This window comes from Zea mays, chromosome 2 (genome assembly GCF_902167145.1).
Source record: "Zea mays cultivar B73 chromosome 2, Zm-B73-REFERENCE-NAM-5.0, whole genome shotgun sequence".
Lineage (NCBI taxonomy): Eukaryota > Viridiplantae > Streptophyta > Magnoliopsida > Poales > Poaceae > Zea > Zea mays.
This window is the reverse complement of record NC_050097.1, coordinates 87,197,148-87,341,326: the sequence shown is the minus strand read 5'-3', so window position 1 is coordinate 87,341,326 and position 144,179 is coordinate 87,197,148. Positions and strand designations below refer to the sequence as shown.

General features: G+C 47.6%; 2 protein-coding genes across 4 annotated transcripts; one reads left to right on the top strand and one right to left on the bottom strand.

Annotated features, from left to right (window-relative positions):
* Positions 1-35,570: 35,570 nt before the first annotated feature.
* Positions 35,571-108,509, top strand: LOC103648775 (probable cleavage and polyadenylation specificity factor subunit 1). Of its 3 annotated transcripts, none has more exons than XM_020548358.2 (26): positions 35,571-36,085; positions 36,192-36,329; positions 36,844-36,997; positions 37,176-37,311; positions 38,855-39,000; positions 40,030-40,125; positions 40,223-40,275; positions 41,835-41,966; positions 42,075-42,126; positions 42,223-42,339; positions 43,323-43,460; positions 43,639-43,764; positions 55,653-55,730; positions 72,101-72,220; positions 80,084-80,178; positions 80,605-80,801; positions 95,547-96,322; positions 96,971-97,051; positions 97,392-97,457; positions 97,550-97,627; positions 97,957-98,184; positions 98,268-98,396; positions 98,494-98,667; positions 104,553-104,738; positions 107,046-107,413; positions 108,130-108,509. In XM_020548358.2, the coding sequence occupies exons 1-26, from the start codon at positions 35,739-35,741 to the stop codon at positions 108,242-108,244; spliced, it is 4,326 nt and encodes a 1,441-aa protein (XP_020403947.1). In that variant the 5' UTR covers positions 35,571-35,738; the 3' UTR covers positions 108,245-108,509. The 3 variants fall into 3 exon arrangements, with proteins under 3 accessions (XP_020403947.1, XP_020403945.1, XP_020403946.1); XM_020548356.2 differs by having other exon boundaries at positions 35,574-36,085; positions 97,954-98,184; XM_020548357.2 differs by having other exon boundaries at positions 35,579-36,085; positions 43,642-43,764; positions 97,954-98,184.
* Positions 108,510-120,564: 12,055 nt separating this feature from the next.
* On the bottom strand, positions 120,565-121,221 carry LOC111590827 (uncharacterized). The gene is made up of 3 exons (XM_023301631.2): positions 121,130-121,221; positions 120,820-121,042; positions 120,565-120,736 (listed from the first exon to the last, which is right to left on the bottom strand). The coding sequence occupies exons 1-3, from the start codon at positions 121,219-121,221 to the stop codon at positions 120,734-120,736; spliced, it is 318 nt and encodes a 105-aa protein (XP_023157399.1). The 3' UTR covers positions 120,565-120,733.
* Between the last annotated feature and the right edge of the window lie 22,958 nt (positions 121,222-144,179).

The following is a 144,179-nucleotide window of genomic DNA, read 5'->3' as shown; positions in this document are numbered from 1 at the left end:
CTGGAGTCTGAGGACGACGCCGAGCCGGTCCACGGGTTTCTCGCCGTTCTTTCTAGTCTATGGGGCCAAGGCTATCTTACCCACAGACTTAGAATATGGTTCCCCGAGGACAAAGGCTTACATTGACCAAAGCAACCAGACCAGCCGAGAAGACTCATTGGACCAACTGGAAGAGGCTCGAGACGTGGCCTTACTACACTCGGTGCGGTATCAGCAGTCTCTGCGACGCTACCATGCCCAAAGGGTTCGGCCCCGAGGCTTCCAAGTGGGAGACCTGGTACTTCAACTGCGACAAGACGCCCGAGGGCGCCACAAGCTTACTCCTCCCTAGGAAGGGCCATTCATCATCGCCAAGATTTTGAAGCCCAGAACATACAAGCTGGCCAACGATCAAGGCGAGGTCTACAGCAACGCTTGGACCATCCAACAGCTACGTCGCTTCTACCCTTAAGATGTTCATACACCTCGTTTTCTTTACGTACATAAATAGAGTCTAACCGTCAAGGAAGGATCAGCCTTGCCTCGACAAAGCCCGACCCTCCCTCGGGGGCTAGAAGGGGGGAACCCCCTCTGCGTCAAAAATTTCCTCAGAAAAGTTCTCTACCAAAATGACTTTCGACTATATCGATAACGGAACCCTAAAAACGAGCGAGAGAGCACGTAAGCGGCAAGGTCGACCGAGCCGAGGGAGTCCTACGCCTCCGGGATACGGATACCTCACTCATCACCTTCCGCGAAAAGTAACTCTCGCTCGGATAAGCGATTCTGTTACCGACGAACAAGTCCTAATGCTCGAAACAAGAGGAAAGAAAACGCAGCTTTATAATACGACGATAAAAATGTTTAGGCCTCGGCGGCCGCGAAAAACATACGCATACTTCAGACAAACTATTCCGGCAGGATCACACATCGGCAGGGGGAGGAGCGGCACCCTCGGCGTCATCTCCACCCTCGGCAAGATCTGGCCCGGCCCCAGATGGCGACACGAGCGGAAGGATCTCCACCTCGAAGGAGGACGCCAGCACCGCGCTTGGGCCCTCAACGGCCGCGTCAAGCCTCTGGATCTCAGCTAAGGCAGCCTCATCTTCGTCGGGTAGGCAGTACCCCTCGCTAACCCGCTCCAGATCCACGTCGTAGTGGGAAGCGAGCACGGTGAAGGCTCGCCTAACGCCGTGGTGCAGCACCCCGCGGAGTCTGCTGCGCACATGGCCGCCCAAGGCCCGTAGGTGACCCTAGGGGGAGCTACTCGAGGGGACGTCGTCGAGGTCAAAGGCCCGGCAAAAGGCCGAGATAGCCTCAGACATAGCCACGCGGTCGGCCTCCTTCTGCTCAGCCGCTTGGGCAAGCGCCTTGACGGACTCGTTAAGAGCCGTCTCGAACTCTGCAGACAGCCGAACAAAATTCTTCAGACACGAGTTGAAGAATGAAGCTGAATCGAGGTCACAAAGCGGTCGAAACATACCTTCGGCCCAGGCACGCTCCTGCGAGGCCACGGCTTGGGCGGACTGGGCAGACCCGATGGCCACGGCCAGGTCCTCAGCAAGGGTCCCGGCCCGAGCGGACGCCTCAGCTAGCCGCTTCGTAGCCTCAGTCAGCTGACCCCTAAGGGCCTCAGCCCGGCCCGCGGCCTCGGCAGCCTGGCTCCAAGATTGGTCCCACTCGCCGATCACCTGGCCAAGCTCCAGCTGCCGCTGCTGCATCTCCGTCCGTGCTAGCGCCGCCTCTACCCACGTCGCCGCCGCCTCCGACTTCAGCTCATCATAGAGCAGCCGAAGGTCCGCCACCTCGGTGCTCCGTTGGGCGAGGCGTGCATTAGCCTCGACAAGCGTGGCCTTCTGGGACCACAGCGAGGCCCAGACGCCACTCTCACGGCGGATGAACAGCGATTTGGCGGTGCTCACATCCGCAAGCTCCTGAGGAAGGAAAACAGGATATTACAAAGAATGCCCTGGTCATGCGAGGTGTACGCCTAAATCCTTACCTGGAAGACCCTAGGAACGTCCCTGGAAAGGATCTCCAAGGTCGACCGAAGCGACCTCATCGCCGCCTCGGTATACTCACGGAACTCATTTCGAGACTGCTCCTCCTGCTCATCGTTGAGGAAGAGGAGGAGCTCTGAGGCACCGCGGCTCCAGAACCGGATCGGCTGCCCGCACCACTCATTAGGGTTGAGCTGTGCGGGGATAAGGCCACTGCCCCCGGGACAGGCCGTGGTTCTGCGCACCCCTCCACCAAGGCGTCGGGCCCCCCTGCAGTTGATGCATCAGGTACCACCGTCGTCGACGTACTGGGCCTCTCCTCGGCTAAGGTAGCAGGCCTCCGATCGCCGACCTCGGCAACGACGGCCACCCTCTCCTCATGGCCAAGAATGGGGAGGTCGGCAGAAACCACGGGCAGCGGCGCCTCGGCCATCCCGACATCAGCGGCGACGGGCGGCTCCGCGGATGAATCAGCAACGGTACCGGCAGGAGACAATGCCGACACCGACAACAAGTCAGCCGGGCTCGAGGCCGCGGCCGCGTCAGTGGCCTCCCCCGGCATGATGGCCGCCCCGACAGAGGGGTCAGCCTGGGAGGCTTGCCCCATGGCAAGTCGCGCCGCCTGGGCCCCCCGCTCGAGGGCGCCCTGTGTGGAGGCCAGCCAACCGGCATGGCACGCCGCGACACCGGCTGCAGAAGTCGGTCCCGTCTTAAGGGCCTTCCTGGGGGGCCAGACCGGCCAGGCCCTGCCTCCGCTTGCTGAAAGAAAGAGAAAGAGCGAGATCAAGACACACAGAAAAAACAAAACAGAGGTATCCTCGGATACTTACACGCTCTGGACCAAGGCCAATCGTGCCTGCGGGGAGGCCCCTCGGGCCTCGGTCCCCGTAGACGCTGCCAAGGGTTGCCCCGCTGCCGACTCCGGCGCCGCCTCCGCCTCGGGCGCCCGAGGCACCGAAGGGGCGGCCTGCCCAGGCGTCGTCACGACGACCGGAGGATCAACCTCCTATACAGCCGGCACAGGCGCTTGCTCTTGGGCAAAAGGCGGATCGGCCTGACTCTCCAGAGTCACCTCGATTACCTCGGCCAAGGGGTCAAGTACCCCCTCGGCCTGCCTCCGCTCCTCGGACCGGGACCTTGATGTCCCGGCCCTAGATACTAATGGCGCCAGCCCACTTGGAGGCTGGCTCGGCGACCCCTGGCCCAGCCTCAGATCCGGGTTGAGGCCAAGACGGGCCTCCATGTCGTCGTCCTCGTCATCATCGTCGTCGTCGTCAGGCGTCTCCGGCGATGGCTCCCTCGGGAGCCCGTCCCTCTCCTGCCTCCGACGACGCTTCTCCAAGGCTTCTCGAGCACGCATCCGCTCGCGGTCCCGGGCCTTTTCCGCGTCCTTCTTCTCTGCGGCGATCCTCCACGCGGCTCGGCCCACCACGTCCTCCGGGACCAGTGGCAGGGAGGGTTTATAAATCCTCAACCCCTGGGGACGAACGGAAATCCCAACGGTAAGAATCAAAGGCAACTCGACGCAAAACAGGAGAAGGAACGGACACTCACTAGGGACACGTACCCACGGTCGGGACGCATCGTGGGCTGGGTAAGGGCGCCGGCATCCAGCCTCCCTACCGTACCTGCTACCCGCCCGCGGAGGTCGTCGGTGGAGAGGGAAGCCGAAGACATCTGCGAGCCCTCCAAATCAACCCCCGGCTTCATCTCCGAGAGCTGCAACCGCCGCTCTGCCAAAGGGAGCACCCTTCGGCGATGGATGGCGGCAACAACCCCCGTAGCGGTGAGTCCTTCATCTCTTAACTTCTGCAAGGCATGCAGAAGAGGCTGGAGCATCTCCTATTTCTCGCGTGTGGCCCCCCAGCGCCAGTTAACGCCGGCGGCGGTCACCACTCGTTGAGAAAACGACGGAAGCCTCCCGTCATCGTTCTGGAGATAAAACCACCGGCGCTGCCACCCCTTGTTCGAAGACACAAGGATGGCAGGGATGTACTACTGCGTGCGCCCCGGCCTCAGCTGGAGGGTGCAGCTACCGGCCCGCACCGCCATACGGACCTTCTTTGCCTCCGTCGTCGAGGCAAAGAGCTCCACAGAGAAGAGATGGGTCCACATATCCCAGTGGGGGTCAATCCCCAAAAAACCCTCGCAAACCGCCGCGAAGATGGCCGCTTGCGCAATGGAGTTGGGGTTGAAGTTGTGCAGCTCCACTCCGTAGTAGTGCAGGAGCGCCCGCATGAAACGGCTCGCTGGCACTCTAAACCCCCGCTCATGGAAGGGGATGAAACTAACCACATACCCTGGCGGCGGAGTCGGGTCGGCCTCGCTCGCGGGGGCCATCCACTCCGGCTGCGCCCCACTGGAGAGGGGACAGAGCAAACCATCGGCAACAAGGGCCTCCAGATCCTCCACAGCGACGGTGGAGAAAGGCCACGGGTCGCGCGCGCGGAACGACGGTCACCTTGTCAGCCATCGTTGAACGAAGGAGGTGGAGGCGAAGGGGATAAGGTGCGTGGTTTTCTTTTCTCTGGCTATTCTCTTAGGTTGCGGAAACCAAAGCAGAAAGCAAGCACAAATGGCAGAGTAAAGAACCACCGCCAGCCCCTCTTCCGGGTATATAAAGGCCCAGGCAAGATCCATTCAAAACTTCGCCTGAACTCGCCGCGAAATTCAAACTCGGAGGTGAAACGCCCGTTCCTCGAATGACTTGCGCACGCGCAACGGCCGCCCCGCGAATCGCCCGTCCCGTCGCATTAACTCCTCGGCAGGGCAAGCGACACCTTTGGCAGGCGAAGCGGGCGTCGTTTCACCTCCGCCATGATGACCACGTCAAAAAAGGTGTGCCACACTATTTAAATTCATATCCTTTTCCTCTTCTTCTTTCTCTCTCTTGCTATAGGGACCGAGAAAGGGGATATTTCGAAAAGGATCCTTCTCAGCGAAGGAAACGGGCCCCCGAGCCCTCCTACTGATCAGGGGTTCGAAGGCTGGCCCCTCGGAAGGGTTCGACAGCCGCCCCAGAGCACTCGGGCTCCGAGCCCATTACTGATCAGGGGTTCGAAGGCTGGCCCCTCGGAAGGGTTCGACAGCCGCCCCAGAGCACTCGGGCTCCGAGCCCATTACTGATCAGGGGTTCGAAGGCTGGTCCCTCGGAAGGGTTCGACAGCCGCCCCAGAGCACTCAGGGTCCAAGCCCATTACTAATCAGGGGTTTGAAGGCTGGCCCCTCGGAAGGGTTCGATAGCCGCCCTAGAGCACTCGGGCTCCGTGCCCTTTACTGATCAGGGGTTCGAAGGCTGGCCCCTCGGAAGGGTTCGACAGCCGCCCTAGAGCACGCAGAGTGAGGGATGACCCTGGGTATGTCCGTTACATGGCTGAGGCTCGGGCTATGCCCCCGAGGTACCCTAGGACATTTCCGAGACCAACGAGAACGATTTGTAATGGAATCCCACCGGAGGGAGGCACCGAGCCCTCGGACCCTATCGAACGGGCCCGGGTCCAGCAAATCACCTGTAGGTACTTTTGGAGCGCGCCTCTGGGCCACTAGCCGACCCTTAACGAACGGGGCTCGGGCGTCCACTCGGATCACCCATTAGCAACTCACTAGAGACACCATGTTCGGCGCCCTCCGAGGGCAACATGGCGCTTTCCCCCCTTCCTCCTTGCGGAAAGGCGGCGAAGGGGCGTATAACAAAAGTCGAGACGATCCTTGATCATCCTCTCGCTCCGTGCAGAGGCTCGGGGGCTGCTCTCGCACCAGGCTACGGCTAAACTGTTGACAGCGTCAACAAACCGGCTTAAAAACTCGGCGCCTGACCATGCACCCAAGCTGCGGCCAGGCCGCATGAGGGAACAACAAGGTCGACCGAGGCATCACGAAAAGCATTAAGACCTCAGAGGAGTCAAACCACTGCTCTGAGGCCTCGGGCTACACCCGACGGGTGCGCTCGCGCGCACCCATCGGAACAAAGTATAACCGAGAAAGGCCGGTCCCCTCACAAAAAATGCGGCAAAGCCTCCAAGCGAGTACCAACACTCCCTTCGAGGCTCGGGGGCTACTATCGGGTACCGTAATTAGGGGTACCCCCAACACTCCTAAACACAGCTGGTAAACACCCGCAGAACAAACCATAAAAACTGATGGGCGCGGTTTAAGTCAAGGCTTCATCTACCCAAGGGACGCGACCTCGCCCGAGCCCAGCCTCGGGCAGGAACCGTAGTCCCAGACGAATTCACGCCTCGCCCGAGGGCCTCCTCAAGCAGTGGGCGCACCCTCGGCTCGCACGAAGCCTAGCTCGGGCAGGCTTCGTTGTGAAGCAACCTTGGCCAAATCGCCTCACCAACCGACCGTATCGCATGGACATTTAATGCGGGGATCGCCTGACACCTTATCCTGACACGCGCGCCTCAGTCGGCAAGGTCGAAGTGACCGCAGTCACTTCGCCCTTTCACTGACCGATCAGACAGGAAAACACCGCCGCTCACCCCACTCCGACTGTTGTGCCAACCACCGGGGTAAGACTGACAACAACCGAAGTTCAGCCTCGGGCGTGACAGGGAGCTCTGCCTCGCCCGACCCCGGCCTCGGTCTCAGCCTCGGCCTCGGAGGAGTCACGTCCTCGCCCGACCCCGGCCTCGGCCTCGGGAAGAGTCTCCGTCTCGCCCGACCTTGGGCTCGGACCGACCGTGCCGCAGGGGATACATCATTACCCTACTCCTAGCTAGCTCAGGCTACGAAGGAACAAGACCGGCGTCCTATCTAGCTTACCCCGGTAACAGGTAATGATGGTTCCTTGCGTGCGTCCGTGACGTCGGTGGTTCTCAGCCCCCTACGGAAGCAAGGAAACGTCAACAGGATATGTGCCACGCCGACAACTGTGCTTCTACAAGGCTCAAGCGCCTCTCCAATGGCCAGGTTACCATGTACACAGGGCTTAGGCACCTCTCCGCTAGCCACGTAGCACATAGCTACACCCCCATTGTACATCTGGGCTGTCACACCCGGTTTTAGAAGGCAAACCGAATGCGAACCATGTACGTGCCAGGATCAGTTATTCACGTACACAGCAGTTACATAACATGGACATCATCACACAGTGCTCGAAATAGTATTAAAAGAGAAATAATAGTCGATTAGATCATACGTCTGAGACGTCCATATAGTCCTTACAATAAATCAAAGTGCGGAAAAGAAACGTAGATAAACGCGGCCTTCACAGGCAGCTGACTGGGGGTTGCCGCTAACCCACGCCTAGAACTCGTCGTAGTCTTGGAACTCCTGGAAGTCTCCTTCCACAGCTTCATCTTCGCCTGAGCAGTGGTTGCAATGCTGACAACCTGGGGATGGGGGGTTCGGTGTGTAGAGCAAGGGTGAGTACACATCAACATACTCAACAAGTATCCTGTTTGGCTGTAGTGGACTAGCTTTATGTGGGGGGGGTAAGTCAAGCAGTTGCTTTTAGTTGGTCAGATTATTATTTACTAGTAGAAAGCCAGGTTTTAGCATTAACCCAAGTTATTAGCCCGATGTACCCTTTCCAAACGGAAAGAATACCACTTACCAGCACCATAGTCATAACCAGAACCATCAATCTCATTGCCACCTGTAAACCAAAGTGTCTCTGATCAAGTACCACTAATCACTGGAGCTCCCTTGGCCGCTCATAACCGTGAGCACGGCTGATATATCAGTTTTCAAACACTCTGCATAGGTTGTGCACTTTACCCACAAGCCGTGGTTCCCTTTCTGCCCGGAGATCATGACTCTCCATTGATCACTACCAAGGTGACCCAGCAGGGCATCACTACGTAGCCTTTACAAAGATTCCCCGGGGCTGTAGCCACCAGTTAGGTTTCCTAAATGCACCGCACTCCTCCCCAAGGGGCGAACCCAAACTTGGCAGAGCGAGCCGCATACACCGAGCCCCATTGACGGCACGACGGCTAAGTGATCTACACCCCGGATCCTCTAATTATTTGGCTAAGGGCATCCCATTTCACCCTCATGGTTGCACTGTTTTCCCGGGCGGTCATCCATAGAACAGGTCCTTACGGAGAGGCACTCGAGAAACCGCTCGAGCCCCCTTGAAGACCACAAGTACAGCATCATAATAAGAGAAGGGAAAACAGCGTATCATAGATAATCTCATCATGTTCATTGAGTAGAGTTTGAGCAATAGCATAAAGCTAAACAATAATAATCCAACCCAGATAGGTAGACAAGGACATGGATAACAAAAGCTAGTCAATCCTTAGGCATAAATGTGTAAAGCGGGAGGTGAATTAAATAATAAATAGGACAGAGATAGGTCAAGGGACACTTGCCTCCACCAACCGACTGCTGCTCAGGGGCTTCTCCTGCGAGTTCCTCGGGCTCTTCAACCGGATCGTTCTCTATGCGATTGCAAGCATACATCCATCCATCCATTGAAATTAGGAAACCAACAATACACCATACAAGAGAACAAGTAGATTAAACATGCATAGAATATCACATACAATAATGAATTTACCATGGTTAGAAAGAGGCGGGGAAAGGTCTCGCGAGAGTTAAAGCTTATGCCCGAGACGCACTACGGGTAAACAAATAACTAAACGCTATGTGCTCTAGTTCCAATTGGTTCTAACAAAAGAATTAGCTACATGCACTAATGTAAACGTGACCACTTTTAGTAGATTAACATTGAATGAGATAGATGATTAGTTATACAAATTAACTAACGTAACCAATTTCCAAATTGAGACTCCTATCTTATTAATATAAACACGTGATTAGCGCGCATAGGACACGGGGGGGTAGACGGGGGCGTCTGGGGGGTAGACGGGGACACGACGGGTCATGCCGAGACACTGCGCACTACGCGAGCACGCGCGCGAGGCCGCACGCACACGCCACGAACTAGTCGTGCGCACGTCGGGGCCGCGCGCTAGCCGAGTTCAAGGCCACGCGCCATAGGCACGCTGGGCCGAGCTCGAGGCCGCGCCGGGGCCGTCACGACGCGAGCGAGGCACGCCGGGGCGGGCGGACGAGCACGGCGCACGGGCGGGGCGAAGCACGGGCGGGGCGGGGGGCACGACCGGAGCCGGGACGGCACGGGGCCGAGGCGGGCGCGGCCGAGGCGGGCGCGGGCATGGCGGGGACGGCCGAGCCGGGCACGGGGGCGGGCGGGTCGCCGGAGGGCGGCGGCCGGGCCAGGCACGGGGGCGGGTTCGCCGGGGGCGGCCGAGCCGGGCACGGGACGGGGCGGGCTCGCCGGGGCGCCGGGCGGACGGAGCGGCGGTGGCCGGACGCAGGGCCGGAGCGGGGGCGGCTCGCCGAGGCGGGGCTGGGGCGGGGGCTCGCCGGGGGGGCCGAGGCGGCTCGCCGGAGCCGGACGGGGTCGGTGCGGGGGCGGCCGGACACGGGGTCGGGGCGGGGGCGGCTCGCCGAGGCGCGGGCGGGCGCGGGCTCGCCGGGGCGGGGCCGGGCGCGGCGGCGCCGGCCGAGGACGGCGCGGGAGCGGCCGGGGCGAGGCCGGACGCGGGACGCCGGGGTCGGGGGAGAGGCGGCGCGGGCGGGGCCGAGCCGGGCGGGGTCGGGGGCGCGGGCGGCCGGGGTGGCCGGGGCCGAGCCGAGCTCGCCGGAGCGGCCGAGCCGGGGGCCGAGGCGGACGAGGGCGCAGGCGGCCGGGGTGGCCGGGGCCGGGGCGGGCGAGGGCGAGGCCGGGCCGGCCGGGCGCGGGGGAGGGCGTCGGAGGGAGGAGAGGGAGGAGAGGAGGGAGGAGGAGGGGGGAGCCTCACCGGAGGGGGACGGCGCGGCGGCGGCGCCGGGGAGGGGTGGCAGCGGCGCTAGGGCAGGGGAGAGGCGGCGGCGGCGGCGCTAGGGTTAGGGTGAGGGTGAGGGAGAGAGAGGGAGAGGGAGGGGATTTTTGGAAAAAGAAAAAAAAAGAGGGGGGAACGGTTGGGCCGACTGGGCCCAAAAGGGGGGGAGAGGGGGCGTGCGGCTGGGCCGGCGCGGGGCCCACGCGGGAAGAAGGGGGGGTAGGGGGGCGGCTGGGCCGCCAGCTGGGCCGGCCGAAGGGGGGCGGTTGGGCCGAAAGGGGAGAGGGGGGAAGAGAAAAAAAAGAAAGAAAAAAAATAAAAGGCTTTTTCTTTTTCCTAATTTTTAATTTCCTCTAGATGAAAGCATTCACATTTTTTAATCAATCAAAAAGTATGCATGGTTCGGCATGGTGCATCACACAAAATAAAGTGTTTTAAGGTTTTGCTTTACACGAGGTCTAAAGCCAAAACCCGCTGTGACTTTGGAAAAGATCAAGGCTTAGCGAGAAGAAAAGGGAAAAAGGAAAGAGTAACGCCTGAATTTGGTGAGAGAAAAGAAGAAAAAATTCTACCACCAAATTCAGGGTGTTACAAACCTATCCCCCTTAAAAGAATCTCGCCCTCGAGATTCAGGGTTGGCTAGCAAAGAGCTCAGGGTATTTGGCCATCAGATCATCTTCACGCTCCCAGGTTGCTTCTTCCTCTGAATGGTGATTCCATCTAACTTTGCACATTCTGATGGTCTTCCTTCGGGTGACTCTGTCTGCAACCTCAAGGATCTGCACTGGCTTCTCAACATAGGTCAAGTCCTCCTGGACTTCAAGACCTTCCACTGGCAACTGCTCTTCTAGCACACGCAAGCACTTCTTCAACTGAGACACATGAAAGACATCATGCACAGCAGACAAATTCTCTGGCAAACTGAGCTGATAGGCCACTTCTCCACGCCTTGAGAGAATTTGGTACGGACCAATGTAGCGGGGTGCTAGCTTGCCTTTGACTCCGAACCTCTTGACTCCTCTGATCGGTGACACTTTCAGATAGACAAAGTCTCCGACTTCGAAACTCAGCTCTCTTCTTCTTGTGTCTGCATAGCTTCGCTGTCTTGATTGCGCTATCTTCAGATTCTCTCGGACCATCTTGATGTTCTCTTCGGCTTCAAGCAAAATGTCTGGCCCAAACACCTGCTTTTCTCCAGGCTGATCCCATTGCAACGGAGTTCTGCAACTCCTTCCATAGAGCGCCTGAAATGGTGACATCTTCAAACTGGCCTGGTAACTGTTGTTATAGGAAAACTCTGCATAAGGCAATCGCTTGTCCCATCCGGACTGATCTTGCAACGCACAGGCTCTCAACATATCTTCAAGAATTTGATTGGTCCTTTCGGTCTGGCCATCTGTCTGCGGATGATAAGCTGAACTGAAATTCAGATGTGTGCCCAAGGCTTCATGCAACTGCTGCCAGAAATGAGAGGTGAACTGCGTTCCCCTGTCTGACACTATCTTCTTTGGCACACCATGAAGACAAACGATCCGAGACATATACAATTCTGCCAATACTGCACTGCTATAGTTGGTCTTGACAGGTATGAAGTGGGCTGACTTGGTCAAACGGTCCACTACTACCTAGATGGAATCGTAGCCGGCTCGAGTGCGAGGCAATCCGACTATGAAATCCATACCGATTTCATCCCATTTCCACTGAGGGATCTGCAACGGTTGCAACAATCCAGCAGGCCTCTGGTGCTCTGCCTTAGTTCTTCGACAACTATCGCACATAGCCACATGCTCTGCGATTTCCCTCTTCATTCCGTACCACCAGAATTTCTTCTTTAGATCCTGATACATCTTCTCACTGCTAGGGTGAATCGAATAAGCTGTCTCATGAGCTTCCTTGAGAATCAACTCCCGAATAGACTGGACATTGGGAACACACAAGCGGTCTTTGAACCATATCACGCCCTCTGCATCTTCTCGAAAATCTTTGCCTCTGCCATCTAGAAATCAGTCGTCGGATCTCACTGATCTTCTCATCATTCTTCTGTGCTTCTTTGATTTCGCGCTCTAAGGTAGGTTCCAACTCAACTGTGACTCCTCGCGAATTGTTCAGAAATCCGAGACTCAACCTGTCGAACTCCTTGGCCAACTCATAAGGCATCGGACGAGCGACCATCAGATTGACTTGACTCTTTCTGCTCAAAGCATCTGCCACTATGTTTGCTTTGCCTGGATGGTAATGAATCTCCAACTCATAATCTTTGATCAACTCTAACCATCTTCGTTGCCTCATGTTCAACTCTGACTGAGTGAATATGTACTTCAGACTCTTGTGGTCTGTGTAAACATCACATTTCTGTCCATACAGATAGTGCCTCCATGTCTTCAGTGCGTGAACCACTGCTGCCAACTCTAAATCATGGATTGGGTAATTCTTCTCATGAACCTTCAGCTGTCGGGACGAGTAAGCCACAACTCTTCCCTCTTGCATCAACACACATCCCAAACCTGTGTAACAAGCATCGCAATACACCGAGAAGGGCTTGTGCACATCAGGCAAGACTAGGACAGGCGCTGTAGTCAACTTTTCTTTCAGCGCTTCAAAGGCCTCTTGACATTTCTGGGTCCACTTGAACTCAACTTTGTTGCCTAGCAACACTGTCATTGGTTTCGCAATCTTCGAAAACCCTTCAATGAATCGCTGATAGTATCCGACCATTCCAATGAAGCTCTTGATTCCTCGAGCATCTGTTGGCGCTTTCCAGTTCAGAATGTCTGCCACTTTCTTCGGATCTACAGCCAATCCTTCTTTGTTGATTATGTGACCCAAGAACAAGACTTCATTGATCCAAAATTCACATTTGCTCAACTTTGCATACAACTGGTGCTCTCGCAATCTCTGCAATACCATCCTTAAATGACTTGCATGCTCTTCTTCGCTTTGAGAATAAATCAGAATGTCATCAATGAATACCACCACAAACTTGTCAAGATAATCCATGAATACATTATTCATCAAGTTCATGAAGAACGCTGGCGCATTGGTCAAACCAAAAGACATCACTGTGAACTCATACAAACCATACTTGGTAATGAATGCCGTCTTCGGAATGTCCGAAGGTCGGATCCTGAGCTGATGATAACCTGACCACAGATCAATCTTGGAGAACACACTGGCTCCTCTCAACTGGTCGAACAGATCTTCTATTCTGGGCAAGGGATACTTGTTCTTGATCGTGACTTCATTCAAAGCTCGATAATCGATACACATCCTTTTGGTGCCATCTTTCTTTTCCACAAACAAAACAGGAGCGGCCCAAGGCGAGGTGCTTGGCTGAATGTAACCTTTCTCTGACAGCTCATCAATCTACTCCTTAAGTTCAACCAACTCTGGTCCGGATATTCTGTAAGCTCTCTTAAAGATAGGGGAGGTTCCAGGAAGAAGCTCTATAGCAAACTCAACTTTCCGCTCTGGTGGCATACCCGGTAGGTCCTTTGGAAACATATCTGGGAACTCGGACACAACCCTGATACTCTCAATTGGGTCTGCTTCACTGCTATCAACAGCTATCTGATAACAACTTCCTTTCTTTGGCTCAGGCGGGACTAACTCGGTCACCACTTCCTCTCCTAGTGGGGACACCAACTTGATGGTCCTTTTATCACAACTGATAACTGCCTGGTACTTATCTAGCCAATTCATCCCTAGGATGACATCTATTCCCTGAGTACCCATTACTATAAGGTTGGCGGGAAACGCTATCCCCCTTATTTCCACACTTATATTCAAACAAATGCTATCGGCTCGAATTCTACCACCGGCCGAGTCAATTTGAATGGGGGTTGACATGGTAGTAATTGGAAGATTATGTGTTTCTACCCATGATGCAGTAATGAAAGAATGTGTTGCTCCAGTATCAAATAACACCTCTGCAATATGGGAGTCGACTGGGAACATACCTACTATCATGCCGGGGGTCTCCTGAACTGCTTCAGCCTCCAAGTGGTTCAGTCTCCCATGATTATAGCGCGGCTGAGAGCGGTTGCCTGCTCCAGGCTGAGGCACATTCTGCTTTGCTGGGGCATTAGGGCCTGACTGCTGCTGGGCTGCCTTCTTCGGACATTGCATCACCCAGTGGCCTTGCTCTCCACAGTGGAAACATGCCCTGTTTCCAACCTAAGCTGATGCTGCCTGATTGCTCTGCTGGGCTGCTGGGGCAGGAAGACGAGGTGCCTGCTGGTTCTGCCTCTGAAACTGACCTCCTGACTGATTGCTCTGACGGTTCTGATACTGGTGCTGAGGATACTGCCTTTGAAACTGCTGATGCTGCTGAGGTGGGCGCTGGTTCTGCCTGAACTGCTGAGGTTGATTGCCTGAGAAACGAGGACGATTGCTGCTCCCAGGCTAGGGTCCACTGATCTTGCGCTTACGATCCTCCATCTCCTTACGCTTCCTCTCTGTCATGATTGCTCTGTCAATCAGGTGCTGGAATGTTGGGAAGGTGTGATTCATCAGTTGGTACTGAAGAGGGTCAACCAAGCCTCTCAGGAAACGGTACTGTCGCTTGGCGTCGGTGTTGACATCTTCAGGAGCATAGCGAGACAATTGCAGAAACCTGTCCCGGTACTCACTGACAGACAATGGCCCTTGCTTGAGGGCCAGGAACTCCTCCTTCTTCACTGTCATCAGACCTGCAGGAACATGGTACTGATGAAAGCTACCTCTGAACTCTTTCCAGGTGATGGTGTCGGGGTGGGCATGGGTGGCGAGGTAAGACTCCCACCATGATTGGGCTGCTCCTCTCAACAGACGGGGACCATACAGGACTTTCTCCCTGTCATCGCACTGAGCGGTATGCAACTCCCGCTCCACAGTGCGCAGCCAGTCTTCAGCATCCATGGGGTCAGAAGAGTGAGCGAACGTTGGTGGATGACCTCTCATGAATTCAGCACGCTTGTCTCTGGGCATCTGAGGCATCTGAGGCTGAGGTGGGGCCTGCTGCTGCTGCTGCTGCTGAATGGCGGCCAAAGTCTGACCGATGGCTTGAACTGCCTGAGTCTGCATCAGAAACATCTGCTCGATGGACATCGGGGGCGGGGGCGGCAGGTGCTGCTGCTGGGGCACCTCTTCTTGTTGAGCGGCTCGCTCCTGCTGAGCACGCCTTCCTCCTCTGCGCCTATTCTCTGACATCTGCAGAATGCAACCACACATCAGAACTGATCTGGCAAATCTTGCAGCATAAGAAAAGAGTATAGAATTCTTCAACAGCACTGAACAGATGAGCATCTTCACTGATCTCCAACACAGACCACACAGCTTCTCAGATAAAGAGGAAAGTGGAATAAAAAGGTTTCCCAACTATATAACTAACTCCATTAACATATAACAGGTAAACCAAAATGCAGGGGATACCCACACTCTGGTGACAGTCATTACAAAGATCCAAACCAAACATAGTTCATCATGACAAACATAAATGCACAGGATATAGCAAACTACCCTGTCTAACTAAGACTAACTAAGACACAGACTAACGCTAAGACTGTAGCTTCTACGTATATATATTTTGTATTAATTACAAGATCCAACTCTAACGAGCTATGGTTCTAGAGTTATCTTGGTCTTGCAGTCGGGATTGCCATAAGACTGGTGTCCACGCCGAGGTGAGCGGTACGGGTGCTGAGTCCCAACGGGAGCGGGGGAACCACCATCGAGGTGACGACGTTCCGCGCGCTCAGCCCGCAGCAGGGCGATCTCAGCACGAGCCCTACTCAGCTCGTCTAGTGCATGGTCCAGCTCCGTGTTTAGCACGGCGGCTAGGTTGACTGTGCTGCTCAACCTAGGATTGCCCTCACCGACAGGTGAGACAATCACGCCTCCTGTGCTGCCAGATGGACGGCGGGGGTAATACTTCAGGTCAAGACCGTCAGCTACCCCACCGAAAACCGAGCAGTAGTGCGAAAGCGCACGCCGTGCAGCATCTTGCATGGCTGCCTCAGCTGAGTCCCGCTCAGAGATAGAATAGTGCTCTGAGCAGGCCTCCGCACCCTGGAGACTGTTCTCCGGACGGCGCACCAAGCAGGTTGCCTCCCAGCGGTCTGGGTAGACCCCGCGACTGTGCTGGTAGACCACACAGCGATACTCGATGGACCAAGTATGCCGGTTAAGTGCCCGACGTAGCAGGGTGTCGAGCGCATCGTGGAAGTGACACCCGCGAGCAGCGTCGCGAGTGATGGGTCGGGCGACCCATCCTTCTAGCTCATGGTTAGCAGAGAAGTCGGTGTCGTGGCTCGAGCTGTCGTCGCCACCTCCGTCGTCTGGGTCTCCTCCAGCAGCTACTCCAGAAGCTGGGGCGCCCAGTGGTGGTGCAGGGGGTGCCTCCAGGGGAAGCACAGGGGAGCAGCTCTTCACGGACTCTATCTCCTGTTGGAGCAAGAAAGAAGAGCCCTGCTGCTCCTGCTCCTGTCGTCGACGTTCCTGCTCCTCATGCAGGCGGTGGTGCAGTCTGTCCAAGTGGCTGGACTGTCCGGCCACGGGACGACGAAGCGGACGCTCAGCAAGGCGGGAGGGTAAGAAGGGGATGACGGACTTTCGTGCAGTGTGTCTAAGTCGAGCCATCTACAAAAGACATCGCAAGCAAAAGAGTGAGAACAGAATTAATATGACCAGCAAATAATGAATCATAAGTAAATGAAGGATTAGAATAAAACACAATTTTCAGCAAGGTATATTATATAGTAGAACATAGGTTTGGTCGGTATGACCAACTTTTGAAGGGATATCGAAGTCAAGGCAGGGACAGAGGTCTATAGTCCTTAGAACGACCATTCTATTCTAGGTTAGCGGTCCTACAGTCAGCACGGCTTTGATACCACTTATGTCACACCCGGTTTTAGAAGGCAAACCGAATGCGAACCATGTGCGTGCCAGGATCAGTTATTCACGTACACAGCAGTTACATAACATGGACATCATCACACAGTGCTCGAAATAGTATTAAAAAGGGAAATAATAGTCGATTACATCATACGTCTGAGACGTCCATATAGTCCTTACAATAAATCAAAGTGCAGAAAAGAAACGTAGATAAAAGCGGCCTTCACAGGCAGCCGACTGGGGGTTGCCGCTAACCCACGCCTAGAACTCGTCGTAGTCTTGGAACTCCTGGAAGTCTCCTTCCACAGCTTCATCTTCGCCTGAGCAGTAGTTGCAATGCTGAACAACCTAGGGATGGGGGGGGTCGGTGTGTAGAGCAAGGGTGAGTACACATCAACATACTTAGCAAGTATCCTGTTTGGCTGTAGTGGACTAGCTTTATGTGGGGGGGGGTAAGTCAAGCAGTTGCTTTTAGTTGGTCAGATTATTATTTACTAGTAGAAAGCCAGGTTTTAGCATTAACCCAAGTTATTAGCCCGATGTACCCTTTCCAAACGGAAAGAATACCACTTACCAGCACCATAGTCATAACCAGAACCATCAATCTCATTGCCACCTGTAAACCAAAGTGTCTCTGATCAAGTACCACTAATCACTGGAGCTCCCTTGGCCGCTCATAACCGCGAGCACGGCTGATATATCAGTTTTCAAACACTCTGCAGAGGTTGTGCACTTTACCCACAAGTCGTGGTTCCCTTTCTGCCCGGAGATCATGACTCTCCATTGATCACTACCAAGGTGACCCAACAGGGCATCACTACGTAGCCTTTACAAAGATTCCCCGGGGCTGTAGCCACCCGTTAGGTTTCCTAAATGCACCGCACTCCTCCCCAAGGGGCGAACCCAAACTTGGCAGAGCGAGCCGCATACACCGAGCCCCATTGACGGCACGACGACTAAGTGATCTACACCCCGGATCCTCTAATTATTCGGCTAAGGGCATCCCATTTCATCCTCATGGTTGCACTGTTTTCCCGGGCGGTCATCCATAGAACAGGTCCTTACGGAGAGGCACTCGAGAAACCGCTCGAGCCCCCTTGAAGACCACAAGTACAGCATCATAATAAGAGAAGGGAAAACAGCGTATCATAGATAATCTCATCATGTTCATTGATTAGAGTTTGAGCAATAGCATAAAGCTAAACAATAATAATCCAACCCAGATAGGTAGACAAGGACATGGATAACAAAAGCTAGTCAATCCTTAGGCATAAATGTGTAAAGCGGGAGGTGAATTAAATAATAAATAGGACAGAGATAGGTCAAGGGACACTTGCCTCCACCAACCGACTGCTGCTCAGGGGCTTCTCCTGCGAGTTCCTCGGGCTCTTCAACCGGATCGTTCTCTATGCGATTGCAAGCATACATCCATCCATCCATTGAAATTAGGAAACCAACAATACACCATACAAGAGAACAAGTAGATTAAACATGCATAGAATATCACATACAATAATGAATTTACCATGGTTAGAAAGAGGCGGGGAAAGGTCTCGCGAGAGTTAAAGCTTATGCCCGAGACGCACTACGGGTAAACAAATAACTAAACGCTATGTGCTCTAGTTCCAATTGGTTCTAACAAAAGAATTAGCTACATGCACTAATGTAAACGTGACCACTTTTAGTAGATTAACATTGAATGAGATAGATGATTAGTTATACAAATTAACTAACGTAACCAATTTCCAAATTGAGACTCCTATCTTATTAATATAAACACGTGATTAGCGCGCATAGGACACGGGGGGGTAGACGGGGGCGTCTGGGGGGTAGACGAGGACACGACGGGTCGTGCCGAGACACTGCGCACTACGCGAGCACGCGCGCGAGGCCGCACGCACACGCCACGAACTAGTCGTGCGCACGTCGGGGCCGCGCGCTAGCCGAGTTCAAGGCCACGCGCCATAGGCACGCTGGGTCGAGCTCGAGGCCGGGCCGGGGCCGTCACGACGCGAGCGAGGCACGCCGGGGCGGGCGGACGAGCACGGCGCACGGGCGGGGCGAAGCACGGGCGGGGCGGGGGGCACGACCGGAGCCGGGACGGCACGGGGCCGAGGCGGGCGCGGGCGCGGCGGGGACGGCCGAGCCGGGGCGGGCTCGCCGGGGGGCGGTCGAACCGGGCACGGGGGCGGGCGGGTCGCCGGAGGGCGGCGGCCGGGCCAGGCACGGGGGCGGGTTCGCCGGGGGCGGCCGAGCTGGGCACGGGACGGGGCGGGCTCGCCGGGGCGCCGGGCGGACGGAGCGGGGGCGGCCGGACGCGGGGTCGGAGCGGGGGCGGCTCGCCGAGGCGGGGTCGGGGGCGGCTCGCCGAGGCGGGGCGGGGGCTCGCCGTGGGGGGCCGAGGCGGTGTTGGAACTTGCTCTCAGCAGCAAGGAAGCCAACAAGGGTGAACGGTGGTGACAACAGGGTTACGTGCACGGGGGCAATAGCTCTGTTGATCTAGCCTCTCACGGGCACTGTGCGGGGGTATTTATAGGTATCTGAGTGCCCGGCGCCTTGTGTTAAGGACGCATGTGCCCTCAGACACCTAGTTTATCCCCAGAATATTCCCATAAAGCGGGGTTACAAGCCGTAATTACAAGAATGCCTTTACAAACTAGGCCCGTAACACAAAGGCGGCCACGCGGGGCCCGTTACAATGGGCCAGATCACACGTGGGCCTCAGAGCAGGACGAGGCCGTGCTACGGGGAGACGTCACCGCAGGCCTTCGTCTGGTGCTGAATGAAGCGAAGGGTGTCCCTGCCCGTTTTGTCTTCGTCAAACCAGCGACTGCAGCGAGAGACGACGAGCGAAGGGTGGCGTCTTTGCCTTCGCCCCAACATTTGCCCTCCGAGGGACCAGTTCGACAAAGTCACCTGGTGCCGAAGACGTCGCTAGATGGCGGAGACGCTGCCCTCGCTCGAAGTGGTTCCGCGGGGGTTTTCGACATGACCGTTGATGGACGGCGTACTGTTGGATTGCGGGTTTCCCGAAGCGCCGCGCCTTGTCGGATTGCGGGTTTCCCGAAGAGCCGCGCCCTGCCTATAAAAGGGGGCAGGGGTCGGTGCTTTTTGAACTTTGCCTTCCGCGCACCGCGAAAACCCTAGCCGCCCGCCGACTTGCTGTTCGTCTGCCCGCCGACTCTTGATCGCCGGAGATCTGGCTCGAGTGAAGCAGACCGCCCGCCGCCGCCGACGGTACGTAGCAATGCCGTCCTCTTCTTCTTCCGCCGACACCACGCCGTCGGCGGCCGCCTCGTCTGAGGAGACGTTGAGTAGCTTGGTGGTGGAGGAGTTGCGCGCCGGCGACTCTGTTGATTTTGGTGTGTCACGGATGACGTCAGCCCGCGTTGAAGATATGCAGCGGTTGGGCTACTTTGGCGGCGGAGTTGCTCGTGCTCCGGGGACGGAGGAAGTCCCCGAGCCGGAGGGTGAGTTGGTCGTTTTCGAGGCGTTCTTCGCCGCCGGTCTCCGCTTGCCTGCGCACCGGTTTGTTGGCGAAGTCCTGCGTAGATTCAATGTTCAAATACATCAGCTGACACCGAATGCCATGGTGGCGCTGGCGAAGTATGTCTGGGCGACGACTTCGTACAGCGGGCAGCCGTCTGTTGAAGTTTTTGCGAAGAATTATTGTCTGCATTGGCAGAAGAGGATGGTTGGGGACGGAGTTGCCCAGTTCGGGTCATGCACATTCACGCCGAAGACCGGCAAGACCACAATGCCAGTAGTGGAGTTGGTTCCGTGCGCCCGTAACAAGTGGGGCAGTTGGAATGAATTTTGGTTCTACGTTGCTGAGGGTACTGTCGAAGGCCATCAGGGACTCCCCGTGTCTGAGATGTGCTCTCATTATTATTCTGCGTATCCGCCTTTTGAAGTGGCAGAAGAGGATGCAGACGAAGGGGCCCTCCGATGCGCCGCCGGTCAGAGCAGTGGGCGTGATTTAGTTGAAGAGTTCGTGGCATACGGGGTCTGGCCCTTGGCGCACGGCTGGGCGTTGGGCGAAGTGTGCCCTCGCCAGATGCCCTTTCACGGTGGAAGGGTGGTGCGAAGTCCTGCCTTCGCACTGAACTTGCGAAATCGTGACCCGACCGCCTTTGTGCGTGATGCGGGGGACTTGGCGGTGCGGCTCGTGGGACGTTACGTGCCGAGGACTGAAGGCCAGCGCAGCTTTGATATCCGCGGGTCAAATGAGCGCTTGAACAGGGTCTTCGAATTAAATCAATTGCCGTACGACGGCTATCCTGGTCAAGACGAAGTGGACCGCCGTGGGAAGAAACCGGCGGTGGAGACTGGAGGCGACCCTGCGCTGGCGGCCGCCCCCTCCTCAAAAAAGAGAAAATTAGGTACTGCGATGGGGGGACTTGGGGTGTCTGATAGTTTTGCTAGAGAGTTAATGAGGACGTGTGCGGCCCCGGGGGAAAGGATGTCTTCGCCCGAGCTCCGGGAGTCTTCGGCTCGGATGCTGAGGGTTACCGGGGGTTGCTGGCCGAAAAATGTTCCTATCCCCTGCGCGGCTGAGGAGGACTGTTTTACATCTCGTATGGTTCATCGGTGGAGAGTTTTTCCTTACGGGCGAAATATCGGTGCTGTTGTGTGGACAGTGATGGACAAGGATCGCCAAGGGGCGGCGCAAAAACGCAAGGCGACTGTCAGGATTCACGAAGCTCGGCCGAAAAGGCCGCGGGGAACTGCGAAGGCTGTGGCCTCCGGCGGAGGTAAGCCGCCGCTGGCGGCGAAGGCGGGCGCCTCTGCACCTAGCAAGGCGCCGGAGGCAACGGCGGGCGCCGGAGGCTCCAAGTCAGCGAAGGTGGTGCCCCCGGCCAGCGGAGTGGCGGAGGCTTCGAAGGCGGCCCGAGCGCTGCCGCTAGCGGGCAAACGTGTTGCCGACTTCGGCACCGACATTACTGTGGATGACTATCTTGGTGGTAAGTCGCTGGCCTATTATTGTCATTATTATTTTTTTTTAATTCGAAGATGCGTTGCAGGGTCGGACGAGGGCCAGCTTGCTATGGTTGCGCCTGGCGCGGAGATCGCGACAGCGGCCATAGTGCCGAAGGCGAGGGGCGAGGCCCTTGACGCCGGAGGCGAGGTGTCGGCCCTCGCCGTGGTCAGGGGCGAGGCGGGCGTGGCGACCCGCCGGCTGAAGGGAGTGACGGAGGCGCTGAGTCAGGCGACGGAGGCGCTGAGTCAGGTCCGTTGAGCTATACTCTCTCCCCCACCTCTTTTGGGGTAACGGCCTTACGTACTGCGTCGCGGCCCTGCAGGTGGCTGACTTCGCCAGCCGTACTGCGTCGGGGGCCCTCACGGCGGCTGTGTCTGCCGAAGTCGAGAGACTTCGGACACAACATGCTGACGCTGTCCGTGAGAAGTCGGCCTCCGACAGCAAGTGCCGTAAGCTGACGGACAGGGTGGCCGCCCTGGAGAGGGAGAAGGCTGACCTCCGGCGCCAACTGGCGGCGGAGAGGAGGGAAGCTAACGAGGTCATCGCCAAGGGGCAGGCTGCGCAGGCGGAGGCCAAGCTGGCGCGGGCGGAGGGCAATCTTGCCAAGGAGCTCGCCGAACATCTGCAAGAGCGGCTCACCGCCCTGGAGGGCCGCGCTAAGGAGGCCGAGGCCGCAGTGCGTGCGGAGGCCGAACGGACGCGCACGCAGCTTATGGATACATATCGTGAGCTGGGTGCGCGGACCGGTGACTTCGAAGTGCCGGACCGAGAGCCCGGCCTTCGCTGTCTGCAGTGGGTGCAGGAGGAGCTGCTGGAACTTCCAGCCGTCGTGGGGGGGTTGATGTCGTACGCCTCCCTGGTCACCTGCGAGGGGGCGATGAACGCGCTCTCTCGCGAAGGGTGCCGGCACTTTGAGGCCCTCGACCAGGTAGATGAAGATTTTGGGCGAGATATCTATGAGGTCGAAGACCCCGTGGTGAAGGAGTCCGCCGGGGCCCTCTATGACCGAATGTGGGGTCTGTACGGTCGTGAGGTGGTCAGGGAACGGGCCGAGGCTGCGAGGGCTCAGGTAACGTTGTCGTTTGTTCGGTGTTTGCTGGATGTGTTCTGTGCGTGTGCTTGCTGAATTTTTGTGTGTGTTGTCTTAGGCGGAGCGTGGCGAGCGGGTGGACGACTTCGGGGCACTGAACAGCGCGCTGCCTGGCCCGGAGCCGACCCCTGCGGAGGCCGCGACTGGAGTCGCCCTGGAAACAACCCCGGAGCCTGCGGAAGACGCGCCGAGCGTGCCCACCTCTTCTGTGGCCGGCGAAGACCTGCCCCCAAAGGTGGCCGAAGGCGCGCCTGACGCCCCCGCAGCTGCTGCGCCGAGCGCTGAAGATTCCGCGGCGGTGGTGGCGGAAACAGCGGCGGAGGAGACAGCGGAGGCTCCCGCAGCGGCAGGGCCTTCGCAGGTGGCGTAGTGGGTGTTTAGGGTTGGGGACTTTTTGGATGTTGTACTGAATTTTGGTTGCTGCGCAGGTTCAAGATTTTGGGCCTGCGCACGCAACCGCTACTACTGGGTTTTTGGCGGCTTCGACCGCGCAAGATGGAATTGAATATGGTGGGTCTGTATCTGAGTTTTTTGATTTTACTGATTCTGGGAGCTCGGTTGAGTGGACTGAGGAGTCGTCGGAGGAGGACTTGGATTATTTTGCGGCCTTGGACGTGGCTGCGGCGGAGGCTTCGCCACACGCCGCGGACGCGCCAGACGTGCTGGGTCCTAGCACCGGGCGCCGACGACGAAGGGCGGTTGCAAAGCGTAGGGTTAGTGCGGAGGAAGGGGCTCGGCTTCGCGTGAGTAGGGGTAGTCGGCAGGAACTGTTGTCTTTGCCGGCCGCCACGAGCACAGGGGAAGGGGAACTGCGAAGTCTTTTTGCGGGTGAGGAGCTTAGGATAATGTTATTTAATTATAGGGAGATGGGGATTATTCCTAAGGTGGAGCCGATGTAGAGTGTGGTGCCCTCGCTTGTATATGTGTAAAAGGTTGTAAGATGAAGTTGTGTGCCCTCGCGTGCCTGTGCCTGCGAGGGCGCTGTGTACTCTGTGTGGCATGGTTGGCTACGCTGTGCTGGTGTGATTATGGTCGGTCTTAGCGCGGATGGTTTGATGCTGTCGCTTCTGCTTTTGTTGTACTAGTTTGGCTGCGCCCTTAGGCGGCTTCTGCGCGGAGTCTTCGCGAGAGACATCGGAATTTTTCGCACTTGATGTGTTTAGTCCGGCTGCACCCTTAGGCGACTTCTGCGTGGATGGTCTTCGCGATAGACGTCGGAATTTTTCGCACTTGTTGTGCTAAGTCCGGCTGCACCCTTAGGCGACTTCTGCGCGGATAGTCTTCGCGATAGACATCGGAATTTTTTCGCACTTGTTGTGCTAAGTCCGGCTGCACTCTTAGGCGACTTCTGCGCGGAGTCTTCGCGATAGACATCGGAATTTTTTTCGCACTTGTTGTGCTGAGTCCGGCTGCACCCTTAGGCGACTTCTGCGCGGATAGTCTTCGCGATAGACATCGGAATTTTTTCGCACTTGTTGTGCTGAGTCCGGCTGCACCCTTAGGCGACTTCTGCGCGGACTTGTCGCACGCGAGGGTGGCTAGCGCTTAGCCTCGCGGTGACTTCGAATTGGTCGAATGCCGAAGACCGTTGTCGCGGTCTTTTTTCGACACATGTTTTTGCGGGGGATTTTTTTCACATATATTACATGGCTCCGCCTCGTTAAAAACCTCACCCCCCGGGAGGAAAAGAGTGCGGGCCGGTACAAGATTGTTTGCGGCGAATTACAAGGGCGAAATCAGCCCTAAATGGGTCAAACAAAAAATTTGCGAAGGTTGTCGATGTTCCAGGAGTGCTCCAGGTCCTCGCCGTTTGGCGTTGTGAGCCTGTAAGCGCTGGGGGAAGCTTTTGACTTGACTATGAAGGGGCCCTCCCACTTGGGCTCCAACTTGCCCTTGGACTCCGTCCGAGCTGTTCGGATGAGTACGAGGTCCCCCTCGCTGAACTCCCTCGGGATGACTGCGCGGTCGCGCCATGCTTTGGTCTGGGCTTGATATTTGTTTAGGGCCTGTAGGGCGAAGACCCGGTCTCCGTCAATGAGATCTTTTGAAGTTGGCTCATCCACGTCGGGGACGGCTGACGGAACTGTACGCGGGGACCCATGCTTTATTTCTTGCGGGGTCATTGCCTCCGATCCGTATAGAAGGCGGAAAGGAGTGAACCCGGTCGCCCTGCACTCAGTTGTGTTTAGCGCCCAGACTGCCTCCGGTAATAAATCGGTCCATCTGCCTTTTCTTTCATCGAGGAGCATCTTTTTGACAGCTGTGAATATTTTCCCATTGGCGCGCTCCACGACCCCGTTGGACTGCGGATGATAGACTGAAGCGAAGGCAAGGTTGGTGCCGATGGAGAAACAAAAATCCTTGAAATCTTGGCTGTCGAACTGCTTGCCGTTGTCAACTGTTAGCTCGGACGGTACTCCGAAGCGGCAAACGATGTTCTGCCAGAAGAATTTTTGGGCAGTCTTTGATGTGATTGTGGAAACAGCCCTCGCTTCAATCCATTTGGTGAAGTATTCGACGGCTACGAAGGCGAACTTAAGGTTCCCCTGAGCGGTGGGCAGGGGCCCGACGATGTCCAGGCCCCAGCGCTGGAGAGGCCATGTATGGGCAATCAGCTTTGTATATTGCGAGGGGTTGCCTGACCGAGGAGAGAACTTCTGGCAGGCTTCGCAGGACCTCGTGACCCGATTTGCGGCGCAGATCATTGCGGGCCAGTAAAACCCTTGTCGGATCACCTTGGCAGCCAGGGCCCTTGGCCCTGCGTGCGAGCCGCACGTGCCACTGTGGACTTCGCATAGGATCTGCATGCCTTCGGTTTCGGTGACGCATTTGAGCATTGGCTGACTGACCCCTTTCTTGTATAGTTGGCCCTCGATCAGAGCGAAGTCCCGGCTTCGATGTTTGAGGCGCTTTGCCTCACTGACGTCGGCTGGATGATAGTACCCCTGTAGGAACAGGGTTATTGGTGCCCTCCAGTCTTCGGTCATGATTAGGTTGACTATACGGTGGCCTTCGCTATCATTAGTTATCTGGAGCCCATCGGGGCTCCGGACGGCTGGAGTGCCGATGGTGTGGAAAAACACGTCGGAGGGCAGGGGCTCGCCCCTGGCGGCGGCCTTGGCTAAGGCATCGGCCTCCTCGTTCTTGGCCCTATCCACATGCTGCAGGGTGAATCCCTTGAATTGTCTCTCGAGACTTCGGATAGTCGCGAGGTATTGCATGAGGGCGGGGTCTTTTGCTGCATAGTCTTTCTCGACCTGTCCGGCAACTATCTTGGAGTCTATCTTGATGATACATGTGGTGACTCCGAGGGCCCTTAGCTTGCGGAGGCCGAGGATAACCGCTTCATACTCTGCTATATTGTTTGTACATTTGTCGGATTCCAGAGCGAAGTTGAGGCGTGTTGCATATTTGTGTTTGACTCCGGCAGGTGAGGTGACGACTGCAGCGACGCCTGCCCCCGCATGGCACCATGCACCGTCGCAATGGATGGTCCAGATCTTCTCTGTGGACGGGTCCGGCTGTGTTGCTGGCCCAGTCCAGTCGACGACGAAGTCTGCCAGGACTTGCGACTTGATGGCTGTCCTGGGCTCGAAGCTGATGTGGTAGCCGGAGAGTTCGGCTGCCCACTTGGCAATCCTCACCGATGCCTCTGGGTTTCTGAATAGTTCGCTGAGCCCTATGTCAGAGGTGACTCGGACCTTGAATGCTTCAAAGTAATGGCGCAGTTTGCGCGAGGACATGACAACTGCGTAGGCGATCTTCTCCAGCTCTGTCATGTTGCATTTGGACGGTGTCAGGACTTCGGAGACATAGTAAACAGGGCACTGTCTGACTGCGCCTTCGACTGACTGCTCCTGCACTAGTGCCGCGCTGACCGCGTGCGGCGAAGCCGCGACATAGAGCAATAGGGGGAGCGAGGAGTCGGGGCTGGTGAGGATGGCCAGCTCCGACAGGTACTGTTTGAGTGAGGCGAAGGCCGCTGCTTGCTCCGGTCCCCAGGCGAAGTCTTTCGCGCCGCGGAGTGTTTTGAGGAAGGGGAGACTTCGCTCGGCGGACCTGGAGATGAATCTGTTGAGAGCGGCCAGTCTGCCTGTCAGACGCTGGACGTCCCTGACGGACTGTGGAGGCGACATGTCGACGATGGCCTGGATCTTGGTTGGGTTGGCCTCGATGCCGCGGTGTGACACCAGGTAACCCAATATCTTGCCCTGGCGAACACCGAAGACGCACTTTTCCGGGTTCAGGCGGAGTCGTGCATCTCGCATGTTCGCGAATGTCTCGGCGAGGTCGGCGAGGTGGTCCTCCTTATTCTTGCTGGCGACGACGATGTCGTCCACATATGTAAATATATTTCTGCCGACCTGGCCCTCGAGTACTGTTTTGGTGAGTCTGGAGAAGGTGGACCCCGCATTCTTGAGTCCCTCCGGCATCCTGATGAAGCAATAAGTGCCGAAGGGTGTTATAAAGCTGGTGCTAGCCTTGTCTTCCTCCTTCATGTATATCTGGTGATAGCCGGAGAAGCAGTCGAGGAGTGACATGACCTCGCACCCGGCCGCGCTATCGACTATCTTGTCGATCCGCGGCAACGGGAAATTGTCCTTCGGGCAGGCCTTATTGAGACTGGTGAAGTCTATGCACATTCGCCATTTCCCGTTTTTTTTCTGCACCATTACGACATTGGAGAGCCACGTGGGGTAAGCCACTGGCTCGATGAATTTAGCTTCTAGGAGGCGGTGCACTTCCACCTTGGCGGCCTCTGTCTTTTCGTCGGACATTTTGCGGAGCCTTTGCTTTTTTGGTCGCACCGAAGGGTCAATTCCCAAGCTGTGCTCAATTATGGATCGGCTGACTCCGACCAGGTCTAGGGCGGACCAGGCGAAGACATCTTTATTTTTGGCCAGGCAGCAGAGAAGCCTTTCTTCTTCATGTGACGTAAGGTCTTCGCTGATAGTGACTGTCTGCTTGGGCGTGGCCTGATCAAGGGGAACAGTCCTGGTTCCATCTTGGCTCTGCAACTGTGCCTTCTCGTGCTGCTTGTCGACTGGGCTGGCGGGCGCGGGGACCTCGCGCTGGGCCGTGAGACAGTGTACGTTCCTCTGACCAGGCACGAAGTCCCGCTCTATGTTGCGCGCCGTCTGCTGGTTGCCGTAGATCGTGATAGCGCCTAGCGGACCTGGTATCTTCATACATAGGTACAGTCCGTGGATGGCGGCTTCGAACTTATTGATTGAGCCCCGGCCCATGATGGCGTTGTACGGATATACTATGTCGACAATGTCGAAGGTTACTTGCTCACTTCGGGCATTGGGTGCTACACCGAAGGAGAGGGGAAGCTCTATTTTGCCAACGGGGAAGGTGCCTTTGCCGCCGAAGCCATACAACGGATTGTCCGAAGGCTTGAGCAGGCTGTGGCTTATACCCATGCGGTCGAAGGCATGGAGGAAGATGATGTCCGCCTGACTGCCGTTGTCGACTAGGACTTTGTGCAAGTCCCAGCCTGCCACGCTGCAATTGATGACCATAGCGTCGATGTGGGGGGCGCTGCGCAGGTCGACGTCTCGTGCATCGAAGGTTAGCGGTATGTGGGACCACTTCGTCTGCACGACTGGGCCGGTGACCGCGACATGGTTGATGCTGCGGTAGTGGTCCCGCTTCTGCCGCTTGGTGTCGAAGTCAGTGCTGGACCCCCCTGTTATCATGTGAATGACTCCGCGATATGGTTGATCGGCGAAGTCTTCCTGTTTTGGGGCGTGGGGGATGTTTTGGTGTTGCTGGTGTGGTGGTGGGGGTGGAGGAGGTACGATTTGTACTTCCTGATGGTGTTGGTAAGCGTGGTGCGGTGGATGCGGAGCGGGAGCGTGGATATATGGTGGAGGGGGTGGCTGGTAATTATGCGCGACAATTCTGGGATTGTCGACTGGCTGTGCCCGCGCCATTCTGTCTCTGGTGGCCTTCGTTTCGGGGCAGTCTTTGGTTTGGTGGGCGCAGTCTTCGCCGTGGAAAAGACAGTAGAACCGGCGCGGCGGCTGCGCGCGCCCTCGGCCCCTGCCACGAGTTCCGTTCCCGCGGCCTTGGGGGGGGATATTCCTGGCGACGAGGGGGGTCAGCAGCAGGCTGCTGGTTTGCGATGTTGTGCACTTGCTGTTGACTGCGGCCATCTCGACCGGAGTCTGGTTGCGGAGTCCTCGTCCATGTGCGGCTGGACTGCGGGGCATCCTTGGGCTTCCGCTGTGACTCAACTTTGCGCTGGTGGAGCTCTTCGGATTTGGCATATTTTTCAAAGAGCTGATATAGCTCCTGAAGGTTCTTGGGTGGATCTCTGATATAGTGGCTGTAGAGGACGCCGGCCCGAAGGCCACTGATGGAGTAGTGGATAGCGATCTGATCATCGACGAAGGGCAGCTGTGACTTGAGCGTTAAGAATTTGCGGTAATACTCCCGCAGAGTCTCCTTTTCCAGCTGTTTGCAAAGCGAGAGCTCGGCCAAAGCGTCGGTGTCTGGGCGGTACCCTTGGAAGTTGAGAAGGAACTTGTCCCTGAGACTTCTCCACGAATCAATGGACAGCGGAGGCAATCTGGTGAACCAGGTGAGTGCTGGGCCCTCTAGGGCGATGATGAAAGACTTCGCCATTGTGGCGTCGTCCCCTCCGGCGGATGCAACGGCGACTTGATAACTCATTATGTATTGCGCCGGATCGGTGCTGCCGTTGTACTTGGGATATGCCCCTGCTCGGAAGTTAGCTGGCCACGGCGTCACTTGCAGGTGTGGCGCCAGGGGACTTCGCTCATCGAGGTAGTTGACCCCTTGGAATGGTGCGCCGTGCTGGAAGGCGTAGTCATGTTGGGGGAAACGCGGGTTCTCCGGCTGCGCCCGGTGTTGCAGGGGTGGGCCATGCTGCAGGCCGAGGTGGCCTTCGCGCGTGTCCTCCGGTTGCGTGCGCTGCTGGAGGGGTGGCTCTTGCTGTAGACCGAGGTGGCCTTCGCGCTGCATCAGCGCGATCTCGCGCTCGAGGTCTAGGGCCTTCTGCTCCTCGTCGCGTATCATCTGCCGCACCTTGGCTAGTGCGGACACACGTTGGCGCTTGGCTTCCAGTATCTCTTTCTGCCTCTGGAGATTGCGGTTCTTGAGGCGCAGGGCGCGCAGCTGTAACTGTTCTTCTGTTGAGACGCCGAGGACCTCGCCATCCTCGGTGAGATCCGCGCCCTCCACTGGGGCGAAGCCTGGGGGCGGCTGCGATTGTCCTTCGGGTCCGCAGGTGCGGAAGGTGTCGTCTTCGCAGGTGCGGGGAATGTTGTCTTCAGTGGGCTCTTGGTGGGTGGATTGGGTGAGTGCGAGGGCCTTGCCCTTTCTTGCGGCCAGCAGTGCTGCCTTCGCAGCCTCGTCAGCCTTCGGGTTAGCTCTCTTGGGTGCCATCGCGGGTGGTCTTGTCGTGGCACGAATGGTGGGCGCCAAATGTTGGAACTTGCTCTCAGTAGCAAGGAAGCCAACAAGGGTGAACGGTGGTGACAACAGGGTTACGTGCCCGGGGGCAATAGCTCTGTTGATCTAGCCTCTCACGGGCACTGTGCGGGGGTATTTATAGGTATCTGAGTGCCCGGCGCCTTGTGTTAAGGACGCATGTGCCCTCAGACACCTAGTTTATCCCCAGAATATTCCCATAAAGCGGGGTTACAAGCCGTAATTACAAGAATGCCTTTACAAACTAGGCCCGTAACACAAAGGCGGCCACGCGGGGCCCGTTACAATGGGCCAGATCACACGTGGGCCTCAGAGCAGGACGAGGCCGTGCTACGGGGAGACGTCACCGCAGGCCTTCGTCTGGTGCTGAATGAAGCGAAGGGTGTCCCTGCCCGTTTTGTCTTCGTCAAACCAGCGACTGCAGCGAGAGACGACGAGCGAAGGGTGGCGTCTTTGCCTTCGCCCCAACAGGCGGCTCGCCGGAGCCGGACGGGGTCGGGGCGGGGGCGGCCGGACACGGGGTCGGGGCGGGGGTGGCTCGCCGAGGCGCGGGCGGGCGCGGGCTCGCCGGGGCGGGGCCGGGCGCGGCGGCGCCGGCCGAGGACGGCGCGGGAGCGGCCGGGGCGAGGCCGGACGCGGGACGCCGGGGTCGGGGGAGAGGCGGCGCGGGCGGGGCCGAGCCGGGTGGGGTCGGGGGCGCGGGCGGCCGGGGTGGCCGGGGCCGGGGCCGAGCCGAGCTCGCCGGAGCGGCCGAGCCGGGGGCCGAGGCGGACGAGGGCGCGGGCGGCCGGGGGGGCCGGGGCGGGGGCGGGCGAGGGCGAGGCCGGGCCGGCCAGGCGCGGGGGAGGGCGTCGGAGGGAGGAGAGGGAGGAGAGGAGGGAGGAGGAGGGGGGAGCCTCACCGGAGGGGGACGGCGCGGCGGCGGCGCCGAGGAGGGGTGGCGGCGGCGCTAGGGCAGAGGAGAGGCGGCGGCGGTGCTAGGGTTAGGGTGAGGGTGAGGGAGAGAGAGAGAGGGAGAGGGAGGGGATTTTTGGAAAAAAGAAAAAAAAGAGGGGGGAACGGTTGGGCCGACTGGGCCCAAAAGGGGGGGGAGAGGGGGCGCGCGGCTAGGCCGGCGCGGGGCCCACGCGGGAAGAAGGGGGGGTAGGGGGGCGGCTGGGCCGCCAGCTGGGCCGGTCGAAAGGGGGGCGGTTGGGCCGAAAGGGGAGAGGGGGGAAGAGAAAAAAAGAAAGAAAAAAAAAGAAAAGGCTTTTTCTTTTTCCTAATTTCTAATTTCCTCTAGATGAAAGCATTCACATTTTTTAATCAATCAAAAAGTATGCATGGTTCGGCATGGTGCATCACACAAAATAAAGTGTTTTAAGGTTTTGCTTTACACGAGGTCTAAAGCCAAAACCCGCTGTGACTTTGGAAAAGATCAAGGCTTAGCGAGAAGAAAAGGGAAAAAGGAAAGAGTAACGCCTGAATTTGGTGAGAGAAAAGAAGAAAAAATTCTACCACCAAATTCAGGGCGTTACATGGGCACTCTCCTTACATCTATAAAAGGGGAGGTCCATGGCCTTCCGCGGAGGGGGGGGGAGAAGACGACGGCCGCGAGACTCTCTCTCTCTCTCTCTCGCGACGCTGGTAACCCCTACTACAAGCACCCCCGGTGCGAGATAATACAAGCCGCATTCCCCCTTGTGTTCCATCTTGCGCCAACCCATCTGGGCAGGGGCACGCAGCGATAAATTCACTGGTCGGCTCGGTTGAGGGTCCCTCGGGTCCGAAACGCCGACAACTTTGCAACTTTATTGTAAAAAATACTTTGTAACATTTAGTGTGTAGATCATTTGATGAAACATGTAAATTACTGTAATATATTTCTTTACGATGCGTGAAATTTACACACATACCGTTTTTGAGCCTTCGGCGAAAAAACACCTTCCATTCTTTTCATGCTTCATAAAGAAAGAGATCCCTTCTATAGCAAGTCTGATAAAACTGTATTTCCCGAAGCTTACTTCGTGCCTCGGCACATTTTCATTTTGACGAAGCATTTGCCGAAGATTTACTTCGTATTCAATTTTTATGCCGTCAATGCAATATGATGTATGATGATATGATGCAAAATGATGAGTATGTCGAAGACACACACCCACACGCACACACTGGAATACACAAGACTCTGCATCCTCTTAGGAACATCTTTTGAGTCTTTAAGCTCTGCATCCCCTTAGGAATGACTTTTGAGCTTCTTCACCTTCTATTTCGGTGGCATTTAAGCTCTACGTCCCCTTAGGAACGACTTTTGAGCTTCTTCACCTTATATTTCGTTGGTATTTGGCTCTGCATCCCCTTAGGAACGACTTTTGAGAAGAAAACTTACACTACGCTCCCTTAGGAACAACTTTTGCAACTTCGGATTGTAATTTTTGGCTCTGCATTCCCTTAGGAACGACTTTTGAGCAGAAAACTTACACTGCGCTCTCTTAGGAATGACTTTTGAAGCTTCAGATCGTAATTTTTGGCTCTGCATTCCCTTAGGAACGACTTTTGAGCTTCGAAATTTTCTTTGTTTCCTTAGAGACGTCTTTCGAGCTTCGTAAATCCATGAGGATGATATATTTCACTCTGGTGTAGGCACAATTATTACAAGAGATTGAAATTAAGTTCTTCATTACTTGTCTCTCATGTAGAAAATAAAATGACATAAAAGATAAAAGTACGTCAACAGTAGGATATTCCTCAGTATATATGCTTCGACTCTGGTACAGTGTTGTTGACTGTACGAGCTTCGGACTCCTCTCTGAAGTCGCGCTGCTGTTGGGCATGCTGGTGCCCTTCTGGATGTTGGCTTCGGGTATGAGTAGGTGGCAATGGTGGTGGCAGTGGGAGCTAATGCCAGGAAGCTTGTGAATGACTTGCCGAAGCAACAGAAGCTGCAGGTTGATTACCCACGTATTCTGGTATGTACGGAGAGTAGCACGAAGCAGTATGTAAAACCTGCTTCGGCTGATTCTGTCGCGCTTCTGCTTCGGTAATCTCTTTTTGCTTCTGAATGGTGATCTGGCATGTTCTTGTAGTGTAGCCCTTGTCTTCACCACAAAATAAGCAATAGAGTTTCCTGGGTTGATCCCCATATCTTCCTCCGAAGCCCTGCCGCCTCTGCCCCTTGGAGCTGGTGGCCTGAAAGAACTTTGTTGTTGCCCTGAAGATTGTAAGTTATGTTGTGGCCTCTGAAACTGGCTTCCTCTGTCATCACTCTGAGTGTAATTGTGGATTGATCTGACATGCCTAGGGTAGAGTCTTCCTCCGAAGCCCCTAGTCATCTCAGAAAACCTATAAGCTTCTTCCCTTCTCTGGCGGAAATCATTATCGGCCTGGATGTACTCATCCATCTTCTGAAGCAGCTTCTCAATGACGATTTCATTGGGCACTGTGGGTGCTTGTGCTCTCAAACGCAAGAACCTTCGGACATACGCCTGGAGGTATTCTTCGTGATCTTGCGTGCACTGGAACAAAGCTTGAGCATTAACTGGCTTCGTCTGGAACCCTTGAAAACTGGTGATCAGCATGTCCTTCAGCTTCTGCCATGATGTGATTGTTCCTGACCGAAGAGAGTAGTACCAGGTTTGTGCAACATTCTTGAATGCCATGACGAAGTATTTCGCCATGATTGCAGTATTGCCCCCATATGAAGATATGGTTGCTTCGTAGCTCATCAGAAACTGCTTTAGATCTGAGTGCCCATCATACATGAGGAGATGGGGTGGATTGTATGATGGCGGCCATGGGGTAGCCTGCAGTTCTGCTGATAGAGGAGAAGCATCATCAAAAGCAAAATTTCCATGATGCAAATCATCATACCATTCGTCATCATCGTAGGAATTGTCCTGACGAAGCTCTCTGCGTTGAGATCTTCGGTCCTGGTCATCTTGAGTGAGATGACACATTTCCTCAGCAGCCTCATCGATCTTCTTCTGTAAATCGGAGAGACGAAGCATCTTCTCCTTCTTCCTCTGGACCTGTTGATGGATGGCTTCGAGGTTTGGTCCAACTCCTCCTCCTGAGGCGTTGGACTTGTAGCCTTCCTTTTTTGGCTTCTGGCTTCGCGTAGTGTTTCTTGGTTGACGTCCAGCGACTGTAATGCAGCCCCTAGCCCGGAAGACTTCTTCGGCGGCATGACGAAAAGATCATAGCTTTGCCGAAGGTGGTCGAATGAGTTCACCGGAGGTGGATACCAATGTTGGGGACTTGTTCTCAAATACTATGAATTAAGAACAAGGCAACACAAATGTTAATGGTTAAAGGTCTTCATCCTCCGAAGCATTATCTCCTTTAAGATATAATGATCTTCAAACGAAGGTCGTGAAGGTCATACCTTCATCATTTCAATATATAATGGAAAGCAGAAGCATGAGTTACGTATAAAGAATACAAATAATCATTATATTACTTATATTCTTATTGAATAACCATGAATAAACATTAACAATATTGAATTATATTGATACCTTCGGCTTGATAGAAGGTAAGAATCCAAGTGTGACGTGAAAATGAATACAAGTCAGCGTGAACAGTACAGTGCTACTGTTCATCTATTTATAGGCACATGACGCAGCCTGTGTAAAATTACATCCATACCCTTGACATTTACTATTGACTTAGCGATAATCTATCGAGGACTAGACAACCTTTTCCCCTTTAAGTCGGTTTCATTTTCCACCGCTAAGCCGAAGCTTCTACACGGGTATCTTCGGAACTGGTTCATCCTTCTCCCAAACTGCACTTTTCATATCGTGTACAACTTTATCCCAAGGCTGAAGGTCCCTGTATATATATTATACTTGGAGAACATGTTAGTCGTGTTTTTGAAGACCTTCGAAAGATAAAGGCCCCAACACCTAAATCCTTGCAACTAAATACGTGGATTATATTTGTGTGAGCTGATTGCCTGAATTTTGTGTACCTGACATGTAAATGTGTTGATTATATTTGTGTGAGCTGTTGGCATGCTTTTATTTATTTGGCATGAGAGACACCCTGTAAGCTCAGGTTTTTTAATTCGGGTTTTATCGATAAACCAAAGTAAAAAACCAATACCGAACTTGTCACCTTTTCTTTTTATGTAAACCCATCGGTTTTTTATATGAAAAACCAAAAAACCAACCGAATTTTTAAAAAACCGAATGCCCAGCCCAGCCTAAGAGGGTGTTTGAATGCACTAGGGCTAATAGTTAGTGACTAAAATTAGTTGAAACATCCAAACATCCTAGCTAATAGTTTAACTATTAACTATTTTTGTAAATTAGTTAATAGTTAGGTAGTTATTTATTAGCTAGCTAATTCCACTAACAAATTTTAGCCAACTAACTATTAGTTGTAGTGCATTCAAACACCCCTAAGTATGAATAAGCTAGTCCCAAAATTGCAAAAAATGTCTTCGCTGAGCGAAGGGTTTTCTAGGGTTTTGGTACGAAACCCCCCTTCGTCCCGTCGCATTTCGTTCAAAATCGCGCGGTCAAATCCGAGCTCGGGGCCATCGCCGTCGCCGCGCCTCCCATCCCGCGAAGATGAGCTACGCGGCGTACAAGATGATGCATTTGCCCACCGGAATCGACCATTGCGCTGCCGGCTTCATCACCCACTCCCCCGCCGACGCTGCCGCCTTCTCCACGCCCGCGCCCGCGCCCACCGCCGCCGCTGGACCCGACGGCGATATTGACTCCACTGCGGCTAGGGCACCCCGGCGAGTGGGTCCTACCCCCAACCTGGTTGTGTCGGCGGCTAACGTGCTCGAGGTGTATGCCGTGAGGGCCGAGGTCGCGACTGGGGCCGAGGATGCGGGTAATTCTTCGTCTACCGGCACCATCCTGGATGGTATCTCCGGGGCTCGACTGGAACTTGTGTGCCATTACAGGTGCAAACAAATGGCTCTTGCCTCTTTGCATTCACTTTTAGCTGTAAATTTCAGGTATTGATTTTGTGCATCTTGGAGGACTAATCATTCTCTGAACGACATTTAGGCTTCACGGTAACATTGAATCGATGGCTGTGTTGTCCGATGGCACAGAGAATAGGCGAGACTCCATTGCAGTTACGTTTAACGATGCAAAAATAACATGTCTGGAGTTTGATGACAGCATCAATGGCCTGCGGACAAGGTAGCACATAATCCACTCGTTTCTCATTTTGGACAACTTAGGAATAAAAAAAGTTCAATTGCTGTATGTCGGCACAATGATGTAAATTTAAAAGTAATAACAGCATTGGATATTAGAGTTTTTCTTATGGCGTGACAAGGGATAAATGAAACAATATCAACTTACAAAGAAAGACCCCATGTTTTTTTTCTGTTTGAGGTGTCGAAGGATTCTACTTTTTGTCATTTTTAGATTCACTTTATTGATTGCTTTGTTGGGTACTTGGGTATCATCTACGGATCGGTGTACCCCAACTTGCTTGGGATTAAAAGGATTTGTTTTTGCTGTGTAGTCATTTTAGAACCAAGCTGCTGATGATTGAGCTAGTTTGCTCACAAATAGATAAAGTTACATGTAGCACTGTTTTTCTTCTCTGACTTTCTTTCTAATGTACACTAACCTAAACTAATTGCTCTTCTTGATTGAGCTCGTTTGTTGTCCCTTGCCTAACAGATTATGATTCGTGATGTTGCAGCTCAATGCATTGTTTTGAAGGCCCTGAATGGTTCCATCTGAAAAGGGGCAGGGAATCATTTGCCTGGGGTCCTATCATAAAAGGGGATCCTCAAGGCAGATGTGGTGCTGTACTTGTTTATGGATTACAGATAATAATTTTGAAAGCAGCTCAGGTGGAGTTCGCTTGATGGTCTCCTTTTTCATCATGAAATTCAACTATCTGTGGTTTATTCTTAGCTCTTATAATTTTGATTCATTTAACCTCAACTTTTAGTCTGGTTTTCTAACATTCTGAGAACTAAGCTGGGCTCTTTCGAACCAGTTACAAGGGTTTTACTTATGCATTATTAGGTTGGGCAGAGCTTAGTAGGAGAGGATGAACCTACACGCGTGTTGAGTTCCACTGCTGTTCGGATTGAATCTTCGTATGTGATTGATTTACGTGATCTAGAAATGAATCACATCAAAGACTTTACATTTGTGCATGGTGAGATAGGATCTATTTTTACTTTATTTTCACTTTGGATTGTTTTCTATATCAAAGCCCGCATTTTAATATTTGTTTTATCATGGTTACTAAAGCGGTAAATCGATAAAATGTTAGGAGCCACTTTTTCAACATTTAAATGTTGAGACGAACGTTGAAACATCTTTTCAGACTTGACATAAAACGACATGATAGGATATGTTCATACTCATAAGTTGAGTACTTGAGTTCACAAAACAAATAGTATAAAAGGAAATGGATTAAGTTCAACCACACCAGTCTATGCAACATGCAATTTAGAACTTGCATTTAGGATTAGTAACAATCATCCAACTCATCAATATCAAGAGCGTGTGCATCCATTTCTTGATCATCACCATCCGTCTTCATCTTCACTTGCTGAATTAGCCTCCTCTTCCTCAATGGCATGATAGAGGAGCAGGGCGACGATGAAATGGCGATGAAATGGTGGATTTACTGGATGCTGGTGCATGGCGTCTTGACCTAGGACCTGATAGCTGCTGGCAACACTGGCTACTAGAGGAGCTAGAGGGCGGCGTTGGCTAGTGGCGGCGTTGGCTAGTGGCAGCGTTGGAGGTGGCGGGTGTTGGTTGCTGGCGACGATGATGGGTGGCGTTGTTGGAGGAGGCATGCGATGTTGGATCAAGCGGCGCTGTAGCGGGTGGCAAGGTTATTAAAACGATAAAACACTCATGGGTGAAGTTTTGTCTTTAAACGTTTAAACTTTGTAAACTTTGTTTAAACGTAGTTTTAAACAACATATGAAAAATAACAATATATCATAATTTCAGACAATAACATGAAGTTAAATACCAAAACAGAGAGGTTAGTGGCTTACCAAAACTTCACCCATGAGCCGGATTGGACCCAAAAGTAACTAACAGACTGGGTCCAAAAGTAGCTAATGGTATAAAACGCATGAAACACTGCGTTTTACAGTTTAGAACGCCAAAACGCTTAAACACGGTTTCAACCTCTAATTAGAGTTTTGACGTTTAAACGTAGTTTTGATAACAGTGGCGGAGCTTCACCATAGGATTTGGTGTGTGTGTGTGGGAGTCTATATAATTGAGGACTAAACAATGATGAATAGCACAAAGATCACTATTTAGACAATGAAGATCACATTAGGCAGGGTTGGCCATGGCCTGGCTTGGTCTTAACCAAGCTCCGACCTTGGATTCAGATATGGTCGGTGGCTGCAGAGATGGACAGCATGGCCATGCAGAGGGGCAGCATGAGCCGCAAAGAGGAGTCAACCGGGGGGGGGGGGGGGGTGTGCGTGGGTCGGAGATTCACCCAAGGGATCAGCTACAGGCTAGACCTCCTCTCCTACACTATAACTTGGTGATGATTTATGGGACACAGTTGTTTAATTTTGTTCTTTTGCTTTGGCCACTGCTTCTAGTTCTGTGTATCACAAGTTCCTTTGTTTCCACACATTTTGCATACATATTTGTTAATATTGGTACAAACTTACCATATTCAGAACTCAGCCATTTCCATTTTATGATGCCTTCAGGTTATATTGAGCCTGTGTTGGTCATACTTCATGAGCGAGAGCCTACATGGGCTGGGCGTATCTCATCGAAGAGCCAAACATGCATGCTATCTGCGTTTAGTATAAGCATGGGTTTAAAGCAACATCCGATGATATGGTCTGCTGCTGTAAGTGTTCAAGATCAGTCATAAGCTTTTGCCTGTTTTTGTCTAAGTTCACTGTCTTCCATATGTGTTCTGACATTGTTTGAGCAAAAGATTCATGGCATATTTATGTGGCTTGGCTATCCAAGAATCATCAAATCAATTTGTTATATCTTGTTGATAAAGTATGCTAGTGTAGTAGTGTTGTTTTTTAATGATAACTTCTGCAATTTTATACAAATAAGCAATGTTTCACAGGTTTATGTAACTATTTCTTTACTTCTACTAGCAAAATGCTCGTACATTGCTACGGTTTCCATTTATATTTAAGTAAAGAATATAAAACATAAAGACATGTGTTCTGTTAGCTAGGTGGGTGTGAACGTGGGTTTATAGTCAACAACCATGGTTCGAATCCCTATTTGTACATAATTTTAGCATTTTCAATTTAAATTTAAATGTGGGGACACGATGACGGTGAAAACTGTGGAACCAGGAGAACTGATGCTTTAATGTAGTAGAGAAATCCTTGAAATTTAGGTCCTCATTGCCCGCCTCTGCATTTATCTTATATTTTTCTCTGGAAATTGTTTGGAAGTTACCCAATGACTTGATTATTATTAACTTTTTTCTGTTGTTTTGAGTCCAGACCTGATACATTATTACTTGCTAAGCTTACATTATTTGTACTTAACTGACAAAATATGTAACAAATCATGGTTATCCTCTGAAGAACTTGGTTTTAAAGCAAATAAATTATTTTGACTGAATTTTTTTCATAGCAAAGATCGTATTGATGGAGCACTGTGTTCAGTTTTGATTTTGATGTCTATGTTTTTTTTGGGATTCAAAAAGGTTTATTAATTTTCAATTTGTTCCATGGTGCCTGCTAGTTGCATTCTTGTTCTTAGCATGGCTTCTGTCCTACCTTATGATTTTGCTGGGCTTGTTGTGTTTCTTTCCTTTACGTGTTCATGGCTTAATTAATCCATTTTCATGGACTCGATATAAATTTTACACTTACCTTTACAAAATACTGCTTGTTCTTTCCAGAAACTTCCACATGATGCATATCAACTTCTTGCAGTGCCCCCTCCTATAAGTGGCATTCTTGTGATCTGTGCAAATTCAATCCATTATCATAGTCAGGTTTGTCGACCTAAGTACTCATGGTTCATGGACATTATTCATTTGTTGATTGGTTGAGCTCTAGCCATCCATTCACCAATTATCTTTGTTGTTGCAGTCCACTTCTTGTTCACTTGCCTTGAACAGTTTCTCATCACAGCCTGACGGAAGGTAGTATCTTGCTTAAAATCACAATCCCTACCTTTCTTATGACTCGTCGTACTTATCATTATAATAAGTGCATGTTTGTTATTTGCCAAAACAATTGTTTCTTGCTGCTAACTCATAAACTGCCTTCTGTTATTTGTTATCTTTTTTAATACCTTTTACTACTACATGGTTGAACTCCTCAGACATCTTGTTTGACTGGAAGATACAGTTGAACTTGGTTAGCCATACTATAGCTATGTCCCTGAGGCATCTCCATGCCTCAATTGGGATACCATCAGGGCCCATCGTCTTACCACCTTTCATCATCTTCAATTCCTCTCTAATCTAAGATTCTTGATCCTATGCACAAAGCGTCTTTTGGTGTTAATGTGTTATCAAAAGGGTCATCCAACCAAAAGGTTGTGTCCCCATTCTCTTCATTGAACATCGCCATCTACATCTGATTTCATCCTCCTTCACCAAGATGGGCTCCGTTTCATCCTTAATACAATTGGTTGAAGTTCCTTGCCTTCCTCTCACGGACTCTAACTATCCTATATATTGTTGGGAATAGTCCCACATTGTCTGGTGAGAGTGGAAAAGCATGGTTTATATGGTTGAGGGTGCAACCCCCTATCAGGCTAGCTTTTTGGGGGAGTGTTGGCCCAAGAGACCTAAAGCCCGCTGCTATACGTGCGGGCGCGTGTGTCGCGGCCCGACAGCCTGGGTGGGCGCGCCGTGTGTGCGGGCGGCCCCGACGGACACACCGTGTGTCGGCGGTCCAGTTCCAACAATTGGTATCAAAGCCAGGTTGGCCAGCATTCTCAGACAAATCTCGACTCACAATGTGTGAGGGGGAGACTCACAATGTGCGAGGGGGAGATTGTTGGGAATAGTCCCACATTGTCTGGTGAGAGTGGAAAAGCATGGTTTATATGGTTGAGAGTGCAACCCCCTATCAGGCTAGCTTTTTGGGGGAGTGTTGGCCCAAGAGACCTAAAGCCCGCTGCTATACGTGCGGGCGCGTGTGTCACGACCCGACAGCCTGGGTGGGCGCGCCGTGTGTGCGGGCGGCCCCGACGGACACGCCGTGTGTCGGCGGTCCAGTTCCAACATATATGTCCTCTCCTTTCTTCGTACTAAAACATCGGTAAAAATTCTCATAACCCTACCTTTTGCCACACTCAGCTCACTTTGCGGTCTTTCATCCTTTCATTTAAATGCAGTGTGTAGAACTACAGCCGCTTGAATTAAGGAAATTAGGTTGGTCCTTATCCTTTATTCAGGAGCACACACATCTATTCTATTCCTAATCTGTCTTAAAATCTCTAGAACGCCTTGTATTTTTGGTTGGAGGGAGTAGTCAACAGGGTGCCATTGCTGCTCCTGCTCCTCATATTCACCTTCTCTATATCAAAAGATGATGGTGCCTATCTAGTATGAAAATTTTATAGTTGGGTTCCATATACAATATAATTTTATTTTGATCCATCCATGACTGTGGATGCTGTTTCTTAGTTTCCTTACTCTTCATTGGAGGTTTTAGATGGTCATTTTATTTTTCTATATCAACATGGCAGCCCAGAGATTCTTAAAACAAGTTTTCATGTTGAGCTTGATGTAGCTAAAGCAACATGGTTATCCCATGACATTGTGATGTTTTCATCAAAGAATGGAGAAATACTATTACTAACAGTGGTTTATGATGGGCGGTACGGCACTATTACTTACTGTTCATTTGAGAAAATCATACTTACAGATTTTACAAGTGTTTTAAACTTTGTATTGATTATTATTATTGTTTGTTTTTTTGTTTACAGAGCTGTGCAAAGATTAGATCTTATGAAATCCAAAGCATCTGTTCTTAGTTCGGTTGGTTATCTATGCACTTGCTGTTCTCATGTGCCTTTGTTTTGTCCCTTAACTGAAGGGCTGATGTTTTTATGTCTATGTACCTGCTTGCTATAGGGTGCTACAACTCTTGGAAGTTCGTTCATATTTCTTGGCAGTCGTCTTGCAGATAGCCTTCTTGTGCAATTTTCATGTGGCATGCCAACATCGGTTCTGCCTGATCTAACAGATGAGGTTAGTTTTATGACCTCTATCTCTGGATGTCCTCTTAAATATTTGTTTTTATTTGAGAATCCCCCCCCCCCCCCCCCCCTGTATGTTAAAAAATGTACTGCTCACTTCGAATGAGTTCTTGCTTACTGCCACTGTTACAGTGTTAACATATAGCTAAAAAGTTCCATTATTACCGTATTTGCAGCTAGCACTAGAACTTATCAGTAAAAGAATCTTTTTAAATTTCCATATTTGCAATAAGCACTCAAGTTTTAGTAAAATATATTTTTTAGTTTCTTTCTTTAGAAAATAACGAAACGGCCTCTAGTTGAGTTGGTTAGGTGGTCTGAGTAGCACTCCTCAGGCCTTGAGTTCGACTCCCTGTGGAATGAATTTTAGGCCAGGGTTAAAAAGATCCTCTCGTCTATCCTGTTACTAACATTGGGATTAAGCCTCAATAGTAATATCTAATATATATAGAATATAGAGGTGGACCTAATGGGCCTTAACATGTCCCACAACAAAGCAAAGGTCTAAGGCCTGGCCCCTGTCGCAGTCGTTCTCTCATGGGTTACGGTGCCACTGTGTATGGGTGGGGCAAGGGTTCAGGGGTTTTCAATGTAAGCAGTCCATTTTAATTCCCAATGGATGGCTGGACAGATGTATTATATGTGTACTGCAATATGTGCTCTCACTAGGCTTGCTACAGGCCAGCCAAATGTGCTGGTTCGCGAGCCGGCTCATGAGCATGCAACAAGCCGAGCCGAGTCGCATTGATGAGCTAGTAAAACGTCCGACACGAGCCTGGCTCGGCTCGTTCACCCAATGAGCCATATCGAGCCGAGCTAGGCTCGGCTCGGCTCATTTCGAGCCCAATCTTTCTGTACATGCTTCTAGCTATGCACATATAATTTGTAACACATGCACAGTGAGCTTTTTTTGTGAGGTATGCTAAACTCCTTGACCCATGGTGACTGATATATGGTTATCTACTTGTGTAACAGCCTGCTGATATTGAAAGTGATCTGCCTTTCTCAAAGCGCCTAAAGAGGATTCCCTCTGATGTTCTACAAGATGTTACTAGTGTTGAGGAACTTTCTTTTCATAATAAGGCAGTGCCAAATATTGTAGATTCAGCAGAGGTATGAAGAACACTTTCTGTTGTGTGGTAACTATCTGTTTATGGTTACCTTCTATTGCGCTGTAATATTTTTCCATTTGCTGTAGGTGATATGGTTTCTACTGTCTAAGTTCATTTTAATGGTTACATGATGAGTTTGCTGCTGCTCATTGCTAATTTATTTCACCAAAACTTTACAGAAGATCTCATTTGTTGTGAGAGATGCTCTGATCAATGTTGGTCCTCTGAAAGATTTTGCATATGGTTTAAGAACTAATTCTGATCCCAACGCAGCAGGCATTGCGAAGCAAAGCAATTATGAGCTGGTAATTATGATACTCTTACCTTTCAATTCTCGATTATAATTATATGTCTACATTTTCATTTGTTATAGCTTGGTCTCACATGTACATGTACTTTGCTACAAGTTTTTATGATTGTTTTTACCAAGAAACATGGTTGATTGATTGGTTCCATCAATTGCTGAAAATGCCAGTGTTTTATGGGATTAATACTAGCTAGCTGGGTTTGAGACGTTCCATCTTATATGCAAATTTAGTTTCTGAAATCAAGGGAAGCTATTGAAAAATAAGGAGGACAAAGAAAATGTGGTAAAAGCTTACTGAAAACTAACAAGGGAGCTTGGCAGTGCTTGGTTTCTGTGCAGGCTCCGATTTTTACCTGAATGTGTTTATGCAATCCTTGCAACAAGAACAATGTCAAGAATGGGAGGAATGCCAATAATCCAATTAATACCTACATTAGAACATGGAAGATAATGATATATGATCAGGTGCTATTTTGTAGTCCTTTTTTCAAAAACATATTTTGCAAATAGGACCTCTAGGATTCAATTTCAGACAATGGACCCAAGGGCTCAGCTCTTATTGGCATGGAGGTCAGGGTACATAGCAACATAGCATGGTGCCTCGTGATCCTTATATTGCAGCAAGTTTGGCTTTTAATGTCACAACTCTGAGTTATCTACATTTGGTGAGACCTGAGATGACAATTACAATCAATCTCCTGTTTTCATTTAGAACTATTGTCTCAGAGGATCCTTTTGGCCTTTGTAAACCAAGCTTTTGAAATGAACCAAATAAAATAATGGCAACATGCAATTAACAACCATGGATTCTTTTTCACTCGTTTTACTGCATGCATTAGCTGCTGGTGTATTCTTTTGTACTCTGCATTTAATGGAATTTTTTACGGGGTAAACATTGCTGGAAGCAGATCCCTTCTGGTTGTTTGGGATGGGAAGACACCAAAGCCTGGCCTCATCTTTAATATTCTCGATGATTTTTGACCACACTAGGGGAAGCCTTATCAAAAAAGCACATGCGTTTCAGTGCTTCCACAGCCACCAAGCCACAAATGTCACCAGAGAGTTAAAACCTCCTCTCTTAGGCACTCTCGACAAAGCTGATGCCCACCAATCTTGGAAAACTGAGGACTCGGGATCAGTTGCAAGATGTTGCATGCCTATGAGTGAGAGCACCGTGAACCAGGTTAGCAAAGAGGCATGCCACTAGAATATGCTGCACCGATTCTTCCTCTTGATAATGTAACGGACAAAGCTTCAGATGTTATAAGCCTCGACGAGCCAGACGATTTGCTGTCCAACAACGATTTAGAGAGGCCACCCATAAGAAAAAATGCACTTAAGAGGTGCCCACACCTTCCGAATACGCGCAGTAGGTTCAAACACCACAGCTTCCACAAAGAAACATTTTTTTTTCGACCATGCTGAAACTACACCAGAGATGAGACTCATCCTTGACCCAATTGATGACCATGCTGAAACTAGGCTGCACACCATTAAAAACACAGCGGTTGCGGTGATTCCAGATGGCCCAAGCACCAAGAATGATCAAAGAATTCAAGCCCTTGTGTAGCTTCTTGTTTGCTGGAACAGCAGGAGCTGCGGCAACTCCTTCCCACCAATCCTCAAAGGAAGAACTCTCAAGGTTAGGAGCATGGTGTTGCAACCCAACAGATTTCATAATCTGAATCTTGATCACATAGGGTACAAAATTGAGGGTGAGGTAGTCCTTTCTTTGCTAGGTGGTCTGCAGTCCAGCAGCGATTGTGAGCCACAAGCCACACGAAGAACTTGCATTTACTAGGAGCCCAAGATTTCCAAATCCTTTCCCAAGGTTTAAAAGTTGTTGCTCCAAGAAAGAAACCGGCATATGCCGATTTGCAGAGTAGAAACCTGAGCTTGAAAGCTGCCAGATATGCTTATCCTCTTGATCCGGGTCTAAGGCCCAGTCTGCAGTGAGGTCCCAAACCTTGAGGAAATCAGACAAAACATTTACAGTGATAGCTCCCAAACCTTGAGGAAATCAGACAAAACATTTACAGTGATAGCTCCTCTGATGTCATGTACCCAGTTCCTTGAATTGAGGGCATCGTGGACAGACTTTGAGGATAATGTGCCTATCGCGGAAGGAAACCAAACGTGCTGATCACGAATCTTAGGGTTAAGCTGAAAGTCTTGCTGCATATCTCAACATGTAAAAAATTCATAGAAAGCCTGCAGGGATAGATCATCTCGATCATCATTCACCCACTGTTTATTGGGCAAAGCATCATGCACTGATTTGATCCTGAGGATATACATATGCACTGATGGAACCAGGTTCAGTGCGAGCTCAGCTAAGGATTTACCGTGCAACCAACGATCCAACCAAAATAGAGTCCCTGCCCTGTCATCGACTGTTGTCCGCACTGGCGCAACAAACATGGCTACCACACAAGGATGAACCTGCACATCAAGGCATGCCCATCAATGACCCGGTTGGATTTTTTTGTATCGGAGGAGAATAGACTTGTATTAACTATAATATGTGGGAAGATACATAGTAGCACCCATAATAGGCTATATACAAGGTCTTGGCCCAACATGGAACAACACATTCTAACATCTCTCGTAGCTGAAACTGCAGCGACAACATCACAACATATGTTGAGACTAGAGCGAAACTACGAGAACATTGGCGTAGGGAAACCCTTGGTGAAGATGTTGATGAACTGAGAAGTCGTTGGAACCTGAAGGACACAGACATCACCAATGACAACACGATCATGAACAAAATGGAGGTCGATCTCAATATGCTTTGTTTGCTGGTGCTGGACGGGGTTGGTGGAGAGGTAAGTGGAGCTGACGTTGTTGCGGTAGACGAGGGTGTTGTTGGAGATATGCCTGTGAAGCTCCAGAAGGAGCTACCGAAGCCAGCGCATCTCAGTCACACTGTTACTCTGTTAGCCACGCCACGGTACTCGGCCTCGACACTCGAGCGGGAGACAACAATCTATCACTTCGATGTCTAGGAGACGAGGTTGCTACCTAGGAAGACGACATAGCCAGAGGTAGACCGACGCATGTCCGAACAACCCTTCCAGTCAGCGTCAGTGTAGGCGACAAGTGTTGACGCCGAGGAAAGCCGAAGAAGGCCACAACTGAGGCTGCCCTGGAGGCACTGGAGAATTTGCTTCACAACGGTGTGGTGTGGCTCTTGGGGATCATGCATATGTAGGCACACCTGTTGAACAACATAGGAGATATCCATCCTGGTGAAGTTGAGGTACTGGAGAGTGCCAACAAGGCTCCAGTACGTAGTGGGGTCACAGACAAGGGATCTAGCGGTGTGTATCCACCGGGGTGGAGCAACGCTTGCAATCAGCCATGCCATCCCACTCAAGGAGATCTATGTGTATGCCCGCTGCTGAAGGAACAGGTCGTGGGGGAAGTGCTCAACAACAATGCCCAAGATGTAATGAAGCTATCTCAGATCTTTAATAGCAAACTTCTGCTACAAGGCTGATATGGTCCGCTACAAGAGGGCAGGACCGAAGGCCGTGAGGACAATGTCATCGACGTATAGAAGCAGGTATACAGTGTCACTGCGGCGATAAATGAACATCGATGTGTCCGACTTGGTCTCGATAAAGCATGCAGGTCATAGTGGAGATGTGCTTGCTAAGGGTTAAGGACCATCAATCAGCCCAACTTGCTGCCTCCCTATTGTGGGCTTGTGACTCTAGCCTCCTCTCCTTCACCCTCATGTTTGTCCTATCGCCGCCACCCTCACGGATGTTGTCTTCATGGAGGCGCCACATGGAGGGGAGTTAGTCCTTTGAGAGCCTGTCAACGTTGACATACACAGAGTCACAACACGGAGTCACAATCCTTTGAGATGAATGTGGGTTGCAGCAAGATATTTCTTTATTTTTAACACTTTCCTTAAATAGTAAAACCTATGTTAGAGAATGTTTTTTTCCCAAAACTAACATCTTTGTGTGCACGAACCTCCATGGCCTGGCCAAAATATACACTCACATGTCACGGCTAACATGGCACACCAATCACGTGCTAACGGGTAATGTGACCCTTTACTGTGTCATGACAGGGATAGGAAGCCTCACGCTCTTGGATCTCCTCGTCTCTATGTTCTTTCCCTCTACCCCATATATAACCATTGTGTTGACTAATGACTACTGCTACTAGAGACTAGACTCTAGAGTACTAGTTCGAAATGATTACAATAAGTATGCTACATATGAATGATATGTTTTCTTCATGTCCGAAGAAAATATTCGAAACGACATTATCCGCATCCAACTCGTTCCGTATTCGACACGTGACTATCCGTATCCGTAACTGAGACAATTCGGATCTGAACAAAAAAAAAGAAAACAAATATAAAGTTAGTAATATCCGTCCGTATTTGATCCGTTTACATCCGTACATAATGGGTTGTATACAAGGCCTAGGCCCAACAGGGAACAACACACTCTAACATTGTGAAGCCATAGCCATCTCATATTTAGTGACCAACCCAACACCTAGATTATGAATTCCAAGCCTGCCCAGCTCATGTGGTGCAAATTTTTTGCCATCCAACTAAATGGCTCCCTTTGATGTCTTTCTTTCCCTTCCATAAGAACCCTCGTCTGATCTTGTCGAATACCTTGATCACCCACTTGGGGTACTGATTACTGAATGACAATGAGTTGGTAGATTGGAATAGCGGTTAGAACCAATTTTATTAGTGTCTCTCTTCCAGCAGGATGATAATTGCTGCTTTCCAACCAGGGAGTCGGTCAATCTTATCAATGAGCGGATATAAATTTCTCTTGGCTAGTTTCCACTGCCAACGGCATTCGAAGGTATTTACAAGGAAAAAGCTCCACATTAAAAAAGTACCTGCCGTACTGATGGAATAAGTCTTGAGCATCTAGAGGACAGCCTGCTTTTGACTGTCCTCTGTAGTCCTTTAGCATCTAGAGGACAGCTTGACTGTCCTCTGTAGTCTCTTTAGCATCTAGAGGACAGCAGTCGCTTTTTGACTGTCCTCTGTAGTCGCTTTAGCATCTAGAGGACAACAGTCGCTTTTTGACTGTCCTCTGTAGTCTCTTTAGCATCTAGAGGACAATCCTGTTGTGTAGTGTGTGTGAGAAGGTGTGGTAGTGCAGCCCCTAGGGCTATAAATATGTGTCCCCAACCCCTCTAAGGGTATGACATTGTGTAGTGTTTGAGGAAATAAACAGAAAATTGCCCCAACTCATAGTGTCATCCTCTTGATGAGAGTTAGAGTCCCTCTACTTACAATTGGTATCAGAGCCAAACTATCCTGCAGTCTAAACATCTCTTGCTCATCTCCTTCCCGCGCCTCTCCCCACACTCAGTCGGCAGCAAGAGCTCCAACTGTTCCTTCCTATCCTGCTCAGACGAGCAACCTTTCGTCTGAGACAGCCTCTTCCACACGCAGCGACCCCTCACTAGCCCACCATGTCCCTACGCTCGGCCACTTCGAGTGCGCGGCGCCAGCAGGAGGCCGAGGTCGCCGCGGCACAAGAACGCGAGTGAGCAGCAGCAGCGGCTGCAGCGACAGCGGCGAGGGCAGCACGGTTGGCGGCGGCGGAACTGGCAGCGGCGAGAGCGGAAGTAGAAGCAGCGGAGGCGGCGGATGCTGCACGTGCGGCGGCAACAGAGCTCGAGGTTCTGCGCGGCAGTAGAGCTGGCAGCTCTGCTTCTGTCGACGACAACACCGACGAAGAGCTCAGGCTGGCGAGGGAAGCAGCGCGAGAGCAGGCGGCACAGTGGGCAACCGCGCATCCCCATGGGGGCGCGCGTGGTGGCAGCCCGGATAGGCGCCGACGCGCTGACGGCGCTCCAGGCGGGGGCGCACGCGGCGGCAGCCCAGACGGGCGTAGACGCGTCGGCGGTGCTCCCGGCGGCGGCGACCGAGTCGACGGAGATCGCGGCCTCTACAGGCGGCGCGGTTCTCCCTCCCCGGGTCGGTACCATGGTCGCCGCATGGCCCAGGCCATTGTCAGGGACATCGGTCCCGGCGGTGGGTGGCCTACCCTCACCAAGACCAACTACGTCGAGTGGGCCGCAGTGATGAGGGTACGGCTCCAGGTTCGCCACATGTGGGAAGCAGTTCGTTACGACGACGTCGACTACCACGAGGATCGGCGGGCGCTGGATGCCCTCATTGCTGCAGTCCCGCCCGAGATGCAGTTTTCGCTTTCCCAGAAGCGGACTGCCAAGGAGGCCTGGGACGCCATTGCTGCGACCCGCATCGGCAGCGATCCTGCCCGCAAGACCACACTGCAGGCACTTCGCAAGGAGTGGGAGAACCTGGCCTTCAAGCCAGGTGAGGATGTTGATGACTTTGCTCTCTGCCTCAACACTCTGTTGCAGAAGATGGTGCAGTTCGGCGACGACACCTACGATGAGGAGAGAGCTGTTGAGAAGCTCTTCCGTTGCATCCCCGAGAAGTACAGGCAGATTGCTCGCTCGATCGAGTCTCTGCTAGACCTCTCCACGATGACGATCGAAGAGGCGATTGGTCGCCTCAAGGTGGTCGACGGCGACGAACCACAGGCTCTCTCTGGGCCTATCACTATCGGCGGGAAGCTACATCTCACTCGGGAGCAGTGGGAGGCCTGCCAGGGTGACAAGAAGAAGGGGGAGTCCTCCTCGACACGAGGCCGCAAACGCGGCAAGCCGCGCAAGGCGCGTGGAGGCGCCCAGGCCGGGGCGCGAGGACATGCTGAGGGTGGTGCACGTGGAGGTGCCCAAGGCGGCGCCGTAGGCAACAAGAAGCCGGCACGAGACGACGGCTGCCACAACTGCGGCAAGCTTGGCCACTGGGCCAGGGATTGTCGGCAGCCACGACGTGGCCAGGCCAACGTCGCACAGGCGGAGGCGGAGGAGGAGGCCCTGCTCCTGGCACATGCAAGCATCGAGCCATCTCCAGCGGCACCGATCGCAGCGGCACTCCTCCACCTTGATGAGTCGAAAGCACGCGCTTTCCTCGGCGACGGCTCCAACAAGGACATGATCGAAGGATGGTGCCTCGACACCGGCGCCACTCATCACATGACCGACCGACGGGAGTTCTTCACCGAGCTTGACTCTAGCGTCCGAGGCTCCGTCAAGTTTGGGGACGCCTCCAGTGTAGAGATCAAGGGCGCCGGCTCAGTCGTCTTCACCGCCACGTCTGGTGAGCACAGGCTGCTCACCGGAGTCTACTACATCCCCGCGTTGAGAAACTCTATCATCAGCTTGGGACAGCTGGATGAGAACGGTTCGCGCGTGGAGGTCGAGCACGGAGTCATGAGGATCTGGGATCCCTCTCGTCGTCTTCTTGCCAAGGTACGCAGGAGTGCAAATCGGCTTTACATCCTCAATGTGAAGGTGGCACAACCTTGCTGCCTTGCTGCTCGTCGAGACGACGGGGCATGGCAGTGGCACGAGCGCTTCGGGCACCTTAACTTCGAAGCCCTGAAGCGGCTCAGCGCCAAAGAGATGGTACGAGGCCTGCCGTGCCTTGACCATGTGGAGCAATTCTGCGATGTCTGCGTGTTGACAAAGCAGAGACGACTCCCCTTTCCCCAGCAGTCGAGCTTCCGAGCCAAGGAGAGGCTCGAGCTCGTGCATGGACTTGTGTGGCCCGGTGATACCAGCCACACCAGGAGGACGACGCTACTTCTTGCTGCTCGTCGACGATCTCTCCCGCTACATGTGGGTGATGATCCTTGGCAGCAAGGGAGAGGCTGCGAACGCCATCAGGCGTGTGCAGGTCGCTGCGGAGGCGGAGTGCGGCCGCAAGCTGCGCGTGCTGCGCACCGATAACGGCGGCGAATTCACGGCGGCTGAGTTCGCGTCGTACTGCGCGGATGAGGGCGTTCAGCGCCACTACTCCGCGCCGTACAGCCCGCAGCAGAACGACGTCGTCGAGCGGCGCAACCAGACGGTTGTGGGGATGGCTCGAGCTCTCCTCAAGCAGAGAGGAATGCCAACTGTCTTCTGGGGAGAGGCGGTGGTGACAGCGGTTTACATCCTCAACCGCTCGCCCACCAAGGCTCTCAACGGGATGACACCGTACGAGGCTTGGCATGGGCGCAAGCCGGCGGTCTCTCACCTACGGGTCTTCGACTGCCTCGCGTTCACCAAGGAGCTTGGCCACATCAGCAAGCTCGACGATAGGAGCACCCCGGGGGTGTTCATTGGCTACGCGGAGGGCTCGAAGGCCTACCGCATCCTTGACCCAAGAACAAAGCGTGTGCGCACGGCGCGCGACGTAGTGTTCGACGAAGGGCGAGGATGGGCGTGGGACAAGGCGGTGGACGACGACACGACTCCGACGTACGACTTCACCATCGAGTACGTCCACTTTGAGGGAGCTAGGGGAGTAGGCAACTCTTCTCCGAGCAGGTCTACCCCAGCCCCCAAGTCTCCACCGACTCCAGCGCCAAACTCTCCAGCTCCTGCTACAACGAGCTCTTCACCACCACGCACTCCAGCCACGACTCCGGCTACAGCGAGCTCTTCGCCACCACGTACTCCAGCACCGACGGTACCCTCTCCGGGAACGTCCTCTCCGACACCAGCTCGTGTCGAGCACGACCCAGTGGAGCTCGTGACCCCTCTGTCCCGCGATGAGGAGCACGTCGACGCGTGCTACGACGGCGAGCCGTTGCGGTATCGAAGGGTGGAGGGCCTTCTCCTCGACCCGTCGGTGCCAGGCCCTGCATCTCGCATTCTGGCAGGAGAGTTGCATCTTGCATGCGACGATGGTGAGCCTCGGTCTTTCGCGGAGGCCGAGAAACATGCGGCTTGGCGTGCTGCGATGCAGTCGGAGATGGACGCGGTTGAGACGAACCGCACTTGGGAGCTCGCTGATCTCCCTCATGGTCATCGCGCGATCACCCTTAAGTGGGTGTTCAAACTGAAGAGGGATGAAGCCGGCGCCATCGTCAAGCATAAGGCTCGCTTGGTGGCACGTGATTTCTTGCAGCAGGAGGGGATCGATTTCGACGATGCCTTCGCCCCTGTAGCACGGATGGAATCCGTGCGACTCCTCCTCGCGCTGGCAGCCCTGGAGGGCTGGCATGTTCATCACATGGATGTCAAGTCGGCGTTTCTTAACGACGACTTAAAGGAGGAGGTCTACGTACACCAGCCGCCAGGTTTTGCGATCCCTGGCAAGGAAGGCAAGGTGTTGCGCCTGCGCAAGGCCCTCTACGGCTTGCGACAGGCACCAAGGGCGTGGAATGCCAAGCTGGATTCCACGCTCAAGAGGATGGGCTTCATGCCAAGCCCGCACGAGGCGACCATCTATCGGCGGGGCAATGGAGAAAATGCCCTGCTGGTGGGTGTCTACGTCGACGACTTGGTGATCACCGGCGCCAAGGATGCAGAGGTGGCAGCGTTCAAGGAAGAGATGAAGGCCACCTTCCAAATGAGTGACCTGGGGCATCTCTCCTTCTACCTGGGGATTGAGGTGCACCAGGGAGACTCCAGGATCACACTTCGCCAGACCGCCTACGCCAAACGTATTGTTGAGCTGGCTGGGCTCACCGACTGCAACCCAGCTCTCACTCCGATGGAGGAGAGGCTGAAGCTGAGTCGCGACAGCACGACGGAGGAGGTGGATGCTACTCAGTACCGACGTCTTGTGGGGAGCCTTCGCTACCTCGTCCACACACGACCTGACTTGGCATACTCTGTCGGCTACGTTAGTCGGTTCTTGCAGCGATCGACGACGGAGCATGAGCAGGCTGTGAAGAGGATCATCCGCTATGTTGCGGGGACTCTCGACTACGGTCTCTACTACCCGAGGTGCCCTGGGGAGGCACACCTTGTCGGGTACAGCGACAGCGACCACGCCGGCGACATCGACACTAGCAAGAGCACAAGCGGGATCCTCTTCTTCCTCGGCAAGTGCCTCATTAGCTGGCAGTCGGTCAAGCAGCAGGTGGTGGCCATGTCCAGCTGCGAGGCCGAGTACATAGCGGCGTCCACTGCTTCGACTCAGGCGCTCTGGCTGGCTCGACTGCTCGGTGATCTCCTCGGGAGAGACACTGGAGCGGTGGAACTCAGGGTGGACAGCCAGTCTGCTCTGGCATTGGCCAAGAACCCCGTGTTCCATGAACGGAGCAAGCACATCCGGCTGAGATACCACTTCATCCGAGACTGCTTGGCAGAAGGGAGCATCAAGGCGCGTACATCAACACCAAGGATCAGCTTGCAGACCTGCTCACCAAGCCCCTTGGGAAGATCAAGTTTGTTGAGCTTTGCTCCAGGTCCGGGATGGCCCAACTTTCTCACAAGACGACGCCCAAGACTTAAGGGGAGAATGATGGAATAAGTCTTGAGCATCTAGAGGACAGCCTGCTTTTGACTGTCCTCTGTAGTCCTTTAGCATCTAGAGGACAGCTTGACTGTCCTCTGTAGTCTCTTTAGCATCTAGAGGACAGCAGTCGCTTTTTGACTGTCCTCTGTAGTCGCTTTAGCATCTAGAGGACAACAGTCGCTTTTTGACTGTCCTCTGTAGTCTCTTTAGCATCTAGAGGACAATCCTGTTGTGTAGTGTGTGTGAGAAGGTGTGGTAGTGCAGCCCCTAGGGCTATAAATATGTGTCCCCAACCCCTCTAACGGTATGACATTGTGTAGTGTTTGAGGAAATAAACAGAAAATTGCCCCAACTCATAGTGTCATCCTCTTGATGAGAGTTAGAGTCCCTCTACTTACACGTACAACCTCCAAATCTTGATCCCCACATCTGATAGGAGTGACAGCTCTTCCTGAAATTAGAGGCTTCACTGAATACCTTAACGATTTCTTTGACCAGCAGTAATTCCTCAGCAGGGAGTTGTACGAACATCACTACATCATTAGCATAAAGGGACAGCCTTGCCCACTGCCCCTATTCAACAAAGGTTGCAGCAGTCCCTGCTCTGAAGCCTTGGCAATTAGAGAATTCAGGACATCCATCACTATATGCACAACATAGGGGACACGGGGTCTCCTTGGCGGAGGCCTTGCCGGTGATAAATTAAATCACCCGGCTCACTGTTTAGAAGCACTCTAGTGGAGGAAGAGCACTGCAGCTTGGAAAGCAAATTGCACTTGCACCAGACCGGCCTGAAGCCCAAATATCTAAGAACTTCCAACAGAGAAACGTCGAATGCCTTACTAATATCAAGTTTAATAAGCACCTTAGCCTCCTGAAAATGTAGCGCCTTGGCAGTATTTTGAACCAGCATAAAATTACCATGAATACACCTTCCCTTGACAAAAGCACTTTGACTAGAAGAAACCAAACTGTGTAATCTTTGGGCTAGCCGATTCACCAATAGTTTGGTCACTATTTTGGCAAAACTATGAATTAAGCTTATGGGGCAGAAGTCCTTGACCTCGATATCATTAGGCAACTTTGTAAAAGAGTGATCTAAGCTGAATTAAGGAAGTATAACCGGCTAACATCTCCTTGCATAACTCTGCTAATGGCAGCCATGAAATCTACCTTAATAATCTGCCAATCCGCTTTGTAAAAATGCTCGGTAAAACTATCTGGCCCTAGTGCTTTATCAGACGACATGGTCTTAATAGTGTTCCACACCTCCTCAGTAATAACCTCGTCCATCTCCGTAAGATTCATAAGTGTCATGTGAAATGCCTGGAGTTCTAGGGATAGATTCCGCTGCCTTCCTGTACCTCCTGATTGAAGTGATTCATAATTTTACTCTGGTTACCATTGTTCACATCAAATCTTTGTTGCTGTACAGGGCTACAGGCAATGAACTAAAAAAATAAATCTGTCACGATTTCATAGTTTAAATACTGTAGCTGTACAGTCTTTGTCGTCCTTCATTTAATTTTCTTCCTTTGTGATAATATTGGGTGTTTCAGGTGTGTTGTTCTGGGCATGGAAAAAATGGAACGCTCTCGGCCCTTCAACAATCTATCCGTCCAGATTTAATTACCGAGGTGCATGCCTTTTTCTTTCTTCTTTTTGTATTTTTTAGTCCAATCACTTTTCACTCCTTTGGGAAGCAGATAATTCTTGGTTCATTTGCTTTCTTTTTCAATTTGATGCAATATGACACCTGATATTGTTCTTCTGGACATAGTTTTTCTTTTCTCGAACTGCATAGGAGAACTGCGTGTCATTTCAATAAGGAGATAGAAGTACAAAGGAAAGAGGTGAAGTGCTTTTTCCAGACTCCAAAACACACAAAAAAGCACCACAGAAAAAAACCCGACAAACTTTAGAGAACCTTAGATTTTGCAAAATCAGGTTGGACCACTTTACCACATTTGTGATTTATAACTTCGATATAGAATGCACATAGTGGTTGTTTTTCGTTGGACTATTGGGAAGGAAATGTAATTACATGATCATAATATTATGAGAGCAGTTTTTGTGCCAGGTGGGCTAGTGTCCTGGATATCTGGAAATTTAATTCCGTCGGCTCGACGAACTTCGGAAAGAGACTAAAGGGAACTAACACTCCAAACATTCAGCCTATCGAGTGTTCAATATTTTTTGTGATACAGAATAAGGTAGCAACTCAAGTGTGTACACTATTGAAGCGGAGAGTTTTGGAAACTATCAGGAATAGCATTGCAATAAAATAAATTATCACTGAACATGAGCAAGTGCTGGAGCCATCAGAAATACCATCTCAATAAACTCAGTTATGACTGAACCTTAGCAAAGCAATGGAAACCCATCTGAGGCAGCATTCAAATAAAATCAGCTATCCCATAAAATTTGGAGACCGTCAAAGACGCATTCCAGTGCGTGGCAGGAAATTTTAATCACTGCACTTTATAAATTTTTGAAGACAACTTCCATTAAAACAAATCATAGCGATTGTAGACAACGATCTGAATGTTGAGGGCGCCATACAAAAATCTAATACTATATAGCTGTTCTAAGTTATATAACTTTTTAATGTTTTCTTTTGCTCGGATGATTCCTTTCAATGTGTTCCTACCATAGTTTTAAGGTGTCAAGGCGACCGATGCCCCTTTTTACCTTTTAAGCAGTAAGCGTAAGGCGAGGTGATACCTTAATTATTTTTAAAATATAAGAAGAGAAAAAGACATAGAAAAGAAAAAGAAAAAAGTTACAGCCCAACAAGCACATCAATGTTAGGTTAACTTTCCCCACTCCTAGGTATTCAGCCAGTTATTTCCTCCCCACCTCCCCACACCCCCTCTACGCTGCCACCGACTGCTCGCCATGGAAGAGACGTCTCTACGCCATCGCCGACCACTCTTCGCCATGGAAGATGCCAATCCTCTTCCTCCCCCTCTTTCCCATCGCCTACGGCGGTGGACTCTGCTCTGGGCACGCCTTCCAGGCCATTGGCAGTGACACCTGCCGGTGTGGCCGCCGCCTTTCCCTCCCCGGTGCCAAGGTTTTAAAGTCAGCTAGTCGACTCTAGCTGCCTGAGCACTGATAAGGTGACTAATCGTGATTAGTCATCGATTTGCTTGATTAGTTGAGCCTAGTCGGCTCCTAGTCATCCTATAGTCGTACCTACAACAGGACCATGTGTGTGTGTAGCTGTAGCAGGACTGCAGATCTATTGACAATATTACAATATTGTTACCTTTGGATATGACGAAGGATGATTAGTCCATAGGGCTGTGGAGATTATATATAGAGGCCAACATGCCATAGCAATAGGATGGGCCTAATGGGCCTTAACACCTCCCTCAAACTCAAGGTGGAAGTGGAGGATCTGAAGCATTGAGTTTGATAAAGTGAAAGTGATGTTCAGCTCTGGTTTGCGCTTTGGTGAAGAAATCAGCGAATTGAGATTCTGAAGGCACATATTGAAGATCAATAGTCTTTTGATGACAATGAGACCGAGTGAATGATGCATCAACACCAATATGTTTAGTAAGTTCATGCTTCACAGGATCATGAGCAATTTGTATAGGACCCATGTTATCACATAAAAGAGGTGTTGGACTATCACAAGATACACCAAGATCAGCCAAGAGCCGTCTCAGCCAAATAATTTCAGCAGTAGTGGTGGCAAGAGCTCGAAGTTTTGCTTGAGTACTAGAGCGAGAAATGGTTGCTTGCTTCTTGGATTCCATGTAACAGGAGAGGATCCAAGAAGAATACAGTAACCTGTGACGGGGCGTCGTTCAGTAGGATCACGTGCCCAGGTGGCATTAGACTTGTTAGAGTACCCGTTTAGGGTTTGGGGTCTAACCCGTGTAATTACCCTCTCACCCCTATGTAATGGGCCAGGCCCAACTAACTCAGTCTTTAAATACAACACGCAACCCTGTCTTAGGGTTAGGGTTTCCAACAAGAGTTAAGCATGAAACTGTCAGCAACATAAAGTAAACATCTAGATCTCGTTCCTGTAAATATCTCAACAAACGAAGCAAATGACCATAATGAACTGAGGTAGGAGCAGATACAAACTGACTCAAAATTTGAACAACATGAGCAATATCAGGTCTGGTGATTGTAAGGTAAACAAGACTGCCCACAATACGACGATATCAAGATGAATCCTCTAAAGGTGTCCCATCAGTCGGACGAAGTTGCAAGTGAATATCCATTGGTGTCGCAGGAGTGTGAGTATCTGTAATACCAGAACGATGAAGAAGTTGTTGGATGTACTTGGACTGTGATAAATAAAATCCTTTTCTGGTCTGTAGGACCTCAATACCCAAAAAATAACTAAGAGGACCCAAATCAGACATCTGAAATTCTTTGCTAAGGTGCTTCTTGACTTGAGAAATATGCTCAGAATCATCACCTGTAATCAGCAAGTCATCCACATATAATAATAGTATAGTACGACCTTTTGGGGATGTATGAATAAATAATGCTGGATCATGATCACTAGAAGGGAAACCAACATCCTTGATTATAGAAATGAATCTCTCAAACCAGTCACGAGGAGCCTGCTTCAGACCATGTAAGGCACGTCGAAGGCGACAAACATGCCCTGAGGGTGCATTAACGCCAGAAGGTGGATGCATATAAACTTCTTCATGCAGATCACCATGAAGAAAAGCATTTTTGACATCCATCTGAGAGATAGTCCAAAAGGATGAGGCTGCAACAACAATTAATTTACGAACAATAGTCATATGAGCAACTGGTGCAAAAGTCTCGTCATAATCAAGCCCTTGAGTCTGCTGGAAACCATGAGCCACGAGACGAGATTTGTAGCGCTCAATGGAACCATTTGACTTTATCTTAACTCGAAAGACCCATTTACATGTGACGGGTACAACATTAGATGGTAAAGGAACAATATCCCACGTGCCCGTGCGTTCAAGAGCAGACAATTCCTCAAGCATAGCAAGCTGCCACTCAGGGATACTAGAAGCCTCAATGATAAGAAGATGGTTCAACAATTACTGTAGCAGCCTGTGGAAAACCATAGTGATCTGGAGGTTCAATGTTTCCACGGTCTCGAAGACAATATCCCTGATTAAAAACAACAGGTGACTCAATATTGTTAGTACAAGTATCTGCATCAGGACTAGTCGTGACAATAGAGCGGGAACAACATATATATGTTTGGGTGACTGGTGGTTTAGAGGAGTAAGATGAAGATGGGGAAGTGAGCGGTGGTGTAATGGGAATAAGAACATTTGGTGTGGTTATAAGGAGAAGACTGTGGCACAGATGAAGAATCATGAATGGGGGGAAGACATAGGAAGGAGGTGGATTCTTTGGGAAAATATGAGCTGGTGGACGAGTTGTGGAAGAAGGGTTTATGTTCATTAAAACTCACATCCCGTGAAATACGAATGCGACGAGAAGACGGATCTAGGGCTGGGCAAAAAAACCCGTAACCCGGAACCCGAACCCGAAATACCCGAAACCTGAATTTTATTCGGGAATTTCGGGTAGCAACTTTCAAAACCCGAATTTATTTCGGTAATTCGGGTATCACAATCGGGTACTCGAATTACCCGAACTTTCATGTGTCATGTACTCATTGTCATGCTTAATTATTAATTTGTACATCTATAATTATGTGTAAGTGTGCATATTTTGTGATTGTAGATTGCTTGTGTTTTAAATGTCCATGTATATCATTATTCAAACTGTATTTTTATACTAATTTAATAGGGTGTATGTTTTTATGAAGCCGACACAACAGTTCGGGTAGTTCGGGAATACCCGAACCCAAACTCGAAATTCCGGGTACCCGAATTTTCGGGTATTGTAAAACCTGTTGTAATTTCGGGTATCGATTCTCAAAACCCGAAATTTTAAATACCCGAATTACCCGACCCCAAATTTTCGAGTAACCCGAACGCCCACCCCTAGACGGATCATAACATCGATAGCCTTTATATTCAGGACTGTAGCCAAGAAAAACACACTCAATAGATTGAACAATCAATTTAGTCTGTTCGCAGGGTGCTAACAAGACATAACATGTGCATCCAAAAACTCGAAGATGATCATATCGTGGAGAAGTCCCAAATAGAACTTCACCAGGTGTTTTGCCAAAGAGTTTTGATGACGGGTGTGTATTAATGAGATAAACCACCGTAGAAATAGCTTCACCCTAAAACTGCGAAGGAACAAAAGATGATATCAACAAAGTGCGTGCAGTCTCTATGACATGTCGATGTTTCCGTTCAGCGACACCACTTTGTGCATGAGCACCAGGACAAGAAAGTTGAGCAAGTGTACCCTCCGAGGTCAAGAAATGTCAAAAATTATTAGATAAAAATTCACCACCAGAGTCTGATCAATTTTTTTATTGGAAGCAGGAAACTACGTGTAAATCATGGAAGTAAAATATTTGTAAATGGAAAACAACTCACAACTACGTTTCATAAAGTAAATCCAAGTATAATGAGAATGATCATGCATAAAAATGACATAATATTTATAACCACCTTTTGAAACAAAAGGTGCAGGTCCCCAAACATCTGAGTGAATCAAATGAAAAGGTCTAGCATAATGAGTTACTAGGGAAATATGGAAGTTGTATTTGTTTTCCAAGATGACAACCTTTACACTGGAAACTAGACTCGACAGATGTATGACCTAAGCAACCTAATTTTATTAGAGTAGACAAACGAGATCCACATAGATGACCAAGATGATGGTGCCAATGTGCAAATGACGCAACAGATGCTAATGCAGCAGAGAGCACATGACTCAAAGTGGTAGTAGATGAAGGAAGGCGCAAGGTATCCAAGATGTACAAACCAGGAGCAGCTTTACGGTGACGACTAGTCCCAAACACATCCCCTGTGCGACGATCCTGTACAAAACAAGATGAGTCATCAAATCCAACAAAACAATTGTAGTCTATAATTTGTCCCACTGAAAGATCCATGGATAACGTAGGTGCAAAGAAAATATTGGTGACAATAAAATGAGAATTGGAAAGAGAACCCTGGTGAGTGACGGGGCATAAAGTACCATCGACAGTCTGAATAGAAGCACCAGCAATGACACGTGTAGTAGTTCCAATTGTGACTGATCAGATGTTACATGGAAGAAAGCTCCGGAGTCAAGAACCCAAGATAAGGATGATGCACCATTGGATGAAGTATTGAAGTAGCAGCATCAACGACTAAGCCTCTAGGAGGATGTCCAGTACCACGACCACGACCAGGAGCAACCCGACGAGCTCGAAAATCAACTAGCTTCTCCGAAAACTTTACAAAGCAGTGTTTAGAGCGGTGAGTGGTCTGTTTGCAATGCTCACGAGGCTAAAAAGTGGGACGCCTGAGTTTCTTAACAACAGCCAATACACTGTGAGGACCCTCACCAACAGGAGAATACATAGACTTAAGACGAGTCTCTTCAGCAAGTAATTCAGACAACGCCTTAACCATGGTGAGAGCGTCAAAAGTATTTAACAATCGGGCACGAAGAGTATCAAACTTAGGTCGAACTCCCATAAAAAATCTGTAGGTGAAGAATTTCTTAGGGTGTGTTTGGTTTGGTTTTTGGCTTTAACTTTTGCACCCTAAAAGCCAAACCAAAGGGCTTGATTCAGGAAACACCTTTTTTTAAAGTCGACTTTCTCGCAGTACAAAACTAAAATCACCTTTTTCTCGAAAGCGCAAGAAAACTGCACGAATATATATTAAGGAGAAAAAGGTTTAATAGGACCCTTTGGACCTACTTTTACTGGCTTTTGGATGAAACTGTGAAAATATATATGGAAGAACTTTTAGCGGCTTTTAGTGGTTTCCACCATTTGGTTTTTAGCTTTTTAACAGCTCACAGCCCACAACAGCTTTTTCACAGCTCACAACCCACAACAGTTTTTTTCACAGCCACAACCCAACCAAACAGACCCTTAATAAACTGATGAGCAAGACATGAAACAACTATACAAGCAGGCACCATAGAGATCAATGTCCCCATCAGACGATCAAAAGCTAAGTAATACTCATCAATAAACATATCATGTTGCTCAATGTTACGAGTTTGCTACATAAGGGTGTGTAACAGTGCACCACTATCCTGAACAAAGCGTTCCTTCAAATGTGACCAAATATCTTTAGCAGTTGTGAATTTTGATAAACTCATTATCACATATGGTTTGGCACTATTGACCATTGCAACCATAACTTTGCCATCATTAATTTGCCATGTTCTGATCGCTGCAACATTGCTCCGATCATCAGCAAGAACTAGTGGAGCTTCAGTTAGGTGAAACAGTAAACCATGACCTCTCAATGCAGTCTGAACACAAAAGGCCCACTCAGGGTAGTTATGCCCATGAAGCACAATATTGACAACTATAGTATTGACTAACATAGTGATGAGAAATGAACTCAATGAACATAGAACTTTGTACCAAAATCACCAAAGGCAGGCCAGATCCAACCAATAACTATCAGCCCATCAACCAGGCGACAAGGTGTACAGTAAGACGACATAGTGCCCAGCGGTTCAAGTCGATGAAGGTGCAGGAGCCTCCAGCAGATGCGAACGACGTACCTAGGCAAAGAAAACGTCCGCCAGGCCTGCTGCAGCGTTAGGCGAAGTCCGGACGACACTGAGGAGACAACTTGGACGAGATGGACGCTAGGCGAAGGAGACGAACACCGGCATGACAGGATGTGGCCGCTGCAGATCTTAGTGGAGGCAGACGTGTCCGACCTCTGTTGGAGACGAGCGCCGGAGAAGATCCACCTGTCGAGTACTGCACGCCGACGGAGAGAAGAGCGATGCGCGCTGAGGGGATGACTGTGGGCCGGATGGCCGTGGACGGGAGGTCGCGACGGGACGACGGCGGGGAATGTCTGCCGCGGACAGGAGGCCGCGACGACGACTGGTGCAGATGACGTCGGTGGTGGTGACGGGCGGCGGGGAAGGACTGCCGTTGACGGGAGGCCGCAACGGCGGCTGGCGCAGACGACGTCGAGGGTGGTGGCGGTCGAAAAAAACGGGTGGGATTAGGGTGCTTTGGTACCATGTTACCTTTGGATATGACGAAGGATGATTAGTCCATAGGGCTGTGGAGATTATATATAGAGGCCAACAGGTCATAGCAATAGGATGGGCCTCAACAAATATAGCTGCACAAACATGTTTTCACTAAAAGTAAAAAGTAAAGATCACTTGCCTTGGATTATACAACAGCACACTGATTTCAACTCCAATAATTATTAGAATGCGAAACTTGTATGATGTTGTCAGTGACTATAACAGGAGGTCATGACTTCAGGAGCATATGTAGAGGGCCGCCGGAGCACAACATGGCGGTAGGAGAGGAGGGTTTTTTCATTACCCCAATCTGTGTAGAGGAGGTTGCCTTGACAACTATGGTGTTGTTTATGGATTAGGGTTTAGGGTTTTAGGCAAATTTGGAGATATTTTCTTTTTTGATTGAGGTAATGAAGAAGCCGGGGTTTGGGCAAATTTGGAGAGATTTTCTATTTTGATTGAGGTAATGAAGAAGACGGGTTTTGGACAATATTGGAGAGATTTTCGTTTTTGATTGAGGTAATGAAGAAGTTGGGTTTTGGGCAAATTTGGAGAGATTTGATATGTGGGGTGCTGGCTACCTCCTCTACACAGATTCTGTTGAATGGCTTTCCAGGTTGCCATATTAAGCATCGGAGGGGACTCCGTCAGGGAGACCCCCTTTCACCCATGCTTTTTATTTTAGTTATGGACGTCCTTGTCTTCATGTTTACAAAGGCAGAGAAAGATGGTTTGCTTCAGCTAGTTTCTAGTAGAAAAAAGCTCCATCGAGTTTCTATGTACGCTGATGATGTGGTCCTTTTCTTGTGTCCAACACCAGCAGACATAGATCTTACTCTTAACATTCTACAACTGTTTTGGAGATGCCTCTGGGTTGCATAATAATGTGCAAAAGTCAAATGTGTATCCTATCAGATGCTCTGATGAGGTTCAGCTCGAAGTCCAAAACTTGATGCCATGTGAAATTTCAACCTTTCCTTGCCGTTATTTGGGGCCCCCTTTATCCTTACACAAGTTGTCTAGGCATCAGTTCCAACCAATTGTTGATAAGATAGCTGATGAGCTTCCTAATTGGAAGGTCGGCTTGATGACAAGGGCTGGAAGAAGAGTTCAAGTTCGGCATGTTCTTTTAAGCATGATTGTGTATTTAGCTATGGCTGTGGATATCCCATAGTGGGATTTGGATGCTATTGATAAATTAGAAGGGGTTTTCTATGGAGAGGCCACAAAGTAGAGGTGGTCATTGTCTTGTTGCTTAGGGAAAAGTCTGCCGTCCCCTGGAGTTTGGTGGGCTTGGTATTTCTAGTTTTCCAGAATTATGTTGGGCACTTCGAATGAGATAGCTTTGGCTACAAAAGACTGATCATTCTCGCCCCTGGTTTGGCCTTCACATACAAGTTCCTAAAAAGGCTAGAGTTTTTCTTTTCTGAAGTGGTGATCACTGAAGTAGGGGATGGAACAAATACCAAATTTTGGAAGGATAAATGGCTGCATGGAAAAAGAATTGCAGATCTGTTCCCAAGGTTGTTTTGCAATTGTTAGCACCAAATGGATTTCTGATATCAAAGGAGCTTTGTCAGTGGGTGTTTTTACAGATTACCTTCAGCTTTGGGATCTGATTTCTGGTTTTGAGCTGCAGCCTGAGGTTGAGGATAAGCATATTTTCAGTATTGCTCCAAATGGTGCATACTCAGCCAAATCTACATATGAAGGTTTGTTCCTGGGATCTGTGACATTTGGTCATTATAAAAGAATTTGGAAGTCTTGAGCCTTTCCAAAATGTCGTTTTTTCATATGGTTTGTTGCCCAAAAGTGGTGTTGGACAACTGATAGGTTGGCAAAACGAGGCTTGAATCACCCGAAGAAGTGTCTCTTATGTGACCAAGAGGAAGAAATTTTGGACCACCTTCTTGTGAAATGCTCCTTCTCAAGAGAATTTTGGTAGCTTTTATTCAGGTAATTTGGTCTTCATTCTCTTGCACCATAGCCGGCTGCAAACTCCTTCCTGGGTTGGTGGGAAGAGGTAAGGGGAGCAGTCTATGGTCTTACCAAAAAGGGCCTTGACTCTCATCATTTTGGGAGCTAATGATGAGGAAAGATGTGAAGTAGATGGAGCAAAGGGTCTCGCTCATTTGGCTGCACCCTTGGTAGAGCCTTAGGGAGGATCAAGTAGTCTGTTTTGATTTCCTGATGGATCTCTTTTTGTATGCCTGTCTGGCCTACGTAAGGAGTTTTTTTTTGATTTTTTTTGTTTTTTGGGTCTTCTATAGACCTTTTCTATATCTACTTAATATATAATGGGGCGTAGTTCTCCTGCGCGTTCGAGAAAAAAAGGAGAGGAAGGTGGCGGCGATGGAGAAGGGATGGCACACTGGAGAAGGGCGTACACGCGATTGTCGCTGTGTAATGTGTGTACCGTATTGGTACAGGTAGGGCAAAACAATGTTTGTGCTGCACAAATAGTGGGCCGACCCATGTAACAGAGACCAGATTAGTGCCCCAAAACAGGCACAACTAGTCGACCATTACGCCTAGTCGGACGACTAGTCGCGATTGGTCGGCGACTAGGACCACTAATCGCTTCCTAGTCGCTCTAGTCGAGTCGGAGACCCTAATCAAGCTCGCTCTAGCGATAAGACCGACTAATCGTGATTAGTCGGACGACTTTAAAACCTTGCCCGGCGCGTGCGACACCTTATCTAGCATGATCGCTTTCCCTTCCCCGTGCCGCGACCGCTTTCTTCTCAGCACGATCGTCTTCCCCTCCTCGCCGTGGGCGGCGCGAGCACTTTTCCACCCGCCTTAGGTGTCGGGGTAAAGCGAGGATGACGCCTTACATCGCTGGTCTGCCTTACTGCCTACTCTCAAAGAGTGGATAATGTAAGGGTGCTTTAAGGGACCTTTTCTTCTCTCTTTAATACAAAGATACACAACTCTCTTGTGTGTTTTAGAAAAAAGTTATAACTTTTCAACGTGTTAACAATGCTAGATAATCTAAAATCTATTTAAATAAAGCCAAAAGAGTATGCCTGAAGATTGTCCTATGATATAATACGATATTGCGAAAGAACCTCTACCTAAGTTGGTTAGGTGGTTTGAGTAGCACTCCTCAGGTCCTAAGTTTGACTCCTTGTGGGAGCGAATTCTAGGATGTTGTAAAAAAATTTCCGTCGTCAGTCCCACACCAATGCATAGGTCTAAGGCTCGGTCGTGGTCATTTTCACATGGGATATAATGCCGTTGTGTGTGAGTGGAACATGGGTTTGAGGGTTTTCTGGACTTGCGTGAGGTCTTCTTCTTAATACAATACTCGAGGGTTGTCTTACCCTCTGGATACTATTTTTTTGAACACACATGAGAGCTCTGTATCATTATATTAAGAAGAAAAAAGGGGGTTAGAAACCCATACAACACACCATGCTCACTTAATCACAACTCAACTTGACTTGACCATGACCTTCAAACACAACTCAACTTGACCATGACCAACAACATGCAATCTCTGGGACTGGCCACTAGTTTGCTCATGGGCATCAAGGTAAGGGATGCCTCGTGCCTTGGCCACACTCCAAAGCTGAAGCTCTATCCATAAACAACACCATAGTTGTCAAGGCATCGCCTAGGCGGTAAGGCGAGTCGGGGACGTAAGGCGTCCTCCTCGCCTTGCTTTAGAGTCTAAGGCGGGTGGGAGCTTCAGCGTGCCGGCTGTAGCGGCGACGGGCGGAAAGCGGCGGAGGGCGACACGACATCAGCGGCTGGGAGAGAGGGAGGCGCTGGTGCGGCTGGGAGAGAGGGAGAAGCATCTGGGAAAGAGAGAGAGCGATGTGAGAGAGAATGCTGTGAGAGGGCGAGAGGGAGGCGGTTGGTGCCTTGGTGCGGCTGGGAGAAGGGGAGAAGGCTGGGAGGGAGTGATTAAATGGGCTTAACCTAATTTTAATGGGCCAGGTGGGCTAATTTGGGCTGGCTGGGCTATTCTTTTTTCTTTTCTTTATCTTTCATGAAACTAACAAAATATATTACCATTCTTCCATATTACTCCATCCATCTTTTTTTTCTCGAACGCGCAGGAGAACTGCACATCAATATATTAAGAAGAAAAAAGGTCCAAAATAGACCCCGGTACACGAATACCCTCCTAAGGAGGTTTAAAACAAAGAAAAAGGAAACTATCCATGATCCTAGAAGAAACAATTACAACCCTACAACGAGCAGCTAAGAGACACTGGTGGTGGCTGCAAGAAAGGAGAGACACTTAGCTCCCGCCATTTCCCACAACTGCGGAAACACTAGGAGATAATACATGAAATACAATTCTATTCCGGTGATTCCAAAGAATCCAGGCGCCCAAGGCAATAAGAGAATCGAGACCCCTCAGCTATATCTCCAGAACTTTTGTCAATCTTCTCCCACCATCCCATAAAAGACTCAGTACCAGGTATAGGAGCAAGACTATGCAATCTAAACTGGCGCATCAACAGGAACCAAAATCCCCTCGCGAAAACACAAGAAACCAGAATGTGATCCAAAGTTTCAGAATCCTGATCACATAAAGGACACCTCTCTAGGTGGTCTAGTCCTCTCTTTGCCAACCTATCAGCTGTCCAACGCCTATTTAGCGTCGTCAGCCAAAGGAAGAAGTGGCATTTGGAGGGGGGTCCAAGTTTTCCAAACTCTTTCATAGTGACTGAAATGAACAGACCCAATGAACAACCCTTCATATGCAGCCTTAGCAGAATAAGCCCCATTTGCAGCAATACTGAATATATGTTTATCTTCCACATCTGGTAGCAGCTCAAAATCTGAAATCAGATTCCAAAGATGAAGATAATCCACTAAGACCCCACAGAAAGAGTTCCTGTGATATCTGAGATCCATCTTTATGTCAACGCCTCCTGAACCGTTCTTCTGTTAGTGATTCTTTTTGGAATGACATCAAATAATCTAGGTACTAGATCTGCAATTTTCTGCCCATGAATCCATTTATCAGTCCAAAACAAAGTATTAGCCCCATTACCAACCTTTGAAGTTAACACCATCGAGTAGGAAGCCCTTGCTTTGTCCGGCACTTGGATAGGTAGGCTGCACCATGGTCGGCTAGGCTCAGTCTTTTGGAGCCAAAGCCACCGCATGCGCAGGGCCCAACTAAGCTCCTTAAGACTAGAAATGGCAAGACCGCCCAGCTGGAGGGGTGTACAAACTCTGCCCCAAGCAACCAAGTAGTGCCCTTCTCTGACTTCCTTGCGCCCCCTCCATAAGAATCCTCTTCTAATTTTGTCGATAGCCTTGATAGCCTTGATATTTACCGCCATAGCGAGATATATAAGCAATCCAGTAAGCACATATTGAACTTGCACTTTTCTGGCAGCTCTTGTCATCAAAGCTGCTTTCCATCCTAGGAGTTGATCAACAATTCTATCCACAATAGGCTGCACCTAATCCTTGGTGAGATTTTTCAGGGACAACAGCAGTCCCAGGTCTTTACAAGGAAAAGTTGAGATGTCACATGGGAGGAGGCCCTGAACCACTTCCAACTCCACATCCCCACATTGAATGGGATAAACACTAGGCTTTTGTTCGTTGTTGCGGAGACCTGAAGCTTCACCAAAAAGATGTAATATATGTAGAGTAATAGTAATTTCCGCAGCAGATGGATGCAAGAAAAGTGCCACATCGTCTGCATACATAGATACCCGATGTAAATTGGTTCTGGGAGAAAGATCCATGAGCAGACCTGCGTGTTCAGCTCTAGAAAACAGTAGGCCAAGAACATCCATTACTAGGATAAAAAGCATGGGGGAGAGAGGATCCCCTTGTTGGAGTCATCTCCGATGCTCAATAGGTCCTTCCGGAATGCCATTCAGAAGCACCTGAGTGCTAGATGAGGATAGAAGCCCACAAATGATGCCCCTCCAAACTTGTCTAAAGCCAAGATGCTTCATAACTTCGATGAGAAAAGGCCAAGAAACCGAGTCAAAAGCCTTAGTAATATCAAGCTTTAGGAGAAGACGTGGCCTTTTTTATTGATGAAATAATCTAGCAGTTTGTTGGACCAACATGAAATTGTCCTGAATGAAACATCCCTTAATGAAGGCACTCTGAATCAGAGAAACCATATCATTCAACCTTTGACTCAACCGGTTGGCCAATAATTTTGTAATCAACTTTGCAGCACTATGCACTAAACTGATTGGCCTAAAATCTTTGACATGAACAGCCCCATCCTGCTTCGGGATCAAAGTAATGTAGCACGAGTTCAACAAGCCAAAGTTGTCAAACTTCCTGTTCCAAACCGCGGAAACAACTGCCATAAGGTCCACCTTGATAATGTTCCAACAAGGTTTATAGAAGCGCCCAGTGAAACCATCGGGACCTGGGGCCTTGTCATTAGGTAAACTCCTGATTGTATTCCAAACTTCAAGATGTGCCAGATTATAAGTTGGCATATGCAACGCCTCCAAGACTTGGCATAGAAACTGTCCACCACAACCGGTTTTTGAAGAGTCCAAGTCAATAGTCTGCTCCCTATCCCCACATTCACCAATTAGCTTGGCATAGAAACTGTCCACCACAACCGCTTTTTCATCATGACTAGTGAGGATATGATCTCCATTCATCAGCCGTGCAACAAAACTCTTCCTTTTTCGATGTCGAGAATGCATATGAAAGAGTTTGGTGTTAGCATCCCCCTCTTTAAGCCATGAAATTCTTGATCTCGATCTTGCAATGGTACGCGGAAGCGATGATAAAAACATGGAGTGTTTTTCAGCATATTTCTTAGCCAGATTTCAGCCAAGGACAAGGATCTACTATCCTGCGCTATTTCTAGTCTATGGAGAATTTCTCTTGCTAGAGCCAACTGAGTGCCCGTTCGGTTAGCTAGGATTAGGACCTAGAACTATTCAGGTGATCAGTTTTAATATAAATAAAACTAACATTCCAGGTGGAACAATTCCAGAAGATCCGTTCCGAACAAAGCGAACAAGCCCTGAGACTTCACATGTCCCACATGCTTCTCACTCCAAGATTGCAACTTCCTAGCTGTAGCCTTTAACTTCAAGTCCAAAGTCATAAAAGGGCAATTTACAGCTGTCACAGATTCGAAAACCTCTTGGACAACATCATGGAATCCCTCCAACTTGGACCAAAAGGCTTCAAAACAAAATCGTCTTTTACCCATTTTATTGTCTCTTAATGCCAAGAAGCAGGGGGCAGTGATCAGAGCCTTCAGAGGCAGCGCTTTGAAGAAGGACATTGGGAAATATCTCTTCCCACTCCACTGAACAGAGAACCCTATCAAGCTTAACAAGGACAGGACTGTCTTGCTGATTTGACCACGTATATTTACGCCCGTGTAGTGGAATCTCCTTGAGACTCAAGTCCTCAATCAACTTCCTAAATCTCCCCATCATAGCTCTGTCAAAATTTGAGTTGTTTTTGTCTGAAGCCCTGTAGATGAGGTTGGAATCACCGGCAATCAACCAAGGGCCAAAGCAAGCAGCCCTAATGTCTCTCAATTCTTGATAATCATATTTTGAACATGGAAAAGTCAAACAAATGATTTTGACCCTTAATTTGTTTTACAATATATTGTCATTTGCTAACAAGAAACGATTTCATCTCAGTTTCTCAGAGGCAATATTGATGCAAGTTTTATGTTCTAACCTTATAGTTTGTAATTTAGGTGTTTTTTTTGTAAAATTTGTCGTTTTCCTTTGCAAAATATGCTTCTCATTATGGGATAGAGGGATTATATTAGTATTTTGCCAACAACCTGACATTGGTATGCCCATCTTGTATTTTGGATTTAGGGAATATTGTAAAAAACACCTTATAAGCCATCCTCATTCATACTTCTCCGATGACACATCTTATTACAAACTAAACCAGACCCCCCCACTAGCCACTATTCTCTTTCACTTCCCCCGTCCCCTGACCACTTCTGCCCAATTTTCGCTACATCATGCACATTGCCACTATTTGCATCAAGGCCTTCAACTCGAGGTCTTCGCACATTGCTACCAGCTGCTCTCATTATGATGTGTGTGTGATTGGTAGACAAGCTGTGTCAGTAGAAAAAGGAAACAGAAGAGATTTCTAGTAGCGCGGGATATTTGTAGCTATATATAGACGGTTGGTGTTGGAGGCAGATTTGTGCTGCATTTTGGTTCCTGTGTTGTTAGTGAGCAAAGTTTGGCTGTGAGCGTCTCAGTGATGATGTGTAAGCGGGCTCAACAGTGGTTGTCATGTGGATAAGGAGGGGGAGTTGTGTTGACTGTTGGCGATGAAGATGATGACGTTGTTACCAGCTGTTGGCAATCACTGTCTACTTTAAGTGAAATAGTGTAGAACGTGCCAAAAAGTTGGGGAGTAGGCATAATAGGAAACTCCCCCCCATCCCGTCTTAACTAATTAGGCCTGCCATGAAAATAAAAAAACTAACCATGGCTGCTACCACCAATGTAACTTGCCCACAGGGCTCTCAAGCCTTTATCTTCAGATAGGCACCATAGGTCGGTGGCCCCAGAGATGTCCCTAAGAACATCAGAAACCCTTGGTGTCCATCTAAAACACATGCATTCTGATGCAGTGATGCTTCCATTCCATAACCACCAGGCTCCCAAGATGACAAGAGGGTTAAAATAAATCCTTTTCAGTTTGGTTTATGGAATGCGGGCCCATATGTGTGCTTTCTCCACCATTCTGCAAGTGCCAAGTCATGACATTGCGGAAAGCATAAGAGAAATGGACTTGTTGGAGGTCTGTAGTACCAAAACAATTATATGGTACATGTTAGCAATATTTCGTAGTTATAGGTTTAGTTTTAGGTTATCTCAGAATTTTTGAGTTTGCTATCTACTAGTATTTTACTTATGTTTGTTCATGACTTGTCTAGGTGGAACTACCAAGTTGCACAGGTATTTGGACAGTTTACTACAAGAGTTCTCGTGGAAATACAACTGACAATAATGAATATCATGCTTATTTGATAATAAGCCTAGAAAGCCGCACAATGGTAACTGATTTGATTTTTTGTTTACTTGGAGATTTTCTATAGCAAGTTACTGAGTTAATCATCTATATTTTTTGTTATTATGTGGACACACTAAGAGATACTAGTTTTTGTAGAGAAACAGGGTTGAGGGCAATTGGCCACACCTCAATGAGAGGGGGCACCTTCTATTATATAGAGCTGGCTGGCCTGCTTTACAAGGCAGGGATAATTCCCCTGATTTATCCCTGATTTACATCTGCTATATCTAGCAACTAATCCCTGATTTACATCTGCTATCTATAGCAGCTAGGATTCTATCCCTGATTTACATCTGCTATCTATAGCAGCTAGGATATCCACAGATGGCATATTCTATTGCCTAACACCCGCCCGCAGTCGCAGCGGGAGGCTCCCGGACGCAAAGACTGGATCGAAATTCTCGAAAGAGTGCTGTCGGAAGCCCTTTAGTCATGATGTCGGCGAACTGGTGAGAGGAGGGCACATGGAGAACCCGAATTTCACCAAGGGCCACCTTTTCGCGGACGAAGTGAATGTCGATCTCGATGTGCTTCGTTCGCTTGTGGTGGACGGGGTTGGCCGTCATGTAGACGGCGCTGACATTGTCGCAGAAGACAACTGTGGCAGAAGGCAGCTGGATGTGTAGCTCCTGGAGTAACTGTCGAAGCCAGCAGCACTCAGCCACAACGTGAGCCACAGCCCGATACTCGGCCTCGGCGCTAGAGCGGGACACCGTGGTCTGGCGCTTGGAGGACCATGAAACTAGATTGTCGCCGAGATAGACACAGAAGCCCGAGGTGGATCGTCGAGAGTCTGGGCAGCCTGCCCAGTCGGCGTCAGAGTAGGCAGTCAGCTTGGTGACAGACCCGGTGCCAATGTGAAGACCCGAGGAGAGAGTCCCCTGGACGAAGCGTAAGATGCGCTTGACCAGCGCACGGTGAGGCTCGCGCAGGGCGTGCATGAAGAGGCACACCTGCTGAACAGCATATGCCAGATCAGGACGAGTCAACGTCAGGTACTGGAGAGCTCCCGCTAAGCTCCTGTACTCTGATGCATCCTTCTCTGACAGTAGATCCCCGTCGGTCGCAGATAGCTTGGCGTGAGTGTCAACAGGTGTCGATGTCGGATGACACTCAGCCATGCCTGCGCGCTGAAGAAGCTCGACCGCGTACTGTCGCTGGGAGAGGAAGAGACCATCAGAGGAGCGCGTGACAGCGATGCCGAGGAAGTGGTGGAGGGCGCCAAGATCCGTCATGGAAAACTCGGAGCTCAACCGAGTCATAATGCGTTGTAGCAGGGCCGACGACGAGGCGGTGAGGATGATGTCGTCGACGTACAACAGTAGGTAGGCGAGACTTGTCCCCTCTCGTAGAACGAAAAGAGACGTGTCGGAGATGGAGGCGACGAAGCCGAGGTGCCGGACGAAGGTGGCGAAGCGCTGGTACCATGCCCGCGGAGCCTGCTTCAGGCCATACAAGGACTTCTGCAGATGGCAGACGTGATCTGGAGCGCCAGGGTCGACGAATCCTGGCGGCTGTTGGCAGTAGACGGTCTCCTCGAGGTGGCCGTGAAGAAAGGCGTTCTTCACGTCCAGTTGATGAATGGGCCAGGCGCGGGATGCAGCGATGCTGAGTACAGACCGTATGGTAGCCGGTTTGACAACCGGGCTGAAGGTCTCGTCGTAGTTAACGCCCTCGCGCTGGGAGAAGCCACGGACAACCCAGCGAGCCTTGTGGCGAGCAAGGGACCCATCGGCATGGAACTTGTGCCGGAAGATCCACTTCCCCGTTACGACGTTGGCTCCGGGGGGCCGCGGAACAAGCTCCCAGGTGTTGTTGTCGACGAGGGCCTGATATTCATCCATCATCGCGGCACGCCAGTTGGCGTCGGCCAGCGCGCTGCGGTAGTTTGTCGGAAGCGGCGATGGTGAGGATGACGTCGTGGCCGCCAACCCCTCATAGCAGGCACGAGGAATGGCACCCGTCATGGTGCGAGTGACGCGCGGCGACGGTGGAGGCGATGAAGTCATAGGGGCTGCTGGGACAGCTGCCGGCTCGGACGTAGACGTCGTACGGGAACGACAGACGTAGACTCGTGGGAAGGGAACCACGTCGGGTCCAGGCGGGGGCACGGGACCACGCCCGCCCGGTGTCGCAGAAGGCGAGTCATGTGAGGCTGCAACGTCTGGGGGCGGTTGCTCAACATCCGAGTGGGATGGAGCAACCACGGGTGTCGAGGATGGAGTCCCACCTGCAACAACAGTAGGACAGGGCACCGAAACCATACCGTCGTCGAGGAGGAATTCTAGGGAAGCAGAGGACGAGACGTCTGAGGTGGCTGCAAAGGGAAAGGTGGTCTCGTCGAATGTGACATGGCGAGAGATGATGATGCGACGGGTTGATAGGTCGAGACAGCGATAACCTTTGTGTGAGCTAGGATATCCTAGGAAGATGCATGCCGTGGAGCGAGGGGCGAGCTTATGTTTAGAGGTTGCTTGCATGTTGGGGTAACAGAGAGACCCAAAAACACGCAGATGGCTATAAGTTGGTGGTTGATTATGCAGACGAGTATAGGGAATTTCATGCTGAATAGAGGAGGATGGGCGCCTATTATGGAGGTAGCAGGCTGTCAGGAGTCCCTCGGCCCAATATGTGGGTGGTAGGGAAGCATGTAGAAGCATGGTGCGAATGGAATTGTTGAGTGTGCGGATGATACGTTCAACCTTGCCATTTTGGGGAGATGTGTAGGGGCAGGAGAGGCGAAGGTGAGTGCCTTGAGCAGCGAGGAATTTGATGGTGGCAGTGTTTACGAATTCAGTGCCGTTATCAGCCTGAAAGCATTTGACGGGGATGCTGAATTGTGTTTGGGCAGAGGCAGCAAGCTCGACTAAGTGTTGGTGGACATCAGATTTTTTTCGGAGCGGAAAAACCCAACAGTAGTGAGTGTAATCATCCAAACAGACCAAGTAATATGAAAAACCAGACAGACTATTGATGGGTGAAGTCCATACATCACAGTGAACGAGTTCAAAGGGTGCATGAGTTATGGAATGCGAAGAACTAAAAGGTAGATGCGTATGCTTGCCTAGTTGACATGAGTGACATAGGGAGTGTTGTACTTTATTACAGGAAATAACATGAAGTTTATTGAGACGCTCTAAAACGGCGGGGGCGGGGTGACCGAGACGTTGATGCCAGAGAGTTGACGATGCAGCCAGGAGAGCATGAGGTGGAGCGCCAGGTGTGGAGGCAGGCATGGTGTATAGGTCCCCGTCGCAGTTACAACGGAGAATCACGCGTTCCGTCCTGAGATCCTTAATAGAGAAACCATGGGCGTCAAATTCAAAGGAACAATTGTTGTCGCGAGTGAATTGACGAACGGATAACAGGTTGCGGACTATGGATGGGGCGACAAGGATATTATTAAGAGCAAAATTTGTTGTAAGTGTAGGAAGGACGGAATGACCTCTAGACATAACAGGTATACTAGTGCCATTACCTACTGTTATTGAGGAGATGGAGGGGGGAAGGCGCTGAGTAAGCATACCATCCGAGGACGTCATGTGCGTAGAGGCGCCGGAGTCAACAACCCAGGGCGAGTTGCCCTGAAGTTGCATGTTTTGCAGGGCAGCGATGAGGCCTGCTGCATCCCAGGTGCTGGTGGAGGTGTTGGAGCTGCTGGAGGACGCCTGGAGTGGAGCGAAGGCGGTGTGGGCCTGCGGGGAAGACCCGAGAATGCCCAGGGTGCGCCCAGCCTGGGCACCAGAACCTCCCTGGCTGGCCTGCTTTACAAGCGGCGCGGTCTGGTTAAGGCGGCGCGGCTGGAGGGGAGAAGGTGAGGGGGTTGGGAAATTAGATCGATGCCTGGGTCTCGGATACCATGTAGAGAAACAGGGTTGATGGCAATTGGCCACACCTCAATGAGAGGGGGCACCTTCTATTATATAGAGCTGGCTGGCCTGCTATACAAGGCAGGGATAATTCCCCTGATTTATCCCTGATTTACATCTGCTATATCTAGCAACTAATCCCTGATTTACATCTGCTATCTATAGCAGCTAGGATATCCACAGATGGCATATTCTATTGCCTAACAGTTTTTTCGGTTCTTGGTACTTATAGAAATAAGAGTTAGAATATAGAAATTTCAGACTTTACTTGACTATTCCAAAATACAATATTTGAATGCTCTCTTGCCTCTTCATCTTTCAATGGTGAGTATTGTTACTAACCTTTGATGACTGAGAGTCTAACAAGTCCATAGGGATAACAGCAGTATATAGGGAATTCCTTATGGGCCATATAGGGCTAAAATATATATGGGCCTTGACATAATTAACAAGTATGAACCTGTTCAAAGTCCACGCTGGGCCTGGAAGGACCTGGCTTTGGAAAGCTAGGTCCATTGCGACCTGTACCCTGATTCCCTGGACTGGAGAATGGGGCAGGTCTGGGTCACTCCAGACTAGGTTCATTACAACATGCCTAGTCTGGTATTGTACGTCCAGTCCTCTACTTTTCTTGGATTTACTAGGACCTGGATCTCACTTTGAACCGGGCTTACCTTGTTGTTTCGAAACTTATTTAAGTTTATGAAATAGTTGTTCTGCTGTATTATTTGTTGAATTTGAAATCATGACTGTTAGAGTGTTTATGTACTAGTCCTTATTGGGCTCTCCCGGGATCCTCTGGGCCTTAGGATTCATGTTAGCTGGCCCATTAGGGTTCCCTATATATGTACCCTTGTCCTCTATGGAATGTAATTAGGGTTTCCAAGATGGTATCATTAGCCTTAGGTTTTTCTTTATCTCTCTAATCCTCTCCTACCTACAGCCGTCGCCATGGCCGGTCGGCCGTCGGCTCCTTCCATTCCCCACCTCCTCTTCTAGAGTAGTAGGCATTTTTGATCTGATACACTGTGATGTATGGACATCCCTTGTAATCAGCATTTCTGGTTATAAGTATTAGTCATTCTCGATGACTTATCGCATTATTTGTGGACTTCTCCTTTACGACAGAAGTCAGACACTTATCCCACACTGTCTCACTTCTTCGCTTCGGCCTCCACTCAGTTTGGTCGCACCATCTGGAGTGTCCAGTGTGACAACGAGCACGAGTTCTATAACAATGCGTCCCGTGACTTCTTCCTCTCTCGCGACGTCTAGCTCCGGATGTCGTGCCCCTACATGTCTCCTCAGAACGGTAGGGTTAAGCGCATGATTCGCACGACGAACGATGTCATGCACTCTGCTTTTTCAGGCTTTCCTTCCTGCTCACTACTGGGCTGAGGCCCTCACCACTGCCATCTACCTCCTCAACCGTCTTCCCACCATGGCGGTTGCCCAACCCACAGCCTACTTCGCTCTTTTCGGCATCCATCGCTCCTATGATCACCTTCGTGTCTTCCGGTGCGCTTGCTACCCTAATCTCGCCTCCATTGCTCCTCATAAATTAGCGCCCCGCTCCACTCGCTGTGTCTTCCTCGGATACTCCCCCGGGGTATCAGTGTCTCGACCTCACCTCCCATAGAGTCCTCATCTCTCGTCACGTCATCTTCGACGAGTCGGATTTCCCCTTCTCTTCTTCTTTCGCTGCCTCTCTCACTGATCTCGACGTGTTCCTCGAGCCCGACTTTGTGTCCCCTGATGTCGTGCCCCCTTCCCTGTAGGTACGTCTTCCGTGCCGCCCGGCGCGGCCCGGACGGCGCCACCCTCCCCCGCACAGCCATGTGCGGCCTCGGCGTCCCCTGCGTCGCCTCGCGCGGCCTTGACGGTGCCGCCCTCCCCCGCACAGCCACGTGCAGCCTCGGCGTCCCCTGCGTCGCCTCGCGCGGCACCGGCGTCTCCCGCACAGCCATGTGTGGCTCCGGCATCTCCCGCACAGCCATGTGTGGCTCCGGCATCTCCCGCACAACCACGTGATGCCCCGTCGTCTCGCTACACCGACCCAGCGCCACGGTCAACGCGGTGCACCGGCTCGCTCTCGCGCCGAGCCCCCGGTCTATCACCCCGTTGTCGTCCCCCGGTGCTGGTCCGTTTGATTTTGCCACTGTCCTGCCCTCACACACGAACTGGAGTGTGAAAAAGAGATCAGAACACACGGACACTGGTGAATGATGCTGCTGAACTGAGGCTGCAGCTATGCCTCTACCTTCATATGTAGTGGTTGTTGTAGATAGCTTTAAAAGCAAGACCTATAGCCGCCGCCCGCTGGCCCAGGCCAGAGAAGGCCCAACCAGCCCAACCGACGCCTATAGGGTTTGAAGGAGATAAACAGTAGAGACATAAATAAATCTTTTAAGAAGATAAGCACTAGGTATAGAGATAAATGTGTTAAGGAAATAAGCGATAGAGATAAGAATAAATCTCTGGCAGCGCTGAGCAAAGAAAATCTCTTAAATTTGCCACAGGTAGGGGTTCTCGCTCTCCCCCTAATTCTACTGTAATCTCTCCTCGTGAGCAATAAACTCCATGGTTCCTTACATCATGATAATCATAGCCACAGATCATGCGCCGCCCAGCCCCGCTCCCCCCAGCGCCACTTCCCAGCTGCCACCACCATTCTTGCGCCACCTCCTAGCTGCCATCGTGTCCTCCGTCGGTGCCACCAACTTTGTTTCTGTTCAAATTCTCTCCATCCAGCTGCGGTCCTCACCACCACCATGCAGGAAGTGTTTGACAAGATCACTGGCAACGCCAGCCGGCTGATGGACATGGAGGATAAGGTGACCGGCCTGTCTGCTGAGGTCTTGTCCCTCAAGGCTGATCAAGGCCGTCTTCATATCACTGTCAATAACGTTCAATCGAAGCAATTAGCAGGCAGCGACAAGAAGTCATGCAAGCAGCCACAACCCGTGTTCCAGCCGGAATCCTCTACAGCTGGGGGCAGGACTGACACCTTCATCAATGCCACCACTCACTAGCTGATAGCTGTGTTCCCCCAAGTACGACGGCTTAGAAGACCCGCTGTTACGTCTCCACCACTGTGAGCAAATCTTCCGTGCTGCATGCACCCCTAAGCCGGAGAAAGTATGGCTGGCTTCATTCTACATGCAGGGAGCCGTTCAACAATGGTACTACAGGTTGCAGCGCAACCATGGTGTCCTGTTCTGGGCATGTTTTGCGGACCTCACCAATATTTGCTTCGAGCTCCCAATGCACAGCAATCCCCTGGGCGAGCTGTGCCATCTTTGCCTTCAGGGATCACTCAACAAGTCACAAGTGCATCGACACATTCTACCATCGCCTCACCTGCTGACAGAAGAGTAGGGGAGAGCAGCAGATTATCTAACTACAGATGGGAGTGGTGATGCTGGAAAGAGGGTAACGGGAGTCTAGGACTTCATATGCAGGTTCACACACCAAAAGGGAAGGGTAACATGGGCTGCTGGTGTGCTGGGCTAGCCTAGTTCTTACTCTCTTTTTCTTTTCCCCATACTTAACGACTCTACCCTCATATTTTGCTTTTCCTTTCTTGTGGCAAGGTGTTGTTATGCCTCACACCTTAGCCGCTTAAGTGTAAAGCAGTAGTTAGTTACCATGCCTTGCCTTACCGCTTTGATAACTGTGCTTGAACCTAATAAAAGAGGGCAGGCTCAGTGCCGGAGTCTCCCACATGAGTGGGGTCTGGGGAAGGGATAAACCGAGGCAAGCCTTCCCTTCACAAATGCGGAGAGGCTGCTTCGAACCGGCCTGGTGGCTCGGTGAGACAGCTCTCACCGCTTGAACCTAATCTTTTGATGAAATGATTACTAGTTGTTTTTTCTATTTAACATATGGTTGATTTCAATTTTGCTTGATCCTTTAATTTCTTTTGAAGAAATGATTAAAAATTACTAACTGTACAACATGATTGTGTGCTACAATAGGTGCTTCAGACAGGTGATGATCTTGGAGAGGTCACTGAAACAGTTGACTATAATGTTCAAGGGAGCACAATTGCTGCTGGTAACTTGTTTGGGAGGTATGCCACTGATAATCTTTAATGTTTCATTTTAATAAGGGAAAAAATGCAAAACTACCCCAAATTCGTTTTATTGCAATGAGCATTGAAGACATTTTGCAAGTAGCATGCCGGTTCTAGCACCTTTTTATAACAGGCAGATTTTTATTCTTTCACCTTTTTATAATGTGCCATCTGAAGACATAGGAGGGTGAAAGAATAATTGAAAAATAGGAGGGTGAAAGAATAATTGCAAAATGTCTTCTTATGCACCTTATTATAACAGCCTAGTGCTCCCACTATAAGTTTCTTTCACATGGCAGGCCAGTTCTAGCACCTTTTTATAGATAATTGAAAATGCTCCATTACTGGATGATGAATGTGCTCAGGGCTTCTACTGCTTTGTCTTTACCATCTTAATATATTATTTGAATTTGAATTTTACAGGTGTCGCGTCATACAGGTATATGCCAAGGGTGCTCGTGTGCTTGATGGTTCCTTCATGACACAAGAGCTAAACTTTTCTATGCATACTTCCGAATCGTCATTGAATTCTGAGCCTCTTGCAGCTGCATCTGCTTCAATTGCAGATCCATATGTTCTCTTGAAAATGAGTGATGGATCCATTCGACTTCTCATAGGAGGTATGGTTCATCTATATCCAGTTTGCCTCTGAAGTCTATTTATACCTACATCTAATTAAAGTGTGCAAATGTGCAATGGTCCAAACTAGTCCGGTGGGAGTTGATAATGCAAAAAAAGGTTCACAGAGCAGAAAAACTAGAACTAATTTGGCATATCCAACGTTGTAAACTAAACTGAGTCTGTGACATTACTTCCTCTGCTCCTGCTATGTTGGTCGACGCCTGTGCGTGTTCCTCTTTGGAACCTAAAAGCTTATGCTTGCTGCATTTCCGTACACTTTGTTGACCATTTATCTCATTTAAAGCCCATCTGAAATAACACAGTAAAATTTTTACAACTTCAATTTCACTTATGAAAAATATTAAACCCTTGAGGTCTAGGACAAATGTTTTTTTTCATGAATACATAGGAGCGAAATGGAGTCAGATTAGTAAATGTCTTATCCATATTGCTGCAAATTTATGGTGAATTGGTACTCCCGATACTATATCTAGATGATAGCCAGCTGTTGGGTTGGTAATGAATATTCTTGTGACAATTTAGCATTACTAGGTAGGGATGCAAGTTTGATTTGCTTTAGGTTGACCCATAATGCTTAACAATGAACTAGATGTAGTTGACACCATGCTGCTGGGAGAAACACGACGTAGATGGCATAAAAACGAGCATGGCACAAATGGCCAGCTCAACCATTAGGATGTTACGACTAGTTGTAGTTGACATTGTGTTGCTGGGAGAAGACAAACAACCCAACGAGCCCTGTGGCGGGCAAAAGATCCATTAGAATGGAATTTGTGTTTGAAAATACACTTGCTCATCACAATGTTGGCGTCAGGTGGTTGAGGCACTAGTCGCCAGGTGCCATTGTCGATGAGAGGCTGCTACCATCTGCCATGGCAGCACACTAGTTGGGACCAGATAGCATGCTGCGATAGTTATCTAGCAGCGACGTAGTCAATGTAGTGAAGGGATTCCGGTAGTTGATAGGTTGCTCCTATTTGTAATCGAGTCAGACCATCAAAGATGGGGTTGACCCTTCATGGGCCAGGAGTAGGGGCTGGAGGACACTAGGGGTGCCCCAGTCAGCAATGGGAGTTGGTTGGAGCACTTGAACATCACAGGGCAACAAAGACAGACAGTCACATGAACGAAGCTATTGGCCAGCCAATGATGAATGATGTAGTGCCGCACCTAGCCTCCGGTTGGCTCTCCATCGCCTGCTAGAGCTCTAGCTGCGTGGTCGTGCTAGGAGGCTCCTAGCATGTGATGGAGTTGTGGCTGAGGAAGGACCAACCTTGTCTGTCAGACTTTGCACCGTGGTGTAGGTCTCATGATAGTTTGACCATCGCGGCCCATCAGGGGTAGACATGTGTAGTGGCTGCCCTAGGGTTTCAGTAACTTTTCTTTTTAACTATTATGGTATCAGCCTCTTCCTAAATTGTGTCCACCCTCGCTTGTGCTCGACGCCACCTCCCCTCTTGCGACGCCCACTACCGTTATGGCTGGTCTTGGCGCTCCTTCTCCCTCTTCCTTTCCCGCTCTCTTTCCTCGCCCCTCCTAGGCTGATGTTGCCAATGCCGTGCCCATTCTCCTTCCACAGGCGGGCCGCCGCTCGCCCCACTGCCCCTAGTGGGAATGCCCCTCAAACTTATGCTTAGATCCCTTTGCTCGCGATGAGGTGGCTACTGCCTGATTTGCCCTCGCCACGATGCTTTTTGTCGCCCTTGTTTCTCGCTAGCAACTCATTGAGGCTGAGTGCCAATTTTGGGGTGTTTAGGACGACGACTCCGCTATCGTCCATGACGTCGCCCCCAACAACTTCTGTCATGAATTATTCGTCATCACCAACCTTCGCTCCCAGGCCATCGATGTCCTAAACATTCTGTCCCTTGTCTTTGTTGTTCTCGACCTGGCTTCGATCCATGGTTATTAAAGCGGTAAAACGGTAAAATGTTATGAACCACCTTTTTAACATTTAAACGTTGAAACGTCTTTTCAGACACTACATAAAACTTCAATTATAGAATATGTTCATACATAAGTTTAGTACTTGAGTTCACAAAACAAAATGAAACAGATCAAGTTCAACCACACAAGTTACAACTTGTATCTATGATCAGTAACCATAAACTCTTGATGACTGAAAGTCTGAAACTAGGGAGGGCGTCACTGTCTGAACTAGAAGACTGAACCTCTTGATGATTAAAAGTCTAAAATTAGGGAGGGCGGCGCTTCACTGGCCTGGCAGCCCTAGAATGTTTTGAGGATGGAGAGGGAGGAGGGGGCAGAGGAGAGGAGGGAGACTGTCGGCGCTGGACGCTGGAATCGGAGGGAGGGCGGCAGGCGACGCTGGAGATGGATGCGGGTGGGCGGCGATGACGCTGGAGGAGAGGAGTCGGGTGGCGGCGCTGGAGGAGGGAGTACAGGCGACGATGCTAGAGGAGGGAGTCGGGCGGCGGCGCTAGCAGGACCTGGAGGAGATGATGGAGGCGGGTGGCGGCGCTAGCAACAACACAAAGGAGAGTATGTCGTGCCCTATGCCCTGTGTATTTTTTGGCATGTGAAAGGCCCAATAAGGCAATAACACATAGAATGTCCTGAACACGCCTCGAACGTTCGAAAACGAGAAAATGACGTTTAAGCGACGTTTAAACGTGATAATTAGGCGTTCTACGCGTTTTTGCTAAAAACGACCGTTCTAAACTCTAACCAAGTTTTGTCGTTTAAACGACGCTTAAACGACATTTAAGCGACGTTTTAATAACAATGCTTCGATCCTCTACTCCCATTGGCGCGACTAGGTTGGCGGGGAGGGGGGCGAGAGGCATCGCTCGCTAGGTCTATGTTGCCATCGAGGCTCAGTTCCTTGGCATCCGCGAGGCCCGTACTCTACAGCTTGACGCCAACTTTCGCCTTTTTGTCCAGGGTGATCTCTACGCCACCGAGTACTGCTATCGGATGAAGGGCATGTCAGACTTTCTCCATGACCTCGGTGAGCCTATGACAGATGGCACACTAGTCCTCAACCTTCCGCAAGTCTCACTTGTCGTTACGACCATTTGAAGGCCCTCATCAATTGGACCATGTCATTCCCCCTCCCTCCGTTATGTCTGCAACAAGCTCCTTCTCGAGGAGAGCACCATGGCCGCTGAATTGCCTCTAGGCGCAGCTACGACACTACGCCACCCTTGGTGTGCCGTCTTCCTGGGTCGCCTCCTCCGGGGGCGCCACATTGACCCTCTATGCTCTCTGGAGCTCCTTGCTTAGCTTCTAGCTCTAGGGGCTGTCGTTGTCACGACAAAGACGATTGTGGTGATGGGGGTGCTCTTATCTGTACACCCGGCGGTAGAGGCAACACTCCCTTGCCGTCCTTCTACAACATGTGAACCGCTACCATCTACATGTGTCCGAGACCGACCATGAGCCCATCTTCTCTACGCTTTGCCCAAGCTGGCTCTCATCGTCACCCCGCCTCTATCGCTGTCACCTCTGTACTCGGCTCTATCTTAGAACAAGCTTCCCTGGCTCTCATGCCTTCCCTTGTGGACCCCGTGGATCGGTACGTGGGACTAGCAATCCCTCACCGACTCGTTCAGTATGATGACCCTGGCACCCACCTCCGTCACCGATTGGGTGGCCGACTCTGATGATTTGTATTACACCATTCTTGACACTGGTACACTCTTCCATCCATCCTCCACACCTGTCCTTTACTTCCTCCATCATTGTTGGAAATAGGTCTGTTCCCGTGATTACCTCCATGGGTGCCTCAGTGCTTCATGTTCCTTTCTGCCTTCAGAATGGCCTTGTCGCTTCTAACATTATTCAGAATCTTCTTTATGTTTGTTAGTTCACCACTGACTATTCTTGTTCCATATAATTCGACTTGTTTGGTTTGCCTGTGAAGGTTCTAGCTTCTAGAACCCTTCACGCCCGCCGTGGCAGCTCAGGACCTCTATACCCTCTTCACCTGCCTGCGTCCTCTAGGTCCTTCCACTCCACACGCCTTGATTGTAGTTGTGTCGTCCATTACTTGTCATTATCGTCTTGGCCACTCTGGTCCTAATTTCTTGTCCAAGCTATCTTGTAGTTTGGTCATCTCTTGTGATCGGGGCTCTTTGGAGCACCTCTATCATTCATGTCAGCTTGGCCGTCATGTTCGACTTCCTTTCCCCACCTCTTCGAGGACAACATGCATTTTTGATCTTATACACTGCGATCTGTGGACATCCCCTGTCACTAGCATATTACTTGCTCATTCTATCTATGGACTTTTCCTTATGTTCGAAGTCTGACACGTTCCCCACGCTCACTCACTTCTTTGCTTGGTGTTGGAATATGTGAAACCCTAAACCTAATCTAGGGTTGTACAAGCAGTAGCCACGCGGGACAACTAGACGGCTACGACAACACCCCCTTGCTCTCGCATGACGGCCATAGGGCTCCTGTGGCATGACCTCCCAAGTTATCGGGCCCACATGCACCTATCCCCGTCTCAAAGACCTCGGACGGCTATGCATGTACACCAGGTAACTTAAAAGGATCCGTCCGAGTGTCCCAAGGACCCTGGATAAACCACTTACAACCAAGATCGCTGTATTAAGTAAACACAAATCACACACCAACATTTGCAGCGGAATTTCTTTTTTACAAAAAGTTACAAGTTACATTAAGATTACATTATACAAGATCGAAGTGATTATAAAGTAAATCCAAAATATTACACTTCGAATGATGTATAATTTTCACAAGTTTGTAATACATTCTAGCTTAAGTGACAATCCTCATAAAGAAGATAAAGACGGAATATACTTATATAAAAAGGCCGAGCCCACCGACACTTAGCACCATCCACAACAGAGCAAAACTATAACCTGAAAAACAACAGGGAATACAATCCTGAGTAGGCAATTGCTCAACCAGGCTTACCCGACTAAAGAAAAGACTCTTAAGGATATGCTGGCTTAAAGGGATTCGAGGTAAAGCTCATCAAGTTTCAAAGACTCTTTTTGCAGAAAAGCTTATTAGAAGTGGATCCTTAAGCCATCTTTTACTTAGCACACTAAGTTCTTTCTTGATTCTAGATTTGCTTAATCTAGAGCATTCACTTGTCCTATACTAGCTTCTTTTCTTCTAAGTTATTGTTCCACTTATTAACTACGATGCAGGTCTGTGACTAAGTCTTCATATCCGAGAAGTAACGACGACCCGAATCGATTAATACTCAGCTGGAGATCTCCAACCACACGACATATGTAGCACTTAACCCTTGCATGTCAACTCGCACCCGAGTTTCTCAAAACAAGAACGGGTTCCCGCTACCCGAGAGCAAAGTTACTCTAACGTCCAGCCTCTTGCTTGTAGGGTACACGCTACTCTCACCATCTCTCACGCCCGGTGCGGGCGAGCTGTTCTGGTATTGGTCCGGCTGAGGGAAGGCTTACCCATGATGAGACATGTGTCCAGTTTAAAGGTCCTCAATCATCAAGCCTATATTGGCTCGGTCCTTAAACGACTCAGACGGAGACACTACACTGAGACCTCTTTCTCGTACAAGTCACCCGCCCGGTCTCCTCTTATCATTTATAACCCAAAGTTTGGTACCTGATAGAGGTACTCTTTTCAGGTGTTGTGATGGATTCATCATCATAAGTCTTTCCTTTGTAAAAATTCCCATTCCAATGTGAAGCATCACCTTTTTAAAAACAAATCATTTTTGCTTTCTAAAGCAAGACTAAGCATCCTTAAGAATTGTTTGCATAAATCAGGTAACAAGGAATGGTATTCAATCCTTCAAGGAAGGAAATGCAACATTCAAAGTTGGTAAAACTTTAAAATACAAGGAAAGGTAAATGCACCGGGGCTTGCCTTGGGTTAGGAGTAGCTGCTTCCTCACCACGGATGTCGAAGTAAAAGTTATTCTCAGTCGGAGGAACAACTTCTACTATATTATGAATGCTTATGCTATATCATGGATATGCAAGTTTATAATGAGTAGATAGAAAGCAGTGTTTTGAATCCAACTTTCCTTCACGAAGCCTATCAACATCAAGACTTCTAGCTAGATAATCTTTTAGGATTAGTTCAGCTAATCTTCTTAGGCTACCAAGTTGTAGCAAATTTATGATTTGCAAGTTCTACTTTCAATCACTAGGTATTAAAGGGTTTAATTCTTTGGGCTTATTATTGGCTTCGTAGTCAAACATTGTCCAAATATGTTTAAACTTTACTCAAGGTTCAAAACAAACATTTTAAGTCTACCCAAAAAGTTTTATGATTTTTGGGATTATTAAACTATTTCTAAAATTCTAAGAGGTTTTGATTAAGTACCTTTAAATGCTAAATATTTTATGGTTTGAAATAGAAACCTTGGAATTATTTTTATTAAATACTACCTGATTTTAGGAGTCTAATAAAATTGGACCCATGTTTTATCATTTTTCTACTATTTTTGATGGATTTCACAAGCTACCAGGAAAAAGAAAAGAGAAAATAACTAACAGGTTTGGGCTCAATCCAGCCTGAACCAGCCCGCATCCGCGCCCGCGTGCGACTTTGCGCAAAGTCCCCTAGGAATTCAAACAATCAGTGAAGAGCCCGCGACACTATTTCACAGAGTCGCTGACAACTTCCCCTAAGCCCTCCTACTTATATTTCTTTACGGGTTTGAGTCCTCAACCGCGCGTTGATCGAACACTTGGCCTCGGAGGCGGGGCTCATCGTCGGCGACCCTTACCAGTGGCAGCAAGCACACCAACACCACCCCAGAGACTTCCCGAGCACATTATCAAGGCTAATTGGACTGACCCGCCCCTAATTCTTGTCTGCCCGCAACGCTGACGGAGCCAGGGCTCCGGTGAGTCCCCGTACCCGCGCACATAGTTCGGTAGTACTCAATTGAAGAGCGGGGAGAGCATCAGTGTCTCACTAGGATTAAGGTGCTTGCGCGAATTCGGGCGAAGACAACGCAGGAGTGTCGGTCCACGCGAGGGGTGTCTACGACGGTGTTCCCGAGTGGCAACGTGGCGTTCCCAGAACTGTACTGCGGTAGCGTTCAAATAGTCGAAACCGTGAGCATCTAGAGGCCAAAGGTGTACTAAAACAGGGACCAGAGGGGCATGAACTAACCTGAGAAGGGCAGGCCACGACGAGGCTCAACTCGGCGGCGACAATGACTATTTTCGGGGAATTCCGGTGAACTCACGCTCTGGTGGACGAGAGGGGTCGGTTGAGGGTGGACTGGGTTCGTGAAAGAAAGGCAGAGTGAGGGAGCACTCAATTTAAAGAGATCAATTGCGTTCTTCGCGAATTTGGGATGGGAGCGTCCACGGCGGCGATGAGATATTCTCATCGGGTTCGCTCACCGTGGCGTGCATTCAACCCAGTGACTTGGGGGCTTGTTTCACTGCATGCCACGCTCACGATGACGGGGTGAAGCGAGACTACGCGTGGCACGACAAGGACGACCGACGGATCACGACGACGGTAACTCCATTAAGGGGTCGATAGTCCACACACATTCGCAGAGTTCGATCTTTTTCACGAAAATGGCTGGACACCCCCATGGCATGGAACTTGGCCTGATAAACCCTTTCTCCAACATGTCTTGCAGCTGTGTCTTCAATTCAGCCAATTCATTAGGGACCATGCGGTACGACCTTGTTGAGATAGGAGTCGTGCCAGGCTTTAACTCGATCACGAACTCCACATCCCTCTCAGGAGGTAATCCAGGCAAATCCTCAGGAAATACGTCCGGAAACTTACACACTACTGGAATATCGTGTACTTCTAGTACCGTAACTTCAAAAGCTCTTCCAGTTACCTTGACCGAAGCAGGTATAGGAATCAACAATCTAGCTTATCCTGGTCCACGATTCAACTTAACAGTTCGTTGACTAGTGTTGATGTCTGCTTCATTTTGGGCCAACCAGTTCATACCCAAAATTACATCTATATCATGTCCCTTTATAACTACCATATCGGTGGGAAATTATGTCCAACCATTTCTACCACTATTTGAGATACTATCTCTTTGGTATACAGTCAACCCCTGGGTGACTGTATCACTATACCCTTCTTGGATTCCTCAGTCAAGATACTATGTTTCTCAATAAAACCTTGCTTACGAAAGTGTGCGATGCACCGGAATAAAAAAGAATAAATGCGGGATGATTGGCGACAGAAAACGTACCCATCTGCACGGGTTCTCCTTCTGGTGTAGTGGCCACCTGGGTATAATAAACCCGTCCAGTCCTCTTTTCACCTTTGCCTACCTGGTTGTTTGACACATTACCCTTCCCCTGAGAAGTACCTTGACTCGAAAGTTTTTATTCTTTAAGTCCGTGTTGACTTGTTCTATGACATATTGAGATAGGTGGTTGAACTTAGCAAGGTATTGCATTACAGAGTCCCCGCCTTGCTTCAGACGAACAAATTCTTCCAGCTTCATCTAAAGAATACCATCTGGAATGTAATGCTCCCTTAAACTCTAGAGCTCGTCAGGATTCTGTTCGTAATTTGATAAACTCCTTTAATGCTAATGTGGTTTGTATCCAAGAAACCAAGATGGCTGAGACCTCTATGCTTACTACCTTGACTACACTTGGGTCTAATTTTGTGCACAAGCTGTTTCTTCCCTCGGTTGGATCTAGTGGTGAGATTCTCGTGGCCTGGAGTAATGAAATTGGTCCGGCCAACGCATCTTGGGTGGATCACCATAGCGTGACAATTCAGTTCAGTCCAAGAGATCATCTTCCTTGGTGGTTGACTTGCGTGTATGGGCCTCAAGGCGACAGCAACAAAATTCAATTTATGCAAGAGCTTTGGAATATGAGATCTGCTTGTCCTGGACCCTGGATTTTAATGGGTGATTTTAACCTCATCACAGAGATGAAGATAAGAGCTCTGGCAATTTTATTAGGCAGCTTATGGAGAGATTCAGAAGTAATGATCTGGTGTTAAAAGAATTGGCTTTGCATGGTCGGAAATTCACTTGGTCTAATCGCCAAGATACGCCCACTCTCGTCAAACTTGACAGAATGTTTTGCTCTCCAGATTGGGAGCCGCTTTTTCCCCATTGCCTTATGCAAAGTGCTAGCACAAACGGTTCAGATCATTGCCCTTTGCTTCTTGGGCTCCAAGTTTTGACGCCTGGTCGCAACAGGTTCCATTTTGAATCTTATTGGACAAAATTGCCTGATTTTATTGCGACAATGGAGGCTGCTTGGAATTCTGTTCCTTTCTCCCCTTGTCCTTTTGTAACCCTCTCCAAGAAGTTTGGAGCCATTGTCCAGCATCTCCAAAGCTGGTCTCAAAAAAGGGTGGGTCATATTACCTCTCAGCTTGGGATGGCGCGGGAAATTATGCATAAGCTGCAATCTGCTCAAGATAACAGACCCTTGTCTCTGTGTTAGAAAATTGGTTGTTGAAACAGCTCGATGGTCACATTGTGGCCCTTTCAACCTTGCAACGTTCTATGGCTCGGAGCCGCTCTAGGATCACCTGGTTGGCTGCGGGGGATGCTAACACTGTCTTCTTCCACCTCCATGCTAAATACCACAAAGGCAAAAATTTTATTGGTAATCTGTTATCTGACGATGGTTTGATAAAGTCAAGGCATGAGGACAAGGAGGAAACTCTAAGTGATTTTTTCCACAATCTGCTGGGATGTTCATCTGACCGAGCACATACTATTGATCTGGATCATCTCCAAATTTCTACTCATGATCTCTCATCGCTGGACAACCCTTTCATGGAAGATGAAGTCTGGAAAACAGTCCTATCTCTACCTTAAACAAGGCTCCTGGCCCGGATGGTTTTACCGGGAAATTTTATAAGTCGTGCTGGCATATTATTAAGGGAGATATTATGGCAGCTACTATGGCTGTTTGGAATAGTAATCGGGGAAATTTGGAGCTGCTCAATTCAGCCTACATCATTCTAATACCCAAAAAAGATGAAGTATGCCATGTTAAGGATTTTCGGACCATAAGCTTGGTCCACTCCTTTGCTAAGCTCATCATTAAGCTTTTGGCAAATAGGCTGGCTGGACACCTTGATAATATAGTGTCTCAGAATCAAAGTGCATTTATTAAAGGCAGATCCATGCTGGACAACTTTATGCTTGTGCAACAGACAACCAAAATGCTTCACCAGAAAAAATGTGCAAGGATCCTCCTTAAGTTGGATATCACCAAAGCTTTTGATTCTGTCTCGTGGCTCTTCCTCTTAGAGGTCTTGAAGCATTTGGGTTTTGGGCAAATGTGGTGTGATATTGTTAGCATTCTTCTTGCTTCTGCTTCTCAAGTAATGCTTAATGGTATGGATGTATTGTGCTACTTAATTAAGAAGGCTGCTGCTGATGGATTGCTGGAGCCTCTAACAGAAAATTCAGATCATAACCGTATTTCTCTTTATGATGATGATGTGGTGATCTTGCTCCACCCGGTGGCATTTGATTTAGAAATCACCATGGACATACTCAGGTTTTTTTGGTGAGGCATCTGGGCTCAAAACAAATATGGCAAAGAGCAGTGTTTTCCCCATCCACTGTGTTGTTGAAAAACTTGATACCATACGTAACCTGCTGCCATGCGATGTTGCCAACTTCCCCTGCAAATACTTGGGGGTGCCTCTATCCTTAAAAAAGCTTGATAAACTGCACCTCCAAACGTTCATTGATAAAATTGCAAATCGTCTACCCTGCTGGAAAGCCGATCTGCTGACTAGAGCTGGAAGATTGATTCTTGTCTAGACTATTCTGTCCTCAATGACTATTTACTTAAAGATGGCCATCAACCTTCCTTCGTGTGTTATCAAAGCAATTGACAAAATTAGAAGAAAATTCCTGTGGAGAGGGAGGAAAGAAGCTATGGGAGGACATTGTTTGGTAGCTTGAAACAAGGTCACTAGACCAAAAGAATTTGGAGGATTGGGTATCTTAAACCTACATATGATGAGTTGGGCTCTTAGATTGCGCTGGCTCTGGCTGAAAAAACTGATACTGGCAGGCCTTGGACATCCTTTAAAATAAATGCTCACCCTTCGGTTAAGGCCTTCTTCTCGGAATCGGTTTCTTCGGTGGTGGGTAACGTTAAAACACCTTGTTTTGGACAGATAAATGGATCGATGGCCAGAGTCCAAAGTCAGCTGGCCCCTCATCTGGTCAAGTTGGTCTCTTCTAGGGCTAAAAAGAGGAGTGTCCACGATGCCTTCACTTCAAGGAACTGGGTGCAGGACATAAGAGGAGCTATCACTGTAAATATTTTGTCTGATTTCGTCAATGTTTGGGACCTCACTGCAGATTGGGCCCTATACCCGGATCAAGAGGATAAGCATATCCGGCTGCTTTCAAGCTCACGGTCGCTGCTGGACAACAGACCGTCTAGCAAAGAAAGGACTGCCTCACCCTCAATTCTGTCCCCTGTGTGATCAAGAGGAAGAGACGCTAAACCATTTGTTAGTCTCCTGCGTTTTGTCTCGGGAAGTTTGGTTTCAGATTATGAAATCTGTCGGGTTGCAGCACCTTGCTTCTAACCTTGAGAACTCTTCCTTTGAGGATTGGTGGGAAGGAGTTGACGTAGTTTCTGTTGATTCAGCATATAATGGGCTGCACAAGGGCTTGAATTCTTTGATCATACTTGGAGCTTGGGCCATCTGGAATCACCGCAACCGTTGTGTATTTAATGGTGTGCAACCTAGTTCCAGCATGGTCATCAATTGGGTCAAGGAGGAGTCTCACCTCTGGTGTAGGGTTGGAACCAGTGATTTATCCAGCATCCTTATGCTCCAGTGAACCAATCAGTAATCTTTATTTTGGAGTCTCCATGGTCATGGATCTAGCTGTTTTTTATTGTTATTATTCTACCTATAATCTAGTGTATGTGGGTTTGTGTAGAGTTGTATGAGGTTTCTTTTACCTCACCTATTCTTATTAATATAATGATACACAACTCTCCTACGTTTTCGAAAAAAATGCTCCCTGAACGCTAGTTTAAACTCTGCCCACGTGATAAGATGACCTTCATGCTGAATGTCTACGAAGTTTGCCCACCATGTACTAGCGGGGCCTCACATTTGTTGAGCAGCAAACATGGGCTTTTGAGTCTCTGTACATCGGATCAGTCCAAATTTTTGTTCCATCACACGGACCCATTCATCCGCCTCTAGAGATTCTTCTGCTTTAATAAAGACATGGGGACGAGTTTGTGAGAATTCCATTCTTCTGCTTTAATAAAGACAGGGGACGAGTTTCTGAGAATTCCATATAAGTAGTGTCTCTTGGAGCTTTATTTTGGCCTCGACCTCCTTGCTGGTGGATCTGGTTTCCTGCCATCTCCCGGAGAAACCGGGTATTGTCAGCAGTAGCGTTAAGCAGGGCAGCAATGGCCTCCGCCAAAGTTGGAGGTACAGGCGGTGGGATTGGGGTCTCCTCCCCACTACCCCAAGAAGTCCCTACCCCATCATGACCACGGGTCCTTGTCGACATCTGGAGAAGAAAAACACGCTTTATTATTACACAGTACAGTTACACAACATTTGTTACATTATTCCATGCTCTTACTTATTATACATACTCAGTCCATACAAACCCACTCTCCTTATTAGGTCTAAGCAAGGAAACAACCCACTACTATACTAGTCTAGTTCTCCGCATTCTTGGTCGCTCCAGATCCGCTACTAGCTTCAGGAGGGCGTACATCCACGATGTTCATAGAAGGAGGGGCTCCAAAGATGTTCAACTCTCCATAGGGTCCTCCTTCACCTGCTCCCGCTGCGCCAACACCCATTTCTGCAACTTCGGGTGGCACATTTGGATGTAGCTGGTCATATAACTCATGCACCTGCAGGTTTTCCAAGGCTAGACTTAACTCATCCACCCGGGCTCGGGTAGTCGCATCACGATCTTAGGCTATGGATCGCGAATTCACAACCCAGTCCATAGCCTGATCACGCTCTACAATCTTCCGCTGCAGACGTTCTACTTCTCCTGACAACTCAGCGATGCGGCAACTAGCACGCACGCGCCCCCTACCTCCATGGCGCAACTCCGTTGTCAGACGCTCGACTCTAGCCTCCAAGTCTCCTGTGGGATCATTACTCTCACTGCTGCTCCCCTCATGATGAGGAGCCAACTGATGTCGGGGCACACCCTGAGGTCCAGTCGCTTTTCGAAGGGTGGTCTTTGTGCGTGCCATGTCTCTATAAAATGGGAGAACACTTAGTATTATTTAAACATGATGCATGCATGATCCTACGATCATGGAATCAACTACTTATTGATCCTCTACTCCCTACATATAACCTAGTAATATGCACTCTTTTGCCCGACTACTTAATGAAAGAATATTCAGAGGTAAGTAGTTTTAAAAAACCTTTTGAAGCACTAAGTAATGTCCTAAGAAATGGGCGCCGCTCCGATACTAGCTGTCACGGAACCTCCCAAGATATTAGGCCCACCTACAGCTGTACTTGTCCCTAGGACCTTAGGCAGTCATATAGATGCACCCAATAGCTTGACAGGGCCTGGTTCCTGCATCTTCTTCAACATCTTCCAAGAGCGTACATCTCATATCACAGATATTACACAACCTCAGAGTAAAAGTGGAAAGAGTTACAATAACATAATTTACATTAGCCGGTACTTATTCTTGACATTACACATCCCGACCACGTTGCAGTTCGCAGACATCTTCACCTAGGGGTTGTCGTCGAGTGTATTCACTGAGTTTCGATCCAGTCTCAACATCTGTACAGTATAGAGTTGAGACTACAGGGGGTGTTAGAATCCCGTTTAGTGTTTTGGCTTGAGTCCTCTTGTAATTACCTGACTATCCCTGTGTAATTGGCTTGGCCCAACTACTTGGACTATTTAATGCACTCTCAACCCTGATTAGGGTTAGGGTTTCCCATAGGCACGGAGGCTGTATGGGGCTGTTGAGCAAGCCCAAGGATACCCTGGCTGCACCAGTCTGGCTGCTGCTGTCGAGGCCATGACTGTGCTGCTGCTGGCCTCGCAGAGCACCAACGCAGACCCATGGTCTGGAGAGTGTGGAAAGTGTAGTTGCGCTGCTTGCTCCCCTGGTGCTGCTGGTCATGCTGACCACTCCCACCAGTGTTCACGCCACCCTTCTTGTTGTGGCGGTTGGAGTTCTGCTGACCGCCCTGACCCTTGGTCTAGAAATACTAAAAAGAATCTGCCATGAGAGTTCCCAAATGCTGAAGATAGAGCTTTGCAATCATGTGCTTTCATGCAGTTGAATTTAAAACATATGTGTGGAACTGTGCACTAATCTATTGGGTTCTATGTTTGTGGAAGTTTAAGTATCTCTTTATTCAGTATTAACCTGCTAATCTCAATGAAATTTAGACATGATTAGCTTCTGGTGCAGATGGGAAGTTCACGTATTACACCAAAAAATGGTTTCACACAAACATACTAGATGCTTTCCCTAGATCCTGAGAATTCGTCTACTGTTAAATAGAAGACATGCTAGTCAATTCAATCTAGATTCTTTATTAAGTGATCTGTCGTGCAAAATTTGTGACCATTGCCTTTGCCATCAGTGTTTTAAGGCATCGTCTAGGCGTCCAGGCGCTCGTATAATTCTAGTGCCTTGCTCGCCTTGCCTGCCTAGGCGTTAAGGCGGTGGTCTAGCTCCTCACCTCGCCTTACCGCCTCAAGAACACTGTTTGCCATTGCCAATTGCTTGAAACTTGATTACATGTTATACTTTTTGATGCAGATCCTTCAACCTGTACTATTTCTATAAATGCTCCTGCCATATTCGCAAGCTCAAGTGAGCGGATATCAGCATGTACACTATACTGTGACAGAGGACCTGAGCCATGGCTTAGAAAGACCCATACTGATGCATGGTTATCCACTGATGTTGGAGAGGCTATTGATGATAATGACAATTCTTCTCACGACCTGTCTGATATATATTGCATAATTTGTTATGAAAGCGGTAAACTGGAAATTTTTGAAGTACCCAGTTTTAAACGTGTGTTCTCTGTGGATAATTTTGTTTCTGGACCAGCTATCTTGTTTGATGTGTTTTCTCGTAATTCTACTAAGGATTCTGGAATAGGGGATCGAGATGCTTCTAAAGTTTCTGTGAAGAAAGAGGAAGCAGCAAACATTAAGATAGTTGAGCTTGCAATGCATAGATGGTCTGGGCAGTTCAGCCGGCCATTCCTCTTTGGATTATTGAATGATGGGACATTGTTGTGTTATCACGCATATTATTTTGAAGGCTCAGAAAGCAATGTGCAATGTGCTCCTTTCTCACCTCATGGTGGTTCACCGGATATTGGCAATGCCACTGATTCAAGACTCAGAAATTTGAGATTTTGTCGAGTTTCAATAGATATCTCATCACGAGATGACATATCATGTCTTGTACGACCAAGAATAACAATTTTCAACAATGTTGGAGGTTACGAGGGATTATTTCTTGGTGGCCCAAGGCCAACCTGGGTTTTTGTTTGTCGACAGCGATTTCGGGTGCATCCACAGGTATGCAAAATGCTATGCTCTCTCTTTCCTCTATCAGACATCTTATAATGTTCTCTCAATATACTTACATGGCTAGGAAACAATGACATTCTTTTGTTGAGTATTTCGTACCTAACCTATTCAGTTACTCTGCTGAATTGTTCTTTTATTCTAAAAATCTGAAGACATAAAAAAATTCTCTTTTGGTTTTTAAATGGATGTTTTCAACTATTCTTATTATTTGTTTTCTGTCATGTGGTCTATCCTGATGACCCATCCTCTTAGGCTTCTTCCACTGAACATAATGCTAAATTGGTCAGAATTTGTAGTTTATTTTCTCAGTTTCAAATGCCTATGATAGGGTACATATAACGCATATGAATACTGTTAGAAAGTGCAGCAGGGCCTGTCGCCTGGCATATCTGCCGGCCGGCCTGTATGGATGTATTGGCATAGATATAGCTAGAGATATGTCAGGCGACAGGCCCTGCTAAGACTTCCATACAGGCCGGCCAGCAGATATGCCAGGCGACAGGCCCTGCTGCACTTTCTAATAAATACTACTAGTGGAGTTGGGTGTGTCTCTTTAGGTTATAGAGAAATGGCACTTACATACAACTTCAACCATTGTTCTATTTTTCTTCTTCTATAAGCAGTTAAATTTTGCAGTTATGCGACGGTCCAATTGTAGCCTTTACTGTTCTCCACAATGTCAATTGTTGCCGTGGCCTTATTTATGTGACATCTCAGGTAAACTGCCATTTGTATTCCTTTTGCAACATGATACTTTCTATTCTTCTTTGTGTTTGTCCACATCACACAGTTGCACTTACCAAGGAAGTACGAGTTCCAATGTGAAATGACCACCCTTGCCCCTATAAACTAGCACAATATTATTAATTCTTTCAAATGGTGGGAGTTTAAGCGTTGCAATAACTAGAATTTTATTTTTTTGCGGAATGCAATCAGCAGAAAACATTGTGAAATATACAAATATGGTTACCTGGTGTTTATATACTTATATTGCATCCTGCAAAAAATATTATATTGCTTTTGTTTTGGAATTTGAAGTTATGAATTATGGGTTCAGGGTTTTCTGAAGATATGTCAGTTGCCATCTGCATATAACTATGACAACTACTGGCCTGTTCAAAAGGTAAAGTTAATCTTCATGTCCACATGCTTTACCTTAACATTATTTGCAGCATTGTTTTTCTTATACAAAAGTTTTTTATTGCACATCTGTAGGTCCCCTTGCATGGCACTCCACATCAGGTCACATATTATGGAGAGCAGTCACTTTATCCGCTTATTGTGTCAGTTCCTGTAAGTACTGTATACTGTGTTTGTTTTTGTAAGTACTAAGGGCGGGCCTGGTGCAGCGGTAGAGCCTACCGTCTGTAACCGGAAGGTCCCGGGTTCGAGCCCCAGCCTCTGCATATTATGCGGGTAAGGTTTGGCGCTTAAAGATACCCTTCCCCAGACCCCGCATAGTGCGGGAAGCCTACGGCACTGGGTACGCCCTTATGTACTGCCTTATGCTCTTACTATTGTTTACTTACTAATGTACTGATTTTTTATTGTGTTTGTAAGGATTATCTATGTACAGATAGATTTCTATAGTTTAAGGTTTTTTGTTTCATTTACTGCAGCAGGTTCGCCCCTTAAATCAAGTTCTTTCTTCTATGGCTGATCAAGAATTGGGTCTGCACATGGAGAACGATGTTACAAGTGGTGGTGACCTCCAAGAGGTCTATACTGTTGATGAATTTGAAGTTCGTATTATGGAGTTGGGAAAATCCAATGGACGTTGGGAGACAAGGTCCACCATTCCGATGCAATCATTTGAAAACGCTTTAACAGTGCGCATCGTTACCTTGCAAGTATGTATGTCTTCTACACTTGTATGGATACTGCACTCAAACTAAAATTTTATTTACCAGAATATTATTGATTTTCGCCTCAGAACACATCTACGAAGGAAAATGAAACCCTGATGGCCATTGGAACTGCTTATGTTCAAGGGGAGGATGTTGCTGCTAGAGGACGGGTGCTTCTGTTCTCTTTCAGTAAAAGTGAAAATTCTCAAAATCTGGTGAGCATTATTGGACTTCTTTGGATAAAAATTTCTTAGTTTCCTACTGGCATTTCAACTAACACTCTTTATCTGGTTACCTGTTAATTTGTTTCAGGTTACCGAAGTCTACTCAAAAGAGAGCAAAGGTGCTGTATCTGCTGTTGCCGCTCTTCAAGGTCATCTACTGATAGCTTCTGGTCCTAAGATCACACTGAATAAATGGACTGGCTCTGAATTGACTGCCGTTGCATTCTATGATGCACCATTGCATGTTGTGAGCCTGAACATTGTAAGTATTGTAAATACTCTTTATTTATATGTGGTGCACGAAGGGGCTTTCATTTGAGTTGGTTAGGTGGTCTGAGTAGCACTCAGATCCTGAGTTCGAATCCCAGTGGGAGCAAATTTCAGACTGAGGTTAAAAAAGGTCACTCGCTGGTTCCTTTAGTTGTGTGCACACATGGTGGACTGACCTATGGGGGGGGATCCTCGTGTAGGGGTTGGAAGGGTTCAAAGCATGAGTACCAATCTGACTTGTAGGGGGCACATCCTCATGCTGCACGGGGGTAGCTTTCGTGACCTTTCTTGGTCGAGGCTCCGATTGAGGTTCTTAATATAGGGGGTGTTTGGGACTACTTTGCTCCACCAACTCTAACTCTGCTCTACCAACTCCATCATAGAGCAGCTCTTCTCTAGAATTGAACAATATTTTGATGTGTTTGGCTTGTAACTCAACTCCATCTCTAGAAAATTGAGCTTTTATTAAAAAATGTCTTTGTTATTCTTACGCTGATGTTGTATTTAAGATTTTTTTTTCAAGTATAAAAATATTATAATGCAACATGTAGGCGATTTACAGGTTGGATATTGATCGATTTCAAGTATAATTTTTTTGTAAGCTATTGTTTTTCTCGAAAAGCGCAGGAGAACTGCACTCCAATATATTATATCAGAAGGGAAGGGGAAAGAACCCCAGATACAAAAACCCTCCTTACAGAGGATGGAATTGGTGAGGCGTTCAGAGGTTAGCTTGTGGTGGAAGATCCACTTGCCGGTGACCACGTTGGTGCCTGGTGGAAACGGCACCAGGTCCTAAGTGTGGTTGGCCAGCAGGGTCACGTACTCCTCCATGGTGCGACGCTAGTGAGGCTCGGCGCGAACGGAGGATGGAATTGGTGAGGCGTTCGGAGGTGCGTCGAACGTCAGGACCAATCGCTCGACGAGGCGGAGAACGCCGGCCGCCCGACGAGTCACCATCGGGTGAATGTGGCTGGGTTCACGGTGGATGGCTACCGGGTGGTACACCAACGGCTTAGTGTGGGAATGAGCCGGAGGGGTAGCGGTGACCGAAGTAGTGGGCCGCTCGCGACTGTGGTAGACGATGGTGGGGTCGTCGAAGCGAGCCAGGCGAGGGCAGACGACGGGGCCGCACCGCTCGTCGACGGGGTCACACGTGGCGTGGGTAGGGGTGCGAGCGGTGGTGTCTTGGCTGTGTGTGGCACTGGTAGAGGCACGAGCCGGGGCATCTGGATCGCGCGTGGCGTGGGTAGAGGCGTGAGAGGTGTCTGAATCGGGAGGGGCCGTGGTGGAGGGACAGGATCAGACTGATGGAGGGAGTCGAGATCGGCAGGTGGGGAGGAGCCAGCAAGGGGAAAAACATCTTTGTCAAAAACAACGTGACAAGAGATGAGGATGCGTTGGGATAGCAAGCACAACCGAAAACATGAAGGTGGTCATAGGAGGAGGCGGCTGTGCATATAGGGCAAAGTGGTGAGTGGGGTGGCTCACCGCCTTCGAGGGGAGGCGATTGAGGACATGGCTCACCGCCTAGTGGTGGTGCGAATGATGCGTTCGGCCAGGCCATTATTGGGAGAGATGTAAGGGCATGAGAGACGCAACTGAACGCCGTGGGAGAGAAAGAATTAGCAAGAGGCGGAGTTGTTGAACTCGCGGCCATTGTCACACTGGAGGGCATGGACCGGGCCACGAAACCAGGTGGAGGCCCAGGCGAAGAAGTGGGTGTGAGTGGTGAACGTGTCGGACTTCAACCGAAGCTAGAAAGTCCATAGAAAATGAGAGAAATCATCCAAAATCACCAAGTAGTATTTATATTTAGAAAGACAGTACAAGAGAAGCCCAGAGATCACAATGAAGATCAAAAGCCTGCTCAGCCCGAGCGGAAGCAGTAAATGGGAGACGAGTATGGCGACCTAACTGACAAGCATGACAAAGACCCTCAAAATGCCCGCTACTACATGGAATATCTAAACTACTGGTGAGATTGGTCATGACGTCGGTCCTGGGTGGCCGAGACGACGATGCCAAGTGGTAGAGGAGATGGTGGAGGCCAGGATGGGTGGGGAGGACGCGCCGGTAGAGGGGCCCCGAGATGTCACATCGTGCGAGAGGGTCCTGGTGGCTAGATCCTTCACAAAGAAACCAAAAGCGTCAAACTCAATGGAATAAGAATTTTCGGCGGTGAACCGACGAACGGAAAGAAGGTTGTGAGTAATATGTGGAGCTACGAGAACACTCTTGAGATAGAACGGTCCTTGGAGAACCGAGGCACCTATTGAGGTGACCGGGAGAGTGGAACTGTTCCAAACAACGATCGAGGAGGGATGGGAAGAGAGGGGGATGGGAGCGAGAAAGCGTACCCGCGGTGGAGGTGGTGTGGTAGGATGCACCAGAGTCAACCACCTATTCGGAGGGGAGTGGTGTCATCACCATGGTGCTGAAAGCAGCGATGAGGGAGGCTGAGTCGCACCCTCCAGTCAGCGGGGACCAAGATGTCGGGGTGGGGGTCCTCAGAGGCGGGAACGAGGGCAGAGCCGGAGTCGTCGGAGGCACGCCATAGGGGGACACCGTCAGGAGGGCCGGCGTAGGAGGACGAGGCAGGGAGGCACCCGGGGCCTGGCTCGGCCACATGGAGAACAACGGCCACGCTCGGCCGCCACCCTGACTGGAGGGACCACTTCGGGTGGAGCAACCCTTGCGGAGACGACACCTCCGTCGGTGGTGGGAGCCAGACGAGGGGCCGCAGGGACGACAAGGGGAGGGTGGATAGGAGCCCCGGTTGACGAAGGGCGAAGGGCCTGACCCCCCGCAGGTGCATGACCACCGGGAAGCTTGCTGTAGAGAGTGGGCGCGAGTGTCTCAGTCTCCATGGTGAGCTCCTCGAGGAGAAGCTTGTTGCGAACGGCGTGGAAGGTGGGGAAGGTAGCAGTTCTCTTGATGAGAGCCTTCAGGTGGCCGTAGCGGGGGGCTGAGGCCACGCAGAAGGTTCAACACCAAGGTACGGTCGGCGACGGGCTCGTCGAGGCCGTGGAGAGAATCCACCATGCCTTTCATCTGGCGACAATACTCACCCACGGAGAGACCCCTCTGTGTAGAAGCAACCTTGATCCACATACGGGGGTCCACTGAATACATAAGGAAGTAGTCCTCACATCTAGTTTGCCACAACTTGGGATTCCCACCGTCAAATGATGGGAAATGGAGTTTCGGTAGGTTCCCTAAATTCCTGGCAAAATTAGGATCCTGAACACTACCCCCCATAGCATCAGATGTATATGGATGGTTATCCCAACTCGTCCGGTTTGGCCTAGTATCATGAGTTTGGGGAATGTAGGGAGAATGCATACCATTGTTCGGGAGATGGATTGGAATTTGGGAATTCTCAATTCCATACTCCCGAGGTTGACAAGCGTTGCGGTGGCCGTTGGCCCAGTCGGAGTTGTATGCGGTCGTAGAAGGCCGCTCCACCACAGGTACGTACGCTCCCAGGAGGCTCGGACGTGCTTGATGTTCTCCAGCAATGCCGCCCTCCAGGAGCTGAGTGAGGCGGGCGAGCTCTGACCGCATGGTGTCGACTGAAGACCTGACAGAATCAATGGAACCCTCGATGCGTGGTCGCCATGCCTCAAACACGGAAGACACATTTTCCAGCACTGCCACGCGAGTGGAAGTAGTTGCCATCAACTCCTGGACACGATACGCTTGGTCTTGCTGGAATTCCGCCATCTGCCCGTCCAAGCGTTCCCCCAATACGCGCGTCAGTTCCTCGTCGTTGAGCCTCCCTTGGATATTGGCGATGTTGGTTGCGTTCTGATCGACTACCTTCTCGATGCTGCTCCACCGCTGATCCTGGTGTTCGAAGCGGTCGCACAGTTGCTGCAGAAGCTTCGATTGGGTCGCCATCGTCCTGGATTGGACATCAATCGCCTTGGACTGCGCCTCCAGCGCCGCCGCCACCCCGGGATCAGACGCGCCCGCCATTTTCGCGCGACGAGTGTAATACGCGGACGTCGCCAGAGAATCGCCTGAATCTGATACCACTTGTCAGCGAACTGGACGTCCGGTGACCACTGTCGGACAGGAAGAAGGGAGCGGAAGAAGAAGAACAGAGGAACAAGAATTGGGGAATTATGATTCTGGTAATTTCTTCTTCCCTTCTCTGTCAACAACACCAGTATTTATGTCTCTATTACAATACGGCCCATGACCAGAGCCCACTGCTATTTCTTATTGGACCCACTCAGCTCCAGACACACGCTGATTCGGCCTCCTATCACGCCGGCCCATCCTTCGAACGGCGTCTTCTTCTTGACTCAGGCCTTCACTGTCCTTGTCTTGCATCTTCCTGGCTGATATCCTGACACCCTCTGAGAGAACAGGTGGAACTGCACATCGAGGTGGAGCGCCCGAGCCTCCTGGTTCCCAAGGAACTGCTCCTCGAGGGCTATCCATGCCTAGCGAGCGGTGCCCTCCTAGTTGATGACGATGTCCTGAAGCTTGACGGTGATGGTGCCGTTGAGCACGAGAGAACTACGTTGTCCATCTGGTACCAAGATGGGGACACTAGGGTGATGGCCTCCTCGAGGAGGTGGTCGGCGAGGGCTAACAGCCAACACGTGAGGATCACCTGAGTGCACAAACGAGGGTAGTGAGGGGACGTTGGGTCCAACACAACGAACACGAGGGACCGAATGTTGTGAACCCCGATGTCATGAGCGTGGAGGGTGGCGATGGTGTAGGCGTCGAGCCCGGAGGCATGGGGAGCCTTAGGAGCGATCGAGGGGGGTACGACTGTGACCGAGGAGGCACTACATGGTGGCCATCTGGGTGGTCAAGACGACGCCTAGGGCACACTCTTACTCCAAGGCAAGTACGGTGGTGATGACCGCGACTAGCGCGAAAGAGGCGGCTGGGGAGCTCGACGAAGACGTGCTGATATTGACCCACACAGGCTCGGTGAGGGGGGAACCCGGCAGGCCGTGACTGCTGCGGAGTGATTTCCGTAGAGGGGTCCAACCCCGGCGATTTAGGGGACCCCATGCCCGACGAGGGTACTTGCGTGGGAGTGGAGGAAACCATCGGGGAGGTTGCTGCTGCCGCTCCAGGCGGTGGTGGGGAGGAGACAACGCAGGGTCGCGACGATGTAAGGGCGAGGCGAGCAGAGGAGGCGTGCTCGCGCCCGTGGGGAGCAGGCTCGCGGTCGTAGAGACAGGGAGCGGCCCGAGCCTAGGACGGCGGCAGCAGGAAGCAGGCCCACGCCCGAGCCCACAACAACGACCGCTGAGAGCAGGCCTACGCCTGGGACAGCGACGGGAAGCAGGCCTGTGCCCACAGCGGTGGCACCCGATTCCGTGGTAGTTGCGGTGGAGGAAGTCGTGCCTGCAAGTGCGGCGACGCTAAGGGCCGCGGCGGCCATTGCGGTCGGGTCCATTGGGTCCATCTTTGGAGGGGAGGGGGGGTTGCGGCGGCCGGATCTCGCCGTCGGCTACAGGTGGAAGGGGTGGGAGGAGTGGGAAGGAAAACAAACCTAACTCTATACCATGTGGGAAACTCTAACTAAGGGTTGGGACTTGTATTAATAGACCAATAGATGTTGGGTCTGGCCCATTACACAAAGGTATGACGGTAATTACAAGGGGCCAACCCCAAAACCCTAAACGGGTTCTAACAGGTAGTGTGTTGTGTACATTGTAATGTGCCTTGATACACATTCCTGGATATATATCCCTTACCCAACTAGGGTTAGGGTTTCATTCTCTCAACAATATGCATTTTTTTTGTGTGTAATGCCATGTTGCTGTAGGCTATTTCAGTACTGTACCAACCACCAAGCACTGACCTATTACAATAGCTGACATTCTTTCATTGCCCTAATAGGTGAAAAACTTTGTTTTATTTGGTGATATTCACAAAAGCATATATTTTCTTAGTTGGAAGGAACAAGGTTCTCAATTGAGTCTGCTGGCAAAAGATTTTGGTTCACTTGATTGTTTTGCAACTGAGTTCTTAATTGATGGAAGCACCTTGAGCCTTGTAGTTTCAGATTCTGACAAGAACGTGCAGGTAATTTGTCCCTTCTTTTGTATTAATTAGTTTATACATAAGCAGTAGCAATCTCCTTATTAGCTTGCCTGCAATGCATTGGCAGCTTGAAACATCATATTTTCACTTAGAACATGATTAATTCTTGTAGGATTATTCTTACCTGGATTACTCGGTATGGCGAACTAGCATTCAATACATGTTTGTTCAATATACAAATAAATAAATGATAAAATTGAAATCAGTTTTAAAGAAAGTACTAGGCTAGTGTTTAGCTAGATCTAAGCGCCAAGCCTGTGTGCAAGTGCATGTTGGTATGACGAATGAACCCCTTGCTTAACCCAAAGGGGATGGCTCTTGGGCACCTGTTTGGTGGCATTCCCCTAAGTAGCAGCCTTTGTTATGCTTATACGTCTTAAGCATGCTTTAGAATGATGGCCTCCCCAACTCCTTGTTTCCATCTTACAGTGGGTACTAGACAGGGAAACGATGGCAGTTGTCAGGTGCATGGAAAACACACTTTCATATTACCAGGAGCATTGTTAAGTCCATGGGAAACACTTTTTCACAAAGCTCAATCATTATCTCCTTCCTGACAATATGGGTTTAGATTTTTTTCCTGTAGCAGCATATTGCAGTCCTACCAGTTTATGTATAGTAATTATTCTTATGTGGTTCTATTGGACTTCCTGCAAATTGGTCTATGCTACAATATCTAGCTGATTCCACATCTGAATGAAGTAACATTCACATGATTGTTTGATGAGATAATTCCTTACATGCCAGTGAATGATAGCAAATTCTCTCATTGCGGTGAAAAGAACCTGTCTCCACGCCACCATTACAATTTTCGGGTCCTCCTGCCACTTCTGGTAGTTGACTACTAGAGAAGAGATAAAGACCACTGTGCCCCTATCTTCCATCTTCCTCTTCATGCACCATTCTTTTGCCTTTCTCCTTGGTGTGGCAACAGGGAGACAACCCTGTAGTCAAACAACCAGGACAGTGCTGGTGCAGTGCACGAGGGAAGGCTTGAGTCAGAAGTGAGGTACTTTGTGTTGATGTGACCGGGTTGGACATGGTAGGTACTTTCAGCAGTGGAGCGGCAGGAGATGCAGCCTGCTATGCTGTCGTCAGCCTGGTGATAGCGTGTGTTCTCTGTTGGGAACAAAGCCGTAGACAAGGAGAAGCATGGGGAGGTTGGCGAGGTGTTTGACTGCAGCAGGGTGGCCGGTGGGAGGTCTCCATAGGTGGACAGGCCTCGTGAGATCAGCGATTGCAGTGGAGCAGGCGCCCCCTTGCTCCTGCAGCTCCAGTGAATGAGTGAGTAGGGGCTTAGGACCGCAATGAAGGCATGGAGGGTAGTTGAGGAAGGGTGGAGCGGTGTCATGCAGTTCGATGGCTGTGTGGGTGAGTGAGCTGAGGGGCTAGGGTCGCAGCTAGTGATGAACTGGGCACATTGGGCTTCTGGGCCTTGGCGATTGTGAGAGGCCTTCCAATCTCCACAAGGAGCGTGATGGGAGCACCTGCCTGTGCCAACTGTCTGGCGGCAGACTAGGAATCTTTCCCTCTGTCATGGTTGAACATAGCGCTAAAATAAAGATCTTGTGGATCTTGCTGTGCTGTGCAGCATTGCTGGTGCATATCTGCTAGTCATAAGATAGAGCCACGTAGGGGCAGGGTTGACACAGGCAAAGCAAGAGGGTGTGAGGGTCATTGCCGTTGCCATTGGTGACACAGGCAAAGCAATGAGGCTCATTTGTAAGAGGGCCTTTTCATAGTCTCATTATCCTGGAGGCCTGGTGTTTATGGCTGCATCGCAATAAGGCGGTTTTTGATGGTGTCAACCCTTCATTGAGCACCATTCAGAGGCTTTTCTTGGATGAGGTGGAGTGCTGGTGTATGGCTGGTGCGAAGCAGCTCAAGAGTCTCGGACTTCTTGCTGCTTTTGCTAGGATCAGGGCTATTCCTAGTGCATGAGGCTGTACTGTTTTTTCCTTTTTATTTTTTTGCCTGTTTGGCATTGTACTTTGGTCCATTTCGGACCTTTCTCTCTTTCAATATAATGATGCGCAGTTCTCCTGCGTGTTCGAGAAAAAAAAACTTTGGCCGTTTCTGCAAAATTGACAGATTCTATCTGTAGAGCCCTAATAGCGAATTGTGGTAACCGAACTGACTAAGGGGAAGAGAAGGGTGGGGAGACTTCAAATAGTGTTCTAAGATGGATCAATTTTTTTTTGTGTCTTATTCAGAATTTCGATATTTTTCAGTGGAACACAAGGATTTGGCCCTTCATTACATTATTTGATTAATGATGACACCTTGCAGATTTTCTATTATGCCCCCAAAATGGTGGAGAGCTGGAAGGGGCAAAAGCTCCTTTCCAGAGCAGAATTTCATGTTGGAGCCCATGTGTCGAAGTTTCTGAGATTACAGATGTTGCCTACACAAGGATTAGCATCTGAGAAGACAAATCGTTTTGCTCTTGTATTTGGAACGTTGGATGGTGGAATCGGATGCATTGCACCTGTTGATGAATTGACATTTCGACGGCTCCAGAGCTTGCAAAGGAAGCTCGTAGATGCCATACCCCATGTCTGTGGATTGAATCCAAGATCGTTCAGGCATTTCAAGTCAAATGGCAAGGCACATCGTCCTGGACCAGATAACATCATTGACTTTGAGCTTCTTTCTCAGTAAGTGGATCTTCAATGCATCTTGTCATTTCATCGATTTCAATGTAAGGTTAAATGGCGTTCTGTTGAAGCAAAATTTTACGCTAGTAAAATGCAAGCGAATCCAAATCAGCAAGATATATTATACTAAGGTGCTGAACAAACATGATAATCTTCCAAATGTTGCAGAGCAATGGAACTCGTTCCCTTGAATGGTTCAAAATTGTTTGTTAGTAAATTTAGTGAACTTTGAAGTGGAACATTTGAAAATATTTCGATGTTATTGTGGTTGAGTATCAAATTAGAACCTATTGATATTTCTTAAACCAACCAGCGCTTGACTATCCTCTTATTTGTGTGTCGCTAGTATGTACTACCTCCGTTTTCAAATATTTGTCGCCCGCTAGTTCATTTTTGAACTAAAACGCGACAAATAAAAAACAACGGAGGAAGTATGTAATAAAGATTTTGAACAGAATTCGGCCCCACGCTTGTTACACTATCCCAGTCAGGCCTAGTTTGGGTACTCTAATATTGACCTCAATCCACTTGTATTGAGGTAGATTGGGGTATAACTTAAACTAATTTACACCCCAATTCACCTCAACACATGTGGATTGAGGTCAATACTAGAGTACCCAAACAAAGCCTCAAGAAAGTTCTCATATTCTTTATTTCGTTTTTATGGTATCATGCATTCTTAACTATGCAGGTTTAAAATTTTCACCTTTTTGCAGCTATGAGATGATGTCTTTAGAAGAGCAGCTCGAGATTGCGCAGCAGATTGGAACTACCCGCTCTCAGATTCTTTCTAACTTTAGTGACTTTTCACTGGGCACTAGTTTCTTGTAAGTGGTAACCTGTGGCTAAGTAACACCATGCTTCTGATGAAAGTGGTGCTTGCCATTCATTAGCCACGTCAAGAATTAGGCCCAATTCCATCAACATGGTCACTTCCACCAGTTTTATTGTAAAGATGGCTGCTGTAATTTAGATATTAATGGTGTAACTGGAAGTTGGGCGCTTGGCAACTGATTGCAACCATATTTGTTTCGTTGGACTGAAGTAGTATTGGAAACTGCACTGAAAATGAACTATCTGAAGAGTTTCTCGACAACGTCTCAGCATAATAAGGGGATGTTTGAATGCACTAGAACTAATAGTTAGTTGGCTAAAAGTTGGTAGTAGAATTAGTTAGCTAATAAATAACTATCTAACTATTAACTAATTTATCAAAAATAGCTAATAGTTGAACTATTAGTTAAGTTGTTTGGATGTGTCAACTAATTTTATACATTAACTAAAAGCTATAGTGCATTCAAACACTCCCTAAGTCATGTTTGGCTTAGCTTTTAGCTAAACAACGAAGACCCTGTTTGGAAGCAATATTATTTTTAAGTTAGGAGAGGCTACCTTGGTTTTTAAGAAACTGAGAATCAAATTTTTATAAACTGAGTAATAAAACTTATGTTTAGAACCATCTCAATTTCTATAAACTAGTGTGTTAAAAATTGGATGGTTTCTATAAACTGAGTCATAAAGTTTATATAATAAAGTTTATATGAAAAGCATGGTTTTTTGAGTTTGGAAAACTAATAGTATCATCGAAAATCTACCATTAGCTTCTCAAAATAAAAAACCTAACAACACTTTTTTTTAAAAAAAACTTTAATAGCTGAGCTTCACCCGCTAAAAAGTCAAGATTCACTATACTATCCTTCATGTTACCTTGATGATGTGTCCATTATAGACATTGACAAAGCATAACAAAAAAAGGTATGCTGTAGACAAGACACATTGAATCAAAAGAAAAGTTTAGTACAAGAACATTAAACAGTACCTCAAATAAGGAAACACCAGAGTACATACCAAATCTACAATTTAATCAAATATAAGTTAAGCAAAGATGAAGCATAAATTTGCACTAAAATAAAGAGCTAAATTTAATATAAGAAATACAAGTAGAGTCAGGTGACTTGTGTTATATTTTAATTGAAATTATGTTAGTTACGACTAGGAGATTTTGGCAATTGCGTATTTCTGTCCTTCTAAAATGTGTTTTTAATAGATTCCAGATCAATTCCTTTAATTATCTCCCTCTCAATATACATCATTAAATCATTAAGACAATCATTAAACATCTTGTTTGCGACTCGATTTAATAATCTTCATAACCGAGAAAGTTCTTTCGATCAATACAGTCGCTACCGGTAGTAGCAATGCCAACTCAATAGGTGTTAAACCAATGAAAACACTATATGCCTCTTAAGTTCAACCATTTTATTACTAGGCTTGCAAGGTCATGAAAAATTCCAAACTCCTCAAGTCTTCTTACATGAATAATGAAGGTTGCTAGTTGATCTTGCTTTCCAATCATTGAAGGAAAAATCTTTCAAATAGGTCATCTTCCTTGGTATGTCGCCTTTAAACTCATTCCCGAACATCAGCTTCACGTAGGGTTGGTCTATTTTGGTTTTGGGGGTGCGTAGGAGCCATACCAGTGTTCGCCGACGAGGGCATCTGCCGTGTGGTCCGTTTCCGCCGCCTCACTCGGCACCGTGGGGAAGAAAGGGCTTGCGGCCGTCGACCTCATATGAACGAGCGAGATCATGACAACACTTAACCGTTCGCGCATTTGGTCGCAGCCATTGGATGCGAACCTGGCGGTCACTAGATTAGGGCGTGTGTCAGCCCTTGATCTTAGATCAGGCTGATGTAGTCGAGTACCGCTTCGGGATATGTTGTGGGGTGTTGGATGGGGATCCAATGGCCGTGGTTTGCGTGTGTGTGGGCGGCTGTGGTGATTTTGCTAATGAGCCCTCAGGGTTAAGGGTAATAAACCCATCGTCCCCGGCCTGTACGAATTAATGTCATCTGTGCCCTGCAAAATTGATAAAACCCCCTAGGTTTTCTAAGATTTATGCCCGTCGTCCAAAAGTCTAGAATAAAATAAATAAACAATTACTTAAGTAGTTAATAATCATTTGTAGGTGTAAAATAAGTATGGAAACCCTTGAATGAGTATAACTTACTCATTTTAATTCCTTTTTGATCTATTCCAGTTGCATTAAATCCATAATAATATTGTTTATCCTCTAGTAACTTTATTTTGTTATGAAACATAAATTAAGATTATGTACTTGTTGGGGGCCTTCGTCCTCCGAAGGTCCTCAAAAACATGATTTGACAATGTTTTCCGAGTGGATTATGTGAACAGGTATTTTCGGATCCAGAATTATGAATATGGAGCACGGCCAGGACGAAGCCTGAACCAGACGAAGGTCGAGTGTAGCCGAAGCTGTGCGCAGGGAAGCTTCGGCGCGATGGCAGAAGGGGGAACCGACTTAAAGATGAAAAGACTTCGGGGGCCTCGACAGATTTCCATAAGCCGTTAACAAATGTAATGGACATGGATGTAATTTTACGTGGGCTGCGTCCCGCGTCTATAAATAGATGAACAGTACTCCCGTACTGTTCACGGGGACTTGGCATTTGCTTTTGCGTCACGCTTGTACTTTCTACCTTCTCTCAGGACCGAAGGTACATTTGTAGTTTGGAATCATTTCTATTTTTCCATGTTAATAAAATAGAAATGATTCTGCGATGATGCTTATACTATATTTCATGCTTTATATAAGTCCCTCGTCATTATCTGCTATGTTTGCGAAGGTATTTCTCTTATGACCTTCGTCCCAGACTCATTATTTCCCGAAGGGGACATAATGCTTCGAAGGACGAAGGACTTTAACACTTAACACTTTTTATGTTGCCTTGTTCTTAACTCTTAGCATTTGAGAACAAGTCCCCAACATTGGCGCCCACCTCCGGTGAACTCACTTCCACTTCGAGTCTTCGTGAACACCCTCGGAAGCAATAGACCTTCGCTATGGCGCCGAAGAAAGCTTCAGCGGCTGGGGCTGCAGCACTACAACCGCTGGACCACAACCAGGAGACCGTCTCTCTTCGGGAGGCCAGAAGCCAGAAGAGAAAAGCTGTTAGCCCGACGCTTGAGGAAGAAGAGCTAGACCAAGAAATCAGAGAGATGGAGATGCTACATCAACAAGTGCAGAGGAAGAAGGAGAAGATGGCCCGCCTAGCTGAGTTGCAAAGGCAAATTGACGAAGCTTCTGAGGAAGTTCGCCATCTCACTCACGATGAGCAGAACAGAAGGCCTCATCAGAAAGACCTCCATCAGGAGGGCTTCGTCAACGAAGACGACTGGTATGATAATTTCCATCAGGGAAATTTTGTTTTTGATGATGCTTCTCCTCTGTCTGCTGAGCTGCAGGCTACACCTTGGCCTCCATCCTATAAGCCACCCCAGCTCCCCATGTTTGACGGCCACTCCGACCCGAAGCAATTCTTGATGAGCTACGAAGCAACAGTGTCTTCGTACGGGGGCAACGCTGCAATCATGGCGAAGTCTTTCGTCATGGCCGTCAGGAATGTTGCTCAGACCTGGTATTCCTCCCTTCGGCCAGGAACAATCACTTCATGGCAGAAGCTGAAGGATATGTTACTGACCAGCTTTCAAGGATTTCAAACGAAGCCGGTTACAGCTCAAGCCCTCTTCCAGTGTATTCAGGATCACGAAGAATACCTTCAGGCGTATGTCCGAAGGTTCTTACGATTGAGAGCGCAGGCACCAACGGTGCCCAATGAAATCGTTATCGAAGCCATGATCAAGGGGCTCCGTCCTGGACCTGCAGCTCAATACTTTGCTCGGAAGCCTCCTCAGACCTTGGAGAAATTGCTCCAAAAGATGGATGAGTACATTCGTGCTGACAATGACTTTCGCCAAAGAAGGGAGGAGGCCTTCAGATTTTCTGAGATGACCAGGGGCTTCGGAGGAAGATACTACCCGAGGCATGTCCGTTCCATTCACAACACTCAGAATGATGATAAGGGGAGTCAGCAAAACAGGCCGCAGTGCTCCTCACAGGCTTCGGGGCAACAACAAACTTTCTTTCGGCCACCAGTTCCAAGAGGCAGAGGCGCCAGGGGCTTCGGCGGAAGATTCGGAGATCAGCCAAGGAGACTGTTTTGCCTATTCTGTGGAGAGGGCAAGGGCCACACCACTAGGACGTGCCATGTTACAATCCAGAAGCAAAAGGAACTAGCCGAAGCTGCATCTCAACAAGCTCAGTCGAAGCAGGTTATGCATACTGCTTCGTTTCATCCGCCTTATGTCCCACAATACATAGACAACCACCCTGCGGCTTCTGTAGCTTCGGCAAGTCAACCTCAGCAGCTTCCGCCTCCACCTCCATTGCAGCAAGGTCAACAGCCAGAAGGGAGTCAATATGCTCCACATCAGAGGGACTTCAGAGAACAGTCCGAAGCTCGCACAGTCAACAGCACTGTGCCAGAGTCGAAGCACATTTATTGACATATCCTACCTTTGATAGCAGTCTTTTCTATTCAGTTTTATTTTCTGTGAAGCAAAAAACATTGATAGTTTTCATGTAATAATTTCGTTGTTTCCCACGAGGAAAATCTATTTGCTCCACAGGCCTAAGTTGCTGAAGCCTAAAACTTTTTCCGTTACCAAGGAGGATCTTCGGATTAAAAATCCTTCGGAGTAACAGAAAGTCGTTCTAAGGAACGCAGAGTAAGTTTATGAAGTCACAAAAAGCCGTTCCAAAGGGAGCGCAGTGTAAGTTTTCTGCTCAGAAGTCGTTCCTAAAGGAATGCAGAGCCTACAGCGAAAAGTCAACGCTGATACCGCCTAAGTAAAAGGCGAAGAAGCTCCTAAGGGAGGCTTACAGCGAAAAGTCAACGCTGATACCGTCTAAGTAAAAGACGAAGAAGCTCCTAAGGGAGGCTTACAGCGAAAAGTCAACGCTGATACCGTCTAAGTAAAAGACGAAGAAGCTCCAAAGACGTTCCCAAGGGAATGCAGAGCTTACGAATATATTTTATGTGTATCTCCGGAACAAATGTCACATGCATAACATAACATCATCACATCATTTTGCATAGCATAAGCATCATACATCATATTGCATTTGGCAAGAGAAGGAGATACTCTCAACCTTCGAAAGGATGCTTTGAGAAAGTGACATCGAAATTGTACAGCTTCGGAATACAGCTTCGGAGAATATTTTTACGAAACATGGGCGGGCTTTATCAGATCAATATCGAAGTTGTATAGCTTCGGAGTATAGCTTCGAAGAATGTTTTGACGAAGCATGGATGTGATTCATCAGAATAATTTTAACGGAGAATGCCTTCTTCACGAAGCATGAAAAGAAGGGAAGGTGTTTTTTCGCCAAAGGCTCAAAAATGGTATGTATTTAATGTTTCATGCATCGTAAAGAATTCAATAATGAAAGGAGATTTGTATATTACATTCAAATGTACAAAGTGTTACATAGATTACACTTTAAATGATTTTTCCAAATAGCATCTAATCTTCTCTCAATACTTCTTCGGCGGCCTCATTTAGAAGTTGGTCAGCAATCTTGTCCAAGATAGTTTCGGCCATTTGTTTAATTTCTTCGTCGACATTTGATCCAGCAGTTTCTGAGGGAAGAGAACATTTCTTCATTACTTTTGCAAACCTTGAGCAAAGTTTGGAATAAAAATTACAACACAATAAGAGCGACTAATTGGTACCTAATTGCCTTTCGGGCTCTGTACTCCTTTCGGCAGCTTCTGCCACTTTTCTGGCGTCATGAATGCCTTTTTCGCTCCTTTGGATGATCTCTTGCGCCATTCCTCGGCCGCCGTCGTTCCAGATATCAGTAAAAAATTTGCCACCAACCACGCTTGCTTCGGCCGAGGGGTCCTTGACGTCTTCGGAAGATAAGGTAGCTTCGGGTTGAGCTAAAAATTTTACATGCCCGCAACCTTTCTTCTCTAAGACAGAAGCAATTCCTCTGGCGCCCGAAAAAGCGCATATGTCGCCACGACTGTTCAGAATCTCTTCGAAGGCCTCTGCTTCGTGGCTAATCCATTCCAGCGGACCTTCGGGATTGCCTCGAGAGAAATTCTCTTCGCTGGAAAAGGCGCCTACGCTGGCGAAGCTGGATTTAATTTTATTCACACATTCTACAGATTTGACATAGCATTTCCCCTGAGATGTGTGAAGCTCCTTAACTTTTGATTCCAATTTGCTGACCATAAAATCACTAAGTTCTCGTTTCGTTTCCTCAAGCGCGCGCTCCTCTTTAGCTCTAGCCACTTGTTTCTGAAGATCTTTAATCTCGCGTTTTTGAGCTTCGGCCTGGGCCTTTGAAGCAGCTTCGTCTTTTTTCACTTTATCTACCAGTGTAAGCAGAATTTTATCTTTTTCCAAAGCTTCGTTTCTCAGTCTGATAACTTCGGAGCGTAAATTGTTAAACGCAATTTCATAGCTTTCATCTTCGGCGCTCTTTTGGGCTCTTAGTGCGTTGCTTAGGATCAGGCCCTATACGAAAAAGAATTCATATAAGAAAAAAGGAATGAGTTGCGTAAAAATAAGGGGGTTTTTCAAGTGTCTAATTCCTATACCTTCAGGCTGTTGTACGCAAGACTGTCTGCGAGATCTTCTTTCGTCATGGCGCTTAATCCAGATTCAAGCTTCGGGAAACCAATACTTCTGGCCATTTCTCGGCAGACAGATAGCTCTTTGTTGTCAGGCAGGCAGTATAAGAAGTCATCTTCATTCGTTCCATTGAATATTACTGCCCCCTTCGGATATTTTAGTTCCTTTGCATAATGGATGGCTTCATGAGTTTCTTCTTCGGATAGCTTCTTCCCCGAAGCATGTCGTATCATGTAATCACGCATGCTGACAGGTGCTTCGGGGATGGCGGTGTCAGTTTCTTCAACTAATACTGGTTCTGGAATTTTTATTGCTTCGGCTTCAAAAGGTTGCTCCTTGTAGGGCTCTGAAGGCCCAGCTTCAGCTTCAGCTTGTTGAGCCGAAGCTTCAGTAGAAGCTTCAGCAACTTCAACACTCTTTTTTGGAATTGTGCTTGAAGACTTAATTGTCTCCAAGACGTCTAGTACATTTACCATTCTTTTCCTTTTTGGGGTCACTGATGGCCCCTTTTGGTTTTTTACTGTTTCAATATTTACTGCAGGACTCAAAACTTCTAATGTTTTTTCCTTAGTCGGCTTTTTCGCTTCTTCCATTTTTTCTGTGGATGGTGCTTCGGCCATCTCCGCAGTTTCTGGCAGCAAGGTTGGCTGTTCAGCTTCGGTGGCCGAAGAAGCTTCTCCGGTGAACTCAGGCACCGAAGCTGGTTCAATATAACGCGGCCGATGCGTAAGAACCTTTATCTTTTTCCTTTTCGGTTCTGGCTCACTAGGAGCAGCTGCAGCTTCTTCTTTTGCAGAGATTGTGTTTTTTCTCTTCTGCCTTCGAATGGGATAGCAGTAATCAGGATAGACAAACCCAATGGCATCAAATACCCGATTCAGTCTCTTCTTTTTTCGGCCTCCGAAGGCTGCTGACATTGCATTATCTTCAGCCTTCGAGTAGGTCCCGAGTAGCTCATCACTTAAATTGTCAATGCTTTTCAACCACTCATCATCTGGCTCAATAAATTTATCTCCAAATTTGAAGGTGTACTTCAGTCTCACAAGCTCACCTTCGTCGGCCTCTTTTATGGTTTCTTGTGGCATTTCCCATTTCTCAGCAAGCGGCCACACCCTGAAGGCGATATGTTCTTGTACTAAGTCCCTTGTTCCTATAAAAGAACAGACAACGCCGAAGGCTCTTTGGCACTTTTCGGCGGCTTCGTTCATTTCAACCTTCGGCCTCCGAAGGCCGAAGCTTTGCCAAATAGGACGCATAATTATACCTTTGATGTCTTCTCGTGCTGATAAGTCATTCTTCACATAAAACCATTCTGTCATCCAATCCCCGGGCCATCTCTTCCGAAAGGTTGGTACGGGACAGCTTGCCCCGGACCGAGAAACGAAGCTGTAGCAGCCAAAGTTGTTATGGTACTGTTCTTTGCCCCAAGGCTTTGTTTCATACAATAATTCATGAACATTACAGAAGCTTCTTGCGTCAGGCTTCAGACCTTGGCTCCTCGCGGCCCACACGAAGATATTTAGCCTTATAATTGCCTCGGGAGTAAGTTGATGAAGATAGACTTCGAAGATTTTCAACACCTCCACGACGAAGCTGCTCAAGGGGAATCGCAATCCAGCTTTCAAAAAGCTTCGGTACACCACAACTTCATTTTCTTCAGGGTGTGGACAAGTTTTTTCCCCTTCGTCCGCCCTCACAATGGACAGATCCCGGAAATACCTTCCTCTCATATTAACAAGATGATTCTCTTTGATAGTTGATTTACCATAAACTGAATGGCTTGGTCGCCAGGGGCGATCTTCGGAGTCTTCGCCACTACTGTCCATATCATAACTTTCACTGTCACCAGTATCTTCAGACAGCCCCTCCAGAATTTCCTTGGTAATCTTTTCTGTGTTGGACTTCGACATCGCTATAAGAAACCCTAGGTTCTTCTCTTCATCAAGACTCAGCTTCATCTCAGTAGCAGCCTTCTTAGCAGCTTCAGACATCTTCGGAAGCGCTAAAAGACTGTTTTTAAAAGCCGAAGCTTCAAAGCTAAAAGATCAGCAAATCTTAGTGCACAAGAGCTAAAAATTTTAGTGGGCCGAAGCAGAGGGCAAGTGTGCGTACCAAATCAGTTCGCGATGTGATCTTATTTATACGCCTAGGGCGTTGAAAATTGAAAGGTCCCGCTTGTCAGTAGATGTTGCTATTCTAGCAAAGGGAAGGTGTTTTTTCGGACCTTCGGCTCAAGGCCTTCGTCCATATCGCAATCTGAATTTATTATTTACAAATTAATATTGCGAGGGGCTACTGTTGGGGGCCTTCGTCCTCCGAAGGTCCTCAAAAACATGATTTGACAATGTTTTCCGAGTGGATTATGTGAACAGGTATTTTCGGATCCAGAATTATGAATATGGAGCACGGCCAGGACGAAGCCTGAACCAGACGAAGGTCGAGTGTAGCCGAAGCTGTGCGCAGGGAAGCTTCGGCGCGATGGCAGAAGGGGGAACCGACTTAAAGATGAAAAGACTTCGGGGGCCTCGACAGATTTCCATAAGCCGTTAACAAATGTAATGGACATGGATGTAATTTTACGTGGGCTGCGTCCCGCGTCTATAAATAGATGAACAGTACTCCCGTACTGTTCACGGGGACTTGGCATTTGCTTTTGCGTCACGCTTGTACTTTCTACCTTCTCTCAGGACCGAAGGTACATTTGTAGTTTGGAATCATTTCTATTTTTCCATGTTAATAAAATAGAAATGATTCTGCGATGATGCTTATACTATATTTCATGCTTTATATAAGTCCCTCGTCATTATCTGCTATGTTTGCGAAGGTATTTCTCTTATGACCTTCGTCCCAGACTCATTATTTCCCGAAGGGGACATAATGCTTCGAAGGACGAAGGACTTTAACACTTAACACTTTTTATGTTGCCTTGTTCTTAACTCTTAGCATTTGAGAACAAGTCCCCAACAGTACTTAATTTCTTTTGTACCCAACTCCTAAATCTTTAGAAAATCATAACTTTATAACCGTAACTCCGAATTTAGTGGTTTTCGAACCCACGATCTCGTAGCATCGTGTAGAATAATATTATGAAGTTTGTGCTTATGTTTGGTGTGATGTTAATTTTGTTTATACAATGTTTGTTTGTATTGCTACAAATAGTAGTGAGGTCACGAGAATCTGAAGATCATCCTGGTACATGGAATCTCGAGTCTCAGGCAAGTTGTGCCCTTGATCACTCCTTTTTACCTAATAATGTTCGTTATTAATACTTGTGACATGCTCAGGTTAATTTGATGGGATCTAATAGGTTTCCCTAGCATTGTTTATCCCTCACCTTGCAAACAGATGAACTATTGGGTAGATTTGCTATTGCTCTACCTGGTTTTGGGAAACTAATGTTTTATTATGATCATGTTTCAATTATGTTATTGTTTAATTATTGTTCAAGATAAGATCATATTGTTAATTGGAACATGGAGAACCACTCAGTAAAACAGTGCTATCACAAGAGTGGTATGGGACGCCCTTGGCTGACTCATTAGGAAAGCTTGTGGAGGACTACCTTACCTGAAAGGGGCAAGGGCAGTAGGGGAGTGGTCGGTGTAGGGAGGTTCTCGAGCTGATTTTGCTGCAATGGCGGTCAGACGGGGGATCCCTGTATTGCGCTTCCTAGAAACTGTAGCGAGTTTTCTAAAGCTAGTGGAACTTTGTAAAGGCCTCATAGTGGTACCCTGCCTCATCTCCTCGACAGAGATGAATGAGAAGTCACGATCCCTTGGCAAATGGGTAACACGACTTGTGGGTAAAGATGCGCAACCTCTGCAGAGTGTAAAACTGGTATATCAGCCGTGCTCACGGTCATGAGCGGCTCGGACCCTCACATGAGTAATTTATGGAACTAAACTTAATTTAGCATATGCATTGCATTGTGGGTGTTGATATTAATTTGATCTATGACTTATTTGGGTTGGTATCTACTTACATTTAGTAACTGCTAATAAAATTTTGACCAACTTTAAAAGCAATGCTCAGCTTCAACCATCCTCTTTGGTAAGCTTGCCTTACACTTCACATGAGCTCGCACCTTTGGCGAGTTCATGCACATTATTCCCCACAACTTGTTGAGCGATGAACGTATGTGAGCTCACCCTTGTTGTCTCACACCCCACATGTAAAGGACAGGTACCACAGGATGAGGCGCATGAAGGATGTTGTGATGAGTTCGTGAGTGGTCTAGGCCGTCGTCTCCTAGTCAACTTTGGGTTGCTGGATCGTTGTCTCCTTATGATGTAATTATTTATTTATTTTGTACAAAACTCCTATTATATAATAGAGATGTGACATTCATTTCTGTACCATGAGTCATCTTATGTGTGAGACATGGTCCTAGCACACTTGGTGATTAATTTCGCGCTCGGGTTTTGGTGCCCTCAAAACCTGGGTGTGACAGAAGTGGTATCAGAGCGATGTTGACTGTAGGACGAAATCTAGATAGAAATGGACAACCCTTATCTACTTACCTTTGCTACTCTGATTCTTTCTAAACTTTTCCTAATTTTTTCTCATCTACTGCTGCTTTACTCTGATTACTCTTATCTTTTCTTTTCTAAGGACAAAAGTGGATTTCAAACTTTGAAATCCTGTACCTAAATGACCTTTAGGAATAGGAGACCTACTCTTAGGAACAAAAACAAAACTTTTTTATAGGTATCTATGTACTTGAAAGTTTGTTCTTATGATACTTGTCTGATTTGGATCTTTGATTGAGTGTGATGAGTTGTGGAGTAATGTCCACAATTGCATCTGCATATACATATAGGCATAAAAAATGTTTATAAAATAGTTAGACAACCTATATTCACTACACCAAAATAGTAAACTTCCTAGAGCCTAAACCCTAGGAAGTTAGCCCTAAACTCTAGGAAGTTAGCTAAACTCTCGGAAGTTAAGCCATCCCGTCGGAAGTTTGGCTCTCGGAAATTTTTTGTCGGAAGTTAGCTTAACTTCCTAGAGCCCTCTAGGAAGTTAGCTAACTTCCTACAGCCAAAGAAGCCTCTCGGAAGTTAGTAGGTTCTCGGAAGTTAGTAGCTTCACGCCGTCAGCGCCGTCAGCTGACTAACTTCCTACGACTAACTTCCTACGGCTGACTGTAGCCCCTAGGAAGTTAGCTGGCTAACTTCCTACGGCCCAATAAGCCTCTAGGAAGTTAATTTGACCAGCATTACAAATGTTGTTTATTTTTATTTTTACACCACATTCCACAACATAACAAATATATCAACAGCTATATAGCACAACATATTTTCACATAAAACATCTCACACACAATCACATAACAATATTTAAATCCATAGTCTCATCAATTACATCACAAAAGTCTCATCCATAGTCATAATAAGACACATCTCATCATCCAGTACTAATAAGAGACAATATCTCATACATAGTCATAATAAAAGTCTCAAGTATCAGAACACAATAACATGGAAGCTCACGGTCGTCGATCACCATCGGGTTACAGTGATGAGTGATGGTCGATACCTCCACTAGCGAAGAGGGTTTCGACAAAGTCTAACCCATCTTCTTGTTCATGCGTCGGCAAGGTAGTTGGAGGGGTCTAATATACATGTACAAATGATATTTGCTGAGTTACATCATAATATAACTAACAACAAGTAAATGATGATGAATTTGCATACCTGATGTTCGGTAGATGGAGATGTAGGTGTAGGTGGAGGTGAAGACCAAAGATAATGAACGGGAGGTGGTGGTGGTGGGGGCACCGGGACGTGTATCCCTTGGGTCTGTGCTAGTTACTACAAATTTGTCGAACTCAATCACATCAACATTTTAAATCAATACATATCTTAAAGTGAAATCTAATATCTTTTGAACTTACTTGTATGAGCGTTTGCTGTTGTTGAATCTGTGTAGCATAATATTCTTGTTGTGCAGCTTGTTGCTTCAAGTAATCCTGATGTCGCCTAAGTTCTTCTCGTAGTTGCTCCACTTCTGCTGGATCTTGAGTGGAGCGACAGGAGCTACGAGCAACAGACCTCGACGAACCTCCACGCTGAACCCTCACCTGGCTCGAGTCGATGACGTTAGCAAGCATTGTGTACCTACAAAACAAGTAACATCACAACAGATTAAGAATACATGTATTGCACTCAACCAATGAAACAATATAAGATATGTAGAGTCCGCACCTTCCAAGAGCTTTTCCACCACTTGCATACACAGCCTGAGGATCAATAGGTGAGGTCCTCCAGTCATAGTCTGGTCCATGCTGACTAGACATTGCCTCACCATATGCAGCCTCATACAAAAGAACAATGCAATCTTGCATACAAAAATTCATATAAATAGAACCTACCAAACATTTCAAAACACTCACCACACGATCTGTTGCCTTTTGGCTGCACAACACATATGGATTTGCAGGATCTGGTCCTCTGTGCCCCTAAGGTATATTTGAACATCACTGGGCATTGCACCAGTGCTAGCTTCCTGAATGTACATTTGACAAACATTATAACCAGAAATTACAGCAAGTCAACTACAATCAACGAAAATGGATTAAATTGTACTTACCGTTTGTTTTGCCAAACGAAAGTGACCATCACCTCCATAATCGTGTATTAGTGTAAGACATAAGAACGAAGCAAGGATACTCTTACCCATCTCCAGTTGGTATTATCTCAACCCTATCAACTGGTTCTTTAGGAGGGGGGACCCAACTAGTTCTCCGCGACTTCCGGACCCGTGAAGACCCTCCAACTCCCCCACTTTCAAAACCACCAGCTTCTCCTTCCCTAATAGCTATTGTAGAGCTAAGTTAATGTAAACCTACCAGTTATTCTACATGATCAAAATGTATTAGCTATTGTCATTCAGTTGCTATTCACAAGCATGTCACTATTTTAAAAAAGTATATGTCCAAATTTGAAATCTTGAAAGACTAAAGACGATGATATAATAAGGCAATATTATATACCCTGTTTCAAATTGTAAGTCTTTTTAGCTTCGTCCTAAGTCAACTTATTTAACTTTGACCAAGTTTACCGAAAAGAAATACATTAACATCTACAATATCAAATAAATGCACTATCAAGATATATATCATAATGTATCTAATGAAACTAGTTTGATGTTATAGATGTTTGTGCATTTTTCTGTACACTTGATCATAGTTAGAGATATTTTTTACCCAAAAAACAGCAGGGGAAGCCCCCACTATTAGGATTTTATTAAACTAAAAAGAACCAATTGTACAGCAGAAACAGAACAAAAAACAGCATCAAAGAAGGAAACAGGTAGCATGAGGCAGGCTGGGTCAAATAATGCACACTGCTCTATACAAGAAAGGAAGGGAGCACGCTTGTTTTCAGAAATCTTGTGAGCTTGTAGGCGAAGTTAGAGAAATTTGACTTGGGACAAAACTAAAACAACCTATGAATGGAATATAGATTATATAAATGTACTGTCAAATTCATTCACAACTGAAAACCAATTCTTATGCACTCTCAGATTTGCATCCATGTGTTTACACGTTATTAATTGGAAATATACAAACACTAATGATTCATTACTAACCAATGTTTGCTGCAAAGGAACATTTAAGTAAAGCTTGCACGGATCCAGCTTATAAAGCTTTTTATTGGCTAATTTTAGAGAACTGATTGGCACAAACTTTGAACAAGTAGGATACTGGCTACAATACCAAAATGAATGCATACATGATATGATGAAAATCCCTCTCTGTTTTTGGCTAACAAGAACGAACGAGAATATATTTATAAGTGAGAAATGTAGATAAGATAATACATTAGTCTAAATTTATGCCAGGATAGCCATATATACAATTTTTCAGATAACTTACTAGTGACAACTAATAAATAACCTACCTCCTAGTACCAAGCTAGCTTGCATTTTTTAGTAAACGCAAACTTGAATATTATCCAACAGCTAAAAATATAGGCTCCAAGGAATGAAGGTCTGACATGGAATTGTAAGTTACTTTGCCAAAAATGAAGTATTACCTTCTAGAAAAGTAGGGCCATCATAGAATGGAACTGGAGCATGAGATGATGCCTGCAACATAAAGAGAATGAAAATGCAATAACAAGATTAATTGCTCAAATCTTCGAACATATCCTTCCTGCCAGAAAAAATACTAGAATTGGAGACTCCAAATACCTGCAATCTGAGTAGGCGTATGAGGCTGTGTGAGTCTCAAACTGGACATCCTTCTCATAAAGGCAAGCAAGCACCCTTGAAACATCAGGTACGAGAAAAGATTTCTCATGATAAACCTGCACAATTGGTGCTCCAATACGAAGCCCTTCCATGGTGGCAAGCAAGCACCCTTCCATGGTGGCATGAACATGGGGCGGGGCCGGCGGGTGGAGCCAGAGGCGGCCGCGTGGCAGGAGTGGCGACCGGGGCGGCCCTAGTAGGTGCGCCGGCGAGAGCGGCTTGCGCGGGTGGGAACAAGCGTGCGACGGAAGCTTCGATTTGCTGGAAGAGACACGAGAGTGAGAAAGGGGTGAGAAGAGGATAAGATTGAGTAGAGGTTTAAGATAAAAAATATAACTTCCTAGAGTAAAGCCGTAGGAAGTTACATAACTTCCTAGAGTTTGTACGTGTACTCTAGGAAGTTAAGTAACTTCCTAGAGCCGGCCGTCGGAAGTTAGCTTTTTGTTTGACTGGTCAAAAGCTAAAATTTAACTTCCTAGAGGAGGCCGTAGGAAGTTAGCTGTCCATGCTAACTTCCTAGAGGCAACCATAGGAAGTTATCTTTTCCTTTGACTGGTCAAAAGCTAAAAGCTAACTTCCTAGAGGAGGCCGTAGGAAATTAGCTGCCCATGCCAACTTCCTAGAGGCAGCCGTAGGAAGTTAGTTGCCCATGCTAACTTCCTACAGCCGCCTCTAGGAAGTTAGCGGCTCGCTTGACCGAACACACGAGTCAGCATGTGAAAGCTAACTTCCTACAGCTTTTATAAAATACCGTAGGAAGTTATGTTTATTTCCTAGAGCTACGAGTTGCCTCTCGGAAGTTATTTATTTCCTACGGTTTGTTATAAAAGCTGTAGGAAGTTAAAAAACCGTAGGAAGTGTACGATTTTGGTGTAGTGATTATCTCTCCATTAGAATACAACTAGTATCACATATCTATCTCATCTTGACAGATTCTATCTTACCTTTGGACATTCACCTTATACGCCTAGTTATCCCAATATTGACATAAAACAATAGATCAAAGCCCTACCTAAGAATCTTCAGTTTCTGACCAGCTACTAGCCTGATTGTTCTGCCTGCTAAATTGTCCCCCTTGCAAAACTGTCTTACCATATGTCTTTAACCCAAATGGTTAATACCAGGAGGGGTGGCGGAGTCGGTCTACCTGCCAACCACCCAGCAAGAGGATTGTTAACCAACCATGACCAGAAATGAATCCTCCAAATCCTCCACTGGCTGGGACAGATCCAATGGTTGCCGCTCAGATGCAGATGCTGCAGCAAATGGCAAACACGATGAACGAAATGCAAACTCAGATGAGGCAAGAACGCCAAGAGATGCGTCAGGAACGAATGGAAATGTGTCAAGAGATGAGGCAAGAACGGTTGGAATTGTAGCAACAACCACCACTACCTCCTCCACCACCACCAGCTTCGCCTAGGGATAAGCACCGGGAGTTTATGAGTCACAAACCACCAACATTCTCTAACTCCACGGACCCACTACAAGCTGATGACTGGTTAAAGTCTATGGACAAAATGCTCAACATAGCTCAGTGCTCTGACAGAGAGAAGGTGCTATATGCATTGGTCGTCTTACTGGCCTCGTTGCGGATTGGTGGGATGCATACCGCGCTATTCATGGTGCTATCAACACAATTACCTGGACAGAATTCTCCACTCAATTCAGGAATTACCATATTCCTACTGGCCTTATGAAGATTAAAAAGAAGGAGTTCCTATCCCTTAAACAAGGAGGGATGTCAGTGAGCGAATACAGGGACAAGTTCATCCAGCTATCTCGATATGCTCCTTGTGAAGTTGATGACAATGAGAAGAAGCAGGAGCTCTTTTTGGAAGGTTTGATCAGACCGCTACAATACCAACTAATATTGCATACATTCCCGTCCTTCCAGAGACTACTGGACAAAGCTATTGCTCTGGAAAACAAGAGATTTGAGTTTGGAGAGAAGAAAAGGGCTGCTAACCCAGGACAGACTGGGAGTAGTACTCGTCCCCGTTATACTACTACTCCAAGTGCACCTGCTCGTGGCAATTCTGGGCAACAAACTCAACAAACACAAGCTGCTCCTCCTCAAGCAAGCACCCCAGCGAGACATGTTGCTCCTAATACATCCACCAACAGGTCATGCTTCAAGTGTGGACAGTCTGGACACTATGCCAACTACTGTCCCAACAGGGCTGCTTATACTACTCCGGCTCTGATGAAGCAAGGTCAAGCCTCGGGAGGCAAGAGTCAGCCCTTATTTGTCAACTGGGGGCAGGTCAACCATGCAGAAGTAGAAGCTGAACCTGGTGAACCCGAAAACCAAGAAGAAATGCCGGTTGAAGGTGAAGAAGCCGGTGAACAAGTCAACGAGAAGCAAGAGTAGAGCATATTCATATACATAAATATGGATATATATATTTAAGTAGTATTTGTAAGACCTAAATAATACCTTAGGTAGTAGCTAGTATCTTACTATTTTAGGAGTAGTAATAACGTCTATTTGACCCTGTGTTTTATTAATAAGTGATGCATCATGCTGAGAATATTGTTTGTGCATATGTTTTGAGACAAGCTTGGGATACATCCTTTTTCCTACTAATCTTGAGGACGAGATTTTTTTAAGGGGGGTAGAATTTGTAACACTCAAAAATTGTATCATGATGGAATAAGAAACATCTCTAAAGCTTAATGTTTAGGAAATTGTAAATATAAAACTTTGGTTATATACTTAAATTAAAGTCTTAAGTAAAAATGGTGGTAAGATATCCTATATAAAATACTCTTATTTGGCAAATCCCATGCTTATTAAATTTCATGCATACAAACACATATCAGAATAGAGTAAACAAAGAGTAAATAAATGTAAAGTATATGTATATATCTCTCACTCAAAGTATGTAGGAAACAAATATTCATTTCTGAGTTAATGGCCACTCAACATATTTTCCTAAAACAAACCATAAGTAAGTTTATCTTTATTATATGATTTGGAGCATTTACTTAAAGAGAAGTAATAATAAGCAAATATATAATTTTTCATTGGTATGCTAGAATTTTTACTTTACATTTTCGAATTTGAAATTTGAATTTAGATTTGGAATTTCAATTTGAATTAGGAAGAAAACAAAACTAAAAATAGAAAAAAGAGAAAGACTAAACCTGCTGCCGGGCCGGATTCACTTCACTCGGCCCAATTAGCTCTCGCTCGTGGCCCAACTGGGGATCCCTGGCGCCGACATGTGGCCCCCACATGCCAGCCTCTTTTTTTTCCTGTGTGTGCACTAGCTTGCCCTAACTGCCCCTATTGGGCAGGCCCCGCTCACCGGTCTCAACTGCGTGAGCACAATCTCTTGCGGGTGGACCCCCGATGTTAGGATTGACGAACGAACGACGACCACCATTGTCGGGGATCTCGCGGGCGGATCTTGCTCAGACTCCAGGGTATAAGTTTCTCCATGCCTCGCTACCGCTCCATCGGGTCTTAGGCAAGGAAGGAGGGGGCTGGGGCGAGGTTGGTGACCAGCGTACGTGGGTGGAGGGTGAAGGCGAAACCTCGCCGCGCCTGTGCTTACCGCTGACTTGCGACCTCGCCATCGGCCGGACCTTGCTCCATGCATTTTGGTGTTCACTGAAGCGTGCCAAAGGTGTCTGGGGCCCTACTATGGGGAATTAGATATCTGGGTGCAACTAATTGCTCGTCGGAGCATCGCCAAGCCGCTACTCATCGCAGATACCTCTCTAGGTCATCTTCCTAGGTATGTCGCCTATAAACTTATTCCCGAACACCTTTGCTTCACGTAGGGTTGGTCTATTTTGGTTTTGGGGTGCGTAGGAGCCATACCAGTGTTCGCCGGTGAGGGCATCCGCCGTGTGGTCCGTTTACGCCGCCTCACTCGGCACCGTGGGGAAGAAAAGGCTTGTGGCCGTCGATCTCATATGAACGAGAGAGATCATAACAACACTTACTCGTTCGCATATTTGGTCGCAACCATTGGATGCGAACCTGGCGGTCAGTAGATTAGGGCGTGTGTCAGCCCTTGATCTTAGATCGGGCTGATGTAGTCGAGTACCGCTTCGGGATATGTTGTGGGGAGTTGTATGGGGATCCAATGGCTGTGGTTTGCGTGTATGTGGGCGGCTGTGGTGATTTTGCTAATGAGCCCTCAGGGTTCAGGGTAATAAACCCGCCGTCCACGGCCTGTACGAATTAATGTCATCTGTGCCCTGCAAAATTAATAAACCCCCTAGGTTTTCTAAGATTTATGCCCGCCGTCCAAAAGTATAGAATAAAATAAATAAACAATTACAGAAGTAGTTAATAATCATTTGTAGGTGTAAAATAAGTATGGAAATCCTTGAATGAGCATAACTTACTCATTTTAATTCCTTTTTGATCTATTCCAGATGCATTAAATCCATAATAATATTGTTTATCCCCTGGTAACTTTATTTTGTTATGAAACTTAATTTAAATTATGTACTTAATTTCTTTTGTACCCAACTCCTAAATCTTTAGAAATCATAAATTTATAATCGTAACTCCGAATTTAGTGGTTCTCGAACCCACGATCTCGTAGCATCGCGTAGAATATTATTATGCAGATTATGCTTATGTTTGGTGTGATGTTAATTTTGCCTATACCATGTTTGTTTGTATTGCTACGAATAACAGTGAGGTCACGAGAATATGAAGATCATCCTGGTACCTGGAATCTCGAGTCTCAGGCAAGCTGTGCCCTTGATCACTCCTTTTTACCTAATAATGTTTGCTATTAATCCTTGTGACATGCCCAGGCTAATTTGATGGGACCTAATAGGTTTCCCTAGCATTGTTTATCCCTCACCTTGCAAACAGATGAACTATTGGGTAGATTTGCTATTGCTCTACCTGGTTTTGGGAAACTAATGTTTTATTATGATCATGTTCCAATTATGTTGTCGTTTAATTATTGTTCATGATAAGATCATATTATTAATTGGAACATGGAGAATCACCCGTGAAAACAGTGCTACCACAAGGGTGGTATGGGACGCCCTTGGCTGACTAATTAGGAAAGCTAGTGGAGGACTACCTTACCCGAAAGGGGCAAGGGCAGTAGGGGAGTGGTCGGTGTAGGGAGGTTCTCGAGTTGATTTTGCTGCGATGACGGTCAGACAGGGGATGTAACACCACTGGTGTTACGTGAACTAAAACTCTGACATGTCATCATAAGCATTTGCATTACCTTGCTTGTTACACCTAGAATGCATTTACTATGTTAAAATTTTTGATTCAAAAGTGTGATGTTGTGTGTTGAGTATAGGACTTAGGTTGAAAAACTTGCTTGGAATTATGGATAAACAAAATAATTCCTAAACCGAGGACTGATTGGGAATGAGCTGCATATACTAAAGTTGGATCTTAGACTAGAGAGTAACTTTGTTTTGATGGATGGATTAAAGTGATGAATCCCTGGAAGAAGCTGAAACACAAATAAAACTCATTTGAAACCCTAAAACTAGCCTAAAAGTGGAATTCAAAATCTAGAAAGAATTTGGCAAAAGTCCATATATCAAAGTTGTGGAGCTTGGAAAAGTGAATAAATTTCTTATTTGGAGGGTTTCTACCTTCCTGCTTTTGTATTAAGTTATGCACTTGGAGTATATCAAGACTTGTAATAAATATTACTCTTTCGAAACATGTAAAACTTGAGTTTTGAAAAGGTAAATAATGTTTGTAAAGTCTTCCGCTCTTATCTCCGAAGTGTGTGTATCGAGTGTGATTACTGTAATATGCATGTATGGTGGGAGATCCTTGGGATGATGAGTTCAAGTGTTTGAACTCGTGATAGCCTTGTTAAGTTACCTGGTACACGTGCATAGCCATCTGAGGCCATCAAGGCAAGGATTGGTGCATGTGGGCCTGATAACTTGGGAGGGCTACCACAGGGGATCCCTACATTGCGCTTCCTAAAAACTGTAGCGGGTTTTCTGAAGGTAGTGGTACCCTGCCTCGTCTCCTCGACAGAGATGAATGGGAAGTCGCGATCCCTTGGAAAATGGGTAACACGACTTGTAGGTAAAGATGTGCAACCTCTGTAGAGTGTAAAACTGATATATCAGTCGTGCGGTCGGCTCGGACCCTCACATGAGTAATTTATGGAACTAAACTTAATTTGTCATATGCATTGCGTTGTGGGTGTTGATATTAATTTGATCTATGACTTATTTGGGTTGGTATCTACTTACACTTAGTAATTGCTAATAAAATTTTGACCAACTTTAAAAGCAATGCTCAGCTTTAACCATCTCCTTTGGTAAGCCTTACACTTCCCATGAGCTCCCACCTTTGGTGAGTTCAAGCACATTATTCCCCACAACTTGTTTAGCGATGAACGTATGTGAGCTCACCCTTGTTGTCTCACACCCCCAAAGATCAAGGATAGGTACCGCAGGATGAGACGCATGAAGGATGCTATGATGAGTTCGTGAGTGGTCTAGACCATCATCTCCTAATCAACTTTGGGTTGCTGGATCGTTGTCTCCTTATGATGTAATTATTTATTTATTTTGTATAGAATTCCTATTATATAATAGAGCTGTGACATTCGTTTCTGTACCATGAGATCATATGTGTGAGACTTAGTCCTAGCACACTTGGTGATTAATTTCGCGCCCAGGTTTTGGTGCCCTCGAAACCTGGGTGTGACATATTCTTTCTTTCTAAAAGGAAATTATAGTAGACATTACAATATTATTTAAAAGTCACATAACCTTAATATTTAAGAGAACTAAATTAAACTACTTATTTAACTATACTATTTAGATTATGGTGGACATGGTCACAACCTATATTATTTCAATGTTAATAGAAACTCTATTATTTGTTAGTAAATAAGAAATATGCTTATGAACTCATGTAGCTTGACTAAAAATCTAAAGTTCATGAGCAAAGATAACCGTGAAATTATTCATCTAGTGTTTTTGTTACAAATATGTAGTCTACCCTTTCCCTTAATCCTTTACTCTAACAAACTATGCTTAAATTAATTTTAACTGACATAATCAAATTAAAATACACAAATGGAAAAGACAGCGGGGACACTAATAAAAATATCTTATCACATACACATGAAATTAATCGTTCAATATACACATGATTTCAGACTCAAAAATATACAAACAAAAATTACATATCGCTACAGAAATTAGATCACAATGAACTTATATAGACTACTGGGGGTAGCACATAAAATTATAAGGCATGTTTTTTATTTCTTTTGAACTGGAAAATACCTAGATGAATCTTACACAAAATCAGGGGCTAAAGTAAAATACGTTCATCTTGGGATATAATCATATGCTCATAATTAATTGGGATTTTGGGATACACTTTCAATTAGTAAGTTAGGCGTTGTTAATAAAATATTGACAAACTAAAATGCTTATCGCACAACCTTAGACTACCTTGTTAACCTTGCATAATTCCTCCCATTTGCTGAGCCCCCACCGTAAGTGACCTCACCCTTGCTAATTTTTTGATCAGAATCTGATGAGGAAGACTTTGACGATGGTGACGATGAGTACTGAGTCTAGCGACACGTTGGTCATCTTCCTGTCGAAGATTGCCCTTGATATTTCCGTTGTACTTTGATAATATACTGTTTAAGACTCTTATGTCTGGATGATGTAATAAAGTTACTATACTCCCTTTTACGCCTTTATTGCATTGTTTTTTATATATTATACTTGTGACGTCAACATATATGTGGAAAATGGATCCTGGAACACATATGCTATGCATTCGGTTTTGACCCTAAAACCGGGTGTGACACTACACTAGCCATCTTTTGCCACACCCTGAGTTTACTTGTCACTACGGTGTAGGTCAGTGACCAAGTCTTCATGTCCGAGAAGTAACGACGATCCGAATCGATCAATACCCAGCTGGGGATCTCCTACCACACGACATATGTAGCATTTAACCCTTGCATATGTCCACTTGCACCCGGGTTTCTCAAGACCAGAACGGGTTCAAGCTAACTGAGAGCACAAATACTCTACTGTCCAGCCTCTTGCCATGGAGGGTACACGCTACTCTTGCTATCTCTCCACTCCCATTGTGGGGTAGCCTTTTTGGTATTGGTTCGAGCGAGGCAAAGCTTACCCACGACGGGACATATGGCCAGTTAAAATGTCCTCGATCATCAAGCCTACATCGGCTCAGACCTTAAATGACTTAGATGGAGACACTACACCGAGACTCTCTTCTCATGCAAGTCACTCACCCGGTCTCATCTTATAAGCTTATAACCCAAAACTTGGTACCTGTCAGAAGTACTCTTTTCATGTGTTGAATCCATCACGACCATCATGGATTCACCATCATATGTTTTCTTTGTAAAAACTCCCATTCTAGTGTGAAGCATCACCTTTTTAAAACAAAACATTTTGTTTTCTAAGCAAGGCTAAGCATCATTAAAACATGTTTGAATACATCAGGTAACAAGGAATGATACTCAATTTCTCAAGGAAGGAAATGCAACAATAGTTTACCACACCATTCCTATTACATAATGCAGCATTCAAAGTTAATAAAACTTTAAAATACAAGGAAAGGTAAATGCACCGAGGCTTGCCTTGTGTTGTAGGAGTAGCTACTTCACCACAGATGTCGAAGTAAAATTTATTATCCACGAGAGGATTCTCAGTCGAAGGAGCAACTTCTTCTTCTACTATAGACTCTTCTTCGTGTTGTATACGCAATAATATATATATATATATATATATATATATATATATATATATATATATATGAATGTTGATGCTATGTCATGGATATGCAAGAATATAGAAAGCAGTGTCTTGAATATAGCTTTCCTTCACAATGTTTATCAACGATCAGGACTTCCTAGTTAGATAACCCTTAAAGATTAACTCAACTAATCTTCTTAGGATACCAAGTTTTAGCAAGTTCATGATTTGCAAGTTTCACTTGCAAAACTACCCTTGAACTCACTGGGTAGTAAAAGGGCTTAATTATTTAGACTGACTATTGATTTCCTGGCCAAACAGTGTCTAAAAAAGTTCAAACTTCACTCAAAGTTTAAAACAAACATATTAAGTCTACCCAAAAAGTTTTATGATTTTTGGGACTATTAAAATATTTCTAAAATTCCAAGAGGCTCTACATAAGTACCTTTAAATGCTACATAATTTATGGTTTGAAATAAAAATCTTGGAATTATTTTTTTAAATGCTAACTAATTTTAGGAGCCTAGTAAAATTGGTCCCATGTTTTTATCACTTTTTTACTATTTTTAATGGATTTCACAAGCTACCAGGAAAAAGAAAAGAGAAAATAATTAACAGGACTAGGCTGAGTTCAGCCCAAATCAGCCCACGAACAGGGAAACGCGCCTGCGCCCGCCCTGGCGACTTTGCACAAAGGCCCATGATGTTTCAAACAACTAGTGAAGAGCCCATGGCACTATTTTACTATGTCACTGACAATTTCACCGAAGTCCTTCTCTTCCCTAACCTTTACAACTCCAGGTCCTAGACCGTGCGCCGGTCGAGCACCTGGCCGGAGTCGCCCGGACTCATCTCCGGCGACCTATTCTGGTGGTAGCGAGTACAGGGACACCCTCTTGGAGGCCATCCGAGCATACCCCACGGGTAATCTAGTTAGTCTACCCCAGGTTCGTGTCTGTCCGCGACGACGGCGGAGCCGAGACACCGGCGAGCCTGTTCCGGGTTACAGAATGTGGTAGAATTCAATCTATCGACTTGGAAAGTACTAGTGGCTCACTAGGGTCATGGTGCTCGCACGAGTTTGGACGGAGAAGGCATGGAAGAGTCGGTCGATGTGAGGGGTGTCCACAGCGACGTTCCCGTGTGACAACACGACGTTCCTAGGACTATACTACGGTAGCGTTCAATTGGTCAAGACCGTAAGCATCTAGAGGTTAGAGAGGTTCTAAAACGGGGATCAGAGGGAGATGAACTAACCTGAGATGGTATGGCCACGGGGCGGCTTCTCACGGCGGCGATGGTGACCGATTTCAGGGAAATCCGATGAACTCGAGCTACGGTGGACGAGAGGGGATGGCTGAGGGTGGACTAGGTTCGTAACAAAAGGGTGGAATGAGGGGAATACTCAATTTATACTGATCGGCCCCCAGTATCATGAATTTGGACAAGGTTGAGTTCACGGCGGCTGCGAGATATTACTACCGAGGCCTGCCCGTCGTGGCATATGGTGAAACAATGACCTTGAGCAGTAACTATCTACCCGCCATGACCCCCAACATCGTGGCGAATCGGTCATTGCGTGACACAACCACGGGAGATGACAACCACCACAGTGGTGGTCGTTCAGCCATGTCGCCGTGCAAGTGGGTACGACCGCATAGGCCCAAGTTCACCCCCTCGACGATCTTTTTACCCCTGATGGTTATCCACACTCGCCTGCGTGTGCACATATCTCAACCGAAGCACGAATCACGGTGCAAGATCATCGGCGGTGAGGTGTAGTGAACCTATGATCTTGTTCAATCACTGTATAATGCCATACTCAATTCACGGCACCTGACAAAGCAACTTTGGGGTCCTTTTACTCCTATTTTCATGCAGTAGCATACCAACTCGACTGTAGCAAAGTTGTTCTCCTGCATAACATCTTCAACTATGTAACATGAATCTTGGGATTAACCTCACTAGATCATCCTTAATTTGGCTCCAAAGTCAGACTAATGCCACAGTCAGTCCAGGTTCAGATCATCCCCTCGACTGACAGCCCTACTTCAAGGGTGTTTTACTCCAAGTTCCATGTGGTTCTTGGGCTAGGTCGCTTAATCAAATTTGTACTACTATAATAGCTCTACAACTTTGCCATAATGACTTATAGCAAACCTCTTATGGATTAAGAGATGCAAGAGCCCAAATATGGCTCAATAGCACTATTTTTCAGGGTTCAAGAATTGAGGTGCTTGTGTTTTTTTTGCAATTTACCCCAAATTTCTCCACAAAACTTGAGAATATCCAAATATAAAATTTGCTTAGTTTTTGTTACTCTTGCACTTTAGTATACACACTTTTGGCAAAAAGTGATTAGAATTTGAAATCACTCTATAAGACACTAATTAGGGTTTCTGGATTCCAAGCTAGGGTTTTGGGTGTCCTAAGGTACTTTCAAGTGCTTAATCTCTCTAAATAATTATTTCTTAACATATCTACCAAACTTGGTAAGGTCACTCCTTTGTGCTTAAAACATAAGATCACATGCTACTATTCCTTGGAGAGATTTTCCTACCTAGAGTTAAAGATCCCCTCACCAGATCTTACCCTCAAACAAGCATCACATCGCATGTTTTGTTTTGAAATTTTACCCTAGTGAATGCATTCTAGGTGTATCACAAACAATGTAATGTCAGTGCATATGATGCCATGCCAAAATTTTAGTTTTCGTAACACCAAAGGTGTTACCCAACTCCCCCATGCTTAGACTTTGCTCTCCATGAGCAATGCTAAGGAAAGGTTTAGGATCGACTCGTGAAAGAATTGCAACGTTTCGAGTCGAGCCAACCACGAGTCAAGCGAGCCGATGAGCCACAAGTATTTTGTCTAGCCTTGCATTTTACTTATTCTATTTTATCATCTTCTTGTTTTGGTTGTATTGTCATCAATCGCCAAAGATGGATAGATTGTATGGGAAATGGAACGCGTCCCGTTTGATTACATGTTTTGGTGTTTGATGATCAACATATCCATTTGGACTAATGTGTTTTCTAATTTTTATGTTTATACTTCAAAGGATGCAACATGGACTTGGACAATGGCAACGATGTGATCAAGGAGATTAACACCTCAAAATAAGACATGAAGACTCATTGAAGACCTATCAAGATCATGCAAGAGTCCAAGATACAAGACAAAAGAAGCCCAAGCGAATAAACGTGAAAACAAAGAAATGGGATATATAGAGGAGCACCGGATGTGTCAAGTGGTGTACCGGATATGTATTGTGCATGCATTGATGATTAGGCTAAAAACAAGTGCAGCGAATGTTCACGTGTGCACTAGACATGTGCACTGGATGACATGAGCACAACACCCACGAGCCTTACATCATGTACGGGGGTGTCTACAGCGCACTAGATGTGTCCAATTACATACTGGATCTCGCACAGGATATGACAGTAAGGGCTGAAAAATGCATCCGAGCTAGCCAGTCAGGTGCCGAGGTATAACTCACCATACATGTTCGATGTTACAAAAGATACCCAAGGGCCCAACAGTTGACAATGGCTAGCTCACAATGGCTAACAACGTCTATAAATATCACCCCAACCAACCATTTTTAAGTAGTGAGAGCTTAAAAACATAGCAAGGGAGTTGAAACTCCAATCTATTAGCTCTAAACACCTAATTGCTCAAAATATCACTCGATGGTTAACATAGGTGCTTTATGAAGTGCTTAGGTTAGTTAGACCGCTTATTAGCGCTTTCTCTATGTTATGCCTAGTTGTTGGAGTGAGGTCAGAAACACTCAAACCCTTGGTACGCATGCCCAATTCTAATCCAACATCACTTGCACGTGTTGGTGTAGTTGTACCTGGAGGGGGCACGAAGGCAATGTGAGTAGTGAGCCCTACAAAGTTGGGTAGTGGTGGCCCATGCTAACGACAAATCACCCAAAGTTGGGCCATAGTCTCGCAAGGGCTATTCTAGAGACAGAGTTGGGCAACATTTTGGCAAGGCTCGTCCTAGCGACGAGGCAGGGCCAGAAGGAAGCCAAGGTGAGAAGGCCGGTCTGAGTGATCCAAGCAAGGAAGCCCTGGGCAATGCTATGGAAGTCCTTGGTGCCACATCAGGCCTAGAAGGAGTGGTAGGATAAAGGTGAGGCAAGGCTAGGCTAGGCATGGAGGCGACCGTGCTAAGCCCATAAAAGTAGTCGGCCATAGGAGGCTCAGGTGCCCTAGGTGTGGCCTTGGCCATATGTGGTTGTGCAGAAGACTCATCAACGAGTCATGTATAAGGATAAAAACCTGATGGCACTAGAGGAGCCATTAAAAGATTAGTGGAGGATAGTAAAAAATCATAATTCTTAGAAGTCGGTGGAGAGGAGTCCTATGAAAAGGGAAAGGGTGTCTCAGCAAAGATAACATGTCTAGAAATAACAATCCGGATGGAAGACTGATCAAGGCAGTAGTAACCTTTACGACGAGGGGAGTAACTGAGGAAAAGACACAAGGAGGAGCAAGGAGCGAGTTTATGGTCCTATTTGGCACAACTTATTTCACAGCTTCTTCACATATTTAAGCAGAAACTTTACCAAATAGGACACTTCTACAACAACTTATCATTTCAGCTGCTTCTCGGATTTGCTAGTTTTCCAGTAAGCAGCAGTTGTGCCAAACATGGCCTATGAGCGGTGGTGAAAAGGTTGGGGTAGAATCGATAGATGAAAACACAAAGATGAGTATATGAGGGCTCCAAAGACAATGAGATGGGGGTGTGGAGAAGTTGAGTGTTTTAGTAGGTAGAATATTGAGGAGCATAGCAATGGCCTCAACCAATATGCAGGAGGGACACTAGCCTAAAACAACAAGAAGCAAATGATATTATTCATGGTGCAAAGCATGTGTTTAGCTTTACCATTTTGAGGTGAAGTGTAGGGCAGGAAATACAAAGTTGAATGTTGTGGGAGTGGAAGAAAGTATGAGCGCTATGGTTGTTGAATTCATGGCCATCATCGCACTAGATGCCTTGAATGGGAACGAGTTATGTGTCGACATAGGAAAAGAAATAAGGCAAGGTGGAAAATATGTTAGATTTCAGTCATAGGGAACGTCCAAAGGTAATACCAAAAATCATCAAGAATGGCCTGATAATAATTTAGCCAAAAACTGTGGCTGGTGTGTGATAAGGATGCATAAAAGGTAAGACGCCTATGGAGATCCAACTGTCAAACATGACACAAAGTGTGATTAGCATGCCTTAGTTTGGACAAAATCTTGTGGCCAACATGACTAAAATGTTAGTACCAGGATACAAGGAGAGCAGATGCGGGAAGGGGCAGTAGGTAGAGGGGACCAAAGCCGTCACATTAGACGATCTCTCGTCGAGACTAAAAATCTTTCACAACCCCCATAGAGCAATTATTATCAAATGTAAATTAGCGAATAGAAATAAGATTCTTAATAATATTAGGAGAAATAGGGATATATTGAGATGAAGTTGAGGTGGAAGAGTGGTAGTTCTACTGAAAGTAACGAGGAGAAGGTTCCTATTACCGACAACAATATTAAAGGAAAAGAATAAATAAGAGGATGAGTATATGAACATCTAAGATCATATAGTTGGTCACACCAAAGTCAAAATACCAATTAGTTTATGAAGGTTGCTAGAGAAGCATGGTCTAAAAACTGGTTGCAAGACATTGCTGATCCTAGACTGATGCAATAGTAGGTTTAGGGATGGCAATTTGACCAGTGGATTCGCATTTGTCGAAAATCTGACCCAACGGAGCTGGGTATGGATACATGTTTTTGGCTTGTGGGTCAGACCCAAATCCGATTTGAACTCAGGCGGGCACATATTAGGATATTACCTTCCACCCACGGGTTATCCTTTGGATATCCAAAATAGACGTAGTGTATTTTTTGGCCTAGCCCATATTACGTAACAAAGAACAAACCTTAACACCATGAACCTCATGCCTAACGCTCCTAATTCCCCACTATTCGCCTCCCCTTCTAGCCTTGTTGGCGTCTTGCGTTGTGCCTCTTGGCCCCTTCCAAGTCCCATAGGCCACAGCACCACTGGCGACGAACCCTTCCAAGCTCTAGTGTCCCTAACCACGGCCCGCAGGCCAATAATAATTCTTTTATTAAGTTTTAATTGTGTATGATGGTGAATTGAGAAGAAATTTGACTAATTATGCTATTGAATTGTTGAAAATGATTATGTCTATCATATCCGATGGATATCCTAACTGTCTGAAACCCGATGGGCACGTGCATGTATATAAATTTCTATCAGCGAATATGGTCGCGGGAGGATATTGGTTGCAACCACAGATATGGTTGCAGGTGGATAATTACAATATCTGATTCAAATCTGATATGTTGCCATCTCTAAGTAGGGTTGTATAGACCTACTGGTTGAAGGGCCCATTAAAGGCATCGATCCATCATGGCTAGGCTCTAGGCAGGAGCACATAGTGGAATTGTTGGGCCTGGTGCTACTATTGAGCCCAACGAGGAGCGTGTGAGGGAGCTGTTGGGCCTAGTGCAGAAGTTGGGCCCCAATGATAAGGTTGTGAGGATGCATGAGGGACAACAATCATGGGTTAGAGCATATGTTGATGGACTAGATCCAATGTTGATGATGATTGGGCCATGGGGTGGCCTGGCCCCCGAACGGGTCATCAGGCATAGTGTCACAGCTACCTCGCTTGACTATCGTCGGTTTGACACCGCCGATGGAGTTAGGAGAGAGTGGTGGCAAGAATAGTGGTTAGGGTGGGAGAGTCGTAGAAGCTAGAGATAGAGGCGCAGGGGATAGTGCCGAGCACTGCTGGGCTTAGTAGCCGCATTATGAAGTGTGATGGCTAGAGGAACTGCTGCCATGGTGAGCTCTTCAATAAGGAGGTAGTTGCGTGCCTATAAGAAAGAGGGGAAGGGACGTCCATGATGATGATGAAGCCAGATATCTTTGAAATGACCATTAAGCTCACGAAGGACGTTGAGGACAAGGCCATGGTCGGATAAGATTAAGGAGGGCATCGGACATGCCTTTGAGCTTATAGCAGTAGTTGGTGATAGTGAGGTCCCCTTGGGTGAAGGTGCAGAAGATGACATCAAAGAAGAGGTCATGTTTTATGGTTATCAAGGAACTGTGGCTCAAGGCCAAGCTAGGTGGCACGGGCGAGGGCGCCACACACAACGATGGCTTCAACAAGCTTATCGAAGATGATGTTGATGATCCACATCTACATGACACAATCCATGTGGACCTAGTGAGGTGAGTCAAGTTAGAAACATCAGAGACGACATGGCCCTCAAGGGAGGATCGACCGACGGGGAGGAGTGACACCTCAGGCCAACAAGCTTAGAATGTTGAGGTGACATCGATGATGTGAGGCATGAACACATAAATGTTCTACACAACAACCACCTAGATGTAGAGATTGCGAGTGGCAGCCTCATGACAAGAATGTCATCATGGATGTGTGGCACATCGATGGCAAAGTCGTCGTCCTTAAGGTCCTCCCCATCAAGGTTGGGTTGATCAAAGGCAACTCGGATATAGCACATGTACGAGCAATGCGATCAAGAGCAACATGGATGCAAGCATCCACAACATCATGCTCAATCTAGGCAAGAGTGACCTCACGCTCAACCTTAGCAACACGAGAGAGGAAGACGTTATGGAGTCCTAGGTCATGTGCTCACATTCCTTCTTGGCAAGGCAATTAGAACCAACTTATTGGAGAGAAACAACTACAACCTCTAGATCAATAATCATCTTGATGGCGCCTGTGGCTACACTAGAAGTAGCAAAGCCAAGATGCGACGCAAGAGAGTCGTCAACCATAGAATTTAGTGCACCGAATAACACGCGCGTAGGGAGCGATGATAGAGATAAGTGAAAGACTAAAGCTAAGTGAATGGTACCATAAAAGCAATAGAGATAGCACATGATAATGAGGACATACCCTAGGTAATAACTCATTTGGTGCAAGCGTGCAATCAAACCATCCAGACCATCCATCTAGATTTAGCAATTTTGTATAGAAGGGGTTAAATGTAAAATAGGTACTAGGTTTTAGATAGAAGTCACCGTTGGACTTTGATTGAGTGCACTAGATCAGTTGATTTCACAAGATATTTCACCCAAGATAATATATTGATGGATTGAAGAATATATATGTATGTATATCACCTAGGGTGAAGCTTCACCCGGACCATACTCCATTGAGTCAAACCGTACCGACCGAGCAAAATCACATTGCTTTTGTGACCCGACCGACATACCATCGCACACACACGGATCCAATCATGTCACACCCGTTTCCAAGGGCAGAGCCGGGTGCATAGCATATGTGTGCCAGGATCTATTTCCACACATATGTTGACGTCACAAGTGTAATATATCAAAAGAACAATGCATAAAAGCGTAAATAACGATTATATTAACATATTACACTTTGAACAGACATAATGTCTTAACCTTTATTCATCAAAGTACAGCAAAACAAGGACATTCATCCATAGGAAGATGACCGGGGGTATCACTAGACTAGCATCCATGGAGTTCAGCATCATATCTTCATCTGGAAGCTTCTGATCAAAATTTAAGCAAGGGTGAGCTCACTTATGGTCAGGGCTCAGCAAGTGGGGGAAAACTAATGCAGGTTTAACAAGGTGAGGCTAAGGTTGAGCAATAAGCATTTTAGTTGGTCAACATTTTATTAACAACACCTGTCTTACTAATAAGTGTGAATCCCAAGTATTCCCATTAAACAAAGGTACAAGAGTATATCAAAAACACTTAAGTGAAACCACTTAAGAAAACCATTGGCAGATCATCGGATCTCGATTTATTTTCATCTTCAAGTTCAATTATCATGTGAGGAGTCCAGGCTGCTCATAACCGTGAGCACGGCTGATATATCAGTTTTACACTCTGCAGAGGTGGCACATCTTTACCCATGAGTCGCGATTCCCTTCTAGCCAGGGTTAGCTAGACCCGTATTCACTTCCGAGGTGAATGGCCAGGGTCTCACTACGAGGCTTCTCCCTAGAGTCCTCATTACGCAAATGCTGGAAATGGTCAAACTGCATAAGGCACACCTACCGTAACCAACTTATAGTCCAGACTATAGGGTAAATCTTTGGGAACTATGCCCGTATCCAATCTGCCTGAGCCGGAACTATAAGAGCTTGCCAGATGCCCCCGTTCCTATCGACCACGACCAGCACCCAACATAAGACTTCCCTAGTTATTTAGCCAAGACCAGAGCCATGATAGTTCTCATGGTAGCACTGTTTTCCCGGGTGGTCACTCCATGTTCCAATTAATATGCAATAATCTTGTTTAACCATCGGGTTCACAACAACAAAGAAATCTTACCATTTGGAACATTAATATCATAAGCGGGAGTGACTGCATAAAGTTAAGTTGTAGCAATAGCATAGCTACAAAGGTAAAGTATAATTCCTAGGTTTGATCAAGGAATAAGGTTGGAAATGTTATCTAAATAGGTAACCCGTCAAATTATGCATATATATCCAAAAGAATAAACTTTATTAAATGTATTGTTTGGGATCAAACAGAGTATGCAGAGGGAGAAGTCCACTTGCCTTGCTTATTGAAAACTTGAGGTTCTTCCACGGATCTGAATAGATCTTGATTCTTAACTACTAGATCAACCACTGAATATCACACAAACAAACAAGAAGAACAAACACCACTCAATAACATACAACATTCACCATACGTAAAGCTAAAAGAAAGCCTAACGAAAAGAGCGTTTGCTTTTCAAAAACATTACAAGTAATGGCTATAATAAGAGGGTATTCTTTCCAAAAATGTGTGATCTATACTTTATAAAACAAGACATAAGCTTAAAAAATATATTAATTAAAATATACAATTATTAGGTTCACCTATTTAATCGTTTATAAAGCATCATATGCGATACGTCTAAGATAAAGGGTTTATAAGATAATAGAACACATTTATAACAATATTAAACCTTTTTAACATTTTAGAAAAGATATATGTTATATATCTAAGGTTAATGGGTGACTAATCACGTTATTAATCTTAGAAGCATTATGGAACGTATTATAATTTATTGTTAAACCTTTACTTATGATAAATTAAGATATAAGTCTAAATAGGTTTTATGTGAAAAGATCATTATTACTAAACACCTATTTATGGAAAGTTATGATATATGCTTTAATGAACTTTTTATGAAAAAGACAATGAACAACAATTATATTTTATTTTTATTAGAAAGTACATGTCCTATATTTTATTAAGAAAGCTATATACAAAACAATATGCAACTAACATTATTATTAAAGAACATGAACACTAATTTCCTTAGTTTATTCTTTAGGAAAAACTAAGTGACACATATATAAATAATATGAACTAATTTTGATTAAATAATTAAGCCTATATAACCAGTTGTAAACAAATATAACTCTAATTAACTAGGTTATGAGAGGACATAATTACTCTATTATTTATCTTTTCATTTAGTTTAGAAACATATGACCTAGATATTTAAAATGAATATTATATTCATTGGTATGTTATTAACTATTGTTTTAGGTATAACGACGTGAGCACTTAATTAAGCCATTATATCATTATTAGAAAAGTTATATGACATATTACTTTTAAATTTCTATTTAATACGGCTATACTTAAACATATATAATGAATCTTGTTAAATATGATAACTATTAAAAAGGTTATTTTAAAGTTAGAAATAAATTATCTAATTCTTTAGTAAGAAACCTATGTTTATCAACATACTATCAATTTCTTTATTAGAAAAGCATGGGTGCCTAATTAAGTTATTCTAACATTATTATAAAATTCTATCCTTTCGGTTTTCTTCCTTTCTTTCCTACATAAAAATTATACGTATACTAAAAATTGTTTATTTATAATTCTTCTACATTAATATTCTAAGAATTAATGTAAATTACTAAATGAGACTTTTAATAACAAAATCATGGTTATTATGACATAAATAAATGTCTTACTAATTCTAAGTACTTAAGTGCCATACTTATGAATTCATTTATTATGAATAGTAAAATCAATATCCTCATTTGACCGGAAATACGTGGCATAGTATTTCTATTTTAATTTCTTATATCACTAAAATTATACTTATATCAATACTAACCGATTATCGCTCCACACACTAAAACGAAATTAATTATAAACATTTCTAGTATGAAAACCACTGAAGTAATAAATAGTGACCGTGTTCATTTTTAGAATTATAAAATCATATGCATATTCAAAATAGTGCCACGGGGTTTGATTTCGGTTACACGTGTATATAGAAATCTCTAAATCATACACGCGAATCGCCAAATTACAACAGTAATTCACAAGATCTATAAATAAATTTAAAACATGATTTAGAAAATAAATATTTTGAGTTTGTCTTCAACCTTGAGTTCTCGTTCTTGTGTAGGGATGAACGTCGTCGAGGGGGTTTCGACCGTGCAGGGGAGGGACAGTGGGTTTGGCGTCGAGCAGGGAACGACGCGATCCTCGTGCTGCGTTCAACGGAGCTTCGACGGGGTGTGACACCCCAGTGTCACCTAGGGTTTCTCTCAAAAAGCCAAACCAAGAACCATTATTTCATGTGAACCAACGTAAGCATGAGCATCAAATTAACTTAAGTAAGAAGGAATTCATCAAGCATATACTTAAAAGTATCATGATCAAAACAATTGAGTCTTTTAAAAAGGTAAGAGAATGTGTAACCCTAATAAAAACCCTAAGTAAGCCCCATGAGAAAAATTCAAGAAAATAAGGAAAAGGGTATGAAAAATTTAAAATTATGACTTGAGTCAATTGTACAAATTGAAGTATATTTAATAAGCAACAAGAAAGGTTGAGAAAGATTAGCCAAAATAACTCAAACAAATTCCCAAATCAGCCCTTGAACTATGAACCCTTGGAAAAATTCAGATTTCTGAATTTCTGAAATTCAGACCTCTTTCCAAAGATCAACTGCGTTCTCTGTTTTTCGAAACTCAAATCCAGAAGATCCAAATATCAAAGTTGTGCCAAATTCCCTTGAACACATCCTGGAAAAGTTTGAACTCAAACCAATTTCATTTGACACGGTTTTGGCGCAGTTTGACCTCGGGACCAGACATTCTGACACTGGCACCTTGGTGACGCTACAACTCCCTGTCCCTAGCCTAAAACCGCGCGACGTCCATACACAAAAGACAGAGCAAGGTCAGGTGAATG

What these genes read in the sequence shown, in the direction of transcription:
- LOC103648775 (XM_020548356.2), top strand. Translation starts at nt 35,739, where the DNA reads ATGAGCTACGCGGCGTACAAGATGATGCATTTGCCCACCGGAATCGAC. An exon ending in GTGAAAATTCTCAAAATCTG is followed by an intron (nt 98,397 to 98,493) that starts GTGAGCATTATT and finishes AATTTGTTTCAG; the next exon opens with GTTACCGAAGTCTACTCAAA. An exon ending in GACTTTGAGCTTCTTTCTCA is followed by an intron (nt 107,414 to 108,129) that starts GTAAGTGGATCT and finishes ACCTTTTTGCAG; the next exon opens with CTATGAGATGATGTCTTTAG.
- LOC111590827 (XM_023301631.2), bottom strand. Translation starts at nt 121,221, where the DNA reads ATGTCTAGTCAGCATGGACCAGACTATGACTGGAGGACCTCACCTATT. An exon ending in GGTGGAAAAGCTCTTGGAAG is followed by an intron (nt 121,043 to 121,129) that starts GTGCGGACTCTA and finishes CTTGTTTTGTAG; the next exon opens with GTACACAATGCTTGCTAACG.